Source organism: Hemicordylus capensis, chromosome 6 (genome assembly GCF_027244095.1).
Source record: "Hemicordylus capensis ecotype Gifberg chromosome 6, rHemCap1.1.pri, whole genome shotgun sequence".
NCBI lineage: Eukaryota > Metazoa > Chordata > Lepidosauria > Squamata > Cordylidae > Hemicordylus > Hemicordylus capensis.
The window spans coordinates 57,981,343-58,087,994 of NC_069662.1; the positions used below are offsets into that span (position 1 = coordinate 57,981,343).

The window sequence follows — 106,652 nt, forward strand, 5'->3', positions numbered from 1 at the left end:
GGACAAAAGGTGGCACACAACAACACACAGAGAGAGCAGAGAGACAGACACACACTAATATGACACACAGTCAGGGACTCACAGCAGACACCAGCAGCAAAAGAGCAAGGTCTCAGAGATGATCCCACAACTGCAGCCAAGAGAAGTTTCTAGGCAAGAGGCTTGGGTTTATATAGGTTTGAAATTCCCTCCTTTGGAAGCCCCCACCTTTGCACTCCCCCCACGGCCAACAGGGTGCCAGCTCTCAACAGTGCAACAGCCAAGCAGCCTACCAGACCAAAGGACTCATTCTGGCCAATCAAAGGATCAACAGCGCAGTCAATACAATGCCTGAAAATAGCATCACAAAATGGATGCCAGGAGCAAAAGTTTCAGGAATGAGCCACAAAATGGAGGACACACACCAAACTTCACAGAGACACTGAAAACAGTCCATAGAAGCCTCTGGCACTCCCGAACCGGTTCGGAAAATCCGAACCGGCTCAGATCCGAACCGGCTTGGATTCGGTCCGGATCGGTCTCAAAAGGGCCCGATTTGGTCCGGGATCGAACCGCCGAATCTGAACCGGTTCAGAACGAACCAGTTCAGATCCGAACCGATCCACACATCCCTAGAGGCGACTTGCCATCCAGAAATGCATGGTGATGAAGGCCAAGGGCAGCAAATTGTGGGCTAAGGCATTCTTAATCCCGATGGGATGGCTCCCCCATGAGGCAAGGTGAGGTGACAGCCTCAGGTGGCACTTATACCATAGGGTGGCAAGTGTAGGCACCCTGCCCCTCTGCAGGTGTAGTCTCATCTGCCTGCTACCACCGCCTCCCACCAGCTCCTCTACACTCTGTCACCCTCCTTTTGTGTGTCCTCCCATTTATCCTGGCTCCACTCCTGATGCAGACAGTGGTCTCTACCTCTTCTCCATTGCCCAGCTGCCTTATCTTTTATTTATTTATTTTATTTATTTTTACATTTATATCCTGCTCTTCCTCCAAGCAGCTCATCATGGTGTACATGCTGATTTTTATCCTCACAACAACCTTGCGAGGTAGTTTAGGATACATGAGAGATACATGACAGGCCCAGAGTCACCCACTGAGTTTCATGGTGGAATGGGGATTCAAACTCGGGTCTTCCTGGTCCTAGTCCAACACTCTAAACACTACACTATGTTGGCTCTTCTGGGCATGTCACTGTTTTAAATTGCAAGTCAGGAGTGGAGAAAGAGAAAATGGTGCTTCTAGCATAGGGTGGTGGCCTCTCCTCATTGCTTCTGCTTTGCTAGATACAGTAGCTGCTTCTCTCCCTCCACCCCCATCGGCAGGGGAGACTTGTGCATAAGAAGAAGAGAACAAGAAGGAAACTGATCCAGCTACTCGAGCAAGAGAAGCAGTGGCAATAAAGAGTTGGAAGCCTACTCTGTGAAGAGCAGACACAGCCTGAGGCGGTGAGCAAGCTTTTCTAAGCAGAACAACTAGCCTTCCCCCGTTCAAACTAACAGGAGGAGGGGAGATTTTGAGGGGCTGGTTTAAGGGATAAATCCTAATCTCTCTGTGTGTGATTTGCCAGAGCTAGCATTTGCCAAGGCTAGCAAACTCCAATGTTTTTGTTTGTCCCTGCCTGGAGGGGGCGGAGTCAGCTAGGACTGTGGGTGGCCCCACTTTCCTTTGACATTCCTTTGACCCACCTTCTGTGTCTCAGTTGGAAGTCTACTCTCTACATAAGAGGTGAAGGCCCAAGAACATAGCGAACAGAGCATAGTGAACAGGGATAGCAAACAGGACAGTGGAGTTTTGCAGGAGGTTAGCGGAAAGTGTGCGGGGGAGCCTGGAACAAGCCCCTGTGATCACAAGGAGCCCGGTGGAGAAGAGAATGTAAGTATAAATCTCTTCATCATATTCTTGAGAAAGGCTGTTTGGACAGTTACATAGCCAACCATTACAGCTGAGACCTGAGAGCCAGCGTGGTGTAGTGGTTAGAGTGCTGGACTAGGACCGGGGAGACCCGAGTTCAAATCCCCATACAGCCATGATACTAGCTGGGTGACTCTGGGCCAGTCACTTCTCTCTCAACCTAACCTACTTCACAGGGTTGTTGTGAGAAGAAACTCAAGTATGTAGTACACCACTCTGGGCTCCTTGGAGGAAGAGCGGGATATAAATGTAAATAAATAAATAAATAAACTATCTCTAAATACTGTAAACAGACAACAAAACCAGTATGAAGATAGAAAGTCAGCAGGGGAGGGGGCACTTCCCAGTGTATTGCACAGAGTGCCACATGTATGACTATTTGCCCCATGGGCAGAAGTCATGGGTGTGTGCTCGGTGCAATGAGCTCCTGGCTCTCAGGGAACAAATTTGTTCCCTTGAGATCAAGGTGGTGAATCTGGAGAAGGTCAGAGAGACGGAGAGGCATGCGGACGAGACTTTCAGGGATGTGGTAGAGGCATCCCACTCCAGGGCTGATAGCTCCTCTGCTGTCAGGGAGAATGAAGGTCTCTGGCAAGGAAGACATTGGTCTGAGGAAGAGGGAAATGCTCCTTTAGGAGGGAACCCTTCATTGGAAGATGAGCTCATATCCTCTCGCACAGGGGATACTCCTCCGGGGGCGGGGGTCTCCTTGTAGTGGGTGATTCAATCTTTAGCGGTATAGGGAGATGGGGTTGTGACTGTGTGTTGACTGCACGGTGACTTGCCTGCCCGGTGCGAAGGTTGCGGACATCACGCAGCGCCTAGATAAGCTGTTAGGCAGTGGAGAGTTTCAGAGTATAGGTGCTTATATGCCAATGCCAGAAGCCTCCGAGCCAAGATGGGTGAGCTGGAGTGCTTGGTTGCTAATGCAGAAATATATATAATGGGCATAACAGAACCGTGAGAATCAGTGGGACATTATTATCCCTGGATATAAACTCTATAGAAAGGAAAGGGAAATGATGAGTATGGTGAAAAGAAAAATGAAAGGGAAAATCAGGAGAGTCACTTCCCTCCAGAATCCATGGAGTTTGCTCAAAACCACAAATACTAGAAGCCCAGTTAGACTGTATACCCAAAAGGAGGAAAGGTACCACTAAGTCCAGGAGGATGCCAGCATGGCTAACAGGTTTATTATTATTATTATTATTATTATTATTATTATTATTATTTACATTTATATCCCGCTCTTCCTCCAAGGAGCCCAGAGTGGTGTACTACATACTTGAGTTTCTCTTTCACAACAACCCTGTGAAGTAGGTTAGGCTGAGAGAGAAGTGACTGGCCCAGAGTCACCCAGCTAGTTTCATGGCTGAATGGGGATATGAACCCGGGTCTCAGTCCTAGTCCAGCGCTCTAACCACTACACCACACGTGCTCTGGCGCTGGCTCCACCCAGCTACCATCATGGAAGCCATAAAAGGGAACAAGGCTTCCTTCTGAAATTGGACGGCCTGTCCAAACGAAGAGGACAGAAAGGAACACAAACTCTGGCAAAAGAACTGCAAGGTGACAATAAGGGAGGCAAAAAGAGAGTTTAAGGAACATTTAGCTAAAAGTATCAAGAGGAACAGCAAAAACTTCTTTAAATACATCAGAAGCAGGAAACCTTGTGTCCTATCTAGTTGGACTCTGGATTGTAAGCCTGAGATCAGGGCATGTGTCTTCTTTTTGCTGAATGTAGAACACCAAATAGCTGTTATGGACTCTTTAGAAAGACTAAGATAAAAATCATCATTGAATTCCAAATCTTTAATAAAGGTGAGGAATGTTACAAAATAATAAGCAAAAGGATTTTGCTTTTAAATATTCATTTGTTAAAACTTGGCCTTCTTAACTTGTCTGTTTCAGAGAATGAGAAAGTGGCAGTGGAGTATAGCTCTCCCCAGGAAGACCCCATTGACTGTTTAACAGAAGAGGAACTGAAAGGTCTCATCCAGGTAAATTGAAGCCTAATCTCACGTATTCGCAGATGAGCCTCATGTTGCTATGATCTAGCAAGCGCAGCTCTTGAACATCTTCGCTTGATGAGTTGGAAGGCGTGACTAGGGAATGAGCATTCTCTCTCCTTTGAATGCATGGACCTTTCAATTAAATGAGCTACCTGTATGTTTATGTCAGGTGCTTAGACCAAGGACGGACAGGTTCCTCAGGGGCAGGTAGATTGAAGATAGCCGGAGCTAGTTGGGCTGAATGTTAGATGCTTGGAGCCACAGAGAGAGGACTCCCTGGTCTCCTGCTGTCAGATCCTGGTGAAATGTGAGTTAACCACAGTGGTTGGACCAGAATTGCCTAGGAAATCGACATTCTCACAACCAGCTTCACAGGGCTCAGCAATCTCAGTTCACCAGGATTATGAGGATGAAGCCCCCAATTTCCTTCCTCCTCAGAACAAGCCTGGCCCAGAAGCCTTTGTAAGAGACCAGGGGTCTCACTTGACCCACTCTGAGGCAGGGAAGCCACCGAGGCAAAGAGCCCCCTACACAGGCTTGGACTTCTGAGATTGGAATGGATGACATTTTGTTCTCAGTCTGTGAAATCTGAGTAACCCAGATGTAGTTCAGACTCCACAGAGTTATAAGCCCTTTCTTTTCTCCCCAGGTGACTGACTGGTCACTCTCACAGCCAAACCCTGAAGGAGAAGAAGAGGTCTTGTCTAAGGAGTCCATGTATTAGGGGGGCACATTTACACCTGTGCTCAGTTTTCCTCTCTGTGCTTTGAAAGGGCACCTGCCCCTTCCTAAGCACTTTATATTATCTGGAAGCTGGTTCTATTGTGTTAAGTGGATTGGGGTGAAAATTTTATGAAATGATACTTCCCTAGCAGATGGCTTAACGTATTTATGTAAATGAAGCTTGGGTTTTCCCTCCCACTCCCCAATTATTCTGTTTTTCTAATAAATGTCTTACTAAAAAGAAAATCAGTTGTGTTTCTTCCATTTAAATGTGAGTTTTCTTTCGATATTGGCCTGGTTATAAGCTGAACTAAATGATGCTGAGTGGACATTTCATGTTTTTGGTTTTGTTGTGTGTTAAGGTTTCTAATCTTAACCAAGTTCCAGTAATATTGTTTCAGTGGTTAACATGCCTGTAGAGATTGAGTTACTATAGAAATCAAATTAATAATGATGATGATGATAAATAAAAATTAATATGATAGAGCTGGGAGAGGTCAAACATCCAGGCAATCCAATCTAATCTCCAATTGTAAGGCAACCACACTAATCACTTTATGCAATCCAGATCCCTGTATGTCAGTCAACAAGTGTTAGTTTCACATTCAGTTCTCCGCAGAGCAAACAGCTCCAAATAGCTCAAGCCCATCAGCTGATTCTCTGTGCATTTGGGCCTCCATTGTTGCCATGGCAGTTCTGTGATGCTCGGAGTTCTGATAAAATGATGTTGCCACTGAGGAACACTCAGACTGTGCAGACACCGGTTTATGTCCAACCGACGTCAGCTATCAAAAGAGGCACGAAATGGCACAACTTGTACAAGTGTCACAAGTGCCACAAATGGCAGAAATGGATATGCTCTATAGTATGGGCCCTGCTGCCAGTGTCCCAACTGTTCATTTTGTTTTAATGATCTTTTTGCAGTTATTTATGCGAGTTGGGCACCACAGCCATAAGTTGGGTGCAGCAGCCATAGGGAATTGTTCAAACCCATGCCGTATCACAATGGAAGTCCTCAAACTTTGGAGAGTCACCAGTCCTTCTGGACTCCACCGTGTGCCCGTTCCCAAAGCGATGTCCTTTTTGTGAGTACTTAAACCCCACTTCCAGAACTCTGAGGATAGAACCCTTTTAGGAAGAGCCTTTCATTAGGAGTGATGTAGGTGGGATAAGATATTTCTTATTTCGAGGTAGCTTGGCTGATGCCTTTTTAAAATAAATTAATACCCCTCTTTTCTGCCAAAGGAAGCAGAGCAGTTTACACCTAAATAATAACAATTTCAAAAAGGAAAGAAATGGGAATCGCAGGATAAATGGTATGAACCACAAAAACAGCCATAGATGGGGAAGGGGAGCCAAAGGGCTGGGGAAAACAGGGAGCCCAGTGCTCTGTTTACAAGGGGAAAACTGACCCAATGCCTAAATCGAGGGGTTCCCACCCTTGGGACCCCAGATGTTGTCTCCCATCGTCCCCAGGCCACCATGGTGAAGGCCATTATGGCCAACACAATGGAGTTGTAGTCAAACAACATCTAGAGACCTAAGGGTGGAAACTCTTGGCACAGATGACCTTCCTCAAGAGGAATCCAGGGGCTGTTAGAGGCTGGTGGAAACACATAAGACGCACAGAAGCACAAAGACAAACTTGGTCTGACACTTGGGAATCACCACTTGAAGGCATCCCACTTAGGAATATCTATTTCAACTTCATTCCCTTGTCCCCCTCCGTTCCCCCCCCCCCAGGGATTCAACAGGGAATTCCATTGGAAAACAAAGCTGGACTGTTGGGAGAGCTCCTTTTATGTTCTCAACAATTTTGTACGTTAACCATGATAAATTTTGCTAAACCTAAGTGGGTAGATCGCTCAGAACTAATATTTTCTTGCCAGAATGCTGAGGAGATGACTAGATCGACATTTGCCCAGGAGATTGATACAGTTTTCAAAGCATGGGCAACACAGAGAGTTTGAGCTTGGGGTGGGGGAGACATTTGGTAATACAATAAGAATGAATGCAGAATATACTTAAATCTCTTTTGTCATTTTGATTAGATATACAGGTCCATTCAGAATGGGGAAGGGGGTAGGGACTTCAAGATGAGATGGAGAAGCTTAAATCTCAGATTTTGTGTGCGGTGTTATTATGTAAGCATGCAATTTCCAAGACCCCAAATATATGGATGGGTCGTAAAGATTTGTCATCACAATTCCGCAAAGGAGATTGATACCTGTAAGCAGCCTTCTGCACGCGTCATTGACATGGAAGGAGGTGTGCATTCACACTGTGGCACTCCTTCAGGCTGGATATTGAACTGGCTAGATCCCTTTTGTCGTCTGTGAAAGGGGATGCACATCTCTGTCCAGATTTGTTGCTCATGACTGCAGCTGGACTGGAATTTGAGTGCAGGTGAAAGTATCATGCTTATGCCCAATCCCTTAAGACAGAAAGAGAGGCTGTGATCCTGTCTGTGTGATGTTCTCAAACTTTCCTTCACCTCTCCAGGTCTTTCAATGGCAACAGTTTGAGCAAACTTCAGGAGGGCTCACTTTCACGTACGCATCGGTAAGTACTCATTTCTGGGAGTACTGTGATTGCTGACTCTCTGGGTCAAAACTGCGCACCCATATGTGATTTCCTTCCCAGAGTAAATGGCGGCAGGGCAGATTTTTGTCAGCATAGGGGGCATGGGCTAAGCCCCCTCCCTCACTGTGGTCTTGATCCAGATCAGGACACAGCTATTTCAGATGTCCTGATAAGGTTCTTATCGAACCTATTCTGGCACTCGGTCGAGTCTTGCAGTAAAGTGGCTAATATGTTGACTCTACTTATGGAGACCAAAGATGGCCAACTGGAACTGTTGCCAGTTCCCAGGGCAATTTTTACGTGGCCTTACAATATTTTCATCATGATAAAAGGTTTGCTGACAGTTTCCTGCATAACGTAAATAACAATCTTTTCAACTCATAAGAAACAGAACTCTTCTATGCAATTACATCTGTCTCTGATCTTGGATGTAGCATGTCTAGAACACATTAGTAGCTGACATACTGCACAAGGTGATATGTGCTTTGCCGTGTAATGTTTGAGCAGTTTCACAAGAGCACTGCTTCACTAAATGCAAGAATTGTGCAAACAGGGTTGTGCAATTGACAACCATTCTTTCCACTTTGTGCAACTACCTTTGTGCAGTTCTTGTGTGCATGAATGTTACATTGCCAAGCGTTATGTTGCAACATTGTGTCTGAATGCATCGGTTTCATATCTAGGGAGCCTTTTCTGCTAGATGACACCAGCTTTATTTTGGAGCCTGCCCACTCATGATGGGATCAGGTTGTGCAGGAAAATATACTCCAACTTTCATATTTTCCCCGGCCATACTGACCACCACCTGGGGAATAGATTGGCCCTTGAGAAGACAGAAGTTGGCCCCTTCCAGCTTAGACAGGGCAATCCTGCATTGTAGAACTCTGGATTTCCATCTAGAAAATGCAGCTCTGGCACAAACGAACTGTTTGACCTTGGGCAAGTTACTCTTGCCTTTGCTTTTCCTGCTAGTTAAAATGGACTCAGCAAATGGGATTGCCAGTGACCCACCCTGACATGGTCATCATGAGGGTAAATGAGATTATACATACCATACCAATTATGAATGATTAACACTAAACTTCTTTGTGGGTGTAAACCAAACTGTCGCTTAGTGTGGATTTCTAGAATGAAATTGTATGGCTCTAGAACTTCAAACAAACAAAAACAAAACAAAAAACTATTAACGTTCCAGTCTTTCTTTCTTTTTAAAGTTTATTTAGAATTTTGTTCTATTGATTTCAGTGGAAATTCCAAATAAGGTATGGTTAAGATCTCAACCCAAACATAGATGATTACAGTTGCCAAGAACCAACTGAAGAATTGTGAGCTATTGGGGATGTCCTATATATGTTGGGGAGCTGGCTAATTGTGGGAGGCCGAGAGAGATTATTATCTCTTTTTCTCATCGCAACCCAAATTGCAGCCACTTCCCTTTAGTTCCTTTGTAATTGCTAACATCAGCCCTCCTGACAGTCAGGCATGCCTCGCTCTATTTGAAATCAGTGGGTCTAACTGTACTGCACATGATATCTGAGAGAGTGGCCAGCTTTCTTAGTGGCCCTTGCTCTTATGCCTTTAACAGTGCTTGCTCTGCTGACCTTGCAGGTAATGATATTTGTCTCCATGCCATTAAATGCTTCACCTGCTAATTTCTGCAGACCAAGCTGCTATTACGAGTATGAGAGGGGGCCAAGCAGTTTTTTTTCTTTCTGGTCAGTTGGCAGTGAGGATTTCAACACTACTGAGGTGTGCAAATCGTTTTATTTGGATGGAGGCTACAGAGCAGAATTGAAACAAACTCGGGGAGAATTACATTCTCACGCCAGGCTCCCAAGTTTCTAGCAATGCCTTGTTTGCTGAGCCTCAAAGCCAAACTGGACACCCATACATGCAGTTCTGAGCAGGAGCATGGAAGATCTGTTCAGTTTGGGGTTGTGTAGATTGTTGGAAGTTAAAGGACTTTGCGCTGTCTCTTTGTCTCAGACAGTGGAGGACAGACTAGTAAGTCAGAGGGCTAGAGCGTCAAGACATTGGTCATCCCTTCTCCACTGCTCTGACACTATCCCTTTGAAATGTAGATTGCTACTCTTAGGGACTAACTTCCTTTCTCTCTCTCTCTCTTCCCTACCTGCCCTTCTACCTTGCAACATGGCAAGCCTCTCTCCCTGTACCATGTGTGCAGAGAAGATGCAGAATCCATCTGCATCCAGCTAGATAGATAGATTAGAGATCTTAACTCCTCACTTTCCTATCTAGAATGGAGTTCCTTAATAAATGCCTTTTATATTGATTTGAAACTATGAATTGGCTCCAGGTTACTTTACTCTCAGCATACACGCATGCCTAACTAAATTTCTGCTGTGTTGTGCCTCTGTGCACTCTGCTCTAATGAGAAAGGGATTCTCTCACCACAGAGAATTTCCAACACAGTAGCGGCTCGTGAGCGGGCCGCGGGGGGCGGCGGGAGGCATCTTTAAGGGAAAAGGAAGTTGCTGCTTTCCTCGGCAGCATGCCTCCCAGCAGCCCCTGCAGTGGGGAATCGTCACCACCACTCACCTGGCTAATGGCGGGGCTCGGCTCCCTTTATGCCAGGTGAGTGGCGGCGGTGATTCCCCGCTGCAGGGGCTGCTGGGAGGCACGCTGTGGAGATAAGCAGCGACTTTCTTCCCCCTTAAAGATGCCTCCCGCCCCCCCCGCCCCCCCAAGCGGCGCTTCACGAGCCACTACTGGTAGATTCTTGACCTCTATTAAAGCTGACCAGTCCAGGCCAGTGGCAGTGGATGAGAAAAGACAAAACAGATGAGCTGAGGGAGAAAGGTGGAGCTGGACACACCTTTGTAGCCTCCCTAGTTTAATCATTGCTATGTGCTCTTTTAAACAGGGACTTGTCAAGTAATGCAATCCAGACCATTGAGATGAATTCACGTGAAGCTGTCCCGTTTGTGCAGCTTATGTAAGTCATTAAGCATAAAGACAAAAAATGGGGATGGGATGGGGGAGCACAGATGGATTAGGTTTCCACCCTGAGGCTCTGGGCCTCCATCTCCCAAGCTTCTGCCCTAGAAGCAGTTTCCCCCCCCACAACCATTTCTAAAACGACGAGGGTTCTGGGGGTCAGGCCTGCTGCTAGGGGCCACAGTTTCTAAGTGTGGATGCTTTGGCCCATAATTCCGGGTCTGTATGGGGTTGGGTTACTCACTGCTGAGTGATGCTGTGTACTGTGCATGTGCTTCTTTATCATGATTTTACATTTTCCTGGACTGCGCTCAGAGTTCTAAAAGCAAGGCTGAGTCAGATCTCAGTCCTGGAATCTATTCTCATATGTGATGCCTTGTTTACAGAAATCTCTCTGCGAGAAGGCTCACTTGGTACCTGGTCTGGTGGTAGCAAGCATGACTTGTCCCCTTTAGCTAAGCAGGGTTGGGTATGAATGGGAGACTAGAAGTGTGTGCACTGTAAGATATTCCACTCAGGGGATGGAGCCGCTCTGGGAAGAGCAGAAGGTTCCAAGTTCCCACCCCGGCATCTCCAAGAGAGGGTGAGAGAGATTCCTGCCTGCAACCTTGGAGAAGCTGCTGCAAGTCTGTGTAGACAATACTAAGCTAGATAGACCACTGGTCTGACTCAGTATATCGCAGCTTCCTATGTTCCTTGTCCTTTAGCCACCAGGCAAAGACCTTTATGTTTTCCAAGGCCTTTTGAAATAACAGCTGACTTGTTTTTAGCCTGCCTAGTTCTGAAATTTTATTTTATTTGTATATTTATATCTCGCTCTTTCCCTAAGAAGCCCAGAGCAGTATACATGGTAATGTTTATCCTCCCAACAACCCTGTGAGGTAGGTTAGACTGAGGGAAAAGTGACTGGCCCAGAATCACCCAGTGAGTTTCATGGCTGAACAGGGATTTGAACCCAGGTCCCTCCAGTCCGAGTCCAGGGCTTTAACCACTGCACTACACTGGCTCTCCCACTTCACTGCTTTAATCTTGTGGGTTTTTTTCCCCCCTGCTGTGTTTAAATTGTTTTATTCATTGTAACTGCTGCCTTGAAAACATCTTTTTGTGGAAGATGTTATACATTTAACTAACGAACTACTCTTAGTGCCAGAGCTGAGCCCTGGGGAATGGGAAGTCATACCAAAGTGTTGCTGAGCATCTGTAGAAGGCAGGGCTTCCCGTGAGCCCAAGATTGCCAGAGTCCGAGAGCCTGGCTTCCAGGCCAGCTTAAACAATGGCCCTCTTCTTCATCTTAGAAATAGGCACTGGAGCTTCAGACAGGAGATGAATGAGCACGACTAGCTGAGGGAGTTAGGAAAGGGTCTTTGGACAGAAGAGTTGAGAAGGCCAGGTGCCCCACTGGAAAGGACACCACCCTCATACTTTGCTGCAGGGGCTTCATGTAGCAATTTGACCTCTACCATCAGACAGGAATATCAAAGGAAAGATAGTTTTTCCTATCCCATCTACCTTTTTAAAAATATTAAAATGTAATGCTTATTTTGTACACTGCAAAATCCTGTGCACAATGCTTGTTTCCAGAGACCTCAGCGGCAATCTTATTGAGAAGCTCACTCCTGGGGCATTCGAGGCCCGGCATGGAATGCAGTTTTTGCTCAAGATGTAAGTGAATGCAAATGTGAAAATAGCCAATCTGTTAAATAAGGTACTTTGTTGGACCCCAGGTAGGGTTCACCCCCTCCCCCCAACTCTCTTGAATGGCAGAGTTCAACCTTAGAAGATGTAGCATATGGCTCTATCTATCTATCTATCTATCTATCTATCTATCTATCTATCATATTTTTATACTGCCTGATATGTATCTCTCCTGGTGTACAGCGATGAGATAGATAGGTAGAGATATGTAAATCTCTAGGCGGTGTATAATGAAAAGAGGGCCTCTGAACTTGTGCGGGGAGCAGCTCTCTTGCCACTCAGTAACCACAGTCTGCCTGGATATATGGGAGGTTAAAGAAAAGGGTTTTTCAGTCAGAAGCTACAGCTTGGAAGGAGGCTTCCTCCAGTGCTTCTCTCTTTTGAGAAGTTATTAACCGCTGATGCCAGGGCTGGAAACCTAGGCTCGAAAATGATGCGTCAAAACCTGCGATGTGGGTATGTAGGCATCAGCTCAGAAGGAGATTGACTAAGCATCTGGCCCAGGGATGTAGCCACCATTGGACAAGGAGAGACCAATGTCCCTGTGCCACTGTGTCTGGGGCCACCACGGTGTCCCCCACCCCCTCTTACACCTAGCCAGTGAATGAAACTCTCGTTCCGAGCGAGAGAGAGAGGAAGAAAGCATCCATTTGGCGAACAAAGTGCTGGCTGGGAGCAGAGAAGGCACCGCATGTCCCCCCTAGCCACATGCCCCCCCTTCCCAGAGCTAGCATGTTCCCTGTGTCGGTGTGCATCTGACGCTGATACAGGGGGCATGGCTGGCACATGTGCAAGGGCAGCAGCCTGTCCCCGAGCCACCAGCAAGCCTCCAGCTCGAGTGATCTGGCCAACACTGATCAAATCTAGGGAGGATGTAGCTCATACAAGGCTCTTGCCTGTCTGTGGGCCTGTGTGGTGTGCCTGGCGGGCTTTCAGTCCTCAAAAGTCACTAGCTCACAAACACATTGCTGGTCCACCTACCCACACACACCTTGGGCTAAACCACATGACGCGGCAGGAAAATGACTTGACTAGCAAGCCCTCCTGTCTTCTACCAAAGACGAGCACAGGGCTCTGTGGCCTCCAGGAGTCAACACCGACTCAACAGCACAGTTGACATGTTTGTTTGGTCCTGGGGTGTTTGCTTTTTATTATCTAATGAGCACCTGGGAGTGGGAGTGGGGCTGGTCTAGAAATGGATCATTACGTTGGGGGTGGGGTGGGGGGGCTTCTAACCCTTTAGCCCCACTACAGTCCCAATCTGGATTGGGCTATACACACACAAACACACACATGGGATTTGCCTCCCAGTGTCTCTGAAGATACCGAGGAGAGACGGTTGATCTGCACAGTGCATCTAATTGGGGCACGACAACATACTGTATCTTGGACTAGCCTGCCATTTGTAACCTGCTGGCAGTGGTAGATTAACACATAGGCAAAGAAGGCACTTGCCTACAGCGGCAAATTTTGAGGAGTAGCATTACTCCTCAAGTGACATTACTCTGCCACTTGCATTTGGGGGGCAGGGGAAAGTTGAATCTACTTTGAAAACTTGTTATACCGCCGCTGTCCGAAGGCAGCGAGAGCTCCTAGTGGGCCCGCCTGCCTCCCAAATCACGACAGGTCATCAGGCCGTCTTCGTACATGCATGTGGCAGGATGGTGGTGGAGATGGCGGTGAGAGCTCCTCCCACAGGCCCACCTACCTCTCAAATGACAGGTCGGGTTTGGGGGCCTCTCTGCACACATGCACACAAGGCCTGAAATGGGCTGAAAACATTTTAAAAGTAGATTTAATCCCCCCCCCAAGCCCTTTACTTGTAAAGGGGAACCCTTCTTGGGACGGAAAATCTATGGTCCCCTATGGGCGGCAAATAGCTTCATCCGCCCCCAGCCCAGATGACTTAAATGGACCTCTCAGTTAAATGAACGTGTTACTAACCACTTCAAGACTGAGGCTTGCATGCAATACCGTGCTAAGATGACAGATGCTACAGATAGTCCTATTTTAATGGAAAATTATAATAATCTAGTATGCTCTTTTTACCCAATTTTAACTGCTAACAATTCTAAAAACACTAAGCCCCGTGCTGGATTTTCCCAGCCGTGGTTTGATTACGAATGCCGTGCAGCAAAAACGGATCTTATTAACTCTTACAATCTTTATCGATCTAACTCTAATCAGGTCACTTCTCAAGATCTGATTGTTAAAAAAAGATTTTATAAAATTTTACTTGCAAAAAAAAAAAGGGAGGCCAAAAGGCTAGATTGGCAGCGTCTTATCTGTGCCGCACAGGCTAAAAACGTGTCTTTGTTTTGGTCTTTGGTATCATTCTCTTCTAAATTCAGACCTTCCCCGCCATCTTTTTATATACCTGTTGGAGAATGGACTGAATATTTCCGTGCTCTATATGCTAGAGAGGGAGCAACTACAACATTTTTACAAATAGAACAGGAACTGGACCCTAACTTATTAGCTGAGTGGACCCCAGTAACATGTACAGAGATTGCTTCAATAGTGAATCAGTTTAAAACTGGTAAGGCCCCCGGCTCAGATAATTTGCCGGTAGAGGCCATCAAGAATAATATGGATTGGTGGCTGCCGGTATTCGCCTCTCTGTTTACAGCAATTGATCAGACGACCTCGCCCCCTAGTGAATGGGGATTGGCAATTGTAATTCCTATATATAAGAGAGGCCAAAGACATTTGCCATCTAATTATCGCCCTATCAGCCTTCTTAATGTTATTGGCAAAATGTATGCATTTCACCTACTTAATAAATTCCAGGATTGGATGGACAAAGAGCAGGTGCTGGCTGATGAGCAGGCAGGCTTTAGGGCCAATCATTCTACTATTGAGCATGCTTTAGTCTTACAACATCTAGCGGAGAAATATTCTAATCTACCCCATTCCACTCTTTTTGCTGCCTTTGTGGATTTTAAATCAGCATTCGACTCCATATCCAGAGATAAATTATGGGAGAGACTGTTTAACTCCTCTATTGATCGACGTCTGCTACTTTTAATATATAAACTTCACAAGAACTCACGTCTGAAGGTTCGATGTAGCTCAGCTGGAATCCTCACTAAAGTAATTCCTACCTTTCGAGGAGTGAGGCAAGGCTGTATACTTGCCCCAGCTCTTTTCAATTATTATATTGACCCCATTGTGGATATTATTACTAATCCATCTTTCCATCCACCTAAATTGGCCAGTAGACAGGTTAATATTTTGCTTGATGCAGATGATGCAGTAATTTTATCTCGGACTCCTGTCGGCCTCCGTAGAGCGCTTTGCTCTCTGGCTAATTTTTGCCATGAATACGCTCTGGAAATCAATTATAGCAAGACCAAAATTATGGCCTTTGCTAAACACCCAAAGACCTTGAAATGGTCTTTGGCTGGACATAAACTAGAACAGGTTAAGACCTTTAAATATCTAGGGGTTGTTTTCCAGGCCTCTACGAAACGCCAAGCACATCTGCAATATGTTACCCAAAATGCATGTAAATCGGCATTGGCCATCCAATCATATTTCCACCAAGATGGGGCTCAATTTGTACCAGCTGCCCTTAAGTTATTTACAGCTAAAGCCTGATCTCGGTTGCTTTATGGGTCGCAGTTGGGCCCATATACTAACTGCACTCCACTAGAGATAGTTCAGACAAACTTTCTGAGATCTATTCTACAGATCCCTAGATGTGTTCCCAATGTAATATTGAGGATGGAAACTGGCATGCCTAAGATGGAAGCCTGGATGTGGTTTTCCATTCTCAGCTTCTGGTTGAGATTGTCTTTCTTTTCTACAGGCCTTGCTCACTTAATTTTTATTGATAAATTTAATTCTAGCTGGAAGCAGTCAATATCTCGCCAAATAAGTTTATATGGCTTTAGCATGGATGGTCTATTAGAAATGGGTTTTTGTCAAGCGTGACTGATATTAAAGCAGCGGATCTATGATATGGAAATGCAGACTGATCGATCTTTAATTCTAAAGAAGTTTTCCTAGGTTTACAAATGTATAATACTAAACCTGCGAATTACCTGGGTAAGATTACTATCACTAAATATCACAGGATGTTTACATTGGCCAGATTTAATGTGCTACCTTCAGCTGAATTAGAAGGTAAATTTAGAGGGATCCCAAAAGAACAAAGACTATGTCCTTGTGGCTCTGGAGAACAGGAGTCTATCTTTCATATCTTACTCCGCTGTCTTTTTTATAGGGACTTATGAACTTGTTATATTTCCTCCTTACTGACTGATTTCCCAGGGCATACAGATGCATTTTACGTCAACTATCTGCTCTCAGATCAGAAGGAGGAAGTAACATTTAAAGTTGCTAAGTTCTGTGAGGCAGCTAAGAAGGCTAGACAACAGATGGTAAATCAGATTATGCTAACGGGAAATTGCTGATTAGGATGAGTCCATGATCCTGATTATATTATGTATATATTATTACTATATTACGTGTATTATTATGTAAGTAAATTTTGGTCTATGACCGTAAATAAACATGACTTGACTTGACTTGGCTTCATCCGCCCCTGCCTCCTGGAGCTCCTTCCTGCATTTTGCTAAGCTTGTAACCAATGGGTCTAATTCCTCCCCACTGCAGGGTTCTCAACCATCATCCGCTGAAAGTCATTGATGATGCCAGTTTTTACAGGCTTCCCTCACTGAAGCTTCTGTAAGTACCAGAAATGAATTCGTTATTACCATGATCACTGATTTTTCTGCATCTTGGACAGACACTCCTCTTCAGGGCCACTGTGTGGTCCAGAAGAACTCATCAGACCTTTCCCATATTTTTTTGTCATGGTAAAATCTGAGGGTACATTTCTGACTATGTGAAAGTGCCTCTGAGTATATGCAGGGTATACGGCACATCCCTGTATCCTGTTTTTAATGCAGGGCTTCAACTCTAAAATGTATGAAATAATAATAATAATAATAATAATAATAATAATAATAAAAAATAAAGAGAGTTTCTTGAAGTATGTGCAGATTGCCAAGTTTGTTTTCAGCCAAGATTTTGTGCCTGGAATATAAGAATTAATGATAATGAATTAAGCGCCTTTGATCATGTGCAGGCTGCTTTTGTGTCATCACCAAATAAATTAGATCAGCCCTCATGCATTTGGTACTGGAGGTCCAGCTTGCTGGTTGGAGGCATGATTTCAGGGCAGGCTGAAGCTGGTTACTCAGTGGTGAAGGAAATACACCCTGCATGTGCTTTGAAGCACTCTTTTCTTTAGTACTGTTGACTAAACAGTACACCAGAGCTAAGCCATGATGCTTTCTCCCTTTTCCATTCTGCCTGATGTGGAATTGTGTGGTTTGAAAGCAGCAAACCCAACAAGCTTCAAGAAATTGGGTCTCCCTAGACATTACTTCTGCTACACCACACTGGCTTTCTCTGTTGGATCTCATGATATCTGGCATTGGCATTGCAAAAACTCTCTGTCCTTATTTCAGAAACCTTAGTTCTACAGAAATGACCCCAAAGATATTAGAGGACCTGCTCCAGACCTCCCAGCAATTGAAGACTCTGTAAGTACTATGTACACCCTTTCCCTTTTGCTGGTTGCCAAACAAGAAAAGAAAAGAGACAACTGGAAACAGGGAGTCAGCCTTGCTCTAACCCACTCCTCCTCCTCCTCCTCCTCCTCCTCCTCAGCCCTCCAAGTAGGTAGATAGGGGCAACTTCAGAGGCTGTAGTTTTTCCTGCGAGGAGGACGGTTTACCAATACTCACACTGCTACCAAGTTGCTAGCCAATCCACACTTCTTGCCCAACATGTTATCAAGTTTTGCTGTGGGAATGGAAGTCATGCTAGAGTGGTAGTTTAGGGAACAGGCATTCCTCAGAAACTTGACAGGAGCTTCTCAGCGAGGTGGTCAGAAGTGACAGACAAGCTTCCCTTAAGCCGGGGGTATAGTGAAGGGGGGGACGCACAGGGACGGAGCGCAGGTACTTCTTACTTGGCTTCTCTGACTGTTGGGGTGTGCATGGCCATGGGGGCTGTCATGGAGAGTGCCTCCACTTCTGAATTTGCAATGACATCACTGCCTGAAGCTTGTCTACCACTACCAAACTTCCCCCTGAAATATGGAGCTACAGGACTGTTGGGTGTGTTCTAAGCTGTACGCTCAGTTTGTGTGGACCAATGGTGAGGGCAACAGCCCTGGACAGCACCCTGTGTGGGTTGAAGGAGTGCAGGAACATTCCCCAGAATCCTCTGCAACACAGAGATGTTGTGTGGCAGATATGCAGGGAGTCTGCAGGAGACAAAAAATCGGAAAAGATTCCCTGATGGTAAAAAGTTTGAAAACCACTTAGCTAAAGTAATGAGTATCTTTGGGCATCATGTTGAGACATCTCCCAGTTGTGTCTTCTCCAGAAATATCTCTTCATTAAAAAAGGGTTCCTTCCTTCTTCTCCTTCACAGGCTGTGTGCTTTCCCTCACCAGCACTCAAACACAAATGGAGTGGGGCCATAGCTTAATGACAGAGCTTTGCACATGCAGGGTCCCAGATTCACTCTCTGGCATTTCCAGTTAAAATCATCTCAGGGAACAGAGCTAGGATAGACCTCCATCTGAAGCACTGAAAAACCATTGCCAGTTAGAGTTAGAAAGCACTGGACTCAAGAGGCCAAGGATTTGCCACAGTATAAAGCAGCTTCGTACTTCTTCGGCAAGAAATAATTTCATCAGAAATTATTATCCCTCACAGCAAAGGGAGAATATTATCTCCCTCACAGCAAAGGGAGGAAGATAATATCTCCCTCACAGCAAAGTCAGCTCAACCTTCATCAGTATATGGAGATGGGAATATCCCTTCATAGGGTAGTTTTGAGTTAGAAACATTTTCTGAAGAGATGTGGGGGATATGTGGAGAGGCCCAAAAGTGTGGGTTGGCATGGCACCCTCTTGGAAGGACTGGATTTGTTGTGGGGGTTGCCAGTTACTGTCCTCTCTGCAAGACATGCCAAGAGACTGTGAGGAGTTCTGTCTTTTCCCTCCACAGCATCTTGCCTAACAAGATATTCTGCTGTCTTTGCCGTATGAAGGATGACATTGAAGTTTTGTCTGATACGATTAAGTTGGACTGCACCGACACATGTACCACAAACGAAACTCTCTGCGGTAGGCCTGCGGTAGTTTATGAAATTCTGTATTGTTTTGAATATTAAAGAGCATTTCACAATTTTCCCTCTAAGCAGGGAAAAAATGTTGCAAAATGAGCTCATCGGCAGAATGTACTAAGAAAGAACACCTCAAATGGCAATGACCCAAACTGCACAAAAATCAAAGTAGGTCTGCAAATGTCTCTTTTTGGAGATGAAATAATTTTTGGACCTTTGCTTTGATTTCTGGAGTCCTTCCCTTGGCCCAAAATATGTATCCTTCCTCCATGATTCTAAGTTGGGCAGAGTGACCTCTGAGAGTGTAAGGGCAATACTTTCTAGAGGCCCTTACTATCCTTTTCTGGGTGGGGGGGGGGGTTTGCGGGAGTTAGCTGCCTGGGACTCTAATTATTTTTCAGCTTCGATTGCCAAACCAGTAAGAGAGCAAGAGTAAGTTCTTTTTACAAAGAGCAAACAAACTTGTTAATACTTACTGAAAAACTGAAGGGCAAACAGACATTAGGGCAGCTCACATGATCGGTCCTTGGGTCAGAGAAGCATCCTACCCATGTTCTGGAACTGTGCGCGCTTCCACTTACTGATGACGTGTCAGTAAAAAACAAGGTTTGGACGGGGAGTGGTGATTTGCTAAGCAATATCTGGGCAGAAGAGCTTCATCCTAACCAGCAGCTGTAACGTAAAGGTAAAGTTGCGCCATTGAGTTGCTGTCGACTCCTGGCGACCACAGAGCCGTGTGGTTTTCTTTGGTAGAATACAGGTGAGGTTTACCATTGCCATCTCCCACGCAGGATGAGATTATGCCTTTCAGCAACTTCCTCTATCGTTGCTGCCCAATATAGGTGTTTCTCATAGTCTGGGAAACATACCAGCAGGAATTCGGACCGGCAACTTTATGCTCACTAGGCAAGTTATTTCCCCACTGCGCCATTAGGTGGCAACCAGCAGCTGTACCCAGCTCTTTAATAAGGTGGTGGTGGGGGGGGGAATCTTCCTCCCCAGCTACTGCTTCCCAGACAATCACTCCCCCCACACTTGCTTTTTACTCACACATGACTGCTCAACGGGAGTGCACACAGCTCCCAAACTTGTGTAGGATGCATCTCCTACCCAAGTACTACCGATGGTGTGAAGTGCCCTATGATCTTACTAATCAATAAGCTGCATCGCTACTAATAATAACTCATAGTCAAATCTTAGTTGTGTGGAGACTGTCAAGCTCCCTGTAATTGACTGCATAACCCTCTAGCTGTCAAGGCACATGTTTCTTGGCTGCTCAGTATCCCTATGCATGATCTACTTCCTTCCACATTGGTCATGCTGCTTGATTCAGCAGTCACATGCGTATTGCTTTTGTTCCACCAGGATCCATGGAACTACAGCCCTGGATCCCCTGGTTAGGGATGTGCGAACCAGTTCGAATTCGAACCAGTTCGAATTCGAACAGGGGTGGTTTGATGGTTTGAATTCAAACCAAACCAGCCATCAGTTTCAAGCTTCAGGTTCAAATTCAAACCAAACGGGGGGTGGTTCTATTCGAACCAGTTCAAACCAGTTTGAACTGGTTTGTAACTCCAAAAGTGGGTGGGGTGGTATCTGGCACCCATGGGTACCTAGCCTCCAAACTCCAAAGCAATCGGACACTCGTATGATTTTTTAATGAATTTTTGAATTTTATTTTTATTTTTTCTCATAGGGTACAAAAGAGTAGGTGAAAAGATGAGGTTGCTCCTTCTACAAACAGCTGCCTCTATTGCAGGGCTGCTCTACTTTGGCCCTCCTCCAGGTGTTGGCCTACAACTCCCATAATCTCTGGCTATTGACCACTGTGGCTGGGGATTATGGGAGTTGTAGTCCAAAACAGCTGGGGGCCTAAATTGAGCAGGCCTGCTCTATGGGCATCTCTGTGTTTTCTCTCTAGACAACATGTGGCGGGCATTGGGTCCAGCAAGCCCAATCTTCCCCACTGCCCCACCCAACAGAGGGCAGGCAAGTGGGTAGAATTTGGTAGCTTGCATTCTCTCTAAGGGCAGTGCCAGTAGTCCAATCCTTCTCACCATCAGAGAGAGAGAGAGAGAGAGAGAGAGAGAGAGAGAGAGAGAGAGAGAGAGAGAGAGAGAGAGAGAGAGAGAGAGAGCCACCTGCCATCTCTTTCCCAGTTGCTCATTCTGTCTCTCAACAGCATAGTGGGGAAGATGGTTTTCTCTCTGGGTAGGGAGAGGGCAGGACAGTGGTCAAAGAAATCAGAGAGACCAGGGGTAGGGGTGTGCACAAAACCAATTTGCCCGGTTTGGTTCGAATTCGAACCAGGTTTGAACCAGGAGGGGGAGGTTCGGTTTTGGTTTTGCTTGAACCTCCCCCAGTTCAGTTTGAATTTGAACCATTTTGAACTGTTTTGAACTGGTTCAAACCTCCAAAAGAGGGTAGGGTGGTATCTGGCACCCATGGAGACCTGCCACCCAAACCCCAAAGCAATCGGACATTCGTGCGATTTTTAATGAATTTTTGAATTTTATTTTTACTTTTTTCTCTTAGGGTATAATGGGACTCGAACCAAACCATTATTCCCCATTGTGGAGCACCCAAGGGTTCCAAAAACCACCCAAACCCCAAAGCAATCGGACACTCCTACGATTTTTTATGAATATTTGAAATATATACATCCCCCCCCACTCTATCTCTTTCTTTAGCCTCATTTAAGATTTCTTTACTTCATGAGCTGAGCTTCAGTGAGGAGGGGCATTTTAAAATCTTGTCTCTGGGCCCACTCCAACCTTGCTACACCCCTGGTTAAAGAGCATTTCACAATTTTCCCTCTAAGCAGAAAAAGAAATGTTGCAAAATGAGCTCATTGGCAGAATGTACTAATAAAGAACACCTCACATGGCAATGACCATAACTGCATAAAATTCAAAGCAGATCTGCGAATGTCTCCTTTTGGAGATAAAATAATTTTTGGACCTTTACAGGTCTGCTTTGATTTCTGGAGTTCTTCCCTCGGTAAAAAAATATGTATCCTTCCTCCTTGTGTTTTGTGCAGAGTGACCTCTGAAAGTGTAAGGGCAATACTTTCTAGAGGCCCTTACTATCCTTTTCTGGGGGGTGTCAGCTGCCTGGGACTCTAATTATTTTTCATCTTCGATTGCCAAACCAGTAATCGTACTCCAGAGAGCAAGAGTAAGTTGTTATTAAAACAAGCAAACAAACTTGTTAATACTTACTGAAGAACTGAAGGGTGAGCAGATATTAGGGCAGCTCACATGATCACTCCTTGGGTCAGAGAAGCAACCTACCTATATTCTGTAACCTTCCACGCTCCCACTTACTGATCATGTGTCATTAAAAAACAAGGTGTGGGGTGAGGAGTGATAATCTGCTAAGCGATATCTGGGCAGGAGAGCTTCATCCTAACCAGCAGGTGTAACGTAAACGTAAAGTTGCTCCGTCGAGTCAGTGTTGACTCCTGGAGACCTCAGAGCCGTGTGGTTTTCTTTGGTAGAATACAGGAGGGGTTTACCAGGGCCATCTCTCCTGCAGGATGAAATGATGCCTTTCAGCATCTTCCTATATCGCTGCTGTCTGGTCTGCTGTCAAGGCACATGTTTCTTTGCTGCTCAGTATCCCCATGCATGTTCTACCTCTGTCCACATTGGCCATGCTGCTTGATTCAGCAGTCACATGCGTATTGCTTTTGTTGGACCAGGATCCATGAAACTACAGCCCTGGGTGCCCTGGTCTCTCTGGTTCCTTTGACCACACTCCTGTTCTCTCTTTTCCCGGAGAGAAAACCGTCTTCCCCACTATGCTGTTGAGAGACAGAATGAGCAACTGGGGAAGAGATGGCAGGTGGCTCTCTCTCTCTCTCTCTCTCTCTCTCTCTCTCTCTTTCCATTGTGTTAATATAGCTACAAGGCTCTTTGTTGTGATTTTGCCAGTAACACTTATAGATTTTCAAACAGCTAGAAACTTCCTTTAAAACAAATAAAGCTGAGATTTATGCTGCTTCCAGCAGCAATAAATGCTACACGTTTAAGTGGATTCTTACTGACACTACACATACTCCCATAGGTTTCCATGCTGCTTCTTAGTAGCTGCTTCTTATTCTCAGGCCACACACTGCTCACAGACCTTGTGCTATTTTCTCAGCGCCACCTGTTGGCCAGCTCTTGCATTCCGTTCTTTTACAATGTGGTGACTGAATGCATTGGCTGGCAGGTGCTGCTGAGAAAATAGAGCAAGGTCTTTGATCAGTGTGTAGTCAGAGAATAAGATCTTCATAGAAAGCAGTTTAGAAGCTATTGGGAACATTTGTACTATCAGTAAGAACGCACTCTGAACTTATGCAGAAGCTTTCAGCTTCACAGAGTTGATTGTGTCTGGAAAGTACCTTATATGCACACTAAGACTGCAACCTGGACATTCTCACAGAAGGCATCTTTCTTGGAATTTGGGGGTCACTTAGCGGGGTGCAGAAACAAGCACACAGAGATCACAAAGCAAGGACATAGATGCAAGCAGTGCTGGATGTACAGTAACTTTGACCCCAAAGCAAAACATCACCCTGAAACCAAAAACTGCTTTTCTCCAGAATCCTCTTAGGATTTCTGCCAGCCAGCTCCAAACTCCAGCCATGGTGGCAGGGGGGCATAGCTTGGTGGGAGGGCACATGGCTTATATGCAAGAGGTTCAGTTCCTGTCTTCTCCAGTTAGAAGATCTTAGATCAGGCCTGCTCAACTTCGGCCCTCCTGCAGTAGTAGTTGGCCTACTACTCCCATAACCCCTGGCTATTGGCCACTGTAATGGGGGATTATGGGAGCTGTAGTTCAAAAGCAGCAAGGGGGCCAAAACTGAGCAGGCCTGACTTAGATGGTACGTCTCGGAAAGTGCGGTTTGCTTGAGATCTTGAAAAATCTGTTAATCAGAGTACTCAGTACTGGGCTAAATAGACCAGTGGTCTCAATTCCATATGAGGCAGCCGCCTTCATATATTCATAATGTTTCCAGCTCTCCTTGTACCCTAAATCCCACCGCCACTTAGACCAGGCAAACGAGTTGCACAGCTTCTTCCTCCCTTGCAGATCGGTTGACCATCCAAAAATCCAGGATGATTTGCTGCACTGACTAGCTGACACATAGAGCAAAGCTGCCCCAGTGCAGCAAGAAAGCAGCCTAAGAGAACTTCTCAACTAACCGTAGTGGGGAAACTGCAGTTTTTGATGTCTTCCCCTGGAAGCCCTCTGTGCCAGTTGAAAACATGTCCCTGAGGGCTGTGCAATTATCAGGGACATATTTCTGGGTGTCACAGAGGACTTCCTGAGGAAGGGGGAGGGGCAGCAAAAATTACAATTCCCTGCTGCACCGATTAAATTTGTTGGGAAATCCTGCTAGTTTGTTTTCTTGCTAACTGTTGCATCCTTGCTCTGCATGTAATTGACAGGATGATATGCACTAATACATTTGTCCCTTTACAACTTCTCTTCTTGCAACGTGCTAATCTGAGCATCAAGTGCCTCTGGACTTTGAATGATAATGTTTCTTTCTTCTTTTTTCTGAGCAGAGAAAGATGAGGCTTTGAACAGGATGCAAAAAGAAGTCATGAAGGCATTGGAAACCAGGAAGCTGAATGCCAGCAGTACACTGAACATTGTGCCTGAGAAACTTTTACACAGCAACATAACAATGAAGGTCACCGTGAGGCAGAGAAACACCAATTTAGGTGAACTCAACCCACACCTTTTGAAATCGGTCCAGGAATTAGGTAAGCTGAAACCTAAAGAGGTCCTGCAAATCAAGTGGAATGACACGTCTGAACTGAAAAAGCTGTACATTCTGGCCAATTTGCTACAGATGGCACTCAGAGAACAAGTTACAGAAGATAAGAGGGGCAGGCAAGGGGGACCTCGCCAAGTAGAACGCCGGTCTGCTTGGAAGCGGTCTCTTATGCAGTCCACAACTAGCTTCCCCTTGTTGACAGCTTCCATCATGGTGGATAATGACGCTGCTGACTTGACTGGCCGAGTACTTATCATTCTGAAACATGTCAATCAGTCAAGCCAGCATAGATGCAAGCAGTGCTGGATGTACAGTAACTTTGCCCCCAAAGCAAAACATCATCCTGAAACCAAAAACTGCTTTTCTCCAGAATCCTCTTAGGATCTCTGCCAGCCAGCTCCAAACTCCAGCCATGGTGGCAGGGGGGCATAGCTTGGTGGGAGGGCACATGGCTTATATGCAAGAGGTTCAGTTCCTGTCTTCTCCAGTTAGAAGATCTTAGATCAGGCCTGCTCAACTTCGGCCCTCCTGCAGTAGTAGTTGGCCTACTACTCCCATAACCCCTGGCTATTGGCCACTGTAATGGGGGATTATGGGAGCTGTAGTTCAAAAACAGCAAGGGGGCCAAAACTGAGCAGGCCTGACTTAGATGGTACGTCTCGGAAAGTGCGGTTTGCTTGAGATCTTGAAAATCTGTTAATCAGAGTACTCAGTACTGGGCTAAATAGACCAGTGGTCTCAATTCCATATGAGGCAGCCGCCTTCATATATTCATAATGTTTCCAGCTCTCCTTGTACCCTAAATCCCACCGCCACTTAGACCAGGCAAACGAGTTGCACAGCTTCTTCCTCCCTTGCAGATCGGTTGACCATCCAAAAATCCAGGATGATTTGCTGCACTGACTAGCTGACACATAGAGCAAAGCTGCCCCAGTGCAGCAAGAAAGCAGCCTAAGAGAACTTCTCAACTAACCGTAGTGGGGAAACTGCAGTTTTTGATGTCTTCCCCTGGAAGCCCTCTGTGCCAGTTGAAAACATGTCCCTGAGGGCTGTGCAATTATCAGGGACATATTTCTGGGTGTCACAGAGGACTTCCTGAGGAAGGGGGAGGGGCATCAAAAATTGCAATTCCCTGCTGCACCGATGCAATTTGTTGGGAAATCCTGCTAGTTTGTTTTCTTGCTAACTGTTGCATCCTTGCTCTGCATGTAATTGACAGGATGATATGCACTAATACATTTGTCCCTTTACAACTTCTCTTCTTGCAACGTGCTAATCTGAGCATCAAGTGCCTCTGGACTTTGAATGATAATGTTCCTTTCTTCTTTTTTCTGAGCAGAGAAAGATGAGGCTTTGAACAGGATGCAAAAAGAAGTCATGAAGGCATTGGAAACCAGGAAGCTGAATGCCAGCAGTACACTGAACATTGTGCCTGAGAAACTTTTACACAGCAACATAACAATGAAGGTCACCGTGAGGCAGAGAAACACCAATTTAGGTGAACTCAACCCACACCTTTTGAAATCGGTCCAGGAATTAGGTAAGCTGAAACCTAAAGAGGTCCTGCAAATCAAGTGGAATGACACGTCTGAACTGAAAAAGCTGTACATGCTGGCCAATTTGCTACAGATGGCACTCAGAGAACAAGTTACAGAAGATAAGAGGGGCAGGCAAGGGGGACCTCGCCAAGTAGCACGCCGGTCTGCTTGGAAGCGGTCTCTTATGCAGTCCACAACTAGCTTCCCCTTGTTGACAGCTTCCATCATGGTGGATAATGACGCTGCTGACTTGACTGGCCGAGTACTTATCATTCTGAAACATGTCAATCAGTCAAGCCAGCATAGATGCAAGCAGTGCTGGATGTACAGTAACTTTGCCCCCAAAGCAAAACATCATCCTGAAACCAAAAACTGCTTTTCTCCAGAATCCTCTTAGGATCTCTGCCAGCCAGCTCCAAACTCCAGCCATGGTGGCAGGGGGGCATAGCTTGGTGGGAGGGCACATGGCTTATATGCAAGAGGTTCAGTTCCTGTCTTCTCCAGTTAGAAGATCTTAGATCAGGCCTGCTCAACTTGGGCCCTCCTGCAGTAGTAGTTGGCCTACTACTCCCATAACCCCTGGCTATTGGCCACTGTAATGGGGGATTATGGGAGCTGTAGTTCAAAAACAGCAAGGGGGCCAAAACTGAGCAGGCCTGACTTAGATGGTACGTCTCGGAAAGTGCGGTTTGCTTGAGATCTTGAAAATCTGTTAATCAGAGTACTCAGTACTGGGCTAAATAGACCAGTGGTCTCAATTCCATATGAGGCAGCCGCCTTCATATATTCATAATGTTTCCAGCTCTCCTTGTACCCTAAATCCCACCGCCACTTAGACCAGGCAAACGAGTTGCACAGCTTCTTCCTCCCTTGCAGATCGGTTGACCATCCAAAAATCCAGGATGATTTGCTGCACTGACTAGCTGACACATAGAGCAAAGCTGCCCCAGTGCAGCAAGAAAGCAGCCTAAGAGAACTTCTCAACTAACCGTAGTGGGGAAACTGCAGTTTTTGATGTCTTCCCCTGGAAGCCCTCTGTGCCAGTTGAAAACATGTCCCTGAGGGCTGTGCAATTATCAAGGACATATTTCTGGGTGTCACAGAGGACTTCCTGAGGAAGGGGGAGGGGCATCAAAAATTGCAATTCCCTGCTGCACCGATGCAATTTGTTGGGAAATCCTGCTAGTTTGTTTTCTTGCTAACTGTTGCATCCTTGCTCTGCATGTAATTGACAGGATGATATGCACTAATACATTTGTCCCTTTACAACTTCTCTTCTTGCAACGTGCTAATCTGAGCATCAAGTGCCTCTGGACTTTGAATGATAATGTTCCTTTCTTCTTTTTTCTGAGCAGAGAAAGATGAGGCTTTGAACAGGATGCAAAAAGAAGTCATGAAGGCATTGGAAACCAGGAAGCTGAATGCCAGCAGTACACTGAACATTGTGCCTGAGAAACTTTTACACAGCAACATAACAATGAAGGTCACCGTGAGGCAGAGAAACACCAATTTAGGTGAACTCAACCCACACCTTTTGAAATCGGTCCAGGAATTAGGTAAGCTGAAACCTAAAGAGGTCCTGCAAATCAAGTGGAATGACACGTCTGAACTGAAAAAGCTGTACATTCTGGCCAATTTGCTACAGATGGCACTCAGAGAACAAGTTACAGAAGATAAGAGGGGCAGGCAAGGGGGACCTCGCCAAGTAGCACGCCGGTCTGCTTGGAAGCGGTCTCTTATGCAGTCCACAACTAGCTTCCCCTTGTTGACAGCTTCCATCATGGTGGATAATGACGCTGCTGACTTGACTGGCCGAGTACTTATCATTCTGAAACATGTCAATCAGTCAAGCCAGCATAGATGCAAGCAGTGCTGGATGTACAGTAACTTTGCCCCCAAAGCAAAACATCATCCTGAAACCAAAAACTGCTTTTCTCCAGAATCCTCTTAGGATCTCTGCCAGCCAGCTCCAAACTCCAGCCATGGTGGCAGGGGGGCATAGCTTGGTGGGAGGGCACATGGCTTATATGCAAGAGGTTCAGTTCCTGTCTTCTCCAGTTAGAAGATCTTAGATCAGGCCTGCTCAACTTGGGCCCTCCTGCAGTAGTAGTTGGCCTACTACTCCCATAACCCCTGGCTATTGGCCACTGTAATGGGGGATTATGGGAGCTGTAGTTCAAAAACAGCAAGGGGGCCAAAACTGAGCAGGCCTGACTTAGATGGTACGTCTCGGAAAGTGCGGTTTGCTTGAGATCTTGAAAATCTGTTAATCAGAGTACTCAGTACTGGGCTAAATAGACCAGTGGTCTCAATTCCATATGAGGCAGCCGCCTTCATATATTCATAATGTTTCCAGCTCTCCTTGTACCCTAAATCCCACCGCCACTTAGACCAGGCAAACGAGTTGCACAGCTTCTTCCTCCCTTGCAGATCGGTTGACCATCCAAAAATCCAGGATGATTTGCTGCACTGACTAGCTGACACATAGAGCAAAGCTGCCCCAGTGCAGCAAGAAAGCAGCCTAAGAGAACTTCTCAACTAACCGTAGTGGGGAAACTGCAGTTTTTGATGTCTTCCCCTGGAAGCCCTCTGTGCCAGTTGAAAACATGTCCCTGAGGGCTGTGCAATTATCAAGGACATATTTCTGGGTGTCACAGAGGACTTCCTGAGGAAGGGGGAGGGGCATCAAAAATTGCAATTCCCTGCTGCACCGATGCAATTTGTTGGGAAATCCTGCTAGTTTGTTTTCTTGCTAACTGTTGCATCCTTGCTCTGCATGTAATTGACAGGATGATATGCACTAATACATTTGTCCCTTTACAACTTCTCTTCTTGCAACGTGCTAATCTGAGCATCAAGTGCCTCTGGACTTTGAATGATAATGTTCCTTTCTTCTTTTTTCTGAGCAGAGAAAGATGAGGCTTTGAACAGGATGCAAAAAGAAGTCATGAAGGCATTGGAAACCAGGAAGCTGAATGCCAGCAGTACACTGAACATTGTGCCTGAGAAACTTTTACACAGCAACATAACAATGAAGGTCACCGTGAGGCAGAGAAACACCAATTTAGGTGAACTCAACCCACACCTTTTGAAATCGGTCCAGGAATTAGGTAAGCTGAAACCTAAAGAGGTCCTGCAAATCAAGTGGAATGACACGTCTGAACTGAAAAAGCTGTACATGCTGGCCAATTTGCTACAGATGGCACTCAGAGAACAAGTTACAGAAGATAAGAGGGGCAGGCAAGGGGGACCTCGCCAAGTAGCACGCCGGTCTGCTTGGAAGCGGTCTCTTATGCAGTCCACAACTAGCTTCCCCTTGTTGACAGCTTCCATCATGGTGGATAATGACGCTGCTGACTTGACTGGCCGAGTACTTATCATTCTGAAACATGTCAATCAGTCAAGCCAGCATAGATGCAAGCAGTGCTGGATGTACAGTAACTTTGACCCCAAAGCAAAACATCACCCTGAAACCAAAAACTGCTTTTCTCCAGAATCCTCTTAGGATTTCTGCCAGCCAGCTCCAAACTCCAGCCATGGTGGCAGGGGGGCATAGCTTGGTGGGAGGGCACATGGCTTATATGCAAGAGGTTCAGTTCCTGTCTTCTCCAGTTAGAAGATCTTAGATCAGGCCTGCTCAACTTCGGCCCTCCTGCAGTAGTAGTTGGCCTACTACTCCCATAACCCCTGGCTATTGGCCACTGTAATGGGGGATTATGGGAGCTGTAGTTCAAAAGCAGCAAGGGGGCCAAAACTGAGCAGGCCTGACTTAGATGGTACGTCTCGGAAAGTGCGGTTTGCTTGAGATCTTGAAAAATCTGTTAATCAGAGTACTCAGTACTGGGCTAAATAGACCAGTGGTCTCAATTCCATATGAGGCAGCCGCCTTCATATATTCATAATGTTTCCAGCTCTCCTTGTACCCTAAATCCCACCGCCACTTAGACCAGGCAAACGAGTTGCACAGCTTCTTCCTCCCTTGCAGATCGGTTGACCATCCAAAAATCCAGGATGATTTGCTGCACTGACTAGCTGACACATAGAGCAAAGCTGCCCCAGTGCAGCAAGAAAGCAGCCTAAGAGAACTTCTCAACTAACCGTAGTGGGGAAACTGCAGTTTTTGATGTCTTCCCCTGGAAGCCCTCTGTGCCAGTTGAAAACATGTCCCTGAGGGCTGTGCAATTATCAGGGACATATTTCTGGGTGTCACAGAGGACTTCCTGAGGAAGGGGGAGGGGCAGCAAAAATTACAATTCCCTGCTGCACCGATTAAATTTGTTGGGAAATCCTGCTAGTTTGTTTTCTTGCTAACTGTTGCATCCTTGCTCTGCATGTAATTGACAGGATGATATGCACTAATACATTTGTCCCTTTACAACTTCTCTTCTTGCAACGTGCTAATCTGAGCATCAAGTGCCTCTGGACTTTGAATGATAATGTTCCTTTCTTCTTTTTTCTGAGCAGAGAAAGATGAGGCTTTGAACAGGATGCAAAAAGAAGTCATGAAGGCATTGGAAACCAGGAAGCTGAATGCCAGCAGTACACTGAACATTGTGCCTGAGAAACTTTTACACAGCAACATAACAATGAAGGTCACCGTGAGGCAGAGAAACACCAATTTAGGTGAACTCAACCCACACCTTTTGAAATCGGTCCAGGAATTAGGTAAGCTGAAACCTAAAGAGGTCCTGCAAATCAAGTGGAATGACACGTCTGAACTGAAAAAGCTGTACATTCTGGCCAATTTGCTACAGATGGCACTCAGAGAACAAGTTACAGAAGATAAGAGGGGCAGGCAAGGGGGACCTCGCCAAGTAGCACGCCGGTCTGCTTGGAAGCGGTCTCTTATGCAGTCCACAACTAGCTTCCCCTTGTTGACAGCTTCCATCATGGTGGATAATGACGCTGCTGACTTGACTGGCCGAGTACTTATCATTCTGAAACATGTCAATCAGTCAAGCCAGCATAGATGCAAGCAGTGCTGGATGTACAGTAACTTTGACCCCAAAGCAAAACATCACCCTGAAACCAAAAACTGCTTTTCTCCAGAATCCTCTTAGGATTTCTGCCAGCCAGCTCCAAACTCCAGCCATGGTGGCAGGGGGGCATAGCTTGGTGGGAGGGCACATGGCTTATATGCAAGAGGTTCAGTTCCTGTCTTCTCCAGTTAGAAGATCTTAGATCAGGCCTGCTCAACTTCGGCCCTCCTGCAGTAGTAGTTGGCCTACTACTCCCATAACCCCTGGCTATTGGCCACTGTAATGGGGGATTATGGGAGCTGTAGTTCAAAAGCAGCAAGGGGGCCAAAACTGAGCAGGCCTGACTTAGATGGTACGTCTCGGAAAGTGCGGTTTGCTTGAGATCTTGAAAAATCTGTTAATCAGAGTACTCAGTACTGGGCTAAATAGACCAGTGGTCTCAATTCCATATGAGGCAGCCGCCTTCATATATTCATAATGTTTCCAGCTCTCCTTGTACCCTAAATCCCACCGCCACTTAGACCAGGCAAACGAGTTGCACAGCTTCTTCCTCCCTTGCAGATCGGTTGACCATCCAAAAATCCAGGATGATTTGCTGCACTGACTAGCTGACACATAGAGCAAAGCTGCCCCAGTGCAGCAAGAAAGCAGCCTAAGAGAACTTCTCAACTAACCGTAGTGGGGAAACTGCAGTTTTTGATGTCTTCCCCTGGAAGCCCTCTGTGCCAGTTGAAAACATGTCCCTGAGGGCTGTGCAATTATCAGGGACATATTTCTGGGTGTCACAGAGGACTTCCTGAGGAAGGGGGAGGGGCAGCAAAAATTACAATTCCCTGCTGCACCGATTAAATTTGTTGGGAAATCCTGCTAGTTTGTTTTCTTGCTAACTGTTGCATCCTTGCTCTGCATGTAATTGACAGGATGATATGCACTAATACATTTGTCCCTTTACAACTTCTCTTCTTGCAACGTGCTAATCTGAGCATCAAGTGCCTCTGGACTTTGAATGATAATGTTCCTTTCTTCTTTTTTCTGAGCAGAGAAAGATGAGGCTTTGAACAGGATGCAAAAAGAAGTCATGAAGGCATTGGAAACCAGGAAGCTGAATGCCAGCAGTACACTGAACATTGTGCCTGAGAAACTTTTACACAGCAACATAACAATGAAGGTCACCGTGAGGCAGAGAAACACCAATTTAGGTGAACTCAACCCACACCTTTTGAAATCGGTCCAGGAATTAGGTAAGCTGAAACCTAAAGAGGTCCTGCAAATCAAGTGGAATGACACATCTGAACTGAAAAAGCTGTACATGCTGGCCAATTTGCTACAGATGGCACTCAGAGAACAAGTTACAGAAGATAAGAGGGGCAGGCAAGGGGGACCTCGCCAAGTAGCACGCCGGTCTGCTTGGAAGCGGTCTCTTATGCAGTCCACAACTAGCTTCCCCTTGTTGACAGCTTCCATCATGGTGGATAATGACGCTGCTGACTTGACTGGCCGAGTACTTATCATTCTGAAACATGTCAATCAGTCAAGCCAGCATAGATGCAAGCAGTGCTGGATGTACAGTAACTTTGCCCCCAAAGCAAAACATCATCCTGAAACCAAAAACTGCTTTTCTCCAGAATCCTCTTAGGATCTCTGCCAGCCAGCTCCAAACTCCAGCCATGGTGGCAGGGGGGCATAGCTTGGTGGGAGGGCACATGGCTTATATGCAAGAGGTTCAGTTCCTGTCTTCTCCAGTTAGAAGATCTTAGATCAGGCCTGCTCAACTTCGGCCCTCCTGCAATAGTAGTTGGCCTACTACTCCCATAACCCCTGGCTATTGGCCACTGTAATGGGGGATTATGGGAGCTGTAGTTCAAAAACAGCAAGGGGGCCAAAACTGAGCAGGCCTGACTTAGATGGTACGTCTCGGAAAGTGCGGTTTGCTTGAGATCTTGAAAATCTGTTAATCAGAGTACTCAGTACTGGGCTAAATAGACCAGTGGTCTCAATTCCATATGAGGCAGCCGCCTTCATATATTCATAATGTTTCCAGCTCTCCTTGTACCCTAAATCCCACCGCCACTTAGACCAGGCAAACGAGTTGCACAGCTTCTTCCTCCCTTGCAGATCGGTTGACCATCCAAAAATCCAGGATGATTTGCTGCACTGACTAGCTGACACATAGAGCAAAGCTGCCCCAGTGCAGCAAGAAAGCAGCCTAAGAGAACTTCTCAACTAACCGTAGTGGGGAAACTGCAGTTTTTGATGTCTTCCCCTGGAAGCCCTCTGTGCCAGTTGAAAACATGTCCCTGAGGGCTGTGCAATTATCAAGGACATATTTCTGGGTGTCACAGAGGACTTCCTGAGGAAGGGGGAGGGGCATCAAAAATTGCAATTCCCTGCTGCACCGATGCAATTTGTTGGGAAATCCTGCTAGTTTGTTTTCTTGCTAACTGTTGCATCCTTGCTCTGCATGTAATTGACAGGATGATATGCACTAATACATTTGTCCCTTTACAACTTCTCTTCTTGCAACGTGCTAACCTGAGCATCAAGTGCCTCTGGACTTTGAATGATAATGTTCCTTTCTTCTTTTTTCTGAGCAGAGAAAGATGAGGCTTTGAACAGGATGCAAAAAGAAGTCATGAAGGCATTGGAAACCAGGAAGCTGAATGCCAGCAGTACACTGAACATTGTGCCTGAGAAACTTTTACACAGCAACATAACAATGAAGGTCACCGTGAGGCAGAGAAACACCAATTTAGGTGAACTCAACCCACACCTTTTGAAATCGGTCCAGGAATTAGGTAAGCTGAAACCTAAAGAGGTCCTGCAAATCAAGTGGAATGACACGTCTGAACTGAAAAAGCTGTACATGCTGGCCAATTTGCTACAGATGGCACTCAGAGAACAAGTTACAGAAGATAAGAGGGGCAGGCAAGGGGGACCTCGCCAAGTAGCACGCCGGTCTGCTTGGAAGCGGTCTCTTATGCAGTCCACAACTAGCTTCCCCTTGTTGACAGCTTCCATCATGGTGGATAATGACGCTGCTGACTTGACTGGCCGAGTACTTATCATTCTGAAACATGTCAATCAGTCAAGCCAGCATAGATGCAAGCAGTGCTGGATGTACAGTAACTTTGCCCCCAAAGCAAAACATCATCCTGAAACCAAAAACTGCTTTTCTCCAGAATCCTCTTAGGATCTCTGCCAGCCAGCTCCAAACTCCAGCCATGGTGGCAGGGGGGCATAGCTTGGTGGGAGGGCACATGGCTTACATGCAAGAGGTTCAGTTCCTGTCTTCTCCAGTTAGAAGATCTTAGATCAGGCCTGCTCAACTTCGACCCTCCTGCAGTAGTAGTTGGCCTACTACTCCCATAACCCCTGGCTATTGGCCACTGTAATGGGGGATTATGGGAGCTGTAGTTCAAAAACAGCAAGGGGGCCAAAACTGAGCAGGCCTGACTTAGATGGTACGTCTCGGAAAGTGCGGTTTGCTTGAGATCTTGAAAATCTGTTAATCAGAGTTCTCAGTACTGGGCTAAATAGACCAGTGGTCTCAACTCCATATGAGGCAGCCGCCTTCATATATTCATAATGTTTCCAGCTCTCCTTGTACCCTAAATCCCACCACCACTTAGACCAGGCAAACGAGTTGCACAGCTTCTTCCTCCCTTGCAGATCGGTTGACCATCCAAAAATCCAGGATGATTTGCTGCACTGACTAGCTGACACATAGAGCAAAGCTGCCCCAGTGCAGCAAGAAAGCAGCCTAAGAGAACTTCTCAACTAACCGTAGTGGGGAAACTGCAGTTTTTGATGTCTTCCCCTGGAAGCCCTCTGTGCCAGTTGAAAACATGTCCCTGAGGGCTGTGCAATTATCAAGGACATATTTCTGGGTGTCACAGAGGACTTCCTGAGGAAGGGGGAGGGGCATCAAAAATTGCAATTCCCTGCTGCACCGATGCAATTTGTTGGGAAATCCTGCTAGTTTGTTTTCTTGCTAACTGTTGCATCCTTGCTCTGCATGTAATTGACAGGATGATATGCACTAATACATTTGTCCCTTTACAACTTCTCTTCTTGCAACGTGCTAACCTGAGCATCAAGTGCCTCTGGACTTTGAATGATAATGTTCCTTTCTTCTTTTTTCTGAGCAGAGAAAGATGAGGCTTTGAACAGGATGCAAAAAGAAGTCATGAAGGCATTGGAAACCAGGAAGCTGAATGCCAGCAGTACACTGAACATTGTGCCTGAGAAACTTTTACACAGCAACATAACAATGAAGGTCACCGTGAGGCAGAGAAACACCAATTTAGGTGAACTCAACCCACACCTTTTGAAATCGGTCCAGGAATTAGGTAAGCTGAAACCTAAAGAGGTCCTGCAAATCAAGTGGAATGACACGTCTGAACTGAAAAAGCTGTACATGCTGGCCAATTTGCTACAGATGGCACTCAGAGAACAAGTAACAGAAGATAAGAGGGGCAGGCAAGGGGGACCTCGCCAAGTAGCACGCCGGTCTGCTTGGAAGCGGTCTCTTATGCAGTCCACAACTAGCTTCCCCTTGTTGACAGCTTCCATCATGGTGGATAATGACGCTGCTGACTTGACTGGCCGAGTACTTATCATTCTGAAACATGTCAATCAGTCAAGCCAGCATAGATGCAAGCAGTGCTGGATGTACAGTAACTTTGCCCCCAAAGCAAAACATCATCCTGAAACCAAAAACTGCTTTTCTCCAGAATCCTCTTAGGATCTCTGCCAGCCAGCTCCAAACTCCAGCCATGGTGGCAGGGGGGCATAGCTTGGTGGGAGGGCACATGGCTTACATGCAAGAGGTTCAGTTCCTGTCTTCTCCAGTTAGAAGATCTTAGATCAGGCCTGCTCAACTTCGACCCTCCTGCAGTAGTAGTTGGCCTACTACTCCCATAACCCCTGGCTATTGGCCACTGTAATGGGGGATTATGGGAGCTGTAGTTCAAAAACAGCAAGGGGGCCAAAACTGAGCAGGCCTGACTTAGATGGTACGTCTCGGAAAGTGCGGTTTGCTTGAGATCTTGAAAATCTGTTAATCAGAGTTCTCAGTACTGGGCTAAATAGACCAGTGGTCTCAACTCCATATGAGGCAGCCGCCTTCATATATTCATAATGTTTCCAGCTCTCCTTGTACCCTAAATCCCACCACCACTTAGACCAGGCAAACGAGTTGCACAGCTTCTTCCTCCCTTGCAGATCGGTTGACCATCCAAAAATCCAGGATGATTTGCTGCACTGACTAGCTGACACATAGAGCAAAGCTGCCCCAGTGCAGCAAGAAAGCAGCCTAAGAGAACTTCGCAACTAACAGTAGTGGGGAAACTGCAGTTTTTGATGTCTTCCCCTGGAAGCCCTCTGTGCCAGTTGAAAACATGTCCCTGAGGGCTGTGCAATTATCAAGGACATATTTCTGGGTGTCACAGAGGACTTCCTGAGGAAGGGGGAGGGGCATCAAAAATTGCAATTCCCTGCTGCACCGATGCAATTTGTTGGGAAATCCTGCTAGTTTGTTTTCTTGCTAACTGTTGCATCCTTGCTCTGCATGTAATTGACAGGATGATATGCACTAATACATTTGTCCCTTTACAACTTCTCTTCTTGCAACGTGCTAATCTGAGCATCAAGTGCCTCTGGATTTTGGATGATAATGTTCCTTTCTTCTTTTTTCTGAGCAGAGAAAGATGAGGCTTTGAACAGGATGCAAAAAGAAGTCATGAAGGCGTTGGAAACCAGGAAGCTGAATGCCAGCAGTACACTGAACATTGTGCCTGAGAAACTTTTACACAGCAACATAACAATGAAGGTCACCGTGAGGCAGAGAAACACCAATTTAAGTGAACTCAACCCACACCTTTTGAAATCGGTCCAGGAATTAGGTAAGCTGAAACCTGAAGAGGTCCTGCAAATCAAGTGGAATGACACGTCTGAACTGAAAAAGCTGTACATGCTGGCCAATTTGCTACAGATGGCACTCAGAGAACAAGTTACAGAAGACTTGATAAGTTACATTCTTATCATTCTGAAACATGTCAGGGAGTCAAGCCAGCAAGATCGCTCTCTGCATGAGGAAGAAACAGCGGCTCCCAGTACCACTACCACCACCACTACCACCACCACTACTACCACTAGCACCACTAGTCCCACTAGTCAGAGTTTGCTGCTGGAGGGTACGTCCAGCTCTTCCCAAAATGAACCTAGTGAAGGAAACTCAGAGCAGACATCAGAGAATGCACCATTAATGTCAAAGGAGGCGCTGCTCAACCAGCTCACGCGTGGAACTCAGGAAGGTGGTGTGCCCCAAATCCCAGGAGATAATGCAGAGGCACCCCAAATCCCAGGAGATGACACAGAGGCCTCCCATGAGACACACTGGGAGCATCATGAAGTGAAGACCACTGCTCGCCACAAGCTGAACATCTTGCCCACTGATGATGACTACTTGCTTCAAGGGGACCTTTTTGAAGCTGAGCTGAACAAGCGGCTATCGCCCCTTATCCCAAACACACCAGTGAGGAACCTCATATCCCACACACTCCATATCCTCAAAATGGACTGTACAGTGTCCAGGGTCCAGTTGGCCTGTGCTACGCTAATCTCCAGAACAGGTCTCCTCATGAAACTATTCAGTGAGAGAGAAAACTTCATGGATAACTCCGCCTTGTGGAAGTCATACTTCTTGTCTATGAAGTATGTCTCCAACTTGGCCACAGGAAGTCCAAGAAAACTGGGGAAATCTGAAGTAAGAGGCAAACCTTGTCAAGCCTGAGGGGTTGTCAAGACTACTAATGGGTTGTCGGGAGCTTGGGCAACAATCAGCTGACCTGGATGTGGCTCCAAAGCTGCTCACTGGGTGTGAACAATGGGAGGCAATGGGAGTTCACCTGGCACTGGCTTCTTGAAAGCATAGAGCCAGGCTATTAAACATTTGGGTTTGTTGTTTATGCTTTATTTTAAAATTTCAATAAACGCAGTTCTGATCTAGACACTGCCTTTAAAAAGTGGTTTGGTAACTGATTCGGTCAATTTGAATTGGTTTTGAATCAATTTAAATTTATTTCATGCAGAAAATACCAAACCCTTTTTGCAGAATATATTTCATGCAGAATAATGTCAAACTCTCATGCAGAATAAGAATATCAAACTCTCACTTGTATCTGTAAAATAAGTACCATGATATCACTTGAGAAACAATGAGGTCATTCTTACGACCAGCTCTAGCTGGGCCAGTGCAGCCCAACCTGGGTAGAGCTGCTCATGAGAAGCACCAGGATCGGTCCCAATCCCAGCAGTCCTCGACTGGGTAGTCCAGGTGAGGTAGGAGGGTGTCCATGCACCCTCCTCCCTCACCATCTGGTCATGTGGGCAGCTGGGCTGCTGACAGCTCCTTTCAGGCTGCTAGCAACCATTTTAATGATAGACACCAAGGGAAGGAACAAGCCAGCCTCTAGAGTTTCTCAATGCACAGTGGTGCTCGTGTGGTGCACTGTGGAATTCCTGGAGGCCAGGTTTTGCTTTCCCAGCCTCCAGATTGCTGCACTGCTCATTGCAGTGGCGGTCATGTGGACAGGCAGATGAATGGTGAGCCTGGGAGGGAATGGAGGTTGTGCAGGGAAAGGTAGTTGTGATCCTGCCGCTCCCGCTGCCCTCCCCATCCCCTGCCCCAGTGGTTGTGTGAATGATATATTTTTTACATTTTTATATATATATATATATATATATATATATATATATATATATATATATATATATAATCTTTTTAATGTATATTTAAAATTTTAACAGAATTTTTCATTTCTGTTAATGTTTTTTACAAACAAAATACATGGAACAGGATTAAAAGAACAGGAAAATAAAATATAAAATGCACAATTAAATAGGTTGTTTTGAACCACATTATTTAGCCACTTATGAATTATGTTAAATAATTATGTTAAATAAATAAATAAACTAGTTGCCACTTTTTGTGATAAGGGGTTTGGCTCCAGTTCAAGGCAACCAAGAGTTTAGATTTGGGTGCAGTTTTGGTACACTGAACACAATTCTGAACCCGTTTTTCAGTTTAGGTTGAGTTTTGGTTTGACTCCTTACTGGAAAATGGCTGAAAGTAGTTAGTGGGCCACTCAGCTGTGACTGGGTAGGTGCAAATTGGCTCAAGGGATCAGCATCTGTGGATATGGCCTGCAGCCAAGGGCCACAGCATGTAAAGAAGCAAGAAATCAAAGGCAAGGAGAGGCAGAGTCAGGTTGATCTGGGTTGAAAGGGACAAAGTAGAGTGGAATGAGGTTTTTACACATACTAGAAAGCTGATAATATGGTTTTGAAGAGAACTCAAGGTGGAATGAAAGAATCCACATGGCCTGTGTGCTCTCATGCTCTCTCTCGCTCATGCGATCTCCCTTTCTCACACTCGCACATAGCTCCCTTGAATGGGGGCGATTTTTGCACCTTGAACTATAAACACCTGCAAAACCTATTTGACCAAAGAAGACACTGTGCCATAAAAATGACTTTGCACAGCATGAATGACAATGGCTCAATCATACCACTTTCAGCTCTCTGGAATCAGAAATTATCCTGGATTGTAGGATTTTGTAAATGTTCAGTATTTGCTTTTGAACTTTGGTTTGAGAGGTTTTCTAAGAAGGAATGCAAATCTTAAGCCTTTTTCTTGTATACCTGTTTTTATAACATAGCAACATAGAGACTAATGGATGATGAAGAGGAACAAATTAAAATTAAACAACAGCAACGGGAAATTAGCAGAAACAGAGGAGCTCAGGTGCAGGTTACAAACTGTGGTGCTGGAGCAAAGAAGATTCTTAATTATTCGTTATGACATTTAATAAGGAAAACAGAGGCCAAAAAGTTCATTCTCTAGGGCCTGCAAACACCCTGTGGCTGCATCTGAGAGGAAGCATGTGGCTGAGAGGCAGATCATGGGTGTTTCCAGATGAAGAAATATTGTGTTTGAAAATGGAGGTTCTTACCACTTCTGCATGATGCCTTCAGATGATGTCACTAACCATCACACAATTTCACAGCACCACCTGCTGGCCATTTGCTGCCAATCTGTGATGGTCTCAAAAGACTTGATTTCCGTCATAGATTGGTAGCAGATGGTCAGCAGGTCATGCTGTGAAATTGCACGATGGCCAACAAACTCGGCAGATCACCCCGTGGAGAAATTGTGTGAACTTCAGTTTTCAAATAGAGTGGTTCTCTGTTTGGCAATTCCCCATGTCTTGCATTCAGGAGAGCTCAGGTTTAATCTCTAGCATCTTAGTTAAGGCTTCAGGGCTGAGAGCAGCTGTAAAATGGAGTAGACAGTACTGGGCTGAATGGACCAATGTTTGACTTGGTATAAGACAATTGCATATGCCCATATGAGAGCAAACTCAACAGAGAGCAATACAAGTGGTGTTTTTTATTCGGGGGTGGGGAGAAAAAGTAGAAACACAAAAAGCCTATTTTCCATTTTCCTTCTCTTTGTCCCACCTTGCAGATTGGAAGCCAGGGAATCCCAGAATATGGCTATGGCAAAAAGCTGTTGTTTGCTATTTCAGTGACTGCAGTGATAATAATCATCATTTCAGTAATTGGGCTGATTGAGGTAAGCTAAAACTGCATTTTTAAGTTGGAGTTATTAACTGCCGCATCCAAGGGCTTGGGATGGGAAGCGAATGTCCCCCAAAGACACAGTCTCCTCCAGCTCACATTCACCAGAAAATTGTGATTAGCGCACATTCATCAGAAAATAAATTTGAGAAGGGGTGGATTAATAACGAGAAGCAAGAGGTGGCCAGCAGGGGGCGCAGTGAAAATTGCACCAGCAGCCTTCTCCCCATGTGACCTCCCCATCAGAACCCAGAAGAAAAAAGCAACAATCTGCAGGAGACTCTGGATTCTCTGTAAACTCTCAGCTTATATTCATTTGCAAGCTCGGTTTGTAGCATATTTTACTATCATCTAGAAAACCTCTAAATAATGGCATGAGATCAACCCCAAAGCCTGAAGTTGGTTTGTTGTGACCCACTGACACATCCCCTTCTTCTGCTCAGTCTTCCAGTGCAGGTTCTTCAATGCTCGATAAGCCTCTTTGGCTCAAGTATATGTACCAGCTTCTGGATGAAGTACGGAAAAAGAGCATGGTGGACAAAATGCACGATGAAGAATCCTCTGAAGATGAAGATATATTCAGCTGGGCAAGGTATAAATGAAAGGAATATTCTCAGAGCTGCATGGGTTGCATAACATCTCATCTTTGATTGCTCCCACACTAGCCCTTCCCTTCAGAATCACTATCTTTCATTCACTCACTTGGCGCATGAGGAGTGGCTTTATGACAATGTGGTTGATTATGATGCTCTGCCATTTTCTGGTCCTGGTGGCCACTATATGTCCTGCAATGTCTCTTCCACAATTATTTTTCAAGAGAGGCTTGCCAGCTTTGAGGTGCTGATGTGGGAAGTCGCAACAGGGGACTCCTTGGGCAGTTTGGTATTGTTTTGGTCTTTAGTTTTTTAAATAAAACCTTTCTCTAATGTGCAATAAAGTTGGGAAATGGAGGACAAAACAGTGGAGTTGCTAGAGCAGATTGCGCTCACTCTCTCCCATCGATCACTCTCTCCCACCATTTCCCAGAAGGAGCCTGCAAATGAGCTTTTCCTGACTCCCGAACTTGTGCTGATTATAAACAGCGGCAATCTACATTAACCCTATGCCTACATATATGTAGGAGTAAATGCCATCAAACGGAATGGGACTTACTTCATTCTGAGTAGACATGCATAGGAATGGACTGAGCTTAAGATCCACTTTCATAGCCTGTGCGCTTTCCAGACGATACGCTACAACAGTGTCACTACTGTCCATTAAGTGTGCTTACGTACTGCCTGTATTTCGACATCGTTGTCCTTCCGCTGTCAGCAAGGTGCCATTCACATTAGGGATGTGCAAACAGGTTTGGGGGTTTGCGGTTTGGGTTTGGGGGTTCGATGGTTCAACCCCTGGACCACACACCCCCAGTTCGGTCCTGCCTAGAACCAAACCACCCCGATGGTTCGGTGGTGGTTCATGAACATTTTCAAGTTTAAATTTTTTTTTTAACCTTAAAAGTGATCATTGAGGTGGTGGTGGGGATTTGTGCGCAGAGGTCAAATGCCCCCCTCGAGCCCTGTAGGTCTGTTTTTTGGCCCGTTCATGCCTTCCTAAAACGGCATGGTGGCCAAAACGTCAGCCGCCAAGCATGCCTGGCATGGCCCACAGGGGCCATTTGCTCATATATGGTGGCCATTAAAAATATATATTAAAAAAAATAGCTGCCAAAACAAAAATGGCCACCTCGCATGTGCAAATGGCCTTTGTGAGGCCATGGGCCATGCCAGGCCTCGCAGAGGCCATTTGCACATGCACATTGGCTGCCATTTTGGCTGCCACGCCATTTTATTAAGGCCTGAACAGGCAAAAAATGGGCCTAAAAGGCCCGAGGGAGGCATCTTGAAGGCTGGAGGGGGAAGGGGGAAGCTCCACTCACCCCCCTGCCATCTCAACAATCACTTTTAAGGTTAAAAAAGAAATTAAAACTTGAAAAGGTTTCTGAATCCCCCCAGACCGAACCAAACGGGCTGGTGGTGGTGGTGGTGGTTCGAGGGGTGCTGGACCAAACTGGCTCGGTTGGGTTTGAGGTGAGTTCAGCTTCGAAGCAAACTGGGCCAGTGGGTTTTGTGCACACCCCTAATTCACATTTCTGATGTCCAGGGGCATACCATTAATGAGGCAAAGGGAGATGAATGTCTCTGGCCCACAGCCTCTGAGGGCCCCCCCAAGGCCAGTCCTTGGCCTCTCAATTCTGCCATGCAGTATGCCTGCAAGGGAGAGCAAAGGCAGCTGCCTGCCTGACATATCTCTCCCTGCTTCCCGGCCCATGCAGCATGCTTGCGAGAGCGAGAGGGCGCTGCTGGGAGCCCGAGGTGATGGAAGGAGGGAGACAAGCAAACTTCCGGCAGGCTGAGGTAGCTGAGAATAATTGTTTGAATCGCTGCTGAGCTCTGTCCTGCTGTTGGGGGAGGGAGACGGTTCTATATGCCTTCTATTGCCCAGGCTGGACCTGGAGGTGGAAGAGGACAGGAGACACCACAAAGAAGGCAAGAACAAGTAAGCCCCCACCCCACCCTGTTTTTTGGGTTTTTTGTTTTTGTTTTTGTTTGTTTTTTTGCAACTTATGGAGCTTGGAGTTCAGTTTGCAAACTGTCTCTCTTCAAAGGGGAAAGGAGAAGAGTTTCATGTGTGGGGGTGTGTGGAGAATGGAGCACCCTTGTGGAAATCGGGTCTGTCTTGTGTATGTTTCCCTTTTTTGTACCAATGTCTGCTCTCTGTGCTTGCAAAACTCCTGAACTCTGCAAATGTCCTGAAAAAGCAGAAGCAGCAGAAGCAGGAGGGAAGCTGGGAGAGGGGGAAAATGCCTTCCTTCCAAACACTCCATTCAGCGATGACGAGGGAAAGAGTGCAAGCCAGGAGAGAGAGGCATGAGGGAGCAGCTAAGCACTCCTGCTTTTCTGAATAGTGGGTCTCTTTCCCACCCAGCCCCCAAGCTGCATTAAAAAACAACAAAAATTCCAAGGTCTATCACATCCTCGCTCAAAAAAACCCATTACCTTGTGCGTAGGGGTTTTTTTTACATCTTTATATTGTTAGGAATTCAATTGTTTAAATATTCAAATATTCAAAATATTCAATAGGAATTCAATTGTTTAGAGACAGAGAGAGGAGTGGATAAAGAATTATGTAGGATGTGGGAATATGTTAAATTGTGTGTTGAAATGTTTCTTCTAATGCATATTTGCATGAATATACTTGTTTAATATTATTACATTATTGTGAGTTCAGTTGTTGTTTGTGCCCTCAAGAACCCAAGTGTGCCATGTTGTGTGTGTGTGTGTGTGTGTGTGTGTTTGTGTGTGTGTGTGTAAAGATGCTTGACTTCCCAGTCAGTGTACACAGGATTGCAGTTTTATTATAAACGTATGTCAGCACAAAATCTCAGGTGGTGTGGTTGTGTTTTGAAATAAGGGTCAAGGCTTTCAAACTGAGTCACTTGGTGACAACCCACAGACTGGAAAAACTCCGAAAGAACCACATCCAAGCACTGGTTTGCAGGATTGTATGGATGTTTTAATTGTAAACCTCCCGGAGCCATTTTGGAAGGGCAGTATAAATGTTGAATAAATACATAATAAATAAAAATGTTAAATTAATTTGCAGTGCTCTTTAAGTCTTGTTATTTTACCATGGAAAACCTCTACTGTGAAAAGCCAATATACTAAAAATGCAGCATCGAATTTCAACAAGTTGCCTTCCCCATATTTTGCAAATTGTTTTGTTGGGTTTGAGAACAACTCCCCATCATTGGGTCCATATATCTTGGAGTGGATTCAGATGACAGTTTGTGTTGTCTCTTTAATGTTCTTCTGCAGCAGAGTCATGGGTCCAGGAGAAGGAGAGGAAGGCAGCGAGGGGCCCATTTTAAAATCTCATCCCTGGGCCCACTCCTACCTTGGTACACCCCTGCCAATGCCTTCTTTCGGATTTCATCCTTCCATTTTAGTCCTACAGCGTTGCATGTGTGTCACAAATATATAGTTGTATTTTCCCATTGTAGGAGGGTTGCACAGGCTCTTTACGTTTTCAAAATGAACCTGCCAAGCCGAAGCATTTTACTGCTGAACAGTGTAATCTGGAAAGCACCCTGCTCCTATGCATGTCTACTCAGAAGTAAATCCCATGGGAGTTCAGTGCAACTAACCTCCAGTTTAAATGTGCGTATGGTAACAGTCAAAATCTCTTGCTCAGCTGAAGGCCCCAGAAGAGAGCAGAGGCATCTGTCTGACTTGTACTGAGTTCCCCACTCTTCTCTGGGGCTGATGGAAGGGCAGAAGGAGCCTTCTTGGAGATTCTAGCCCTCAAAGCTAGTAGGAGAAGAGAAGGCAGCTCCAAGCAGCAGCATCCACTGTAGTGAGGCAAGAAGGGGGATCCAGCCAAAGAGGTCCTCCTTTCTCAAAAAGAGGCTCCATCTCCAGCCCTAGTACCTGAGGTCTGAGTCATTCTCCTTCTCCATCTCTCTTATGGAAAAACATTTTAAAAGCCCGGTTGGTTCAATAAAGCGGGATTGCACTCCTGAATTTAAGTAACATTTAAAATTCAGAAAGTGGTGCTTCCTTCCCAATTGCTTCTCCACAGCAGGCATTTTCCCCCATTTGTCATGTGGATGGGAATTGTAAATCTATATTGCTGCACAGAACTTCTAGCCTATGGCTTTATGAGGACCTGGTGCCTAAACGGCTGTTCTTTCTTTAAACATAAAAGCAAATGCCAAAAGACAATTTTCTGTGACTTTCGGCTTCAAGCAAAATCTGCAAAATGTATGGAAGATTCCTGGAAATTATCCAGACATGGCTTCATGCCACTGGGTATCTGAAGAGTGAATTTGCTTTGCAGCAGATTCGCAACAGTTTAATTTGGGGAATTAAATTGACCGTTCACAAAGGGTCAGCTCCTCTTTGCATTCCCTGCAGATCTTTTTCCTCTGTGTGTTCCCACAGCTTGCTCCTGGATTTTTTTCCCAACTAATCACCTCCCAGAGGAGAAGGTGAGAGACTTGTTGTTGTTGTTATTGTTGGTTTGTCAGTTGGTGTTCTGCAAGATTGACTAGTCAAAACAACAGAACACTAAACCCGAAGTATTATCTCAGTCAGGGGCGTAGCAAGGTTGGAGTGGGCCCAGAGACAAGACTTTAAAATGGGACCCCCGTCACTGAAGTTCAGCTCATGAAGTAAAGAAATCTTAAATGAGGCTGAAGAGTGGTAACAAAAAGCAGAGTAAAATTTATATTTGTGTGTGTGCGTGTGTGTGTGAGTGCCACAAAAGAACATCATCCTATTTTTTTTTAAAGGTTTTGTAAATTGTGGATGATGCAAGTTGTTTAATGGTATTAGAGAAAGACATGCTGTTCTGGTAGCTCCAGGTCTTAACACCCACATCAATTTGGGAGGATGAATACAACTGAAGGAAGCCCGGGAGGGTGCACAGCTGGGGGAGTCAGTCATGTGACATGCCTCTGGGGGCCCCACAAGGCAGTGGGCCCCCAGACAACTGTCTCCCCTTGCCCTATTATAGTTACGCCCCTGATCTCAGTGAATGTTTCTGTGTGGATGTTCATAGAAACCACTCCCAATTTCAGGGGCTCATTTTTATCTTTATAGCATGCATAAGAACTGAAGGATCCTCTAGGATAACTTATTTGTGTGAACAAAATCAATGGGCTCTATTTTTCAGCGATTCCTTCCACACCACACACATGAATTATCCCAAAGTTTCATTTCTTGACTTGCAAAAATGAATGAGAATTTGGAGAGACGCTTGCCTGGGCTGACTTCTTGTCAATTCACATCTTGGGAGGGCTTAATTAGTACTAGGGCCCACTTAGAACCATTCCAAACTATGTGAAGCAAGAAAAAGCCCCTTTGAGCATGTGCAGAGTGCTGTTGCAGTCACAACCAAAATTCAGACTTATTAAAAAATTTAAATGAAGTACAAAATTTGGTTAGTAATTGGTTTCAGTATCATCAGCTAAATGAAATTTATAAAAAGGATCTTAAAGTTGGATTTGTGGATCAAATGTTGAGATTTGAGAAGGAGTTGTGTGAAAATGATGAAAGATGAGTCTCTAAGATGTATAAGTAACTAACTGGGCAAAGAGGAACCTTTTACCGTGGTGATTTTCTTTATTTAGCAGGGGGAGAGTAACTGGCCCTATCCACCCCCAGCACAGTACCTCCAGTGACTGTTGCTGGTGTCTATCTTGTGTTTTTTTAGAATGTGAGCCCTTTGGGGACAGGGAGCCATTTTATTTATTTATTATTTATCTGTGTAAACCACCCTGAGCCATTTCTGGAAGGGCAGTAAAGAAATCAAATTATTATTATTATTATTATTATTATTATTATTATTATTATTATTATTATAAAATAAGTAGCTTTTGGAGGAGACAAGAGATGAAGTGGTTAAAACGACTATGAAAAAACGGGCTCAAGATGTGGGTCATAATATAGATATGGCTGCTTGGGAAAAATTATGGAAAACTGATTTAAAGTTTACTGCATGTTAAACTTTTAAAGAAAATTATTATAAGGTGATGTATAGGTGGTATCTGACACCAAAAAAATTAGCATTAATGTATAAAAATGTTTCAAACAAATGTTGTAAATGTGGACAATGTGAAGGAACTTTTTTCCATATGTGGTAGTCATGCGGGAAGGCAAAGTTTGGGATATGATATATAATGAGTTGAAGAAAATTTTTAAAATGACATTTCCTAAGAGGCCAGAATCCTTCCTGCTGGGAATAACCCAAGGAGAGTTTTCCACAAGAAATTTAACATTTTTTAATGTATGCAACCATGGCGGCCAGGATAGTATATGCGCAGAAATCGAGACACTAAAATGCCCTCAAAAGGAGACTGGTTGATAAAAATTTTGGAATATGCTGAGTTGGCAAAGCTTACAGCACTTATAAGGGATGAAAATTTGGGATCTTTCAAAGAAGATTGGGAACCATTTTTACTTTACTTAAATAAATATTTTTCTAATATGGACTTTTCAGTAGGGTTTGAAATATAGTAATAACAGCAGGTTGGGTTTGGTAAAATCGAGTAGTAATGTGGAGTATCTATATTTTGAATTATTATAGCAATGGTTTATATGTATAGTTAACATGAACTGTGCAGATAGGTAAGCGGGAAGTCAATATTTACTTAATTGTAAGCTGTTGTAAAAGCCAATAAAAAATTAAAATGCAAAAGAACAATAACCAAAACCCAGACTTGAGTCCCGGCACCTCTAATTTTTGAAAATTAAGCTCTGAGTTTCCAACACACAGTGAAAAGCCGCCCTCTGCATTAACCATCCCCCACAAACGAACCTTGCACCAATCCTTTCTTTATAAGGGTCCCCACCACCACCACCATTTGCCAACACTGTTCTTTGAGCCCAGCCTGGAACAGATTTTCTAGGTTCACCAAACTTCTTTAACACAGCCAGAAGCAACTGCGATCTCCCCCTGCCCAAAGACTACTCGCGAAAGTTGTACTCCGTGCACCACAACTCTGCCTCCCCATCGCCAGCGAAAGCATGTGTGGCTGGCTCTATTTTGCCCACACTCCATCCTAGGTTTACACTGCCAGTGCTGCATGATTGATCACAGGTAGTTTCTCTCCCCTCCAGCCTTCTGTTTCCAGCCAACTTGCTGGGAAAAGGCAGGCTACGGGGTAGGGAGGAGGAAGGCAGTAGGGTTGTGCATTTTGTTTTGTTTTCTGTTTTGTTTTTGGCCCAAGGAAGGCAGCCTAGAAGAAGTACACAGCAAGCAGTACTTCCAGTGGCCAAAGCCCTTTGCTATATTTCTCTTATTACACATTGCAAAAGGGCACTGGCTCTCCATTTAGCCCATTTCAATAACAGCTTGGATTCTTCTCCAGCAAAGCTAGCCACAGTCGGGAAAACAGACAGACAATAAGGAACACAGCTATCAAATTCCCCTTCCTTGTGGAAGACCAGTGAGACAAGTTGCCAAGTAGCCACCTCTGTTGACTCTTGGCATTCCGCAAATCCACGCAGCAAACAGTTTTTTAACCCACCCACCCCCGAAAGTACTAGGTGTTGTTGTTTTTTTTAAAGCTGATTTATTGGCAATGGTCCCTCTGCACATTGTGGAGAAGCGTCAGGGCATACTAGAAATCCCCCCCCCCGCTGAAAAAGTTGCTGAAAATAGAGGATTATTTTACCCTAGACATAATTTGGGCTAAGCCAGAATGCGCAGCCCTAACTCGGGGAAAGCCAGAATCGTGTTTGAATTGGTCCCTGATAGCCCACCGCGATTTTGGGGTAAATCCAGCTGATATGTGAATTCGGACCCTCCATTCTGGAGGAGATGCGAGCTAAAAGTCATGTGTGTGAAAGTCCCTGGTGTGAAAGTTCCTGTGCCAATACAGGAACTAGCAAAACCACCACAAGCCATAGAATGAGTTGTCACCTTTTTCCTGGCATAGCTCTTGTGCCTGGCAACTGTGTAACCTGTTGAGCAGGCATTCAGGAGATGCACTTGTATTCTCTTAGCTTCAAGATACAATTAATGGCTTCCCCATTTGAACAGTTTGCCTGTCATTCAGCTGCTAACCTTAATCAAATGTGGGACTTCAGCACTCGGCATAGATCTTTGTGCCCTCCCTCTGGCTAGTAGAAGCAGAAGGAATTATGCAAACATGGAAAGACATGCCAAACTGATTCATGTACATAATTTATTCCTGTTGCAGGATTTAGCCTTACTTAGCACACAATTTGGATTTGATCTTTCTAAATGTGTAGCCACTACTCTGTTCTCGATACAAGCGGTTCATAGCTAAGGCTATCTCTTTTCGACCACTAACACAATCTTGGCCATGATATGAACCACTGCAGGGCAAATTTGTGCAGTGTCGCTGCGCCAATACAGTCAGGTTCATAACAGCCAAACAGTCTTGGATAAATGATACCAAGTTGGGAAACCATTTGAGACCCTAATACTCTTCTGCAAGCTCCACATAACTTTGGCTCTTCTCTGTTTGTCAGAGTTCCCGGAGCTCCACCAGGTCCACCAAGCCCATCACCGGTAGAACAACCGCCTTCAAGAAGGCCCAGCTCAAGAAAAATGTAAGTAACGGTTGTATTCTGTCCAATGAGTCTATTCTCACGATGGGGGTAAACGGGGCTAAAGGAGCCCAGCCCAGTTTTCTATCATCGTGAGAACCACCGGGCTTGCGGGCAAGCCCGGTGATTCTCTGGCAGCTAGGCCGCCAAAGTAGACCTCCCCTTAACCCAGGTTAGTGGAGTGAGTGCTCCGCTAACCTGGGTTTTCTGATCGTATGCCACCATGGCAAGGCACTCCACCATGGCAACACACAAGGAGACCTTGCCCAGCAGGCTCAAACAAGGCTCCTGGTCCCGGAGGTTTCTCCAGGATGCCCCACACTCTAACGTGGGGCATCCTGTGGCTTCTGAGGGGCCGCCAATGTCCACCACCCCAACCAGAGCCAGTAATTGTGTGGGCAGCCAAACGGCCGCCCAGGGACGGCTTGTTGATCATCTGCAGGGAGGTGTAAGTTAACCCGCTCTCCCTGCAGACCTGCTGGAAGCTCTTCTCACTGATTGTGAGAAGAGCTTCAATATCTGTTATGTTTGTTGTTTAGAAGTTTGTCCCAGTGGGGATCCTGTAGAGATTATGTGGGGTGGAGTCAGAAAGGAAAAGGGTGGGGAAGGGGAAAGAGAAGGAGAAAATGGAGTTATTTCTGAATAAATGGTTTTATGTATGTATGTATATATGTATCAAACCTTTGTCTCTGGGGGGTTAACATAAAACAATTAAAACACATATAAAAAGTTAAAACAATTCAACAATTTAAAATCAACCATAAAATTAAAACAGGCAGTTTTTAAAAGCTGGGAAAACTTGGGTGAAAAGGTGAGTTTTCAGATGTTTTTTAAAAATTGCCAGAGATGGGGAGGATCGTATATCAACAGGGAGCGCATTCCACCATCTCAGGGTAGTAACCGAGAAGGCCCATCACTGTGTAGCCACTAGATGAGTTGGCAGCAACTGGAGACGGACTTCCTCAGATGACCTCAATGGGCAGTGTGGCTCATAGTGAAGAAGACGCTCTCTTAAACACCAAGGGCCTAAGCCGTTTAGGGTTTTACAAGTTATAAGTACTGTAGCACTTTGTGTTTTACCTGGAAAGCAATTGGCAACCAGTGAAGCTCCATCAGCAAAGAAGTAATGTGGTCTCTCCGAGATGACCCACAGACTAACCTGGCTGCCGTATTCTGAACCAACTGAAGTTTCTGGACTACGTACAAAGGCAGTCCAACATAGAGCGCATTACAAAAGTCAAGTCTGGAGGTTACCAACAAATGTACCACTATTTTGAGGTCATTGATCTCAAGAAACGGGCACAGCTGGAGTATCAAGCAAAGCTGATGGAAAGCACCACTGGCCACCGCCTCAACCTGAGAAACCAAGGAGAGGTGTGGATCCAGAAGTACTCCCAGAGTAATGTCTGCGAGCCATGCAAAAAACCAAGTGTGCCTTAATATGCACAGCAGTAATTCCCAACCAATGTTTCTTTGACGTATTTATTTGATATATTTTATACTGCCCAAACATATGTCTCAAGGCAGTTTGCAAAAGGGTTAAAGTACAAAAATTAAAACATTAATAAGCATGTGCATTTTGAGCATTTTTCTAAAGGCTACCAGAAATGTTGACGCTCTTGTTTCGACAGGGAGTGCATTCCAAAGTTTTGGGGTGGCCACAGAGGGGGCCGAACTCTGAGTTGCCACCGGACACGCCGGTGTCAGTTGTGGGCCGACCTCCACAGATGATCTTAATGAGCGGTGGGGCTCTTGAAGTAGAAGGAATAATGTGCCACAAGGAATAAGCTCATGAGAATAATTACAGCTCCTGAAGCCCCAAGTGCTTCTCTGCAGAGAATCTGTTGCACTCCTACATGACTCACTGCTCGGGCACTGCCTCTGGGGAGGGGAGACCCCACTGAGGGCAGGCGATCCTGTCATGTTGGAGCTGTGTCACTCCCAGTGCAGTGGCATAGAAGAACTCCCCAGCCTGAGAGGGGCTGCCTGCTTGTTGCATCTCCGCAAGTCACCACTCTGAGCTTCCAGTCAGCAGGCTCCCCTAGCCACTAGCGTCATGATACAGGCAGTGGCCCATGGCCAGATTTTTTGATGCCTCTCACTGCCACTGCAGCTAAACTCTGCCTGCCCACCTGGCTGCCACCCTCTCTCCCTCCCTGCCTCCCTCCACAGCTTCCCACCCACTTGACCACCTGCCTGCCTCTGTCCCTGTGGCTGCTGGCAGCAAAGAGCCAGCATGTGGGCAAATGATGGCGCATGTCACTGAGCTGTGATGTCATTTGCCCATGTGCCAGCCTTTTGCTGCTGATGGTGATGGAGAGAGAGAGAAAGAGAGAGAGGCAAGAGGGAGAGAGAGAGGCAGGTAGCGCGTGGCTCCCCTACCCCTGGTCCCACTGAGTGACGTGTTTTTGCTCCACACAGTCGCCCAGCGGCAGATCTGCCCCTGCCCCCATCTCAGTGACTCATGGAGAACACCACATGGGGTGGGATCCCTTGAGGGCAGGTGGCTATTACGCTTCCACATTCTAAAAGTAAGCCTTTGCAGACCTAGGAAGAAAGTGTGCCTCTCATTTTATATCAGGGGGGAAAGCATGCCTCCACTACTAGAGGTTTGGGGAACATCAATCCATGGGAAGATTCATGCCTTCCTTCCATTCAGCCTTTGGTTTCACCGATAACACAAGAAACCCTGAACAACAGAGAAATAGGTACACACAGCATAATACAAAGAATCAAAAAGCTGAACTATGAAAAATGTAAGTTCAGTTCCAGTTCAGGTTCTTCAGTTATTTTTTAACTTGTCCATTCAGGAACTAACTGTAAATACTGAGCACCAAGCTACACATGACATTAAACCTGGCATTAGTAAGTAGACAGCCTTAACCTGGAAGGCGCTTTCCAGATTAGACCCTGCAACAAGGTCAGGATGTATCTCTGAAGTGTGCTTCCACACTTCCTGTGTTGTGACACCGCAGTCCCTACGCTGACAGCAGGGTGCCGTTCATATGTCGGATGCCTCGCTTTCAATGTAATCACTGTGATTTAGTACTATGATGTTGTATATCCGGCGTAAAGAAGTTGCTGTTTTGGGGGGTTATTATTATTATTTTAATTACTACATGTATAGCCCGCTCTTCCTCCAAGGAGCCCAGAGTGGTGTACTACATACTTGAGTTTCTCTTTCACAACAACCCTGTGAAGTAGGTTAGGCTGAGAGAGAAGTGACCTGGCCAGAGTCACCCAGCTAGTTTTATGGCTGAATGGGGATTTGAACTCGGGTCTCCCCAGTCCTGGTCCAGCACTCTAATCACGCTTGACTAACAAGCAGAAGGTTGCTGGTTCAAATCCACGCTGGTACTATATCGGGCAACAGCTTTTTAGCCATAATCTCATACTGCATGGGAAGAAGCAATGGTAAACCCGTCCTGTATTTTACCAAAAGAAAACCACAGGATTCTGTGAGCGCCAGAAGTCCAAATTGATTTGATGGCACACTTTACTTTACTTTACTTTTCGTGAGACTGCTCCCCGTGCTGTTTACATTTTGAATGCAATTTGCCTGAAGGGAAGCATTTTGCTGCAGGAAAGCGCCGAAATGGTTCCTTTGCAAATCACTACTTTGGGGGCAAATGGACACTTTGGTGTGGTGGGGAGAATTTTCACATGGATAGAGCACAGGAGGAAAGTCTTGACTCTGCCCCTCGCTGCACAGCACATTCCCAGATTGGGGCCCCCTGTGACTGATAGTTAAAAGGGTCTGCTTCCAGGTTGCACCTGTCTTCTAACCATGGATCTCATGTCATGTGCAGTTTGGCCATCATTTGGTCACCAGGGCGCTTTACAGATTGTGAGCCTTACACCGCAAAAAGCAGTGTAAACTGCAACGTTTTGTGGCCCCAAATTCAAACCACATTAGAGAGCCATTATAAGGGGGCAAGCCTCCTACAACGGGCAGATACAGCTCTCTCTGTGTGTGTGTGTGTGTGTGTGTGTGTGTGTGTGCAATGCAGATGCAACATTATAGAGCTGTGACACAGCAATAAAATCCAAAAGGCAGTGTCGGATTATAAGGGGGCAAGCCTCCTACAACAGGCAAATACAGCTTTTTTTTTTTGCTTTTTTTTTGCAATACAGATGCAACGTTATAGGGCTGTGAGACAGCAATAAAACCCAAAAGAAGGCACTGGAAATATGAAAGGCACCTTCCTTACAACACAGGGGCTGTGATGTCAAAACACAGGCAGTACAGAAGCACACTTAAGGGACCCATTGTGACACTGTGATAGCGTGCAATCTGGAAAGCGCCCTGTCCACACTTTGAATCAGTTATACATTTTCAAGCATAATGACAGCAAACTCTTTTGCTTGCAGAATAACAGTATTGCTTGAGTGACCTGCCCTTCACTGGCCAGATGTCACATCACCTGCCTGCCACTCCTGGCTCCCTGCCACCCTCCCTTCCTGTCTCCATGACCTCCTTCGCTCTTCCCCATTGGGGATGGGATTTTAAACTGCAGGTTCAGCAGTGAGGAGGGTGAAAAGGGAGCTGGTTCCTCCCACACAGCCGATCTGCAGTTCAAAATCCATCCGCATGGCAGTGATGAGGAATGGGTGCATGAAAGAGGCAGCTCTGGCCTTGTCCCCTGATGCTGCTGCCAGTGTCAAGGGTGTGGCCAGCAGCGCATGGACCTCACCTCGGGCAGCATCAGCACTGGAGCTGACACTGTATATCTAGCGCTACAGCTGAGTGACTGTGAAAAAGCTGCTGTCTTTGAGAAGTAATTGCAATGTGGTGACCAAATGACTAGGGAGGAGAAGAATGCAGCCTTGAACCCCATTCATTTCTCTGACTTCTGCTTCTCTTGCTTTACAGGTCACAAATGACTGCACCGTCCCCTGATAGAAAGCCCAGTTCCAAGACACTGTGAGTAATTGCAGAGTTCCTTATTATAGGCTGTTACTTCTTCCCTTTCAACTAGTCATTTGGGACTACTCAGTGTAGTGACCTACACTTATTGGCAGATCCATCAAGAGGACATTTAACTGGCTCAAAATATTATATTGTGCAAAGTATGTAAAGCGTTGCTCCCAAGCTAAGATTTGATGCTCCCGATCTAAAAACCTAGTGTAGAATACTATGTGCATTAATGTCACTTGGAGGAGAGCTGGTCTTGCGGTAGCGAGCAGGGTCTGGCCTGGTTTGGATTTGGATGGGTGACTGCATGTGTGCGCTGCCTGGTATAGGGGAGGGGGCCATAGCTCAGTGATAGAGCATCTGCTTGCATGCAGAAGGTCCCAGGTTCCCTCCCTGGTATCTCCAGATAGGGTTGGGAGAGATTTCCAACCAGAAGCCTTAGAGAGCTGCTACCAGTCAGTGTAGAAAATACTGAACTAGATGGACCAATTGTCTGACTCAGTGGGAGGCAGCTTCCTATGTTCTTATGTAACTAAGTTTAGGCCTCTCTTTAAAAGGGAGGAGAGAGCGCAGTGGGAACGCACCACAGCCAATTGAATTGAAAACAGTGACTGACATCCAGAGCAGCAAGAGGTTGCTCCAGGGGCGTAGCTAGGGGATAGGGGTCCCGTGTTCATCCCTCTCTCTGGCGGCCCTCCAGATTGAGGGAGATAATGAAGAAAATAGGGAGGGATGGAGCTGGAGGGTTCTCAGGAGCTGGGGGCCCGTGCTCTTTGAACCCTTTCGCTCAATTATAGCTACGCCCCTGGGCTGCTCCTAACTCATCCAGACTCTTCCCAAGCAGCAGAGTGTGCATGCAGCAGGAGGGAGGAGCAATGTTCACTGTCTTCCCTGCCTCTGTTAGTATCCTTTGCCTTCCAAAACTATGTCCTTGAGGGATTTTTGGAAGGTAAAGAGCACTTATGGGGACAGGAAAGAGCAGCAAAAATTGGCAGCTATTCTGGTTGCTACTCTGGATATCAGCCAGTAATAAATTTAAGATGATGATGACGATAATGAACAACTTTGTTAGCTACCCCATAACAAATTGTTCTCTGGGTGGCCCACAACATGAAATTAAAACATGAAATTAAAACACATAACACATTAAATCCTAATGGACCAAAAAATAAGGGAGACCGCCTGTCCTCCTCCCACTGCCCGTCATCCTCTCGCTCTCCTGACATACGTTCCTTCCTCCCGCCCTTGCATGTGACACCCCCTCTGGGCCCGCCATTGGTCATGGCTGAAGCGGGGGCAGAGCTTGCCACATCCCCACGCATCCCCTCTACAGGAATTAATTATATAGATAACACATTAAATCATAACAGACCAAAAAGGGGGCTGGGGAGAGAAAATACAAAATACAATACAAAGCAAAATACAATACAAAGCAACTCTTTTAAAATCCGTTTAAAAAATCAAATTTGAAAATCATAATTTAAAAGGCTGGACTAAACAAAAAGGTCTTTACTTGGCATCTAAAAGAACAAAATGATGAAGCCAGGCGAAGCTCACTCGGGAGGCAATTCCATAAATGGGGTGTAACCACCAAGAAGGCCCTCTCCCTAGTAGCCACCCGCCTCACCTCGTTTGGCAGGAGCATTCAGAAGAGGGCCTTTGAAGAAGATCTTAAGCTCCTGGTTGGGACATAGGGAGCAAGGCACTCTCTCAGGTAACCCGACCCCAAGCCATTTAGAGCTTTAAAGGTTAAAACCAGCACTTTGAATTGGGCCTGGAAACGGACTGGGAGCCAGTGCAGCTGATGAAGCACTGGCGTAATGTGCTGAAAACGTCTAGTCGTAGTTAATAATCTTGCAGCCCTATTTTGTACCAGCTGTAGTTCCTGGACCATTTTAAAAAGCAACCCTACATACAATGCATTGTAATTATCTAAGCAAGAGGTTACCAGATACAGATAGAACATTAAAAAGTTCTACTGGAGCAGGTGAAAGATTCATCTAGTCTAGCATGCTGTACCCATGACTGGCTAGACCACAAACAGAGCATGAAACCAATAATGTTCACCCAGTGTTTGTCCCTAATATCAAGTATGCAGAGATATGCTGCCTCTGTATGTGGAAGTTCAATTGAGCTATCTTGATAGAGCTGTCAGTGGGCCTCTGCTCCATGAATCTGTATCCTCTCCTTTCAAACTCATCCAAGCCTGTGGCTATCGCCACATCTTGTGGCAATGAATTCCATGAGAATATGCATTGTATGATGAAGGATGTTTGTTGGTTTGTCCTGAAGCTGCTGTCAATATACTCCTGAATTGCCTCTGCTCAGTGGCGCGCTCTTACCCCTGAACTTTGGGGCCGAAGTCCAGGGCCTCCACCAGTGTTCTCTCTAACAGGGATTCCCAGATGTTGTTGACTACAGCTCCCAGAATCCCCAGCCAAAGGCCATTGCAGCCAAAGGCCATTGCTGGGTGTTGTAGTGAACAATATCTGGAAATCCCTGCTAGAGGCAACACTGGCCTCCACACCCCTTGGGGGCCCCCACATCCTTTTTAGTCTGTCCTGGGTGGTGTGGTCACCGCTGGCCCACACTGCACCAGGTGGTCAAGTTTAACTGTGACCTGTGCCAGGTGCTTTAGAGACAGAGGAGGGAGTGGGAAAAGAAATATGTGGGATGGGAATATGTTCACCTTGTGTGTTGAAATGTTTCTGCTAGTGCATATCTGCATAAATATATCTGTTTTATATTCTGACATTCCTGTAAGTTCAATTGCTGTTTGTGCCCTCAAGAATCCACGTATTAAAAATATTGTGTGTGTCACAGTGTGTGTATGTGTATGTGTGTGTGTAGGGGGATGATGCTTAACTTGTGGGGCAGGGGCTCCAGAAGCCTTTAGGTCCAGGCTCCAAAATTACCTAGGGGCACCGCTGCCTCTGATAAAGCACAGACTGTTTGGAGCAAAGGTGTATATGGTTGGTTTGTGTAGTGCTGTAAGCAAATGTGCTCAGGCTGGCCTAGATGCAGCAGATTCTCTATAATGTCTGCTTTCATTCTGTTAGGTCTGCACATCCGTCCCTCTTTGCACCTCAGTCCGCACCTCCATCTGTGCCTCCATCAATGCCCATGTATATGTCTCCGTATGTACCTCCATCCTTACCTCCATCCGTACCTCCATACATAACTCCGTACGGCCCTCCATCTGCAACTCCATCCGTACATCCATACGTACCCCCATCAGTATCTCCATCCATCCATCAGTCCGTACCTCCATCTGTACTTCAGTCTGTACCTCCATCCGAATATCAGTCCGTACCTCCGTCTGCACCTCACTCCGCACGTCCGTCTGTACATCAGTCCGCACCTCCGTCCGCACCTCCCTCTGCACCTCACTCCGCACCTCACTCCGCACGTCCGTCTATACCTGCACCTGTGGAAGGAGCTCCGCACACACCATCACCAAAATCATCATTGACAAAGCCCCCCAGTGAAGCTTCAAAACGAGGGTAAGTACATGTAGAGGAATCTGGGCCTGTTTCTTCCTCTCATTAATCTGGTCATCTTAGAGCTGGTCTTTAAGACAGCCTAGTACAAAGTAGGATTGTCAGATACATTTTTTTTAAAGGTAGCTAATTTGCACAACCTTTTACTTATGCCAGTTTGCTCTACCCTACATCCACTATCTACTCCACCTTTGAGCAGACTTAATATAGGATGCTCTGCATGCATTGCAATAGACTTAGGCATAAAACAAACTAATCAGTTCCCACTAAGACATAGTCAAAGAAGAAATGGAATCTCTGCTTGTTAAAGATTGGCCAGAGAAAGTTGTTTTGAGTACCTCACCCACTCCCAGTCTCTGTCCAGGCTGTAGGAAGGCTGGCAGCAACTCTGGACAGGCAGGTGCCTGCCCTTTTCCTGCCAATGCTGCCAGGCCTGTCCCCTCGCCACCCGACGATGTCTCCTCTGTCAGCACCGGGTCTCCCCCCACACATACTGCTACTGCCACTGCCTCCTCCTCTGATGCCAGGCTTGTCTCCGGCTGTGCCATCCCCTGCCGGCCATACCCCTTCCACCCTGTGTCAGTACACCAATGCAGGAGGCGTTTCTGGGGCTGAGCAAGATGTATGGTGCATCCAACTGGAGAACGCTTTCTGTGTTGACCCAGCTGGGGGCTTCTCTCTCTTGCTTGCCAAGGAGAGGAAGGAAGAACCCTACTGGGCCGGCACAGAAAGCACTCACTGATTGAATGGGCCATGTCACAATGGGAAAGAAGATAGATGCAGCACCAGGTAGCAGTAGGTGGGGATGATGCCCTGGGGCACCCTGGTGGGGCACACGGCCCAGGTACAGTCCCCGTCCCCCCCCCCCCCGCGCTACTCCATTATCCTTACTCACCTGGTCTCTGTGATGGAATTCTCAAACAAAATTTATGGGGTGGAATCCAGAGTTGCATTTCTAGCACCTGAACAGCCTTTGGTTTTTTCAGACCTGAGGACCAGATCCAAGAAGGGAAGAGAGCAAGCCTGATTGCCACAAATTGTTCTTAAGTTTTGCTTTTCACTCTTTTTAACAGATCGACGGCAGAAGGTGGCGCTAGCACAGAGTCAAAGAAAGCGTGAGTAACTGCAAAGTCCAAACCTTTGCTGTTTCTTCTTCCCTCTAGAGTTGATCTGCTGCAAGATTGTGATCTTAAGAAGACATCTGCTTTTGCAAAACATTTTTCTGACATGTGTGTAGTTATTAACGGAAATGGGAGCACACACAGCTCCCAAACCTGGGTAGGACACGTCTCCTGCTCTAATTAGAATTGTATAAACCAGCCCACTATGAGGAATTAAGGTTTTGCAACCATTTTAGTCTGTAGGAGACCAGGTTTAGTGTGGGAATGCTGCAAGACACCTTGTATGTGTACCTGCAATCCTGTAAAAGAAATGTAAGAGCCAGAATTGGGCTGTGCTGGCAAACCACAAAGCAAGGTTGGAAGGTTATGGAAAAGCAAGAAATACCAAAAGAGCCAGAAGCTCAAAGGACCTAGAATGGCTTGGTAGGCTAGGTAAGATCCACAGTCTCCCTGTTGAAAACAGGTATGTCTATATGGAAAGGTGCATCCTGATCCTATCCATCAGTTGTGAAAACCAGCCCACAGTTTCTAGTTTGCCATAGTAATGGCAACAAAGAAATGTTTCCCAGATTCACCGGGGGGAAATAAAATTTACTGAGTGCATTTTAATTTAATAATTTAATCTACTTTATATTTTCAGAAGTTCGGGTGCAGGAAGCCAAGCTGGAGGAAGCCAAGCTGGAGGAAGTGAAGGTAGAGGAAGCGCAACGGAAGAAGATTGACCTTTGTTCGCTTGTAAATAATGTTATATTATCTGTAGAGCTCTGTACAAAGTTCTGTCATTATTACTATTATAATACTATTATTATTATTAAATACATAACTCCAAAAGACACACCTCTTCTGCTTCTCCATGGTCTCTGCAGCAAGAGTTCTGCTTATATACAGAACAACATTTGGAAGTTTTGGAGGTTTTGTAGAGCATTCTAGTTCCTGTTCTGAAATGGGGAGACCTGTGCATGGTGCGTGCCGAAGAATACTCCTGTCCCTCCATTACTTTACAATCATAACTATAGCAGCAGCAGGGGCAGATCCGCCATTGAATACCTGTGTGCTCTGCACATGGGCTACCGGGGGACCCTCAGGATGGGTGCTGAGGGGAGAGGCCTTGCTCAACCACCATTTGCTGCCTTTTGAAGGTCCATTGTGGATACGCCCACCTAACTTTTGAAAGGCTTTGGTATATGGGCTTAAGGAGAGGAGGCTGCTTGCTGGCAGCAGTTTCTTATTTCCCAGCCCCCTTGCCAGTCTTGAAAGGTGGCCAAGGTAATGAGAAAAGACTACCAGCCAGGAAACAGTCTCCTCAACCTGTGCCCCTTTTAATGCTGTGGAGGGTGTGAGGCAGTCACAGCTTGCTTCAGGTGTGTCATTGGCATGCTGTCGGACTCTGAGGATGAGGAGGAGGCAGGCAGTGTGACAGTGGAGGAGGGAGTGCAGCTAGTACAACAGCTCCTGTGGAGGAGGCGCAGCCAATCTCAGCTGTAGAGAGGCATCTGTTGAAGAGACAGGATGAGATGAGATGCACGTGCAGAATGGCTCAACTAACAAGGAAAGCTGCTGACTCAGGGACCCATGATTGAGAGCACATGGCTTCAGCCTATTTAAGATGGCTTCGCCACAACCACATTGCTGGTACCAACGTTGTGCTTTGGTGAGCTACCCAGCTTTGTCCCTGCTTGTTTGACTGTGCTTTTGACTCCGGACTGTTTGGACTCTGTTTGTGGAATTCGACTTGGACATGGTTTGACTGACTGGATATTGTAACAACTCAGATTGGCTGTGGTTTGGACATTGCTTACTGTTTGACTCTGACAGGAAACAGTCTCCTCAACCTGTGCCCCATTAAATGCTGTGGAGAGTGCAAGGCAGTCACAGCTTGCCTCAGGTGAGCAAGAACCTGGGGATGTTCCTACTTGGCAGGGAGAAAGTCCAGGAGGAGTAAGCTGAGTATAGAACAGGGATGCTCAACTCTGGCCCTCCTGCAGATGTTGGCCTACAATTCCCATAATCCCTGTCTGTTGGCCACTATGTCTGGGGATTATGGGAGTTGTTGTCGAAAAACCTCTGGGGGGCCTAAGTTGAGCAGGCCTAGCTTAGAGGTATTAAGTGTTCACAACACCTCTGACCACTGGCAGAGTAATTTGTCCCTCAGAGTTATCCCATAGCGCCATGCCTTGACTTGCCCTGCTGCCACAGGATCAAAAGGAGAGCCTCGCTCACGCTAAACATGCAACATGCTTTCTCGTGCTACTTGTATAGGGCTTCATCATGCCAAGTCAGTAATAGACTGTCTGTTACCAGGACTTTGTTTCTTCACTGGCTAAGAAAACAACACCAGAGTGGTCTCTCATCCTCTATGACTAATTTGAGAGGCCTCCTTTTTTCTGAGCTAGACAAACTAGACTAGCCAGCTATTTGGTCAACACCCTCAGCGTTTATTGAGCGCTATGATTTGGGGAACAGGGTCAGATGCCCAATATGGCTTCTCTGTCTTACAAAATATATTCTCCTAACCTAATTAGTAACCTACCATCAGGTGCAGTAAGCTTGCTAGGCTCCTATATGCACAGAGACTGCACAGAGACTATGAAGAAAAACAGGTTGCTTTACGAGCTTCAAATGTCCATCTGTGTAGACACACAACTCATCTGTCTTCCCACTCTGCAGTGATAGGGAAACAGAGCCACGTTGCAGGGATACAGTACTTGCAAATCTACTAATGGAGCAACTAACAAACCTGGAGATACAGCAAAGCTAGATGATATACCTAGAACAAATGGTTTCTCTTAAACCACCTAGCTGCATATGGAAAAATATTTTTTTGAATATTTCTAGTTAGGGTTGCCAAATTTCTTTTTAGTAGGGCCGCTCTGAAGCCGCAGCAGAGAAACGCAGCAGAGAAATGACTTGCCTAGCGAGCAAGAGGTTGCTGTTTCGAATCCCTGCTGGTGTGTTTCCCACCTATATTGGGCAGCAGTCATATAGGAAGGTGTTGAAAGGCATCATCTCATACAGTGCGGGAGGAGGCAATGGTAAACCCCTCCTGTATTCTATCAAAGAAAACCACAGGGCTCTGTAGTCACCAGGAGTCGACACCGGCTCAACTGCACAACTTTACCCTTAGGGCTGTTTTGCTTTAGATATTTGCATGACAGCTACAAATCTGACAGGCACAGCTGCTCTTGTGGCCAGATTTCCATGCCACAACATTTGCATAATTTAGACTCCTGCCTATCCTACAAACTCTTCAAGACACAGGACCCTCAAGGTTGAGGGGAGAGAATGACAGACCCTAGTGCATAGTGAGTTTCACTCATTAATTTAAAAGTGCTTTGTCCTTTTTTGTTATTATTTATTGAAGAATTGTAGTAAACCAATCAAACAGCACAACACAAGTTATGCATATTATAGTCACTAGTCTCAAAAAGGAAAAAAAGGAGCTAAACATAAATAAATACTTTAACAATAAGAAGAAAAACAGCTCTCCCATGAACCAAACATTGATTGTGTGAGTATGTACTCTTAGAACCCAAATAAGTCCATAGTTCTGGAAATTTGAAGGATTTGTCCATCTTCCTGAAGGTGACTTCCTTCATAGCTGCAAGCTCCACCATATCTGTCAACTAGCCATCCAGATGTGGTCCAAGGTTGCAGAATTAGTCCCTTTGGGCTACTGATAAATCTGTAATCTGAGAGATTAAACCTAGAACAATTGCAATTTTTGAAGATTTAAAGGGAACAGTTGAAGCTAAGTCCATTCACTCAACTATCTCATTCAAATATAGGTGTATAGTGATATATTCCCCCAAAAGGTGAAGTCAATGTGTCCTGGAACACTGCATACTCCAAAAGGTAAAGTGGTGCTGCCTAGACAGTGTTGACTCGCCTTTGCACACATGGCTTTTGGTTCGAATCTCCTTCGGGATGAAGAGTGTGAGTTCACATATCAGCTGCCATTACTTCGAAGTCCCTTTGGGCTATCAGGGACCTTTACCAACAGAACTCTGTTTTTCCCCAAATTGAGGCTGCACATTTTGGCTTAGCCCAATTTATGTCTGACTTAAAATAGTCCTCTATTTTCAGTGGCTTTTGAAAAAAGCCTGTTATGCCCCACCACTTCCCTTTGATGTGTGGAGTGGCATTTCCCAAAACTTGGCATTTTTCAAAACTCAGTGAAGCGGAGTTTGACAGCTGTTGAGTATGGCCTGCTCTGAGTATTTGCAATTGCAAGCACTTGGGGGGTGGTTTTTTTTAGCAGATTGGTTAAATTTTGTGGAGGGAGTCCAGGAGATGGGGAGGGAGAAATTCTTGTAGAAAAATCCAGAACCAGCTGGTGGGAACACACAGGAAAAAGATTTCTTTGGACCACAGAGCCATGTGGTTTTCTTTGGTAAAATACAGGAGTGGTTTACCATTGCCATCTCTCCTGCAGTATGAGATTATGCATTTTCCTATATCTCTGCTGCCTGATATTGGTGTTTCCCATACTCTGGGAAACATATCAGCGGGGATTCAAACCAGCAACCTCTTGCTCCCTTGGCAATGTACTTCCCTGCTGTGCCATCATCATCATCATCATTATCATCATCATCATCATTTTTATTATTATTATTATTATTAACATTTTATATCCCGCTCTTCCTTCAAGGAGCCCAGAGCGGTGTACTACATACTTAAGTTTCTCCTCACAACAACCCTGTGAAGTAGGTTAGGCTGAGAGAGAAGTGACTGGCCCAGAGTCACCCAGCTAGTATCATGGCTGAATGGGGATTTGAATTTGGGTCTCCCCAGTCCTAGTCCAGCACTCTAACCATTACACCACTCTGGCTCTCCAAAAGGTTGTGATCCCCAATCTAAAAAATCTGTCCAGGGTCCGATAAGAATGTAATGCTAGTTGTTTCTTCTTCTTCTTCTTCTTCTTCTTCTTCTTCTTCTTCTTCTTCTTCTTCTTCTTCTTCTTCTTCTCCTTCTTCTTCTCCTTCTTCTTCTTCTTCTTCTTCTTCTTCTTCTTCTCCTCCTCCTCCTCCTCCTCCTCCTCCTCCTCCTCCTCCTCCTCAACTGGAGTTGAATTATCAAGAGAGGACTTCAGGATATTCGCTACAACCGCTTTCCAATGGACCTGTAAGATTTCCTGGACTGAATTCCTATTCCAATCATTCTTTCTTCAAAACATCAAGATTGGTTGCTCTTAGAACACTGCATCAAAATTTGTGAGCCATTGCCAACTTAGAGACTGATTTCCGAAAAGCTAGAATTTCAGGATGCTCTGAGGCTCCAAGGGCATCAGGGCTGAGCCAAACTGCTATACTGTGATACAACTGTAGGTATTGCCAGGGTGCTTGTTGTTTTAAACCACATTCTTCTTTTAACTGCAAATGATTTAAATTCCAGTAAAGGGACATCTTAGTTGAGGTAAGATAAATAGCCCCTTCTCAGTCCATTATTTCCATAAGAATTATTGTTTGGCTATCTTTATTTGGGGATCACTGCACAATGTTAGTGAGTCATGTGAGTAAAGATTCAGAGGTGCATTAAAAGGAGATTCCCATGCACTGCATGTTGCCACAGTTGTAAGGGGGAAATCTCTTGGGATATTTCAAAAACTTAGAATTTAGGGCCAGATCTTTTCTAAGAGGAGCATGCTATTGCTTCTCAATGTATGCCTAGACAGGCATCTATATATTTATTTTTCCTAGGCGTACCCTGTGCTAATCCCATGTGTGGCAGCTCTCGCAAGAGTTTGCAAGCAGCTGCCGGACTAGCGATGGGGACGGGAGAAAACGGCTGCCGGGATGAGGAGGCGGCAGGCAGGAGGAGGGGATGGGCTGGCTTGAAAGCCAGAGAGAAACCATGGCTGGGTGGGAGGGAGAAGCGGGCCGGCAGAGGCGCAGATGCTCTGTGCCCAGCCCAGCTAATAGCGTTTATAGTTTTATCCAACATCCAATTATTTCAGTCCAAAAAGGCATTATGTTAATACCTGCACTGTGGTAGGTTAACGCCTCCCTTTTTGAGGGGAAGGTGGAGCTTTTGCAGTGTGAAGGCAAGCATATGAAGGTAAGAAACATCTTCTCAATTTTCATAAAATAAGTTTGTGGTCCCTTCAGCGGTAAGCCAAGCAAAACACAAATCATTCTAGATATTCCATTAGATTTGAGTGCATTAATTTTGCCCTGTAAAGTGTAATTTGCCCTGGTGTTATACATTGATCTCAATTTTATTAAGAAGGGGGTCTAAATTTAATGAGATCGCTTGACATTTTACTTATTTATTTACATCTATGTAAACCACTTTGGAAACTTCTGTTGAAAAGCAGTATATAAATAGTAATGCTCATTCATTCATTCATTCACTCACTCACTCATTCAGTCTTTGGAATTAGTAACACTCAAGTATGTGAACTGATATTTCTGTCAATGGACACCCAACATAATTAAAGAAATATCTTTTGGCAAGGACCCAAATTGTTGGAAGTGAAGGACTCTGTGTTACCTAATGCCTCAATGACACGACAGACTAGTGAGTCAGAGGGCTACAGGGATCAAAACATTGGTCATTCCTCCTCTCTACTGCTCTGACACTATCCCTTTAATTTGCTACTCTCAGGGACTTCCTGCCTCCCCTCCTTCCTACCTTCCTTTCTTCCCTCTATCACCCACAGGCTTGCCTCTCTCTCTGCACCATGTGTGCAGAGATGCAGACAGCATCTCTCTGCATCCAGCTAGCTAGCTAGATTAGAGATACTATCTCTCCACTTTCCTATCTAGAATGGAGTTCTCCAATAAAGACTCATTGATTTGAAACTATGAACTAGCTCCAAATAATTTCTTTTGCTCTCAGCATACACGCATGCCTAGGCAGACTCTGCTGTGTTTTGCCTCTGTGCACGCTGCTGTAATAGAAGGGTGTCTCTTACCAGAAAGACATTCCCTACACAAATATAGTGCATCAGATTTTGACCAATTAATTTTTCATCCTGAAAGAGAAGCATATTTAGCAATCAGTTTCATCAAGGGAAGGGCAGAGTTAGCTAGGTCCGAAAGTGATATTCATTCATTCATTCATTCATTCATTTGATGAATGAATATCATCTGTATATAAAACCACTTTAAGCTCATCCTACAGCTTTGACCTTCTTTAGTGGAAGCAGAATCTTTTCTACTATGATTTCTGCAGCACTTAGATTTTAGAGTACCCCATGTGCTAGATTGTTTCATTTGTGCTCCCATTGCCTTATGACAAATGTTTCTCAATTCAAGACTTGAGGAAAGGCTGACTAACTGGGATGTCCAACTTGGAAGGGGGAAAAGTAGCAGTGAGCACAAGATACAAGCTCAACTATATAGGGCCGGACTGGGGGCACTGAGAGGGCAGTGGGAAGTATGTGGGGAGAGTGCCAGGTTTTGAGCAGAATGGGTAGGTTTCACCATACCTTTTGGGTTTCATTTAATAATTATTTTTTTCTGTTAACTTTTGATATCTGACCTCTGTTTTCTGTTACTTATAGGTTACTATAAATACTTCAAATGAAATATCACTTGTAACTATTAAGAAAGCACAATTCTATACTAATAAATTAGTTTGGATATATGTGTTCCTATGTAGCCCAGTTTCTGCAGGATAGTTAGAAACGGAAGCAGATGGCATCTTAATTCACTCTATGAGTCACTCCACAATCTCCCCTTCAGTCCTACAATAGCACTGTTTTAAGTTCTCTCTCCCCACCAGTTTCCACGAGCTGCCTGCCCTCCCACCAGTGTTCCTTCTAGTTCTTACCATCAGTGAGTGGGAAGAGTTTTGTTCTGGGCAGCACTATCAAGGCAGTGTGTGCACATCACTCTCTCTCACACACCTAAATAATGCACCATGCGCCGTGTGGCACACAAAAAAACATTTTCTCTCACCTCCAGCTCCCTACCTTTGGCTCTGACTTTATAAGAAGTAAGGTCTCCAGGATAGCTGAGGAGATAAGTATCAGCCTCTCAAGCTGTGTTATTTTAAGGCATATAGAAGAACAGGCTCATTTCACATGGGGTTATGAAATCTCATGGCTCCTCTCTGTCCCTTACAGATACATTTATACACATGCTACATGGAAGATGCTGAAAGGCATCATCTCATACTGTGAGGGAGATGGCAATGGTAAACCCCTCCTGTATTCTACCTAAGACAACCACAGGGGTCTGTGGTTGCCAGGAGTTGAAATCGACTTGACGGCACACTTTACCTTTACAAGTCCAGAACTGAGTGAGTGTCTGTGTGTGTGTGGTGGTGGGGGCGGGATTCTTATGTATATTTTAACATATAAGTAAGGTTTGCATTTCACAGCAATTCACTGGCCAGCATGAACAACCACCTTCACAAAATTCTTCTTACTCCCCTCCATCTCATTATTGAAACTTACACAATATCTTTGTGCCAATTAGTCTCGAATAACTACCATCGAGGATCTGTCTTCGCAATTGCTAATGCAAATTATATTTCCCACTTCACTCTAAGCATGCATTTAAAAAGTGAGGCAGGGACACACACACTTCTCTCATTCCTCAGCCACCATGACTGCAAGTACAAGGTAGTGGGCTTGGGGTGAGGAGGAGGAGGTAAAAAGTATGCATTAAGTCATCTTGAATATGTGATCCAAGCTGAAATTTGGATCCAGGAGAGAGAGCATGTGCCAGATTTCTAAAAAGGCTGTCCTTTATTTTTGGGACGACATAGATCTGTAGAATACCGGGGTGGGGGTGGGGAGCTCAAATAGAGTGATGGTGACTAGCGACCAGCTCATTGACAGCCTCTTTAATGGAAAGGCATTTCAAAAGTAATCTCTTGGCTACAACATGCTTTTTCTCTCTCCCTTAGGTGGCTGGGAAGAGCAGGCTTCATTTAAGATGAGTTTCCCCAGTGGAGGTGCCATAGAATTTGGGCAATGTATGTTCAAACTATTTGGGGGAGAAAGAAGATGGAGAAACCCTACAAACCATTAAAGCCACCCAGAAGAGCCTACATGCCCCAAGGCAGGGGAAGTGGTATGTGTGTGGTGGGGGTGGGGGTGGATGAGACAATTAGCTACTGACCCCCCCTCCCCTTATCTGGCACATACAGGAAAGGCAACCAGGATAGGTGAGATGTCCCCCCCCCCGCCCCTGATCCTTCTCTGTCGTTCTCCCAGCGCAAAGAGATTTTGCTTCGCGGGGAGGGGTCTGTGCATGAAAAATGGGAAAGAGAAACATAAAGGGTGGGGCAGTGCAGTGAATGTGGGGCCACAGGATACTCACCCTCTCACTCTCTTTTAGTTGGAAATATGTATCCAGCACATACACCCATTGGTGCTCAATCCCTCCTCCTCCACCTCGTCTGGTGTTTGGACTTGGGAGTTAAAAAGCTTCCATTCCAGAGGCGTATCTAGGGAAAATAGCGACTAGGGCAAGCACTGGAATTCCGCCCCCTGTCCAAGCATCTGAAAACCATCTTTCAGATAACTTTACCATAATATCAGCTGAAAAATACAAGTCAAGCTCATTAATCTTTTAATATTTTAAAAAAATATTTAGCAGTGGACATAGCCAGACCAAAAAATGCTGGAAAACTACAAATTTCAGTATGCTGGGGCTCATGAAATACCCAAATACTATGTGGAGGTGTACTTGGAAAACTAAACAGAAGTGCCTGTCTAATTCTCTACTATGCATTGTAGCATCATTATTACATAAGTTTTAAAAATAAATGGAGAATTTGAATTTGGGAGAATTTCCCAAATACTCTGAAAATAATTAAAGGATATGCAGAGTAAACTGTGTCACTGCTTGGAATATATTCTAGTATTTTAGAAAGACAGTTAAAATGAGAGAAAGAGAGCAAGAAACTCCCAGTGGCCTTAATAATAAGGATTTCACACTGATTCAAAGACAAACTCACCATTAATAGCCATATTATTAGGACTCATTTAACTCACTTATCACAAGAAGCAAAGTAAGAGCAAATAAATACAATCCTAGCTCATAAGCTTCAGCTCAGTATTCACAAACCCTGATTCTCTGTACAGAGTGCCAAACTAAATATGTGTACAGTGGCATATATATTATTTAAAAAAAAAAAAAACCTGTAGCCCCTTCAGGGGGCTTCCTAAAGGCTGTGGCGGGGATCTGCAAAAGTTCCCCCTCCCCCTGCTGGCCTCTAGAGCCTTGCAGGGACCATTTGAGCATGTGCAATGGCCGTTTTTTAAAATATATTTTTTAAAATAGTCGCTGAAAACAAAATGGCCACCGTGCATACTCAAATGGCCTCTGTGAGACCTGACATAGCCTAGGGCCTCACAGAGGCCATTTGAGCATGTGTGCTGGCCATTTTGTTTTTGGTGGGCATTTATTATTTTTTTTTTAATTTTTAAAAATGGCGCCCCCCTTCAAGTGGTTTCTGGGGCACGTGCCCTGCCTGCCCTACCCTAGATACACCCCTGCTTGCCCCTCTTTCTTTGCAGTTTGCACGCCGGGTTGGCTTTACTGCCTTGCACCATCTCGTTAGGGCTTGTTGGTTTGTGGCTGTTGTTGTGTAGTCTGTGCTGTTGTTTGGTGTGGTCCCCCTTGGCTTTGAAGTTGTGTTGGCACAGCAGCAGGTCTGTTTCTGTGGTGGCTTTTTGGTTTCTTCTTAGTTGTCTCACTGTGTGTTGGTATGGTGGCCTGCTAGCGTCACAAAACTGGGGTGGGTGGTGGGCACCCAGAGGTGCCAAGCATTCACAGAACCCCAAATCAATCGGACATTTCTGTGATTTTAGATTTTTCAATTTTTTGCATTCCTCCCATAAAGTATAATGGGTATTTGAGGCAGCCCACCCGGCCCATTCTCCCCCTTGGGGGGTGCCAGGGCACCTCAAAGTGGGTCTGGGGGCATGACAGGTCTGGCCTCAACTCTCCCCAGGCAGACCCAAGTTTGTAGGATTTATTGCTTTTAAAAAATATTTTTTTAAAGAATGTTTTCCTTTCATTGCAATGCATAGGAGTATCTCCCCATTCATAAATAGAACTGTGTGTGACTTTAATTGCTGTGAACTTTGAGTTCAGAGTTCACAACAATTAGGGACACTCTCACTGTTCTACTTATATGAATGGGGAGAAACTACACATGGGTTTCTGCACAACACCTGCACAGAAGAAACTTCCATGTAGAAAATGTGTCTCTTGTAAATGGACCCTGAATTTTCCATCCATGACTGGGGTTATGGATGGAAGTTAGAGTCAATAATCAAAGAACAGCACACTGCTTGTGACAGGAAGGGGCAAATTACAATGATTTCTTAGTCTGGCAGGGGCTGGTTTTGGCCTTGGCAGAACTTGGCTGTCTGCTCCTGTTGCAAATGCCTCTGTCTAGTGTGGCAAACTAATGTATCCTCCTCCCTCTTGGTGTCAAAGTAAGCACTGGTGTGGTGAATGCACATATACCCCATCATGAGCCAACAGTCATCGTAAGACAAAGGGAGGAATCATTCACTGGTTTATAGACAGACAGACAGACAAACAGACAGACACACACACACACACCAGCACCTTCTTCTTCCCCTATTTTGCTAGTGGCTATTTGGGCAGGTGATCCTCCAGGACAAAGTCATGTTTTTTTAAAAGAATGAGATGAGACAGAGAAAATGACACTTGGAATCCTCGCATAACTCCTGACTGTTGTTCTAAGTCTTTTACAGAGATGGCTCATGTTTTCAGGTTTTGATCAACAACCATGTCTAGATGGTACAGTGTTCCTTTTAACAAGGATTTCCAGATATTGTTGACTACAAGTCCCATCATTCCTGTTTGGACAGGGGCGCAATTTCAGTGCTTGCCCTAGGTGCTATTTTTCCTAGTTACGCCTCTGAACGTTTCAGTTTGTTCCATTCTCTCCCTCCTCCATCTTCCCTGCTGTCTTGGCAAAGAGGCCCCTTTTAACATGATGGTTCTCTTTATTTAGCAGGAGAAGAGTAACTGGCCCTATCCACCCCCAGCACAGTACCTCCAGTGACTGTTGCTGGTGTCTGTCTTATGTTTCTTTTAGAGGGTGAGCCCTTTGGGGACAGGGATCAATCTTATTTGTCTGTTATATCTCTGTGTAAACTGCCCTCAGCCATTTTTGTAAGGGCGGTATAGAAATTGAATAAATAAATTAAATTAAATTAAATAATAAGCATTCCAAGGCAAATGATCAGGCCTGGGTGTTAATTTCTTCTGTTTATTCTCCTTCAAAGGACCTTTCTGGGCAGAAAGAAGAAAGGTGCAAAATGGGTAAGGGGATAGCTTATGTTCTCCAGTCATCAACAGAGATATGAATTTTCTGGAAGGAATTTATATGAAAAAGTTTCCCATGCAAATTTCCCCTCATTTGCTTAAAATTTGTGTGTGTGTGTGGGGGGGTTTCTCTCTCTCTCTCTCTCTCTCTCAAAAAAAAAAAAAAACTGTAGAAAATTTCCCGATGCCCTAAATAGATTGAGATCTAATTTTGCAAGTCATTTGATCTGATTTTGCAAGTTATTGATATAAAAAACCAACAACTCTACACCATGTTAACTTCCCTTCACTGTACCTAATGGTGGGCATTACTATCATATATCTAGGATGTTTTTTAGACGGCAGTAAAAGATGCTATATAGAGAACTTGCAAATAAATACAAGCGGAGAGTTTACATAGAATGCAGAGCCTTCCCAAGATTGCTGCTGGTTTTTCTCCTGGGATCTGATGGGGAGGTCACATGGGAAGAAGGCCCTTGGTGCAATTTTTGCTGCACCACCCCATTGGCCACTCCTTGCTTTTTGTGATTAGCTCACATTCACCAGAAAATAAATTTGAAAATAGGGGTGGGTTAGTAATGAGAAGCAAGAGGTGGCCAGCAGGGGGCGCATTGAAAATTGCACCAGAAGCCTTCTTCCCATGTGACCTCCCCATCAGATCCCAGAAGAAAAAAGCAACAATCTGCAGGAGGCTCTGGATTCTCTGTAAACTCTCAGCTTGTATTTATTTGCAAGTTCTCTATATAGCATCTTTTAGACATGCATAGGAATGGGCCGTGCTTAATATCCACTTTCATAGCCTGGGCGCTTTCAGAATATATGCTACAAAAGTGTCATTACTATCCACTAAGTGTGCTTCCGTACTGCCTGTGTTTTGGCATTGCAGTCCCTGCACTGTCAGCAAGGTGCTGCTCACATTTCTGATGTCCAGGGGCGTACCGCTAATATGGCAAAGGGAAACGAATGCCTCCTGGCCCACAGAGTCTGAGTGGCCCCCCAAGGCCAGTCCTTGCCCTCTCAATTCTGCCATGCAACAGAACTGTCTGTCTCTCTTCAAAGGGGAAAAGGGAAGAGTGGTTTTTTTTGGGGGGGGGGCGTGTAGAATGGAGCACCCTAGTTTAGATTGGGTCTGTCTGGTGTGTTTCCTTTTTTGTGCCAGTGTCTGCCCTCTGTGCTTGCAGAACTCATGAACTCTGCAAATGTCCTGGAAAAGCAAAATCAGCAGGAACACGAGGGAAGCTGGGGGGGGGGATGCCTTCCTACCACCTACCTGCCTCTGTCCCTGTTGCTGCCGGCAGCAAAGGGCCAACATTTGGGCTAATGATGTTACCTCTTGGCACATGTCATTGGCCTGTGATGTCATTTGCCCATGCCAGCTTTTTGCTGCTGATGGTGACAGGGGGAGAGAAAGAGAGAGAGGCAAGAGAGCGAGCGAGAGGCAGGTAGTGCATGGCTCCCCAAAACCTGGTCTCACTGAGTGATGGGTTTTTGCTGCACACAGTGGCCCCGTGGTAGATCTGCCCCAGCCCCCAACTCAGTGGCTCATGGAAAACACCACATGGGGTGGGCTCCTGTGAGGGCAGGTGGCTATTATGCTTCCACATTCTAAAAGTAAGCCTTTGCAGACCTAGGAAGAAAGTGTGCCTCTCATTTTCTATCAGGGGGGAAAGCATGCCTCCACTACTAGACGTTTGGGGGACATCAATCATGCCTTCATGCCTTCATTCATGCCTTCCTTCCATTCATCCTTTGGTTTTACCGATAACACAAACAGCCCTGGACAATAGAGAAATAGGTACACACAGCATAATGCAAAGAATCAAAAACTAAAAATGTGAGTTCCGTTCCAGAACGGGTTCCTCAGTTATTTTTTAACTCGTCCATTCAGGAACTAACTGTAAATACTGAGCACCAAGCTACACATGACATTAAACCTGGCATTAGTAGACAGCCTTAACCTGGAAGGCGCTTTCCAGATTAGACCCTGCAACAAGGTCAGGACGTATCTCTGAAGTGTGCTTCCACACTTCCTGTGCTGTGACACCGCAGTCCCTACGCTGACAGCACGGTGCCGTTCATATGTCGGATGCCTCGCTTTGAATGTAATCACTGTGATTTAGTACTATGATGTTGTATATCCGGCGTAAAGAAGTTGCTGTTTTGAGGGCTTGTTAGTCACCTGAAGTGGCTCAGCGGGGAAATGCTTGACTAACAAGCAGAAGGTTGCTGGTTCGAATCCCCGCAGGTACTATATTGGGCAGCAGCAATATAGGAAGATGCTGAAAGGACGTCATCTCTTTTTTTCCCCCCTAAATCAATTTTTATTGATTTTAACAATAGTATTATTATCATTCATAACAAACAGAATAAACGAAACTGGACTTCCCGCACACCTCTCTTCGTGAAACATCAGCTATAAAATTTACCCTTGCTATATTAATAATTCAAAACATAAATTTAGACCCTTACAAACACAGTTAATCTACCCAACCTGCATTTTTTCAAAAAGTTCCAAAACCTGCTGTAAGATCCATAGTAGGAAAATATTTTTTTTTAGATACAACAACAATGGTTTCCAATCTTCTTTAAAACATTCTAAGTTTTGGTTTCTTATCAGTGTTGTAAGTTTTGCCATCTCCGCATATTCCAAAATTTTTATCAGCCAATCTTCTTTTGAAGGCAATTCATTACTCTTCCATTTCTGTGCATATATTATTCTGGCCGCCGTGGAAGCATACATGAAGAATGTTAAGTTATTTGTAGAGATTACTCCTTGTGTTATTCCCAGCAGGAAGGATTCTGGCTTCTTAGGAAATGTCATTTTAAATATTTTCTTTAACTCATTATATATCATATCCCAATAGGCCTTGGCCTTCCCACAGGTTCACCACATATGAAAAAAAGTGCCTTCAGAGTGTCCACACTTCCAACATTTGTTTGAAACATTTTTGTACATTAATGCCAATTTTTTTGGTGTCAAGTACCATCTATACATCATTTTATAATAGTTTTCTTTTATAGTATAACATGCAGTGAATTTTAAATCATTTTTCCATAACTTTTCCCAGGCTGCCATTTCTATATTATGCCCAAATCTTGAGCCCACTTTATCATAGTCGTTTTAACCACTTCCTCTCTTGTCTCCTCCAGAAGCAACAGTTTATACATTTTAGTTAAAAGGGTCTGCTTCCAGGTTGCACCTGTCTTCTAACCATGGATCTCATGTCACGTGCAGTTTGGCCATCATTTGGTCACCAGGGCGCTTTCCAGATTGTGAGCCTTACACCGCAAAAAGCGGTGTAAACTGCAACGTTTTGTGGCCCCAAATTCAAACCACATTAGGGAGCCGTTATAAGGGGGCAAGCCTCCTACAACGGGCAGATACAGCTCTCTGTGTCTGTGTGTGTGTGTGTGTGTGTGTGTGTGTGTGTGTGTGTGTGTGTGCGCAATGCAGATGCAACATTATAGAGCTGTGACACAGCAATTAAATCAAAAAGGCAGTGTCGGATATATGAAAGGCATCTTCCTTACAACACAGGGGCTGTGATGTCAAAACACAGGCAGTACAGAAGCGCACTTAAGGGACCCATTGTGACACTGTGATAGCATGCAATCTGGAAAGCGCCCTGTCCACACACTTTGAATCAGTTATACATTTTCAAGCATAATGACAGCAAACTCTTTTGCTTGCAGAATAACAGTATTGCTTGAGTGACCTGCCCTTCACCGGCCAGATGTCACTTCCCCTGCCTGCCACTCCTGGCTCCCTGCCACCCTCCCTTCCTGTCTCCATGACCTTCTTCGCTCTTCCCCATTGGGGATGGGATTTTAAACTGCAGGTTCAGCAGTGAGGAGGGTGAAAAGGGAGCTGGTTCCTCCCACACAGCTGATCTGCAGTTCAAAATCCATCCGCATGGCAGTGACGAGGAATGGGTGCATGAAAGAGGCAGCTCTGGCCTTGTCCCCTGATGCTGCTGCCAGTGTCAAGGGTGTGGCCAGCAGCGCATGGACCTCACCTCGGGCAGCATCAGCACTGGAGCTGACACTGTATATCTAGCGCTACAGCTGAGTGACTGTGAAAAAGCTGCTGTCTTTGAGAAGTAATTGCAATGTGGTGACCAAATGACTAGGGAGGAGAAGAATGCAGCCTCGAACCCCATTCATTTCTCTGACTTCTGCTTCTCTTGCTTTGACAGGTCACAAATGACTGCACCGTCCCCTGCTAGAAAGCCCAGTTCCAAGACACTGTGAGTAATTGCAGAGTTCCTTATTATAGGCTGTTACTTCTTCCCTTTCAACTAGTCATTTGGGACTACTCAGTGTAGTGACCTACACTTATTGGCAGATCCATCGACAGGACATTTAGCTGGCTCAAAATATGTATTATATTATACAAAGTATGTAAAGCGTTGCTCCCAAGCTAAAATTTGATGCTCCCGATCTAAAAACCTAGTGTAGAATACTATGTGCATTAATGTCACTTGGAGGAGAGCTGGTCTTGCGGTAGCGAGCACGGTCTGGCCTGGTTTGGATTTGGATGGGTGACTACATGTGTGCGCTGCCTGGTATAGGGGAGGGGGCCATAGCTCAGTGATAGAGCATCTGCTTGCATGCAGAAGGTCCCAGGTTCCCTCCCTGGCATCTCCAGGTAGGGCTGGGAGAGATTCCGACCAGAAACCTGCAAGTTGCTGCCAGTCAGTTTAGAAAATACTGAACTAGATGGACCAATGGTCTGACTCAGTGGGAGGCAGCTTCCTATGTTGCTATGTAACTATGTTTAGGCCTCTCTTTAAGTGGGAGGAGAGGGCGCAGTGGGAAGGCACCGCAGCCCAATTGAACTGAAAACAGTGACTGACATCCAGAGCAGCAAGAGCAGGGGCGGAGCCACAATTGGGCCAACGGGTTCAAAGACCCGGGGCCACTGACCAATCAGGGGCTGTGAGAGCGGCCCCGACATGCCCCCCACATCTGATGTCAGATGCGGGGGTGGTAGTATAGCTCCCGAGTGGGGGCCGCGTGGCCCCTTCGGGAGCGAAACTAAGGTTGGTGCTGCATTTGCAAAGGCAGAGAATAGTCGCTCCTGGCTGCGAAGGCAGTGCCTGCCTTACTAGCTCCTGAAGGGGCTGCGCGGCCGCTGCGAAGGCAGCGCCAGCCATAGTTTAACTGCCAAAGGGGCCGCGCGGCCCCTTCGGCAGTTAAACTTCAACTCCCGAATGGAGCCTCAAGGAGCCAGACCACGCCCCCCGCGTCTGGCGTCAGATGTGGGGGCGTGACTATCCCCTGCATCTGACATCAGATGTGGGGGCGGGGCTATCGGGGCACCCGCCACAGCCGCACATGGGCCGCTGGCGGGCTGGCCACGCCCCTGAACAAGAGGCTGCTCCTAATTCATCCAGAATCTTCCCAAGCAGCAGAGTGTGCATGCAGCAGGAGGGAGGAGCCATGTTCACTGTTCTCCCTGCCTCTGTTAGTATACTTTGCCTTCCAAAAATATGTCCCTGAGGGATTTTTGGAAGGTAAAAAGAGCACTTATGGAGAAAGGAAAGAGCAACAAAAATTGCTCCCCTCCCCTCTGCTCTGGAACAATCTGGCAGAGTTAGGAGCAGCTTCTCTGGTTGCTGCTCTGGATATCAGCCAGTAATAAATTTAAGGTGGTGGTGGTGGTGGTGATGATGATGATGAAGAACCACTTTGTTAACTACCCCATAACAAATTGTTCTCTGGGCAGCTCACAACATGAAATTAAAACATGAAATTAAAACACATAACTTGTGGGGCGGGTGTGTGTGCTTCAGAAACCTTTAGGTCCAGGTTCCAAAATTACCTAGGTGCACCTCTGCTTCTGATAGAGGACAGACTGTTTGGAGCAAAGGTGTATATGGTTGGTTTGTGTAGTGCTGTAAGCAAATGTGTGGTGTAAGCCAGTGTGGTGTAAGCCAGTGTGGTGTAGTGGTTAGAGTGCTGGAGTAGGACCGGGAAGACCCGAGTTCAAATCCCCATTCAGCCATGAAACTAGCTGGGTGACTCTGGGCCAGTCAGTTCTCCCTCAGCCTAACCTACATCACAGAGCGGTTGTGAAAGAGAAACTCAAGTATGTAGTACACCGCTCTGGGCTCCTTGGAGGAAGAGCAGGATATAAATGTAATAATAATAATAATAATAATAATAATAATAATTATTATTATTATTATAAGCCCAGAGGCAGCAAATTTTCTTTAATGCCTGTTTCCATTCTGACAGGTCTGCACCTCCACCCCTGTTTGCACCTCAGTTCACACCTCTGTCTGTACCTCCATCCATGCCTATGTACATAACTCTGCATATACCTCCCCTGTATCTCTATCTCTCTCCATCCACACCTCCATATGTACATCAATCGGCATTTCGTCCCTATGTTCCTCAGTCATTTCAACCTCCGTCTGCACCTCCGTCTGTACATGGGATAAGTAAATGTAGAGTAATCTGGGCCTGCTTCTTCCTTTCATTAACCTGGTCATTTTAAAGCTGACCTGTAAGACAATGTAGTACAAAGTAGGATTGTCAGATACATTTTTTTAAAGGTAGCTAATTTGCACAACCTTTTACTTATGCCAGTTTGCTCTACCCTACATCCACTATCTACTCCACCTTTGAGCAGACTTAATATAGGATGCTCTGCATGCATTGCAATAGACTTAGGCATAAAACAAACTAATCAGTTCCCACTAAGACATAGTCAAAGAAGAAATGGAATCTCTGCTTGTTAAAGATGGGCCAGAGAAAGTTGTTTTGAGTACCTCACCCACTCCCAGTCTCTGTCCAGGCTGTAGGAAGGCTGGCAGCAACCCTGGACAGGCATGTGCCTGCCCTTTTCCTGCCTATGCTGCCAGGCCTGTCCCCTCGCCACCCGATGATGTCTCCTTTGCCAGCACCGGGTCTCCCCCCACACATACTGCTACTGCCACTGCCCCTTCCTCTGATGCCAGGCTTGTCTCCGGCTGTGCCATCCCCTGCCGGCCATACCCCTTCCACCCTGTGTCAGTACACCAATGCAGGAGGCATTTCTGGGGCTGAACAGGATGTGTGGCGCATGGAGAGCACTTTCTGTGTTGGCCCAGCTGGGGGCTTCTCTCCCTTGCTTGCCAGGGAGAGGAAAGAACAACACTACTGGACCGGCGCAGAAAGCACTCACCGACTGAATGGGCCATGTCACAACCGGGAAGGAGACAGGTGCAGCAGCAGCTAGCAGTTGGTGGGGAGGGTTCCCTATGGGGAGGGGCACCCTGGTGGGGCCCACGGCCTAGGGGCAGTCCCCCCTACTCCATTTTCCCCCTATGCACCTGGTCTCTGTGATGAGATTCTCAAACAAAATTTGTGGGGTCGAATCCAGAGCTGCATTTCTAGCACCCGAACAGCCTTCGGTTTTTCAGACCTGAGGACCAGATCTGGGAAGGGAAGAGAGCAAGCCTGATTGCCACAAATTGTTCTGAAGTTTTGCTTTTTACTCTTTAACAGATCGACGGCAGAAGGTGGTGCTAGCAGAGTCAAGGAAAGAGTGAGTAACTGCAAAGTCCAAACCTTTGCTGTTTCTTCTTCCCTCTAGTGTTGATCTGCTGCAAGACTGTGATCTTAAGAAGATATCTGTTTTTGCAAAACATTTTTCTGACATGTGTTTAGTTATTAAGGGAAACGGGAGCACACACAGCTCCCAAACCTGGGCAGGACACGTCTCCTGCTCTAATTAGAATTGTATAAACCAGCCCACTATGAGGAATTAAGGTTTTGCAGCAATTTCAGTCTGTAGGAGACCAGGTTTAGTGTGGGAATGCTGCAAGACACCTTGTATGTGTACCTGCAAAAGATATGTGAGAGCCAGAATTGGGCTGTGCTGGCAAACCACAAAGTCAAGTTTGAAGGTTATGGAAAAGCAAGAAATACCAAACGAGCCAGAAGCTCAAAGGACCTAGAACGGCTTGGTAGGCTAGGTAAGATCCACAGTCTCCCTGTTGAAAACAGGTATGTCTTTATGGAAAGTTGCATCCTGATCCTGTCAGTTGTGAAAACCAGCCCACAGTTTCTAGTTTGCCATAGTAATAGCAACAAAGAAATGTTTCCTAGATTCACTGGGGGGGCGGGATCCAATTTACTGAGTGCATTTTAATTTAATTATTTTATCTACTTTATATTTTCAGAATTTCGGGTGCGGGAAGTGAAGCTGGAGGAAGCGCAACTGAAGGGAGAGGAAGCGCAACTGAAGAAGATTGACCTCTGTTCGTTTGTAAATAATCTTATATTATCTGTAGAGCGCTGTAGAAAGTTCTGGTGTTGCTGTTATTATATTATTATTATTATTATTATTATTATTATTATTATTATTAAATACATACCTCCGAAAGACACGCCTCTTCTTCTCCATGGTCTCTGCAGCAAGAGTTCTGCTTATATACAGAACAACATTTGGAAGCTTCGGAGGTTTTGTAGAGCATTCTGGTTCCTGTTCTGAAATGGGGAGACCTGTACACCGGGCGTGCCGGGCGTGCATACTCCTGTCCCTCAGTCACTTTACAATCATAACTTTAGCAGCAGCAGGGACAGATTCGCCGTTGAATACCTGTGTGCTCTGCACATGGGCTACCAGGGGACCCGCCGGATGGGGGCTGAGGGGAGAGGCCTTGCTCACCCACCATCCACTGCCTCTGGTGCAGCCCCCCCACCCGTCACTGGCCTTTGTGACCTCTGCTCTCTGACACTGTTCAGGCTTGCTGGCTTCTCTTTGCCAGCTGTAACACAGTATAATAATGTCACTGCCCAGCACCTGTTATCCCTGAGATGGGCTCATACCAGGGTGGTGACATCATGATACCATGTTATAGCCAGTGAATGAATTTAACCTGGCTGTGACTGTAGTGGTGAGCAGAGGCCAGTGGCAGGTGGGCGGGCTGTGGTGGCAGTGGTGGTGGCCCACCAAAGCATTTAGACATAGAACATCACCAATATTGCTCCACCGCTGAGCAGCCGCTAAAGGAACTTCATTAGAATGTTAATCTTTTTCCTCCCTTAAAAGAGATAACTTGAACTGAAGGCAATATCGAATCTTCCACTCTCATTCAAAATCGATCATAGACTTGGATGGCCAGCTGATCCAACTGAGCTCAGAGGGTAGGATTGTGGAGACCTCCCAACTGGCTGCTAAAAACCAGCCTCCTTGAGTTTCAATCCCTGCCTGACCACCACTGCCACCATCCCCAAACATATTTTTATCATGGTGCCCCTGCTGCCCTTGCTCTTCTCTTCTCCTCCCGCAGTTCTGCCCTGTCCTCCCACCTCCTGCCTTTTCAAAAGGCTGAGGGCAGGGGAAAGGGAGCAGCAGGAAGTATATTGACTGACTTCCTGCTGCTCCAACTTCCCTGCCCTCAGCTTCCGTGCCGGCAGGGGGCGGGAAGATTCAGGGAGGGAGAGGAATGGCTGTGTTGCCACAGCAACCACCAAGTGGGGGGGGGGCATTGCAAAGCCTTCCCTCCTCTTGCAGCTCCCTTTCAGAACCTTACAAGATTCAGATCAGAAGCTTCCCACCCACAAGCTTCCCTTCCCACCCAATGTGATGGCTAGCAGAGGTTTTATGAAGCCAAGCTCAATAATAGCTTAAAGAAGATACAGAATACCAATCATACGTCCCTGGTCCTGCTGAGATCTTGTCCACGGGGGGTCTGTTGCAACCCCAGGCACCCCCTTGGCGTGCAGAGTCGACCATGGCTTCCTCGACCTACACAGAACTCCAAAGTTAGGGTATCTGTGTACCTTTTTGATATCTTTGAACAGCCCTTGGGAAAGGCTATAGGCCCCCTCTCCATCAATGGTATGCATGCAAAGTTTAGGAGAGGAGAGCTGGTCTTGTGGTAGCAAGCATGACTTGTCCCCATAGCTAAGCAAGGTCTGTCCTGGTTGCATCTGAATGGGAGACTTGATGTGTGAGCACGGCAAGATATTCCCCTCAGGGGATGAAGCCGCTCTGGGAAGAGCAGAAGGTTTCAAGTTCCCTCCCTGGCTTCTCCAAGATAGGGCTGAGAGAGATTCCTGCCTGCAACCTTGGAGAAGCCGCTGCCAGTCTGTGAAGACAATACTGAGCTAGATAGACCAATGGTCTGACTCAGTATATGGCAGTTTCCTATGTTCCTAAAGTTGGGCACATCATTCCTTTCGTCTAAGAGGAAAGGAAGGGAGTGACAGGCCTCCTTATCAGCAAGTGTGTGATTGGGTGCCAAGTGCCTCCCAACCCTGGGCACAGCCTGATTTATCTTCCCTGGATGTTTTGGGAAGCACGATCTGTGTGCTGGGCAAAGCCTCTGATCCTTCCTCATTATTTGGAGAAATATCGCCGGGATCTAGCGGTACTACTTGGCCAGATAGAAACATCTAGTCTGCACCTGGTCTGTGCAAGGCAGGGTCGTTCATAGTTCATGCCTTCCAGGAAAAGCCCAAGGAGAAAGGCCTAGAATTAATCTTATGCAGAAAGGTAGAAATATAAGCAATATATCGTGTAGAGGGCAGAAATGGATCATGCCATTAAACTCCTCGCCAATCTTCTGCGGTGCCACAACACCATCCAGGCCTTCGAAAGGCACCATGAGAGGTGGGGCTGGGGCCGTGCTGGCAACCCTCCCTCTGTGTGGGGTCCCTTTACAAAAGGCTTTGTAAGGCTCAGATTGGGAGCTTCCCATCCAAGCTTTGCAACGCCGTTTCCAAAGGTGTTATGTGCTGGGCGCTGCCAATCCTCCCTCCACAGGGGGAGCCTTTGCAAAGTGTCTAGAGAGAGGCACCATGAAGGAAGAGAAGGCTGCTAGCAGCTTTCCCTCCTTAGCAGCGCCCTTCCAGCACCTTGCGAAGGTCCAGTGGGGATACAGCCACCTAACTTGTGAAAGGCTTTGGTATACGGGCTTAAGGAGAGGAGGCTGCTTGGTGGCAGCAGTTTCTCATTGCCCAGCCCCCTTGCCAGTCTTGAAAGGTGGCCAAGGTAATGAGAAAAGGCTGCCAGCCAGGAAACAGTCTCCTCAACCTGTGCCCCTTTAAATGCTGTGGAGGGTGCGAGGCAGTCACAGCTTGCCTCAGGTGAGCAAGAACCTGGGGCTGCTCCTACTTGGCAGGGAGAAAGTCTGGCAAAGAGGCACCTTTTAACGTGCTGATTCTCTTTATTTAGCAGGAGGAGAGTAACTGGTCCTATCCATCCCCAGCACAGTACCTCCAGTGACAGTCGCTGGTGTCTGTCTTAAGTTTCATTCCGATTGTGAGCCCTTTGGGGACAGAGATCCATCTATCTTACTTACTTACTTACTTACTTACTTATTTATTATTTGTGTGTGTAAACTGCCCTCAGCCATTTTTGGAAGGGTGGTATAGGAATTGAATAAATAATAAAGTAATAATAACAATAACAATAACAACAGCAACAATAATGAATATATGCCTGGCTCCTGCAGTGATCTCTTCTAGACCAGTGTACATCTAATTCTTTTCTAAACCCTTTTCAGCATCTTTTTAGTGCCCAGAACAACACAGTATTACCTGCCGGTCTTTGCACAATATTATAGCAATTTTCTTGGAGTTGGATGGTTAATCTTGGCTCAAGCTAATGCAGCCTGTGTTCTTTTGTTTTACTCTAGAGCAGGGATTCTCAACTTGTGGGTGTCCAGATGTAATTGACTTCAACTCCCACAATTCCCAACCAAAGACCACTGGGGCTGGGGATTATGGGAGTTGAAGTCCAATAACATCTGGGGACCCACACGTTGAGAATCCCTGCTCTAAATGATCAAGAAGCAGCTGGTGGCCTCCATCAAGGCCCTGCAGAAACATTATGTAACCTCTGATGCACTCGTAACCAGTGATGATGGGGACGCCAACACCCTCTGCTGTGCTCTAGAGGCTGTATTTGTGCATGGATTGAAGGCCAAGCACATCAAACCAGAGTCTGGAGCAAAAGGAAGAAAATTTGGGGGGCATCTACTCCTTCCCCAACCCCTTTTCTGGACCCTGCTAAAATCTATCACCCACAGGTAAGAGTGGAGGGGTGAACTTACAACTGCCACCCAAACTTGCTGTGTCTTGTTTAGCATCACTGCTGGTAGTGAGTGACTTGGGGTGGCTTCTAGATAAAGAAAATATCAAAGTGCTACAAACTCAAGGGAATATGGCTGATGAGGGGTCTTCTTCTTCTCTTGATAGATCTCTGCAGTATTGTTATTTTGTATTATTATTTTTACATTTATATCCCACTCTTCCTCTAAGGAGCCCAGAGCGGTGTACTACATACTTAAGTTTCTCTTTCACAACAACCCTGTGAAGTAGGTTAGGCTGAGAGAAAAGTGACTGGCCCAGAGTCACCCAGCTAGTATCATGGCTGAATGGGGATTTGAACTCGGGTCTCCCCGGTCCTAGTTCAACACTCTAACCGCTACACCATGCTGGCTCACTATCAGCAAAGTATATCAGCTAAAGTATATCAGCAAGAGTCTCTAATTCACAATAGTTTAATAGCGCAGCAGCAACAACAACAAAGGTCATTTTTCTTAGACATGCATATAGGGGTCAAGAGGATGGTTCTTAAGAATTAAGTTTGAACTTTCGTTATGGCATCCTGGTTTGATATAGATTCCCACTTGTGCCCCATGTAGAATTTGGGCCAGGGTTTTAGCCTCAACAAATGTTAAAGCTGCTGGAATTATTTCTCCTCCTTTCCTTAAAAAACACCTCTTAATGGCCATTGAATAGTTTAGAGCCATTTGTAGAACATGCTTAATATGGGACTTCCAAATCTCCATAGAATGGAAGACTACTCCTAGAAATTTAAAAGCAGGAACCACGTTTTCAAAGCTAAATTGCTGAAATAGAAAAAGTTCAGAGTCCATTTTTTGTATGAAAAGACTATGAGCTTAGTTGTGGTACTGAGAACAAATTCCCAATCTGCGCATATGCTCAGAGGCACCCTGCTCCTTAACCAATGTGTGTGTTCATCCCTTGAGCCACTATTTTGCATCTGACTCCAACTGGGATTTAAACCTTGGGATTTTAAAGACAAAAACAAGTCGATTCGGCAAGCTTGAAGTCTGTCAATCCCTAATTGCTAACCTGCTAACCCCTGCTAACTGGGCAAAGAGGCACCTTTTTAACGTGGTGATTCTCTTTATTTAGCAGGGAGAGAATAACTGGCCCTATCCACTCCCAGTACAGTACTTCCAATGACTGTTAAAAGCTGGTGTCTATCTGATGTTTCTTTTTAGATTGTGAGCTCTTTGGGGACAGGGATCCATATTATTTATTTATTTATTATTTCTCTGTGTAAACTGCCCTGAGCCATTTTTTGAAGGGCAGTATAGAAATCGAATGAATGAATGAATGAATGAAACAGATGATAGCCAGCTGATGCAATTGTCTGTGTCTCATCACCTCATAACCTCCTGGTGTTCTTCCTTCTGCTCTCTGTTAGTCCTTTGAGAGTGCATCACACCCTGCCTTCCCTCAGGCTGGTTGCACCTACAAGCAATACCCAGACCACCTTGCCTTCCACTTCCCTGTGGAGTTGCAGCTTTAACAGGTCTCTCTCTCTTTTCCTACCACTTTTCCTCCTTCAGAAACATAATTTCTGAGCTGGAACACTTGGAATGACTTGTGCAGTGATTTCCTGTCAATTAATTTGCTACTATACCTTAAATCAGCTGAAGTTACTGGACACTTTTAAAGGTGAAGTGTGCCGTCGAGTCAGTGTTGACTCCTGGTGACCACAGAGCCTTGTGGTTGTCTTTGGTAGAATACAGGAAGAGTTTACCATTGCCTCCTCCCACACAGTAAGAGATGATGCCTTTCAGCATCTTCCTATATCTCTGCTGGCCTATATAGGTGTTTCCCATAGTCTGGGAAACCTTCCAGCAGGTCATTTCCCCTTCAACGGTAGCCCCATGGAGAGAGTAATATGACTTTGATGGTACAAGGGCACACATTGCTGTAGTGAGGTCATCCTTGCCCAGCTGAAGAACCAATGGTGGGAAAGCCTGCTTTGCTACAATATTTCCCAGGTCATGAGTAGTCTTCTGTTATTTACATTATACCTGGGTCTTCACACCCTAATATTGATTCATCTCCTAGTAGTGAAAACATCACACAATTTTTTGCCAACAAAATTGCTCTAAACTCTTTCAAAATGGATCACTCGCTCTCTACACACACACACATACATATGTTGGCCAGTTTCAACATTCATATTGACTTAAAAAAAAAAAGTAGACCAACTTGATGATTCTCAGGCTTTATCTCAAACTCCTGATTTCTGGAGATACATGAAGATTTCTGATGTGTATTTTTATTAATGTGCTTACAAATTTGAATGAGTGAAAAGTATTGACCACATGGTGACAACTAACTTAACAGGAAAGCACGTCTCTGCTAACTGGGCAAACACGCACCTTTTAGACTTCCCTCAGGTCGCATAGTACAAGTAATGCAGCCAGGATGTGCGAACAGGTTCGACCTCGAGCTAGTTCGGTTCCATGGTCCAGGGTTGAATCGAACCACCCGCTGTTTCGTCTGACCCTGGACTGAACACACACAGACAGACACCAGAGACTGTTTGGGGATTCGTGAACATTTTTTTTTTTTTAAAAAACTGAAAATAAATAAATAATGTCACTTACCCACTTTGGGGGAGTTGTTGGAGGCGGCGAGAGGGGGTGTCAGTGGATGTTTCCCCAAACTGGCCCATTCAGCTGGCTCTTCGGCCCATTCAGGCCTTCCCCCTTGGTGCGGTGTCCATTTTGGAGACTGCTGCACTGGCGAAATTGGCCTCTGAGAGGCCTGGGTCATGCCAAGCCTCTGAGAGGCCAATTGCACAGGTGTGGGGGCCTCCAAAATGGCCACCACGCTAAAGGGGAAGGCCCGAATGGGCCGAAGAGCCGGCCGAACGGGCCAGTTTAGGCTGCATTTAGGCCAGTGGGGGGAGGACACACGGACACACACACCCCGATGCATCTAACAGCTCCCCTGGAGGGGGTAAGTGATATTCAAAACAATTTTTCAGTTTTTAAAAAATTGTTCACGACCCCCCCCCCAGACAAGAACGAACCCGGGGGGGGTGAGGGGGTGCCGGACTGAACTGGCCCGGTCAGGTTCGAGTCTGGTCCAGACTTGAACCCAACCAGGACAGCCGCTTCCATGCACATCCCTGCAGCAAGAGTGTGCCGATTCATCATCCCAGCATAGTGCCCCTCCCAGTGGCTGTTGTTGGTATCTCTTTTATGTTTCTTTTTAGACAAGGAACCATCTTCTCATTTATTTTGCTATGTAAATCACTTAGCACCTTTTTTGGGCATAAAAAGCAATATGTAAATATTCTAATTAATAAGTTCAAGGTCAAGCATTTCACACATCTTCATATTCACAATGAATCATATAGATTCTTTTTCCCATTTAAATATTTCTTGATTGGCTTGAAAGATAGTAGGCTGTGAGCATTTTGTTTATTTTACATGGATCATTTTGTCATGGCATTGAAAGCAGTTTGGGAGTTATGATCAAAGGACTTAACATTTATACAAAATTGTTTGTAAGAGCTCAATGTGCTTCCAATACCGTATTTCAGTCACCTTTTCAGCAATCCTACAAGGCAAGCCAAGATTGTTATCATTGTATTATGTGGGGTGGGACAGAGTGGGGGCTGAGGGTGAAAATTAGTGGGTTGCTTAAAGCCACCAAGTGAGGCCAAGCTGAGATCTGAAGCAGGGCCTTCCTAGTTCACAGTGGGTGCTCTTTATCACTAGCCCCGGAATGGCTCTCAGGCTCATATACTGGTAGAGAGCATCACAAAGTCAGGTAGCCCAGAATCATTTCTACCAGCACACTCTCCACATTTCACTGGTGAAAAGAGGGAGATGCCCATGGATTGATAGGAGGTATGGCCAAGCAACCTGGAAGGTGTGGTGCATAATGTGCAGAGGCTAGTCACCTAGGAGACTCTGACTACAGGCATGCCGCAAATGGAAAGCAGGCAATAAAGTGCATACAGATTACATCATTCCAGATTAGCAAAGCAGATGAGCCAAATCCATGCCTTCCAATATTTTGCAGATACACTTGTCAGTGCCAATTCTCATACCAAGCATGATTGCCCAAGACCACCGCCACCCCGCACTATTGCACATTGCTGAAGACTGGATTCTGCCTGCTTGTCTGCTGCGCACCGGCTAGTGCCTTAGTGTTGTGCACCCATTGGAATGAATGCAGATGCACTAGAGGCATGTTGCATTTACACATCCACTTAGAGATGTAATTTCTAAAGGCTGTGGGGTGGGAGCTGAATCCTGAAGAATGACAACTCTAGCAGGTTGAGGGAGGGTTGAACAATTCTGTGGGTTGAACAAAGCATCCCCAAGAGCCAAAAAGAGGACCAAAACAGGGACAGTGGTTTAACAGGAACAGATTCCAGAAAATACGGTCTGTCCCTGGGAAACAGGATCCTGTGTGCCAGTATTTCCCAAACGTTTTGAACTTTCCCCTTTCTCAACTTGCTCTACCTTCTGCCGCACCCAGCCCACCAGCATTCATCAGGTGACTGCACAGAGATCCTCACATACAGGAACAGAACAGGACAAGAACACGACTTCCACCTAAAGTCATTACACGGATTATCCCCTATGCAGGGAAGCGTCACAGGACTAAAACAATCATGTAAAGGTAAGTCAAGGCAATGCAGGTGAAAGGACCTCCACGTATATGGTCCTGTGTCAGGGTCATTCAGCCTGCCCAAGGCTCCATCTGCCCCATGGTTCTTTCTCTCCATACTACAACGGTGCCTTCTGTCCACTTGCAGTGCCCTGCAACCCTTCCATGGTTATGTTTTTTCCCCAGGTATCTGATGATGAGAAGTTTGTCAGTTGAGTGTACTGTCTGCAGTGAGCTGGGGGGGGGGAGGTGGCAACACTGGGGGTGGGGTGGGCAGGGGCGGGGAGGAAGGATCTCCTTATCCAGTGTGCTATCTATCTATCTATCTATCTATCTATCTATCTATCTATCTATCTATCTATCTATCTATTTCTCTTAGATGTACCCATTGCTAACCCCATGCGTGGCAGCTCTTGCGATAGTTTGCGAGCGAGGGAGGGAGGGAGAGGAAAGTGACGGCGGCGGGGAACATAAGGCCAACGGATAGGCCAGCGAATGGGCAGGCAGGCGGGTGGGCAGGGAGAGAAAGCAGTGGCGGCGGCAGCGAGGGGTAGAGGAAGAGAAAACAGTGATGGCGGTGGGTGGGGGAGAAAGCAGCTGGCCAGGCAGCCGGAGAGAGGAAACACTGAAGCGGGGGAGAGGAGGGGGGATGGCCAAGGACGAGGGGGAACTAGAGGTGCAGATGCTCTGCATCCAGGCCAGCTAGTTTACTCTTATTGCTGGTAGTTCAGGCAACACATCTGAAGAGCACCGTGTGGCACCTACACACGATAGCCTCCTGAAGAGCATTAGGAGGCGCCCCATGATGCACTCACATGGTGCATTATGGAAGCTCCGGGGGCCTCCCAGCTTCCTAAGCTCCCTGCTCCCTCCCTGCTACCAGCAGAAGCCAGCGATTGCCTGGGCGGCTGATCCGGCTGCCCAGAAACATGGATGGGATCACCTGCGAGGGAGGTAAGTTTTTTATGGCTTCCTCCCCTCATCCCGTCCGAGCCCATTTCCCAATCATGAGAATGAGCTGTGTGTGTTAAGCCATTATCATCATATATAGAGAACCATTTTTGTAAGCAAAGGTGTACGTAAACATGGCAACATTTTAGCCTTCTCTTACCATAGCTTTTGACGTCCCATCTAATGTCAAGTGATTTTTCAGTTGCACTTGCAAGCAACACAATCTTCCTGATACCTGTTTGAGGATATAAATAAAGCACTCATTATTACACAGGGTGAGATGTGGTGAAGAAAAAGCAACCCCCCAGGCTAATTTTCACATATCACTCATTCCTGCATGGGTGTGGTGGTGTGCAGCCATTCAGATGAGATGGAAGCCTGATAGTCATGAAGTTTGAGTAATATAACATTCACCAGAACTATGGAGGTCTTTTGTTTCTGGACTGCCACTAAGGAGGTGGAAAACTTTATCCTGTATCCTTGGCAGCAGTCCAAAATGAGGAAGGTTATTATTCCTACACCAGTCCAATCACAACCAGATTTTCAGGTAGGTGTGTGTGTGTGAGGGGGGGGGAAGGATATTTTTTGTTTGGGTTATTTTTGCAAGACATTTTGTCTTGGATTTCTTGTAAGAAAAAGTGACCCTGTTTAGCATGTGCATCTTTCAGCAGTTCATAGTAGCCTAGGCATTCCAGTGTCTCTCTGGAAAAGGTCATCCTCATATTTGCCACTAGTCTTAATTATGCCTAAGTATCTGCAGAATTTTTGGTATGCCAGTATAATTAGAGGGCTGTTCTGTTCCAAGCTGCTTTGGCCATTGCATCTATAGTGACTGTGAACAAACTTTCTGCTGTGATTCATTAGCACTCTGCAGTACCTTTTACTTTCTGTTCTTTTAGTTGAGGGAGCAAAGCTCCCATATACTGTTTTATCCAGGGAGAAAGAACCTGGGCCACCATCAATCAGGGGCCGTGAGCACATCAGGGGCAAATTACAATGATTTCTTAGTTTGGCAGGGGCTGGTTTTGGCTCTGGCAGAACTTGGCTGTCTTGCTCCTGTTTCAACTGCCTCTGTCTAGTGTGGCAAACTAATGTATCCTCCTCCCTCTTGATGTCAAAGTAAGCACTGGTGTGGTGAATGCACATATACCCCATCATGAGCCAACAGTCATCATAAGACAAAGGCTGGCAGGAATCATTCACTGGTTTATAGACACACCCCCACCCCCACCACCTTCTTCTTCCCCTATTTTGCTAGTGGCTATTTGGGCAGGTGATCCTCTAGGACAAAGTCATGTTTTTTTTAAAAAAGAATGAGAGGAGACAGAGAAAATGACACTTGGAATCCTCGCATAACTCCTGACTGTTGTTCTAAGTCTTTTACAGGGATGGCTCATGTTTTCAGGTTTTGATCAGCAACCATGTCTAGATGGTACAGTGTTCCTTTTAACGGGGATTTCCAGATATTGCTGACTACAAGTCCCATCATTCCTGCTTGGACAGTGGCGCAATTTCAGTGCTTGCCCTAGGTGCCATTTTCCCTAGTTACGCCTCGGAATACCTGTCTTGTCTTTTCCATTCTGGGACACAAAACCTATCACTATGTTTAAGAGCATTTATTTTCTGGCCATGAGGACTGCAAACTTAGGCTGTTGGTGTGCAAGACATTTCTTTAAAATATATATTTCTAAAGAGCCTTGTAGCCTCATGTTTCCTTTTCCCTGTCCCAGTATACTTGCACGGATGCAGCCCACAACCCACATTTGACTAGGGCTGTGACACATTTCCATATTTCCGGGGGTGGCGGGCGGTGGGGGGGGGCGCAATTTCAGTGCTTGCCCCGGGCACCGTTTTCCCTAGTTATGCCTCTGCTTGTAGAACTTGCAGGAGTTCATTCTCCAAATAGTTTGGCCTCAAGTACAAAGATTACTTGTTTCTATTCTAGGTGTTTCCGTCGGACCTAAGGATGGGAGGCAATGGAGAGCCACTATCCTCAATGATGAATGTCTGCTGGTTTTCTTCGTTTTCTAGACTCAGACCACAGTGTGTCTGCAAGCAGTCCATGTTGATGAGATGTTCTGCTCTTTTTTCAGTACCATGAAAAAATAATAATAAAAAAATAAAAAATACAGGAAGCCAGTTGAGCAACTTCATATAATTTCTCATTTGCATAAGCTATTTGGATTTTTTTCTATTTTTCATAGTTTATTCCAATTCTTATGGGAGTATGGTAACTGAAGCCTTGCCTGCTCCATATAGGAAATCTTACTCAGGAGACTTGATGCATTCAGAGTTCACCAAGAAGGGGCGTAGCTAGCCCGCCGGCGGCCCATGTGCGGCCGCGGCAGGTGCCCCGATAGCCCCGCCCCCTGCATCTGATGTCAGACACAGGGGATAGCCACGCCCCACATCTGTTGACAGACGCGGGGTGTGTGGTCTGGCTCCCGAATGGAGCCTTGAGGCTCCGTTCGGGATCAGAAGCTACAGCAGCTTAACTGCTGAAGGGGCAGCGTGGCCCCTTGGGCAGTTAGACGAAGGCTGGTGCTGCGTTCGCAGCGCAGCCCAAGAGCGGTTCTTCCCTGCAGGCAAGAGCCACTTCTGGGCTGCGTTGCGAACACAGCACCAGTCTTAGCTCCTGAAGGGGCCACTGCGTTTGCAAAGGCAGGGAAGAGTCGCTCCTGAACGCAGGAGCGTTCAAAGGCTGGCGAACGCAGCGCCAGCCTTTGTTTAGCTCCTGAAGGGGCCGCTAAACTACCGCCCCCGTGTCTGACGTCAGACGTGGGGGGCGTGTCAGGGCCACGAATGGCGGCTCCTGATTGGGCACGGCCCGGGTTCTTTGAACCCGTTCGCCCAATGATAGTGATACCTGTGGTCAGGCTTGTGATCATGTCTGAACCATAGGGACTCCAACTTGGAGTCCTGTTAGCCTGACTCTGAGTATGCTGTGGGAATCAGGTCAGCGCCTAATCAAGCTAGCTTTGCTGTATTAACAACAGGATGCTCTGTTCTTTGTCAAGCCAGCCCACTAGGCTGGTTGACACTATCTCTTTAGCTGTCTATTGCTTTCACTCCCTAGTGCTAGGCTCCAGTACTCTCGCTAGGGGGAGATGAGCTGATAAACTATTACCAATGTAGATACATTTTAGGGCCCTTACAATGGTCCTGCTGTGAGCTTCAAGGTTCTGTATGATGATGGATCACCTCCTGTGATGGGATTGGTGGATTGCTTGCATGTACCAATCTGTATCAAGTATGCTTTGATGTTTTTCTCTTTACTATGTATAAAAGCTATGGGCAGACTCCCCCCGGGGGTCCGTCTTGTCTTTGGGAGCAATCCCCTAGACGGCCACTTTGTTATTCTGCAGAATTCAATAAAGTTTCTTTGAACTATAAAGCTTTCTCCTTCTTGGTAAAGCGAGAATTGGCAGTCGTCTACCAAGTAAATAATAACCCTTTGGTTAACAATAGCTCCGCCCCTGTCACCAAGCATTGCCCAGAGTATCAAGCATATCTTTTTCATGAGGGTTAGAAACAGGCAGACAGGAAGCTGAAACTTTCAAGTAGCTAAACTCTGTGCTCAGTACTACATTCCGTACTTATTTTTCATGTTAGTACAGATGCAAAAACAGCCTTATTTTTTTCTTCCTTGTGGTAGCCAGCCCTTAACTAAGCAGAGTCCACCTTGGTTGCGTTTGAATGGGAGTCTACATGTGAGCACTGTAAGATATTCCCCTTAGGAATTGCTGATCAACTTTGGCCCTTCTGCAGATGTTAGCCTACAACTTCCGTAATCCTTGGCTATTGGCCACTGTGGCTGGGGATTCTGGGAGTTGTAGTGCAAAAACAGCAGGGGTGTGTGTGTGTGTGTGCTAAATTGAGCAGGCCTGTCCTTAGGGGATGGAGCCACCCTGGGAAGAGCATCTATGTTCCAAGTTCCCTCTGCCAGTTTGTGTAGACATTACTGAGCTAGATAGACCAATGGTCTGACTTGGTATATGGCAGCTTCCTATGTTCCTATAAGTTTCCTGATATATGAAATTGTCTGCTCAGGCAGGTTATAATGCACATAGCCAAGTGGCTCATAACCTACCAAGCTGGAATGAGGTCTTCCAGCTGAAAGTTAGCTGCCTGGCCTTCCTGGTTTTCTTTCATTGCGGTGCCACTCTTAAGGACGGCAGAGAGGTATGCTTGGAACCCACAGCTCCCTGGGTGAAGGTGGTCATCAAGGCCATCCTCAATAAGTAAGTTGTCATACTCTTGCCATTGGCTTCTGCAGAACTTCCTGGTGGTTTGTGCCCTGTGGGGTCAGACTCTGGTTTATCTCTCCCACCCATTCTGTCACTTTCCTCACTTACTGCCTCTGCCTAGCTCGTGAGTCTTAGTAAGTCTGGGTATTTTAACCCTAGTGTTCCATATGCTGTCAAAGACTGCTGCGGATGCACTGAAGAGACATTTTCCATAGAGAAGTCTTACTGTTATGACTGGGAGAAGAACCAGGCCGGATACATTTGGAATGGAACACAATTGAACAGAGACTGCCAGACTCCATTCGGGATCATTTCTCCACGTCTCACCTTTGCCACCTGCTATTTAAAACTCACCCAGACACTTAATGATACTATGCATTTGTAAAACCATTTTGCTTATTTCAGTTTAAGTATTTTTGAGCCTTTCTGAGTGCCTGTTTTCTAACCTCTTCTCCTCCCCTTTTTTCCAGGGCTCAAGCCAATATCGAATCACAGCTATAAGGAGAGCTTCTGCATCCCTCACGTCTTGCTTCACTGAAAGAAGCGGAGCCGTTTCAATCCAGCCTCTTTTAAAAGTCACTTTAAACCAGGAATGCTGGTTCCTTATTTATATTACATAAGAGGGGATGGGTCAGAGAAGGTATGGGGGTACGGCTCAGAGAAACCACATACCCTGAAAGCATGAAGATAACGAGATGGGAAATGAAGGCCTTTTGGAAAGCAGAATGTATTCCTCAATGCAGCTGCAATAGTTGTATTTACACCAAAGCTACTATGCTAAGCCAATTGGCAATAGTGTGAGCCTTTCCGACTGATTATTTATTAATGCTACCATATTTGAAATATTATTTATTACACCTGAACTCTTGTGTGTCTCATATGGGTTTTAAAAATTGTAATATTAAAGTTGGGTGGAATGTTTATTTAATGATTTGCCAAAGAATGACTGAGTTTTCCTTACTTGAGAGTTCCTTACCAAGAAAAGACATTCCAAATTGCCACAGCTGTATGTGAGGTGACCTATTTCTTAATTTATGTATTTATGATCCCTTCTTAAAAGGGCAAAGAGGCATATTCTAAAGCGGTGGCTCTTTTATTTAGCAGTGGGAGATCCTATCCAAGACCCGCACATCATCTTTCCAGTGGCTGTTGTGGTGTCTCCTTTGTGAGCCCTTTTACGATAGGGAACGGTCCTGTTTCTTTACCTCTGTGAACCACTTTGGGAATATTTTTTGTTGAAAACCATCATATACAAATCGATAATAATAATCCTCTATAATAAAATCCCTGGCGTGCGTCCGTGTCAAATGCCTGGCATGCGTCCGTGTCTCCCTCAGCTGTTCTGGGCATGCGCGGAGCGCATGCCCAGAACACACCGAGGGAGACACGACCGCCGGGAGCAGGCGGCCATGTTGGACTGCAGCACAGACAATTCCAACAGTTAAAAACACACACAGTCACATTGAAAAACGCGCTCCGCTTGCGAGAGGGGAAACCTGTTAGGCAGCACCGGCGGGCATGCGACCCCCGGCCATGCGACCAACCAGCGACCCCTGCCCCACTCCCCTTCATGGCCACCAATGCCCAGCCCACCCCTGAAGGCTCCGTCCGGGTCCCGCAAAAATCTCACCCCCAGCCAGAGCAGACTTGCCGCTGCCTGCAGTTCGCCAGCAGCAAACGCCGAAAAGGAGCTCGGAACTTGGTGGGGAGAAGCCGGAGGAGGCAGCGGGCTGGCGGCCGCTTAGTCAGCCAGCGAGCCAAACATCGGAGCCAACGAAGGAGCAGTTTCGCTCCCAGAGGCGGAGGGATGGCCGGGGGTGCGCGATGGAGCTGCGGGCCCTGCCAGGACAGCTGACGGACAGCTGACGGCAGCGGCTGGGGTCCTTGAATATGGGGAGGCTGCGGGAGCCGCCGCGGAGGCCGCCCCAGGAAATGGCCACCGAGCCCCCGCGCTGTGCGACGAGCAGCGGCGAGGCTGAGCGCCTTCCGCGGGCCATCCAGGGAGACACGCTGCCGGGCTCTGCAGCGGCGACGGTGGGGGAGGTCGAAGAGGAAGAATTGGGTGAAGGGACAGGGCGACTCTTCAGCAGTTGCATCCTGCTTTCTCATCAGGTAGCCGGGCACATGTACGGCAAGGATAAGGGTGGAGAGTGAGGGTGTTAAGGGCAAGCTAGGGAGAGCGGGGCAGCGAGGCGAGGCAGGTCCGCTGCTTCTACTGTGCTGGGTGTGAAGGAAGGAAGGAAGGTATGGAGAGAGAGAGAGAAGGAAGGAAGGAAAGAGGGAAAGAGAAAGAAAAAAAGAAGGGAGGGAGAAGAGGGGGAAGGAAGAAAAGGAGGGAGAGGGAGAGAGAAGGAAGGCAGGAAAGAGGGAGAGAGAGAAAAAAGGAAGGAAAGGAGGGCGAGAGGGAGGGAGAAGGAAGGAAGGAATGGAGCGAGAGGGAGAAAGAAGGAAAGAGGGAAAGAGAAAGAAAAAAGAAGGGAGGGAGAAGAGGGGGAAGGAAGAAAAGGAGAAAGAGGGAGAGAGAAGGAAGGCAGGAAAGAGGGAGAGAGAGAAAGAAAAAGAAAAAAGAAGGAAAGGAGGGCGGGAGGGAGAAGGAAGGAAGGAAGGAAGGCTACTAGCGCCTGTTATTTTAACGGGCTTAAAAATACTAGTAATGATGATGTTGGTGTTGGAAATCAAGGATGCCACTGTTGCTGAACTGTTTCAAAATCAAAACCAGGCAACCACCCCTTTGCCTTCACCACAAAAACCCAAATGCCATTTAACAGAAAAGCAACAAGAACTAAAGCAAAAAATAAATGAGCACATGAACCAAACAACCACCAGGGTTCGACTTCCAGCTCTAAAAACAGTTGCCAAAAAACAACTCGCTCAGGCATTAAAAGATGTCAATGCTGCACTTGCAGAAATAACAACCGATAATTTGCAAGAAACAAACCAACTAATGTACAGTGCAGCAACAATAACTACACAAGAGCTCGGATATAAGATCAGTGGACCTGTAAAAGAAGAAAGTAGTACATCACCTAAATGGAAGATTAGATTAGAAAATCAAATCTCCAGGCTTAGATCAGATGCTAGTAAATGGAAAGATATGAAAGACAAGAAGCTGAAGAATGAAAACACCAAACAGTATCTGATCCAAAAATACCACCTAGATTCAAGGAAAATTAGAGAAGTCCTGGAAATAATAAAGCACCAAATAACAGCAGTGTCAAAGAAGATTAGCAGATACGAAGCCAGAATTACACAACACAGGCAGAATCTCCAATTCCAGTCGAATCAGAGATGTTTCTACCAAAGCATAGAAGGAGAAACTGCAAGAAACCTAGAAACACCAAATAAAGAAGAAACAGTGCAATTCTGGCGGAAATTATGGGACAATCCAATAGATTATAATAAAAAAGCAGGCTGGATGAAAGAGGTCAAAAAATGTAACCAACCAATGCAAGATCTAATAATAACACCAGAATTAATCAGTGAAAGAGCAAAGAAAATTAAAAATTGGACTGCGCCAGGCGATGATGAACTGCATGGCTTTTGGCTTAAACACCTAACAAGCCTTCATAAACAACTATCAAAACAGTTCAATCACATTTTGCAAGGAGGTGATACTAAACAATGGCTAACAACTGGGAAAACTCCTCTCATCATGAAAGACCCAGCAAAAGTTGCAGTTCCAAGTAATTATAGACCGATAACCTGCCTGCCAACCAGGTTCAAATTATTAACTGGAATAATAGCAGATGAAGTCATGCAACACTTATTAACTAACAAACAGCTTCCAGTTGAACAGAAAGGAAATTGCCCGAACACCAGAAGCACAAAAGACCAGCTGCTGATTGACAAAATGATTTTAGAAAATTGAAAGAGAAGAAAACCAATCTAAGTGTTGCATGGATTGACTACAAGAAAGCCTTCGATTCATTGCCTCACACATGGATACTAAAATGTTTAGAAACAACTGGTGTCAGCAAAAACATTCAGATATTTATTTTAAAAAAGCAATGAGCATGTGGAGTACACAGTTAACAATCAATGGCGAGACACTTGGACAGGTTAGCATTAGAAGAGGCATTTTCCAAGGGGACTCACTATCCCCTCTGTTGTTCGTAATCGCCATGACCCCACTTTCACAAATACTAAACAAAACAGGCCTCGGATACCAAACATCCAAAACATCCAGTAAAACCAACCATCTGCTGTACATGAACGATCTGAAGTTGTATCTGAAGTTGAAGTTTCTGACTGAAAGTCCCAATCAGAAATCGAATCACTGCTAAACCCTGTCCGTATATTCAGTAGCGATATAGCAATGGAGTTTGGACTAGACAAGTGTGCTGCATTAATAATGAACAGAGGAAAAATAAGAAAAACAGAAGGAATAGAACTGCCCAATGGAAGCAAGATCAAGAACCTGGAAGAGAAAGAACATTACAAATACTTGGGCATTCTCCAGGCTGATAACACTGCACACACTGAAGTTAAAAGAAAAATTGGAAGTGAATACATCAGGAGAGTTGGAAAAATCCTCAAGTCCAAACTCAATGGTGGGAACACCATACAAGCCATAAACACCTGGGCTATACCTGTTATCAGATACACTGCAGGAATAATAGACTGGACCCAGGCAGAGCTAGAGATGCTAGATGGTAAGACCAGGAAAATCATGGCCATCAATCATGCTCTGCACCCCCGCAGTGATGTCGATAGGCTATACCTCCCTCGCAGCTCAGGTGGAAGAGGAATGCTGCAAGTCCATCAAACAGTAGAGGAGGAGAAAAGAGGCCTTGAAGAATATATCAAGGACGGTGAAGAAGATGCACTTCAAATGGTGAATAATGCTATTCAATAATAAACAATAATAAACAATAACTATTCAACACCAATGAAACAAAGCAGGCCTACAAGAAAGAACAAGTCAAGAACCGAGCAGAAAAATGGAGAAATAAGCCCCTGCATGGTCAATATTTGCACAATATAAGTGGAAAATCAGACATCACCAAGACCTGGCAATGGCTTAAGAATGGCAACTTGAAGAAAGAAACAGAGGGTTTAATACTGGCTGCACAAGAACAGGCACTAAGAACAAATGCAATAAGAGCAAAAGTCAAAAAATCAACCACAAACAGCAAGTGCCGCCTTTGTAAAGAAGCTGATGAAACCGTGGACCACCTGATCAGCTGTTGTAAAAAGATCGCACAGACTGACTACAAAGGAATGACAAAGTAGCAGGGATGATACACTGGAACATCTGCAAAAAATACAAGCTACCTGTAGCCAAACATTGGTGGGACCATCAAATTGAAAAAGTTGAAGAAAATGAAGATGTAAAAATATTATGGGACTTCCAACTACAAACAGACAAACATCTGCCACACAATACACCAGATATCACTGTGGTCGAGAAGAAAGAAAAACAAGTCAAAATAATCGACATAGCAATACCAGGGGATAGCAGACTAGAAGAAAAAGAAATAGAAAAAATCACCAAATACAAAGATCTACAAATTGAAATTGAAAGGCTGTGGCAGAAAAAGACCAAAGTAATCCCAGTGGTCATTGGCGCCCTGGGTGCAGTTCCAAAAGACCTTGAAGAGCACCTCAACACCATAGGGGCCACAGAAATCACCATCAGCCAATTACAAAAAGCAGCTTTACTGGGAACAGCTTATATTCTGCGATATATTATTATATATTATTATATACTATATAATATACTATATATATTATAGTATAATTATATACTATATTATTCTATATCTATAACAGCAACAACATTGACATTAAAATTCTGGCATCCCAGGTCCTTGGGAAGGACTCGATGTCTGGATAAAACAAACCAGTCAATAACACCTGTCTGACTGTGTAAAATAATAATAATAATAATTTATAGAACTACAGTTTTGAATACTGTGAACATATTTTTGTACACACACTACTGATTAAATTATTTTAATACTGAAATGCAGAGTTACTAGTCTGTTTAATATTGTGATAAAGCAACAGTGTTATCTTCTTTGCTTCAAATGGGCAGAACCCACGGGGTGTGTGATATAAATATCTGGTGGCTGATGGCAATGCTCTTAGCCCTGATGACAACACCTATTGTGTGGCAATTGTCCTTCTGACCCACATTTCATCCTTCATGGTGCCATGTGTGTGGTGGTGACGCTTGAGTGAGACCATCTTAGCACTCACTGCTCTAGGCTGAAGACAGTGGCTGTTACCCAGCCTTTCCTGGCTTGCATGAAGCTGTGGAACAAGAGGTCTTGGTGCTTTCCGAGTTCCACAGCTCTGCACAAGCCAAAAAAGATTAGAGAAGGGAAAGGAAAAACCCCTTCACCTGCACTGAGGTATCTACTAATTTGCAGCAAAGCTCTCTGAGGGGTGGTACAACAGGAAGCCTCACCCCCTCCCAGTTCATATGTAACAATGTAATTAAAATATGTGTGATAGCTACTTGTGCCTCAGTCCAAAAAGAAAATGCTGAGATCTGATTTACTTTTCGAGCCTTGGGTTCTCTTCTTCCGCCCCTTCCTCCTATGAGTTGCCTTGGGGAGATCCCAAACAGTGGATGTTGAAGAATAATGGCAATCCACCACTTCCTGCATATACAGTATATATCCTAACACCCAGTGTTTGATGTTAGGATATCTATTCCCCGCAGAGGGAATAGATATCAGAGGGATATATATTCCCTCTGATTCCCCGCCTTTCCTTCATGATTGAGACAGATATTGCAATATAGCAGGTGTCATGTGGAACCGTCATTTTCACTCCATTGACAGCGGATAGTGGGAAAGCAATGCCTCAGCTCTGCTAAACGAACCGAGTGTGGAAGTGGAAGGCCCTCCTCTCTCCCAATACTTGCTCTGCAGTCACCCCACGAAGTTGGTTGGAGCTTTGGCCCTGGACCAACAAAAGGAAGCACTCCTTTCTGCACACAACACCCAAGTTCCTCATGAGCCCTCTGCAGATGTCCCCCACTCCCACAGGACTGAACACTGACTGACTGCACACATGGAGGAGAAAGGAAAACTGGGCCGGCCATGCATGCCCATGTTACTGACATAGCCATTGTCCGCTCTCCCCACCCGTCATCAGGTTTGCAGTGTGTTATAAAAGGAGCCTGAGGAGCACAGAGCTGTATGTGCAAAGGGTCCCACTCACACAAATGCGGAATGTGCAGGTGCTGAGCCTCTCTCATGAGAATGCCTGGGCAAGGAGGCAAGCATGCGGGCTGTTGCCACCCAGCCCGGTTGCCAGATCCCTGCAAGCCCTGGGGAAGGGTACTTCAGCAACACTTTCCCCAGTCTCAGCAACTGCCACAAACCAAGAGTCCAAGAGCTCCCTCTGACAACCTTGTCTCTCCCCAGCACATAGCCACGTCTTTATTGGCCCTGAATGGCCACCTGGCTTGCCAGGGATCACTCTCATCCTTGGGTGCTCTGCCACAGGATGCCCTGTGACAGCCGACTCACATATGCCGCAACGCCAGTCCCAGCCTAGCCTGTTTTGCTATTGATGTAGGAGCAATCCCCGGTCTTTCCCAACTCTGCCCACTCCAAACCACTCAGACAAATGAAGTGGACCGCACTCCTTGGAAGTTTGGAAGAGCTGAGTGGAGAACGGAAGGTATGGAGTATGAGTTCTATTATTAACCAGAGACACAAGGAACCCCACATCAGTGGGGGGCCCTATAGTTGGATGGCCTACCTCATAAGAATGAAGTCTAATGGAGAGCTGAAGCACATGGTGCCTGTGCTTTTCTATGGTGAACTGGCCCTGTCATGAGAGGGCCAGTCCCTGGCCAGCAAGCCAGCACAGGGGAAAGAGTATTTTGGGGCTTCCTGGACAGCTTGGCCCAGGTCTGTGAGTCCAAGTGCATTTTTTGGTCACAGTGGACCATACCCCAGGATCTTTTGCCTGCCCTGATAGGCACATAGGAAGCTGCCATATACTGAGTCAGACCATAGGTCCATCTAGCTCAGTATTGTCTACACAGACTGGCAGAGGCTTCTCCAAGGTTGCAGGCAGGGATCTCTCTCAGCCCTATCTTGGAGATGCCAGGGAGGGAATTTGGAATGTAGATGCTCTTCCCAGAGTGGCAGCTCCATCCCCTGAGGGGAATGTCTTACAGTGCAAACACTTCTAGTCTCCCTTTCGTATGCAACCAGGGTAGACTCTGAGCAGCTTAAGGGGACAAGTCATGCTTGCTACCATAAGACATATACAGTACATATTCCTTCCTAGGAAGTCAGTACAATCCCTTCAGTAAGATTTCAGTCCGGAGTAACAGAAAATTAGTGCCCCTCACCATCCCCCAGTATCAATAATTGTTCATGAGTGAGATTTCGTATCTGCGGAGCTCTTGCAAGGGCAGTGGTGCAAGTGGTGTAAGGAAAGGGTTAAAATGTCTCTTCCATGCGGAGGGTGGGTGATTAATGCCCAAAAGGCATGATCGCACTAAGCATGCCCCCTCAGAGTTTGTGGCCAATGGTTGCCACTTTATTGATATCCTGCCACCTTGCCCACAATCTGGCGACACGCACGGTGTGAAGCTTGCCGCGGTGCAGCTTCAGCAGAGCAGGAAAAGAGAGGGGTCCCTCTGCCCAGAAACCAGGAGTTGCGAAACATGGTCGAACAGCTGTCTGCGGGATGATTCCCAGTTTCGCGGATTAACCACACGTTCATCTACCCAAGGTTTCACATGACATTTCAATGGGCCCAGTGAGAAAGAGAAAGAGAAAGAAGATTGTGTTTGTTGCCATCTCTCAGCTTTGGTAACTTGTGCACTTTCCCCCTGATCTATTTTTGCTTTTCTGCCATGCTTAACTTCTTGGTCATGTACATGCCATGCGTGGCTTTGCTTCAAGGGCAGAGGGAGGTCAGCAGCAGCCCGGGTTTTGCCACTGCCACGGACACCTAGCCCCGCCCCCTGCATATTATGTCAGATGCAGGGAGCATTTAGCCACGCCCCCGGCATCTAATGTCAGACGTGGGGGCATGGTTTAGCTCCCAAACAAGGCCACGCGGCCCTGTTTGGGAGTTAAACCAGCCAGCGCTGCATTCGCAGCATGGCCAAAGCGACTCTCCCTGCCTTTTAAAGGCCCCATTTGGGAGCTAAATCATGCCCCCTGCTTCTTACATCAGACACAGAGGCCGTGTCTGGGGCACGGGGTGCAGCCCCTGAGGGGCAGCGGCCTGGGTTCTTGGAACCCGTCTGCTCAATGGTGGTTCCACCCCTGCTTTGCTTACTTTCTTGAGAAAAGCTGGGTTGGATACTGGCAGAGGGGGCTCCATGCAATCACAACTCTGCATGGAGGAAAGGTTGTCTCTGGGGCAGGTCTGTTGCCACAGAGCCAGGAGAAGGATGTGGGGAATTCTTGACTATACACACCCTTACTCACCTGTGTCAATAGTTTTATTGGCTTTATTTAGATTAGTAATGTCAAACTGTGTGTTTAATATAGGTATTAGGGCCAAATTCTTCAGCACAACCTTTACTCAGTGGCCTGGTTTGCCACATAAAACTGTTTCTTCGCGACTGAAGCGCTCTCCTCTTCTTCTAAAGTGCCAGCAAAACTGTATGTGGTGTGCTTTTCTGCTTCCAATGTGCTGACTTCATGCCTTAGCCCCAAGTAAAGCATTCCTAGAATTTCCTGAAGCAAAGGGATTCTTCTCAACCAGGGCCAGAGTCAGGTTTTGGAAGGCTTCCCGGCAAAGCCCTCAGCAGGTGCCCCCTGACTCCTGGCTGAGCAAGTTAGCACACACGGGGTGTGGAAAAGCAGTCAGAAAAATCTTCAATGTTTTTCCTTTGGAGGAAGCCTAAAACTCCTCTTTGAATTTTGATTTCTCCTTAAAGGAACCCTGAAATTCTCTTTCGAACTTCACTTTGGAGAAACTTGAGCACTAGACTATGGTGGCTGTGGCACTGCCACAGGCAGTGGGGCAGAGGAACAAGTTACTACCATGGCCATAAGCTCCCTGCAATTGGGCTAAGCTTATCAGTCCAGGCGGCAGAGGCAATGGTGACAGCAGCAGCTCCTTCTTCAGCATTGCCATGGGCAGTGGCGCCATTTTACAATTCCCAGATACCTTGGCCCTTGACATGTGTCATAGCCATGGGACATCTGGGAATACTAAAATTCCACCACTGCTGAAGAAGAGTCTGCTGCTGCCCACTGTCACCTGGTAAGCTTGCTAGGGCTTAATAAGATAGCTTACTGGTTAGCAATGGGCAATGCAGCACTGATGGATTTCACTTCTTCAGCAGCACTGCCATGACTGATTGATTGATTGATTGATCAATCAATCATATTTGTACACCGCCCCAAACTTTTGTCTCTGAGCAGTTAACAATAGCATAAAACAAGTTAAAATATATACAAAAACTTAAAACAAGTTAACGATTTAAAAATCACCCACAAATTGAAACCTTATTTTTTTTTTTTTAATATATATATTTTAAACATTAGCAGGCAAGTCAGGCCAGTCCAACAGACAGGTTAGACTAAGGGAGGCCAAGCCCCTTGCATCTGCTATGCTTCTTTTCTACTGAGCATTTAAAATAAATAATAATAATAATAATAATAATTGAGAAGCATTCAATCCAGCTGCTTTGCATGCAGAAAGTCCCAGGTTCAATCCCTGGCAACTCCAGGTCAGTGTCCTGCTAGCGGGGCAGTTAAATATAAAAAAATAACCTGAATTCTTCACGTATTTGTAAGCAGGGGCAGGTCGATGGATTCGAAGAACCTGTCTAACCCTTCGTTGCAGAGCCTCTGAGCCTCCAGGAGAAACTGCAGAGCTCCCCACTCCCCAAGGTTGGAGGTCCCATAGCTGCCATCACCCTCTGCCTTCAGTCGCCTGTCACAGCCAGCCACCTGCTTTGGAGCCACCTCCCCTGGCTGTGCACATCCTCCTTCCATCGGCCAGGTGCCTGGAAGGAGAATGAATGCAGCCAGGTAAGTGGCTGACACCAGCCACCTCCTTAGGCCATTCACGTGGCTCTGTTCATCCTTCTTCCATTGCTCAAGCCCAACCGATGGAAGAAGGATGGGCACAGTGAACAACAGAAGGAGGTGGCTGGTGGCCGGCACCATGGGAGCCCTGACCTGAGGGAAGAGCGAGCTGCCGAGCATGCGCCAAGAGTGGGAGGGCTGCCTGTGTTCTGAACACAGGCCGCTCTCCCTTTGCACTCTCCCCTTGCTGTATTCTGAACACAGGCCACTCCCCACTGCCCATAAGATCATGAGGTTTGGCTGAAATGCTGTCAGCTATGTTGCCCGCTTTCCTGCAGTCGTGGGAACTAGGACGGCTCCCAGTGGTAAGCCCACTTCAGTCCCCCCCTTAAATGAGGTTAAGTTCTACTGATTACCATTCTAGTGATTGTGTGCCGCCATGGCGCAGCTCTGCACTGTGGCAACACATGAGTAGACCCCGCAATCAGGAGGCAACAAGCAGCCACCCGGCCTCGGGGAATCTCCCCAGAATGCCCCCTGCGCTTGTGTGGGGTTTCCTGGGACTTCCGGCCGTTGGGTGGCCCCCAATCCCTGCTGCCCCTACCGACTCTGTGACAGAGCCGGTGGTTGTGTGGGTGGCCAGTCCGGCTGCCCAGGGACAGCTCCCTGCTCATCTGCTCAGCCCGCTTTCCCCGCAGAGCCCGTTAATGCTCTCCACACTGCTCGTGTAGATCGCCTCAGTGACACCAGCCTGAGATTTGGCAGAGATGTTGTCAGATATTTTTGTTTTCAGAAAGTAAGTTTTGCCATATCAAAAATGCAAGATGGTAGCTAAAAATAAATAGGGTGTAGCGATATAAAATGTAAAAAACAAAGCCATTTTTTAAAATCTGCATCATAGTGATACAAATCTGAGATTTGGCAGAAATGTCCTTAATTTCAAAAAGTAAGGATCACCATGCCAAAAATCCAAGATGGTGGCTAAAAACAAATATATATATATATATATGGTGTTGCAATATAAAACGTAATTTTTTCACACAACAGAAGTAGAGAACAGTTCAAATCACTCATGGGTGGACTAAACAATGTAAGTATGAAAACTTATTCTATCAACCTATTCAGCAATCAAGATGTCTGCTAAGATAATTTGGCTCCTTGCTCATATTAAGAGGCTGATACACAGATTTATCCATGCCAAAAATGCGGTCAGGTTGAGTTGCAAGAATGTTTTTATCAAAGTGAACGACACAGACGTCATTGCCATATCAGTTCTGCCATCACTGAAGGAGCTTGGCCTTCAGACTGTGTGGGTTTCTTTTGGAAGAGGCACAAAGCACTGAAGGATTCCGGTCCATGAGATCGCGGACACATTAGGGCCTGATAAAAATAGTGGACTACCCTTCTTCCAGGTATCCACTGGGTGTGATACCATTACCTATCATCATTTTGTGCCAAAGGCAAGAGGTCTGCATGGCATGCATAGAATGTGTTTGATGATGTGTTAAGTGTTTTCACAAAACTCAGTCAGCATCCTGGCAGTAGTTGAAGACTAAGATCTTCACATCTCAGAGAGGTTTGCGGCAATCATGTATAACAGAGTTAATACGGCTGGGCCTGTAAGTGATGCAAGACTGGAACTTTTTGCAAGAAAACAAAAATCCTATTTTGATATTCTGCTGATCCAGGATGCCCTCTTACTGTATTCAAAGCAGACTGTATACCAGGCAGGAATAGTATGCGGCAAGCAACTGCTTGCAAACCAAACATGGCAAGTCCTGCTGAATGGGGATGGACAAAAGAGCAAGGCGCATGGGGAAAGCCTTTGGACAACACTTCTTCCTGTCACAGGATGCTTCAAGGAGCTTACGAAATGTGCCTGCAAGGTTGACTGCAAAGGAATGGGTGAAGTAAAAGTGGTCA

At 45.9% G+C, this 106,652-nt stretch overlaps 3 protein-coding genes across 6 annotated transcripts; all 3 read left to right on the forward strand.

The window, feature by feature from the left end:
• The first annotated feature begins 5,437 nt into the window (after positions 1–5,437).
• On the forward strand, positions 5,438–21,218 carry LOC128331328 (leucine-rich repeat-containing protein 37B-like). Its single transcript, XM_053264673.1, has 8 exons — positions 5,438–5,728; positions 7,146–7,205; positions 10,111–10,182; positions 11,766–11,846; positions 16,500–16,571; positions 17,360–17,434; positions 18,914–19,032; positions 21,214–21,218. Exons 1-8 carry the CDS (start codon positions 5,448–5,450, stop codon positions 21,216–21,218), a joined length of 765 nt encoding a protein of 254 aa, XP_053120648.1. The 5' UTR covers positions 5,438–5,447.
• Positions 21,219–33,919: 12,701 nt separating this feature from the next.
• Positions 33,920–80,246, forward strand: LOC128330118 (uncharacterized). Of its 3 annotated transcripts, XM_053262441.1 has the most exons (10): positions 33,920–34,074; positions 35,470–35,670; positions 37,024–38,087; positions 40,851–40,958; positions 41,407–41,555; positions 50,005–50,085; positions 54,956–55,006; positions 58,057–58,500; positions 59,571–59,612; positions 60,259–60,451. In XM_053262441.1, exons 1-10 carry the CDS (start codon positions 33,939–33,941, stop codon positions 60,338–60,340), a joined length of 2,358 nt encoding a protein of 785 aa, XP_053118416.1. In that variant the 5' UTR covers positions 33,920–33,938; the 3' UTR covers positions 60,341–60,451. The 3 variants fall into 3 exon arrangements, with proteins under 3 accessions (XP_053118416.1, XP_053118417.1, XP_053118418.1); XM_053262442.1 differs by lacking the exons at positions 54,956–55,006; positions 58,057–58,500; positions 59,571–59,612; positions 60,259–60,451 and adding exons at positions 76,078–76,128; positions 79,376–79,415; positions 80,053–80,246; XM_053262443.1 differs by lacking the exons at positions 54,956–55,006; positions 58,057–58,500; positions 59,571–59,612; positions 60,259–60,451 and adding an exon at positions 51,714–52,166.
• A 3,371-nt stretch (positions 80,247–83,617) lies between these two features.
• LOC128330120 (pleckstrin homology domain-containing family M member 1-like) lies at positions 83,618–94,705 on the forward strand. 2 transcript variants are annotated; one of them, XM_053262452.1, is made up of 2 exons: positions 83,618–83,910; positions 94,233–94,705. In XM_053262452.1, the coding sequence occupies exons 1-2, from the start codon at positions 83,663–83,665 to the stop codon at positions 94,261–94,263; spliced, it is 279 nt and encodes a 92-aa protein (XP_053118427.1). In that variant the 5' UTR covers positions 83,618–83,662; the 3' UTR covers positions 94,264–94,705. The 2 variants fall into 2 exon arrangements, 1 of the variants encoding a protein (XP_053118427.1); XR_008309965.1 differs by lacking the exon at positions 83,618–83,910 and adding an exon at positions 91,457–91,558.
• The last annotated feature ends 11,947 nt before the right edge of the window (positions 94,706–106,652 follow it).

Excerpts from the sequence above, each read along its gene's own strand:
- LOC128331328 (XM_053264673.1), top strand. The coding sequence starts at position 5,448 with ATGGCACAACTTGTACAAGTGTCACAAGTGCCACAAATGGCAGAAATG. Across the intron at positions 5,729-7,145 it reads CCCAAAGCGATGTCCTTTTT|GTCTTTCAATGGCAACAGTT; the intron begins GTGAGTACTTAA and ends TCACCTCTCCAG. Across the intron at positions 11,847-16,499 it reads ATGCAGTTTTTGCTCAAGAT|GGTTCTCAACCATCATCCGC; the intron begins GTAAGTGAATGC and ends TCCCCACTGCAG.
- LOC128330118 (XM_053262441.1), top strand. The coding sequence starts at position 33,939 with ATGCAAAAAGAAGTCATGAAGGCATTGGAAACCAGGAAGCTGAATGCC. Across the intron at positions 38,088-40,850 it reads GAAAACTGGGGAAATCTGAA|ATTGGAAGCCAGGGAATCCC; the intron begins GTAAGAGGCAAA and ends CCCACCTTGCAG. Across the intron at positions 40,959-41,406 it reads CAGTAATTGGGCTGATTGAG|TCTTCCAGTGCAGGTTCTTC; the intron begins GTAAGCTAAAAC and ends TCTTCTGCTCAG.
- LOC128330120 (XM_053262452.1), top strand. The coding sequence starts at position 83,663 with ATGATCAAGAAGCAGCTGGTGGCCTCCATCAAGGCCCTGCAGAAACAT. Across the intron at positions 83,911-94,232 it reads CTAAAATCTATCACCCACAG|GGCTCAAGCCAATATCGAAT; the intron begins GTAAGAGTGGAG and ends CCTTTTTTCCAG.